Source organism: Odocoileus virginianus, chromosome 3 (genome assembly GCF_023699985.2).
Source record: "Odocoileus virginianus isolate 20LAN1187 ecotype Illinois chromosome 3, Ovbor_1.2, whole genome shotgun sequence".
Lineage (NCBI taxonomy): Eukaryota > Metazoa > Chordata > Mammalia > Artiodactyla > Cervidae > Odocoileus > Odocoileus virginianus.
Window position 1 is genome coordinate 27,854,436 of NC_069676.1, and position 125,080 is coordinate 27,979,515.

Here is a 125,080-nt window from a genome sequence, read left to right on the forward strand (position 1 = left end):
CACACACACGAATTCCAAAGTGATACACTGAAATGCAAAATAAGTAAGAAAAATAGCACTAAAAATATACATCTCAGGATAATGTCATAAATGTAAACGGTCACCAGAATGTAAATGCAATCTCATAGATTGGAATGAGTGAATCCTAGTATCTGATATCTGAAAAACAGATTTATAGGATCCTTTTCCATTTACCCCTGGTCTCTGTTAAAAAACTTTGTCCTTTAGGGTCACAAAGCAACTTCGGCCTTCCCCTTGTTTTTAAACACAACAAGCTTCCTGATAAATCAACAGTTTTTCTAGAACAAGCTCAAAATAATACTTTTCAGCAAGACATTTACAAATGACGCTGCTAAGGCATTTGAGAGACCAAAAGTACAGAGGCCCATTCTCTACTGAAACATAAGCCATACTATTGCCCACAAGCTTGAAAAGCCGGCTCAATACTTACTGATTGATATCATGTTTGGCAAGAAAGCAGAAGAAGCCATTGGAGAAGCTTCCTTTTCAGATGGCACTGTGGGTGCCACGTTATAACAGTGAAATAAAGAGGAGCAACTGCCATCATGTGTAGCGATTAAAAACAGACTTCAGAGCCAGACTGTTTCAGTCCACATCCCCACTCCGCCACTTCCTGCCTGTGACCTTGGAAAAGTTCCTTACCCTCCCCGAGCCTGAGTAACCTGGTATATAAAATAGAGTCAGTAATAGTACCGCCTCAGAGCTGCTAAGAGGATGAAGTAAATCAATAACGTAAAGCACTTGGGACAGTGCCTGGCACAGAGTACCTGCTATATAAATGTTTGTCAAAGAAGTAAATGAAACATGTGCTCACAGATACCCCACCCTGCAGTCAGACAAGACTGCTGATGTACAGTGTACACATCCAGCATGTGTGTATATGAGGGAGAAACGTCTGATGGCTTTTCTTCTAATCAGAAAGCTAATACTACAGAAAAAGAGACTTTGGGGGTTACCTTGAGAATTATTTTGTGAGCTATGATATAAATGGAAAAGGTGAGTATCAATGGGGCACTTAGTATGTGTGTACTAACAATGAAAGCATAAAATAACTGTCAATTATTAAATAAGTGCCAATTCACAGCCAGTTTTACTCACAAAGAATAGCGGGTAGCCGGAAGTCTGCCTCCAAATCTTAATTAAATGTTGGCGAACATAATGAAAATTGTAAATATAATTGACTCACAGCAACTTAAAGTCTCTTTGATGTACTGTATGAAAAAGCAGTGGGGAACACAGGCACTTGGATTCTTTACACTGAGCTGTGATGGTTATTGTATTGATTAACTATTGCTACAGTTTTCCCGTGTAACTAGGAATCACCAGTTCTTTGTGGCATGCACTGGTATATGTATTGCTCATGAATTCAGAATCATTGGGGAACTCCCTTGGCAGTGCTGTTGAATTTGGTGGGGATCACACAAATCTAAGGGTTTGTTGGCCATCAGCAGGGGCTACTGGGGCAATGAGGCTCAGTTCCTAGAGCCTGGCATCTTCCAGCAGATGACCCCAGGCATGTTCTCATGGTAACAAAGAAATACAAGAGCATGAGCAGAAACACACAAAACCTCTCAAGGGCCATGCTCAGAGCTGGCCACAGTCACTTCTACACACGCTACGGACCAACAAGCTAAAAGCCACCCCCTATCCGAGGTGTGGGGGAATAGTATAATTTGAGTGACCAAAACTACAAGCTCAACTTGGCAAAGGGAACAAACCCACAGAAGCAAATGGAAAGACCATTTCAATGATTCAAAATGTTCTCCTTTCCTATTCGCAGGTCAGCAATGGAGACACAGACATAGAGAACAGACTTATGGACCCGGGGAGGGGGAGGTGGGGAAGGGGGAAAAGGGATGAATGGAGACAGTGGCAGGGAAACGTACACACGACCACATGTAAAACAGAGACAAGTGGGGATTTTCTGTATGACCTGGGGAGCTCTGTGACAACCTAGAAGGGTGGGATGGGGGGTGGGAGGGAGGGCACATATGTATACCTATGGTTGATTTATGTTGATGCATGGCAGAAACCAACACAATATTGAAAAGCAATTATCCTTCAATTAAAAATAAATACATTAAAAAAGTTCTCCTCTCAAAATTTATTTTCCAACAGATGTGTTTTTAAAATTTACCTAAAATCAGGGAGCTTTATATCTCTGAACTGCTCATTATGTACTCTACAGTTTGAGAACATACCAATTCTACAATCAGGCCTAAGATATCATGATTTTAAGTTAAAACTAGATTTTCTTATAAGACCAAACTGGAATGCAAACATTCAACTGCTAAGGGCTTTCCGATATTTCATTATTCTTATTATTTTTGGGGAAAAAAAATCAGTGATTCTGGAGACTTTTTAAAACCATAAACAAATACTACAACAGAACTGGAAGAAATACTTTCCACAGCCATATGCAACCAGAGTGGATTAGGAAACTATTTGCCTTCAACTCTCAGGTCGAAATTTCAAATTTCCAGCTTTGAAACAGTATATATTCTTCAGGGTAGTCTCTGACACACATCTGAAAGCAATTTTCAGTGATAAAATTCTCCTTAATTCCTGAGCTTGTGGCTAACCTGAATGTCGACGACTCTGAACGAACCAGCAAATACCTGCTGCTATTGCCAATAACATAATTAGGAATTAAGTGTTTCTAAATTAAAAGAAACAAAGAGAAAGAAAAGAAACTGCCAAGCTGTGGAGACAGACCTATGACCAGACTGCCTTTCAGGAAGATAACCTGGGGAAAGATTACAGATGCTATCATTCCTACTGTTCACATAAAAAAAAAAAAAAAGACATATTTTTAAGTATTTTAATTATTTAAAAACTTATAACAGTGCTTTAAATATTCCCAAAATTGGTCGACTACATACAGGCTCTTTGCCATGACATGTTCTGCAGATGATAAAAGTTTAGAAAAAGAAACGGTCAGCAAGTGCATAAAAAAGAGCCTGCCAACCCTGAAAATCAGCAGAATGGACTCTGTATCTATCCAGACACTTGGAGTTAGAGTCAAGAACACTTATCGTTAGAGGAGGTTGTCATTGGGCACTGTAAAAGTGACATGGTAAGCCTTATGGATCAATGGGTAAAAGAGCAAATGAAATTACCTTGATGGAGAGAATTTTCAAAAGTGAATTTGATTGCCACTCACCATCTGCAAGATGTTGGGTTATGAACCACAATGGTGTATTAGTTTCCTATAGCAGGTATAAAAAATTACTACACACCTGGAGGCTTAAAATAACAGAAATGTATTCTGGCACAGATCTGGAGCCTCTAGGGGTCTGAAATCAAAGTGTCAGCGGGCCCATGATCCCTCCAATGGCTCTAGGGGAAAATCTTTCCCTGCCTCTTTTAGTTTCTGGTGGCTCCAGGCTCCTTGGCTTGTGGCCTCAGCACTCCCATGTCTGAATCTGTCTTCATACAGCCTTCTCCTCTGTGTGTCTTCTCTTTTTCTGTCTCTTATAAAGACACAGCACTGGCTTTAGGACCCACCTGGATAACGCAGGATCATCTCCAGATCCTTAATTATACGTGCAATAGCCCTTTCACAAAATAAGGTCACATTCACAGGTTCTAGGAAGACATATATTTTTTGTGGGTTTGGGTGGGAGTGGGTACTGTTCAGCTTGCTACAAAGAGGAAAGGGGATGGCAAAATTCAATACAAATGGAAGTGTGAAAGTCTTGTTAAGGGTGTTAAAGATAAAATGAAATGTAATCTCTTATAAAACGTGTGTGTGCATGCGTGTGTGGAGTACTTACCTGAAAGCAGGAAAAACTGACAGAAAGGCTCTGTGAACTCACTGTTTTATCATATGGTGAGTTTGGGACTAAAAGTTCAATTTTACCTACTCTGAACTGATTGTGGTTGTGACTGGGATTCCAACTAATTAGTATACTCTCACAGTTGTAGGCGTGTCGTGCATAATTTCTGTACACTCAGATTTGCTTTCGGCGTAGGGGATGGGAAAGAGGAACAATCTGGGATAACAGGTAGGGAAAATCTCTGCCTTGGCTGTGAGTTCCCCTTTTGATGGATAGGAAAATGACCGATTTGTTGACTTGGCCTGGCTTTCTGTGTCTCTGTGGTCCTGATGCTGCAGCATAAACAGGGAGAGGTGCTCTTGGTCTCAGAGGCAGGCACCCAGGCCTCTTGTTACTCTTGCTAGAAGAGGGAGCCAATCCGCTCTGCTTGCTCTTCATTACTCAGAATCTTCATGTGGAGCATGAAGAAATACACATCTCTTGATTAATTGCTCTATCTACTATTATTTTCATTTCCACTCAAACTTTTCAAGCTCTGACAAATGAAGGGCACCATTCAAAATGCAAGATCTTAAGAGTCAGGGGTCTTAAGCTGAGATCCAGGAACCCTCCCTGAAGTTCAAGGTAAAGTTCAGTGTATTTGTGAAGCTTTCTGTGGAGCAGTCACAGTCTCAAAGAAGTCCATCACCCCCAAAAGGTAAGAATATCCTTCAAGATGCTCCTGTTCTTATTTTTCCTGCACTTGATAAAATATTCTCAGAGAAATGTTACTGTGTCTCACTATGATTATATATTTTTTCTCTTCCCTTATATTGCTTCTAGTTTTTGCTTTATGAATCTTTGTTTCTTTGTTGTTAGGTGTCTAATGATTTATAAAGTCTATCTTCTTTGTGAATTGTACCTTTTACCATTAAAAATATTCATCTTTGTTTTAAAATTAATTAATTAATTAAAGGCAACGTGCCAATGAAAGAAAAAAAATATCCATAGATTGATTCAATGCTATGAACCATCAGTTCATTGCTGACCTTTGGCAAGTTCTTTAATTTCCATGTACAAACATATCAACATAGGGGATGACAGAAATGATAAAATTTCAGTGAAACAAAACAACAACCCTTTGATTGAAATGTAGCACAAATGTCCTAAGGAAGCACACATTGGGCTGCCTTCAACATAGGTGGCAAATTTTCCAAAAGAGCTCAGAAGGGCAGCTCTTGGTGGTAATTGTTAAACAGGGAATACAAACATTTGTCTCTGTTTATTTTGACTCCCATCTCAGAAAGCAACTTTGTGGACTTGCCTGAACTCCTCCTGAAGAGAAAACTATTCTCTCAAATCTGTCAGGTTTCTTATACAGCTTCCCAACAAGCTATATATTTTACTTAATTATGTGTTTTTCTTTCTCTTCCAAATTTTATTACCCAACATGTCCTACTGATATTTGTACTAAGCAAAATGGAATCTTAGCATGTAAATTTTTAAAAACATTTTTAAAGTAGATACATGAATGAATGGATGAATGAATGACAAACACGAGTTGTCTTAGGGCATGAGTGTCACTACACCTGCTTAGAGCTGTCCCAACCAGAGGCTGAAAACCACAACCAACTCTCTGGCTGGCCCTGCCCTCCTGCCACCAAGCACAGAGATGAGAGCATCGCCAGAGAAACAAACAACACAGGAAAACAGTCTCACGTGTATTTCCAGAGCACCCTTCCTTAAAGGATCTCCAGAAGGAGACTCTGGTGTCCCAGGGCTGCTGAGTGCTATTCCTTTGAAAGTAGATCCTCACTTCTGATGTAATCTTTTACTCAAGAAATGTTTGCAAGTTGTTCCTGGACAATAGCATCTCCATTTGGTGCAATGGAAGAAGCCACCTGGAAATTCCTTGTTTCCAGGACGGGGCTCACTGCTGAGCATGGCCACTCAGAAGAGCCAGCAACCTTGTCAGACAGCAACATGTTGGCAAGATTGTGTCCACATTTATTATACTGGAATCATGCTGGTGCTTATGAAATAAAGCTGTTGTTTAGTTGCTAAGTGGTGTCTGACTCGGTGACCCCATGGACTTTAGCCCGCTAGGCTCCTCTATCGGTGGGATTTCCCAGACAAGAATACTGGAGTGGGTTGCTGTTTCCTTCTCCAGGGGATTTTCCCGACCCAGGGATCGAAACTACATCTCCTGCACTAGCAGGCAGATTTTATTTTATTTTTACTACTAAGCCATGTGGGAAGCCCACAAGAAAGTGCAACCAAAAAACGGAGAGTAGGCTCCCAAATGAGCTTCCCTGGAGGCTCAGTAGTAAGTCTGATGTGACTTGGCAACAAAACAACAATAAACTCCCAAACAGAAACAGTGCATCTTTCAGTTGCTTAGACCAAAACACCTTGGAGTCATTCTTGACACCTCTCTTTATGTAACATCCCACATCCAACCCATTAGCAAATCCTGACAATCTTCAAATTATGACTAGAAGTTAACCACTTCCTGCCATGCTGATCACTCCCATCCAAGTGGAAGACACCATCACCATCTCCATCTGTACTGAGATACCCTCCTGATCATCTCCCATCTTCAGCCCACATTCCCCTAGAGTCTATACACAACAAATCATCCACAATTATTCTTTTCAGTCAGCTCAAGTCAGTTTTTTGAGCAATTTGCTCAAAGCCAGTTTTCTCCCCCACCTCAGTCAGAGGAAGCAGCCAAGTTCTCACAATAGCCTCCCAGGGTCTAAATGGTCCACCTCACTTTCTCTCTCCAACCTCACCTTCTACAATCTCTGCCTCGTTCCATCCACTGCAGCCTCAAGGTACTTGCTAATCCTTGAAGCTCATATATTCTTTTTCCTCAGATACAAGTGGAATTTTATTATCTAACAGAATCACAGATAAATGAAACAGCTGACTTGAGCTTTCTGATCGAGAGCCCCATGGCCCTGGATATTGAGAAGAGTCACAGATCCAGGTTCCTTTCAGAGCAAGTAACCTTCTTGAAGTTTTATGGAGGCCAGAAATCAAATATCAAGTCCATCCAGGCACAGAATTGTGGTTGGACCTCTGTACATGAGTTTCCTTGAGAGGGGACCCAACTTGGATTAGCAAATGAGCATGAGAGTAGAGGAGTAAGAAAAAGAGCAATCTCAAGTATACCGGATAAGTCACAGGCATGAATTTTAACAACCTTTCTGCTAGCTAGTTCTACAAGCTTTCTCACTCCATTTTCTAGCTAACGTTTCCTCCCAAAGAGTTTGTTGACTGCCTAGTCCCTAAGTTGCACGCTAGAATTAAACAATTCGCACTTGGAAAAACGACCAATGTGGGACTAGAAAGACTCCAAGGGCAGATAAATTCATCATAGAAATGTTTTATTAATCAAATATATTTATGTTTCTTGGCCAATTATCTCTAAATGTGTTTTTCATTTAAACACAATAGAATCCTGGTAGATTCTATCATAGGACTACAGTTGCATGCATGAGTTCATTGGTTCTTTGTAGTTTTTTAAGATGTGAGTTTAATAATTTTTTTTAAAAAAACAACCAAATTCTTTACCATTCTAATGGCAGGATAATTGTTCTTGTCACATCATCAGCCTTGAGAACAAGGGATTTTCACCATTCACAGTAAGCTTCTCGTCATTCTCTTGACTGACCTGTTAAAACTTTTCAAACCTCAAAAATCAAGACTGAAATTGAGCCCTAAATCTAGCCATTTTCTTTGTGGGGAAGCAGAAGAGAGACATATTTTTATTTCAGTGAGAACATTTACAGTAAATTTTAATTAGCATATGAGGGAAATCTATACAATGCCTTGATAGCAACTAAATATCACACATTTATTCAGTTCAGTTCAGTTGCTCAGTCTTGTTTAACTCTTTGTGACCCCATGGACTGCAGCATACCAGGCCTCCCTGTCCATCACCAACTCCCGAAGCTCAATGGACTCAAACTCAAGTCCATTGAGTCGGTGATGCCATCCAACCATCTCTTCCTCTGTTGTCCCTGTCTCCCACCTTCAATCTTTCCCAGCATCAGGGTCTTTTCAAATGAGTCAGTTCTTTGCATCAGGTCTCCAAAGTATTGGAGTTTCAGCTTCAGCATCAGTCCTTCCAATGAATATTCAGGACTGACTTCCTTTAGGATGGACCGGTTGGATCTCCTTGCAGTTAAAGGGACTCTCAAGAGTCTTCTCCAATACCACAGTTCAAAAGCATCAATTTTTTGGCGCTCATCTTTCTTTATAGTCCAACTCTCACATCCATACATGACTACTGGAAAAACCATAGCCTTGACTAGACAGACCTTTGTTGGCAAAGTAATGTCTTTGCTTTTTAATATGCTGTCTAGGTTGGTCACAATTTTTCTTCTAAGCAGCAAGTGTCTTAATGTCATGGCTGCAGTCACCATCTACAGTGATTTTGGAGCCTGAGAAAATAAAGTCTCTCACTGTTTCCACTGTTTCCCCATCTATTTGCCATGAAGTGATGGAACCCAATGCCATGACCTTAATTTTCTGAATGTTGAGTTTTAAGTCAACTTTTTCACTCTCCTCTTTCACTTTCATCAAGAGGCTCTTTAGTTCTTCTTCACTTTCTGCCAGAGGGTGGTGTCATCTGCATATCTGAGGTTATTGATATTTCTCCCGGCAATCTTGATTCCAGCTTGTGCTTCATCCAGCCCAGCATTTCTCATGATGTACTCTGCATATAGGTTAAATAAGCAGGGTGACAATATACAGCCTTGACGTACTCCTTTCCTGATTTGGAACCAGTCTGTTGTTCCATGTCCAATTCTAACTGTTGCTTCTTGACCTGCATACAGGTCTCTCAGGAGGCAGATCAGGTGGTCTGATATCCCCATCTCTTTAAGAGTTTTCCACAGTTTGTTGTGATCCACATGGTCAAAGGCTTTGGCATAGTCAATAAAGCAGAAGTAGATGTTTTTCTGGAATTCTCTTGCTTTTTCTATGATCCAACGGATGTTGGCAATTTGATCTCTGGTTCGTCTACCTTTTCTAAATCCAGCTTGAACATCTGGAAGTTCACAGTTCATGTACTGCTGAAGCCTGGCTTGAATTTTGAGCATTATTCAAAGTTAAGCATTGAGAATTTTGAGCATTACTGTGCTAGTGTGTGAGATGAAAGCAAATGTGTGGTAGCTTGAACGTCCTTTGGCATTGCCTTTCTTTGGGATTGGAATGAAAACTGACCTTTTCCAGTCCTGTGGCCACTGCTGAGTTTTCCAAATTTGTTGGTATATTGAGTGCAGCACTTTCACAACATCATCTTTTAGGATTTGAAATTGCTCAACTGGAATTCCATCACCTCCACTAGCCTTGTTTGTAGTGATGCTTCCTAATGCCCACTTGACTTCACGATCCAAGATGTCTGGCTCTAGGTGAGTGATCACACCACACTTTTATTAACATATTATAAAGCTGGATGTCCTCCCCTTGAGATAACAAAAAAATTTTTAAAAATTAAGGGAACGTCAGGTTTCCAAATTGATTTTGCTGATCTGAGCCAAAGTTTTCCTCAATATCTCAGTCACCAACCTGGCATTTGCATTCATACCTGAGGAAGTCTCTTTCACAGAGTACCTATAACTTCCAAGGAGAGAAATCTTGGCTATTTTTTGCTATTTCATTCTCTCCAAGATGGGAGAAGCTTGAGTATTTGCACTAAACTGTTCAGAGAAAGTGAGTCTACAGGGTTGATTTTTAGCGTTAAGATAAAACTTGAATGGGGATCAACAGGGATGATGAGTTGGTGGAGAACTGGTCTCAAATGGCTGCTCTTCCCAACATGTGGTGATCACCTGCTGTGGGAAAGGACTTCTTGAAAACATGAACAAGTTCTGCTGTAGAAAAATATACCCAAGTTGTTGAGGTCTGTATCAAGCTAATAATTTTTAGTCAGGAGTCACGTGCCAAGCTTTGGGGAAGAAAAGCAGCAACAAGGATGTTGTGTGAGGCAGGAAACACCAACTGGAGTCCACCATGTTTGACGGGGAAAACACAATCATTGTTTTGACAATCACTGTGCCTGTTAGAATCTGTGGAAAAATAACACAGACTGTACTCTCAGGACCACAGTAAAGAACTGGCTTGTAATTCAGTTCAAGAAGTTTTATAAACTTTCTTCTTGAATACCTCTCATAAATAGTCTCATCTAGATTGTTTCTAAGAACTTGAACTGGTTCCTTGAGTACCTCATGCATAGAACTACATTATCTGTGTCTTTGACAAACCAAACCTATGAGTCCAGTGTTTCTACCTCAGTGCTTTAAACCAACAGCCTAACCACAGAAGCTCATATTCTTAATGGACACAACTGCATAATTACTCAATTGATGCCTGCAAAGTAACTGACTTAGCATTCAGTCAGAACAAAGAAAGAAAACTAGATTTCACTTAGCCCCATTCAGGATGTGTTTTCACTTGTCAATAGCATTCAAGCCTACATTTTCTTGGCCAGTGTTCAACATAACCTGCCTTCCTGACTGTTGCCATTTGTCCTAATGTGTATCATATGCTTGAGAGGATTTTTTTCTTTTAATGTGGAATTTTAGTTGCAAATTTAGAAAAACAAAACAATACCTGCTAGCAGTGGGATATTTGAAATTCTGCTGTCCAGAGGCACAGGTTGAGAGATGACAAAATCAGCAACTGCAATAATACATATTTTGAGAATATTTTAGCATTTTTTCCACAAACACATTTGACAAATTATACTTGTGTTTATTTTTAAAAGCTCTTATTGGTTAAAGCAGTTGGAATAAAGATATTTCCCCTTTTAAAAAGTACTCTCAGATGGTTTTGGAGTGGGAAAATTGTAGAAATGCAAAGATAAGATTAAGAATATAAGAGAAAAGGATAATAATTTTATCTTTGTTACAAGGATTAAATTAGATAATCCATGTTAGGCAGCTAGAATGGTGCCTAACAGTGATTGCATAAAATAAATTGCTATCATTATTATCCTCATCAACATCTGAGGGAATAAGCAGCTCATATTTTATTTTCCCATTAAAATTACTCAGCAGATTAGCATCTCAATGCATAGGGCAGACAATCCAATGGCTTCCTGTTTTCTGACATATTTTTGTTTTCCTAAATAATTTTTCATACTGATTTGACGAAACATCTGACATCTATTACTTAAAAGAACAAACCAAATAAATATTTTAAATGTTAAACATGATCATGGATTACAGGCTTAACATTTGTGGCACAGCTTCCCCAGATAAAGCAATATCCTTTTCAGTTTGGCTCTCTTTGGTCAGTTGTCTGGGACAGCTGATTGTTGGATTTGTAGAATATAGTCTTAAGGAGGTCTTGAAACATGTGGCTTTTCCTGGGATTCTGTTGTTATTTTCTGGTAGTTCAGATAAGCACTAGCGATGGGGAAAGCCTCAGTCCCTGGGTGGATAAGGGCCTAAACATCCACCTAGTCACTTCATACAATGTCTCCAAACCTCTTCATCTTAAAAGGAATTTGATAAATGAGTGACATATCTGGAACCTACTGTTATCACTTAAAGAAGCACCTCTCTCAGTAACTTTCAGGATTTGGTGTCAAGAATCGGCAAAGGCTATGGGAAATAAAATTAAGTTCACATCAAGGAAGGAAAATTGAAACTCGCTTTTTCAAAAATGTGTTTATTTAGCTTGTTGTTCTTGGCCTCGTTTCTAGAGGCATGTGTAGCCCTAACATGAGAACGATTCATCTGCTCCTCAGCAAAGGCTCCTGTGCCTGCTTGGAGGACCCATGACCCCACACTGTTTGGAAATACCCTGCTTCATGAGATGTGCCACGTTTCCCAATTTAAACAGCTCAACAGGCACCACATTTGATTTTCAGAATCAGCACAAAACAAGTAACAGTAAAGATGATACCTTTACTACAAAAAGCAATGAAATATTAGTTTCTTACATGCACAAGTCAGAGCCAATTATCGGCAAACGGTTTTGCAATAATGTACCAGATACCTGGGGCCTTGAAGGTGGTGCCACTAAAGAGGAAGATACTCCAGTTTTAGCGCTTTAAGAAGAGCTTGATAGTGAGGTTCAAAAACAAAGTTATCAAAACAACTGCTATCTTTAACCAGCAGTGAACATTCACCCTGACAGGGCTCTCTGAAGCCTGTGAGTGCAAATCAGGAGTCCCTACCTCTGAGAGCACCACAGCCACACACAGGGGACAGGGACCATATTGCCAAGGCTTGACACTAATGAGGCCACTCAGACCCACACAGGGTCTGCAGAGCTCCTGTCCTGAGCAGCTCCAGCCCTGTCCCCATTTGTTACCTTATCACTGCAAGAGGCTCATAAAAATCTAAGAGCCAGACCCTAATCCTGGTATCTTGAGATTGTTGCTAAGAAACAACAGCTGGGCTGATCAGACAAAGACAACCAAGTTGTATATCTTAATCTGTTTTGAAACTTGCTACCTTCTGGTCACCAGCTGAATTTACATCTCTCTGATTCTCCCAGTTGTAGCAATCTCTGTAACTTCGGAGACAATAGTCTAAAGCAATAAAAGATCTATTGCTATTAGCCAGCCACTTAGGAGGAAGATATTATTTTCTCATCAAGTCATTTGAATAAAACTCCTTACAGCAAACACCTAAAATGGGGTCTTTATACAAAACTAGAGTTCAATACATACTCGACGAATAGATGAAACAATGAACCAACCGATGAAAAAAAATGGATGAGTTGGTAAATGTTAGTAAATCTTTGTCTATCTTGCCCAGAATGAAGTTTTCCCAAAGTACAATCCAATAAATCGTAAGCTGTGTGAGGACACATGTGTACCTCTATTACACAGTTCCCCCCTATAAGGTTATATTTGAATGGACATTCAATAAATATTTACTAATTGAATCAAATTATATAAATTATACAAGATTTAGTTTTATAGTCTTAATTATCCTAAGAACTCTATAAAAGCATATCTCCTCTTTTTAAAAAGTCATTTTTAAAGATAAAGACAACCAAAATGCAAAGCTTATCTTATAAAAAAAATCATGCACATTTCCTAGAGAAAATATTTGGCTTTATCTAAAGTTACTGAGACTTTTCTAGAAATGTGCTATCTGCATACCCACCTAGGATTACTTGTTAGCTTAGGCTCTTAGCCAAACAGTCATATGCTGAAACGGCATGTCTTATTCTGGAAAAAAATAACTCCATCTCCAGTGATAGAAAGGGGCAAGAAGGGTTGCTTCAAGAGTCAAACACAGATTCAGCTTAGAGAGTCTCCCTTTTCCATCTTAGATAGCCTCCCCTCTCCACAATGACTCTGAGTTGCCTTCTCTCTATACAATGATTAGGAAGTTGCAAATAAGGAAAACTAGTGACTCTTGATGACTGCAACATCTACTATCCATTTGCAGTGTCCCTAGAGAATATCTGTTAATTTTAAACAGAAAAGGCTAAAGCAATTGTTGGTGCGTTTTAAGGAGAAACTCCCTCCACCACCCTCCTGCCCAGTACATACTTTGATTAAAAGCATTTAGGACCCAAGCGATGCTAGTATATGCTTCAGGGCTCCAAGTCAATCCGCAGGTGTAGGCCTGTCTTACCAGTAAACCAATAGCCAAGGCCAGTCTGCTAGAAGCCAGGAATGGCTCAGCAGTGTGAAAATCCTGAATGTCCCCAGTTTTCTATTTATTAAGTGGCAAATATTTTCAGGCTAAATTTGGTGGGAAAGACAATGGCCAAAATGTCCCTTACTTATAAAGGAGGAAAAGATGCTTACATGAGCAGAAAGTTAGAAGAATCTTTCAGTATTGAGGTCATCACCATATTAAGTGGGAGTTTGGGATCAGTTGGCAAAGCCACTAGACTGGCAGAGACCACCACGGTCATGGAGACTCTGACGACATGACTACAGGGCAGAGAGACGGCTTCCCATACTCGCATGAGATTTCACGGGCACTGGGTAGGGTGCACTGTGTAAAACTTATGAAGTGAGACAAAAGGCAGAACTGGTTTTTCTCATGGAAAACAATATTAGAAACAAGCAGGTGAGTTCCTTATCATGTTGAAAAAGTATAACCAAATGTTTCAACTTGAGTAAATGGAACAGCCTGCTCATCAGTGTAGCCAGTGTGTTATTGCCTTGCAGAGTTCCAGTTAGCACCACTACATAATTCTTTCCACCCTTCCCAAGGGCACATGTTTTTGTCAAATGTTTCCATCACTTAGGACAAGAAACTATAAAAGTTCAACACATTCCAATCCAACAGAGAAAGCATTTTCTATCAGAAACAGCAACAGAGTTGCACAGATTACTTACTACTTTTATGACAAGAAGCCAACAAGAAATGGGGGGAAATGTGAATGACTTCAGATTGGACAGTGGAGGTCAGAATTAGCCAAACTCCTCCACGAAAGATTATTTTGAGATGTATATAAATAAGTTACAAACACAATCAGTGAGGCCCTGTTTCACTCCATTTTAAATGTGGCAGAATGGGTGCTAAGGGATGGGGAAAGTGAAATGAAAAGGGAAGGAAGATTTCTTAGAATAAAATACATGATGACAGATTAAACCAAACCACAGATATCCTTGCCTTTCAGTGACCAGTTCAGTTATGGGTCTTGTATTTTTGTTACAGGAAGACAATGGGAAGGCTAAAAAGACAAGGAATTCCTTAAAAGGGTGTGTCCTGCTATCACATGACCAAGAAACCTACAAAGGCTGCTGCTGGTGTGTGCTCTAAGCTGTTCAGATTTACACTGGCCATCAAGGTAGACTCAGTCTCTCCAATGTCGCTGGGAGCTAAAGGCCTATAAGCAAGAGCTGTCGGTTCTTCCTGATGGTGGATCACTGCGTGGGATGGGACCCAATCTGATTGAGTACCATTGCTGAACTGCCCAAAGGCTAGCGGAAGTAACACTCACTCTCCTAGCACTCAATCAAAGGTCAGTGAAACTGTGCACATACTCCTTTCTCTCTCATTGGATCAATGCTGAAAGAAGAATATTATCAAGGGCCAGAGGGGATGAGAAGGTAACTCCTCTTGATAAAATTAGCTGTTCCCGGGCAGTCTGTTTTAACCACAACCCTCTGCATGGCTCCTCCTCTCAAGGTTTCCTTGTCTGAGCTATTTTCACCTATTTTTGCAGAAACACTCCCCCACACTCAGGAGGGCATCTAAGGCTTCCCCTTGGAGGTACGAGGAAGAAAGATGAAGATGCCTAGAATGGTCTTGACGGTGGGGCTTGGCATGACTTTTGCCACATATTCAATGCTTTCATAGACACAACAAAAAAATTACTGGAAGCTTAATATCGTATATTCAGCCTCTCACTGAAGTACTTTATTTTCGTGGTTTTTTTTTTTTTAACGCTAAAATGTTACTGAAAACATGAAAACAAAATTTTCTCAACTAGCTGCTTTGGAACAATATACTGTATTATGAAGCTCCATACATTTTAAATGTTTCTGAAATCCTGACAGGACACGGTTAAGTCCCCATTTTTCTTTTCCACTTGAATTTTAAATTTTAAACCATCTTCTTCCACCTTCAGGCTCTTCTGCATCAAGACCAGCTGCTGGATAGAAGGAGCCATGAGAAAAGTGCATGAGAAGTAAGTGTGGAAAACACAGACATGGGGTGCCTGTGGGGCTGCAGACGGCCCGGACTCAGCAAAGGCTGCAGCAACTGCATCCGTCGTCCCCGCTGGGCAGCCCGAGGCAGGGGCCAGGCCAAACTGCAACAGCAGGAAGAAGGGTTGTACAACAGGTCCCCTTGAATCATGCTACTAAAAAAGGTGCAATGAGAAACAAGTCCCTGTGCATTCTCAGTCACAACTGTGGGCAGAAGAGCCCATCCGATTCCTCCCTTTGGTATTAAATAACAGTTTTTTAAAAAAAGCTTTTTAGAAACAAAGCAAATACATGGTGGGCCTGGAAATGTAAGCCATCCCAGGTTGGCTGTCCACTGAAATGAGTCTCATCCCTAGTCATAAATAAATAATCTCTCTCCTGGTCTGACTTCCACGCCAGGATCAATATCTCTTAACATCTTACTTATTTTATTACTGCTTTTGGTTTTCTGGGACTGATTGAAAGTTGCTTCGAGGAAATCTTTGGTTTTGCTTAAGTGTCCGTGACATTTAATCATGACTTTCCTTGCAGTTTAATTCCAACCAGTCAATCAGTTAATCCACTTCGATTGATTCTGGGCTCTCGGTTATTGGCTTGCACTCATTGGGCATCCGCTGGTGTCGGCTCAGCTGGGTGGCCTGCGTGAAGCTCCTCTCACACCTCTCACACCTGGAGGAGGCAAGAGAGAAAATTGAGACCAGGGAGCGGGGCCCGTAGGGTGACGGGCTTCCTCTCATCCTGCCTAATCAGAACAGACACTCCAAAGTGGCTTCAGATTTTACCGGCTCAAGAGGTTTAATTGGTGGCTCCTTCCAAGGCCCGGACGCCTGTGATGGGACAAAGCCCAGCTGATGCAGAACAGAGGGATCTGTCAATAGGCAGGGGAGGTGATTTCTCCAGAGGGCCCTGCCCTGCTGCAGCTCTGATCGCTGTCAGTTCAAATAGATAAAGAACAAAAAGAGGTTTTTAGGAGTGAGCCATCAAAGCAGCAGCTTGTCTGCAGTTTCCTGCTCCGTAACCCCAAAGAGAAATGGACGACAAATAGAATTTCACCTGCTGCTAATTTGAAATCGGGAATTCTACTCCCCTCAGCACAGTGGCCAGAGAGCCATCAGCCCTGAATCTGGAAACTGGAGGAAGCAATGCATTAGTCTGTGGTGAGTGTGGGAGGTGGGTATGAGTGGCCGCTTTCATGCAAAAGCTAGAGTATTGCACCTCAACCAAAGTTAGGGTTAAAAAATGTTTGCAGAGGGATAGGGGACTCGGAAAAACTCAAAATCAATCAATGTTTGTGTGTTTCAAGTTTAGCTCTCTACCAGACACAGCAGAAAGAATGTACACGTGGGCCATACTTAAGAGTTGGTGTGTCCAATAAGGACAAAACTGGCATCATGTTTCAAGAATATCTCGTCTCCTTAACTTAAAAAATAAAATAGCTAATCTAGAGACCTTGGACCTAATCCATCTTCCATGCAACACATACCAACTACTTGATGGCTACACGATCTTCAAAACACACACACACACACACACACACAAATCCAATGGTGCCCTCTGGTTTTTCTATGGTGGTGGTTGTTCCTGGCTGGTTACCAATGACTGTGTGTATACACATGCGTGCACACACACACACTGCAGCAGCAAGCTCTGCACAGACAGTGGCTTCCCTGTCACTCGGGCTGCTTGTCTGGGCTACCTGGAGCACTGGTCAAGCACCCACTAGGGCATAGCAGCCACCTTAGTTCTCCCCCTACTGTCCTCTCCTCAAACCTTTGAAGGAAAAGGTATTGAAGAGAGCTGCAGACACGTGTCTTCTTTTAATTGAGGCAGTTCTGAGTCTCAGGTTCCTGCACTGGTGGGGCTGAGAGGAAGCCTCAGCAGAAAGTCCACACTGCCATCACACGTGCTGTGAGCCCCATTATCCAGTGGGAGGGTCTCTCATTTTCCTTTTGAGTAAAGTATGCAAAGTGCTTTGCTAGGAAGACAATCACCTATAAAAATAAAGCACCTCTATCCATATTAGGGAGTCCCACCTATTTTTTTAACGTCGGGAGACTTGAGCTTGACCATCACACTTGGATTTTTCAGGGCTCCTATGCCAGCTGGATGTGTCAGGATGAGGAAGTTTTGTTTCTTTGATTGTCTTTCAGGGAATATTCTTAGCAGCCTGGTCCACTGTTAAAAACTGCACTGTGATCTTGACAAATGTATAATGTCAGCTTTAATGTATCAGACCTATCAGCTCAATGAAAATAACTCAGAAGTATTGATCAGCTAATGATTTTCGGTGTATTCATTAACGTCCATGGGCAGCTTATCCCCTCTCCAGAGCTCCTGAAGTGCTGATGACATGCTAGTGAGCTGCTGATTGTTTATTAGAAAACTGATTAGTTACTGGATTGGTGTGTCAAAATATACTACCTTTCACTGCCTGATAAACTTTCAAATTATTATATTCCTTCTTTTTTAAAATTTTTAAACTTTGGAATCAATTTCAAAGAGAGCAGAAGAGTTTGAACAATTATAAGGAATGACCAGTCATGGAGGTTGTGCTTTTGTACCTCTGATCTTGTGTATCAGAATATAAACAGTTCAGAAGTGGGAAGTGTAGTGCTTCGTATATGGCAAGGATGTATGTCTATATATAAGCATCAGACAGTACGAAGGGGGTTGACACTTTTCTCATGTGTTTGCCTAAACGCCTCCCAGATATTTACACTCATGGAACCATTTGTTGTCATAGTCAGGAGATTTACTAAGTCTATAGGGCTCCTGAGATCATCACTGAAAAATCTTCTCTAGGGCCATCTGCTCACCAGGTGTGAGTGAAAAATGTGTGCAGATGTGTAGACAGTTACCTTAACTTAGATCCTTTACCTAGGAATTTCCCCTTCTGGAGAAAAATGGGCTACCAGAATTAATACCTATGTGTGTTGGTAATTATAAGAATACCATTTATATAATTAAGGAAGTAAAGGAAGCTTGATTGAAAACCATTTTTTAATAAAGGAAGAGCCTTGTTTTATGTTCATCATCTTTAATTTTAGAAACAAATCTCTTCACAAATCATTTTCATAGACAATAGAACTCATCAGAAGGACAGACTCAAAGTAAATACTTAGATTCTGGCAGGTCAGAGCTGGACTTCAGCTGGACTGGGATTGAACTAATCCTGAATTACAATCCCAGACAAGTGCCTGGGCATGGGAACCTCCAAGCCTGGATTTCATGCTACTTAGCAAAAAAAAAAAAAAAGAAGAAGAAGAAGAAAAGACATAGGTAATGATCCAGGAGCAAAACACCTGCTCGGGCGCAGGGTCCTCCTCATGGTGCTGATGTCACAGCCTTGAAGGAAACGTCGAAGGAACAATGAAGGGAAAGTTGTCCAAATATTTCCACAAAGAGCAAGTCCCCAGCTTTGTGCCAATGTGGGCATCTTATATAATTACACTTGAGTTCCTTTTAGATTTGAGATTGTTCTTTACTTAACATGATAGTTGACTGGCTTATAGGTTCAGAGGGAGCTTAACAATTGTCATCTGAAACTGACAGAAGTGTAAAATGATGTCAAGTTCTGTTACACAGAAAACATGCAGGAAGCTTTATTTCCGGTCCTCTATGGCCTGTTACCAAATACATCCTGAATTAAATCAGATTGCTTCATACTTATGATGCAATGCACATTTACTGCATATTATGCATATTTGCTGACGTGCTTTTTTGATTTGCTTTGATTTTGCCTAGATCTTGTTAAAATATAAAATGCTTTTTTGGAATATCCTTTGATTATTTTCTATACTAAATCAAATTGTCTTAAGGCAAAAACATAGTGATGAGCATTTCCCCTGCTTCTAACGCTGAGGAAAAAAAGAAATTCTATGAAAACTCCTGGTCTTCCCAGGCCCAGAAGCCAGGCATCAAGCAGCTCACATGGATTCCAGGCAGAGCAGCCTCCCTGAAATTTTGAGAGTGTATGTTTAGTAACCGAGAAGGAGAAGGAGATCTTATTGTAAAGAGTAAGTTTGAGACTGACAACTTCCTTCCTTCCTTCCTTCCCTCCTCTTTCTAACAAAGCGCTTGGCAATTGTTGTGAGATGAAATGAAATCTTATGTTCGTCACTTGTTCTCCACAAAGTCCAGTCTCACAGTACAAACTGAAAGTATATGATCCTTTGAAATGTGCTTTTCCTATGATCTCCTTCACCTTACACATTCGGAGTCCACAGCCCAGGTTAACTGTTGACAAGCTCAAGGTCTACCTTGAGCATGGGGGTAAGGGGGAAAGGGGAGTTTTTCAGTGGGATTTCAGCCCATCACACCATAAGACAGAGCCTAGAATGAAACTCTCTTCTCAGTACCAGATCTTCTCTGGACTGCTTGTACGGCACCAATCTTGATCTGCGTTGAAAAACCACTTTTCAGCGGAAGATTTCAGAACCTATAAAGGGCTTTCCCCTGCTGGGGCCTGGCCCCTGAGAATCCTGCAAAGGCCTCCCGGGCCCTGGGGTGGGTGGGACAGTTTGGGGACTGAGTCCTTTGGGGCATCTATTTGGAAGCTGCCCAAAGCGTACAGTTTAGGGTTGTGCTTCTTTACAAGATTCTTTTCCTTCTTTGCAAAACTGTTTAAGCCAATACCCATTAGTTGAAGTAGTAAAATTAACTGTTGTGGCAAAACCCATTTTATTGACTAATCTGCAACAAACTTTTTTTTGGATGTTTGTTTTATAGGCTTATAAAAGGATATCTTCAAAATATTTACAAATGTCCATGGGATGGATATCCATGAGCTATGGTTGGAAGATTCCCAAAATTCCCCTGGGATAGTTCAATCCTGAACAATCCGGTTGTATACACTGAAGGATTTAGCTTTCCATTTCCTAGAAGACGTTTATATCTTGCACTTACAAAGTAAGTGTTCACTCAGTTCTCCCCTGGCAACATATATTTGATAAATTTTTAAAAACCCCACAGCATGTGGCTATCTTAATACAAGAAGAAGCAGGAGGAACTAACCATGCACAAAGAATCTAATCCAACCAACTCTGGTGTTTCTTTGTTTTTCCAGATGAAATTAGGTTACGGTCCCTAAAAATACTTTGAGAAAGGAAAAACATACAAATACTAAAGTCCTTGAACTACTAATCTGATAAAATAAACTTGAACTATAAATCTGATAAAACAAAATAAAAAGAAAATAAGTTAAAATGTCACCTTTATCGGAAACATGACAAAAACAGGATGTTAGAGGAAAAAAATTGAGTGGAGTCAACGAGGTTACACTTAAGTAACACCTTAACATTAACAGAAATCTATTTTCCATTCTGACCCTGAAACCTCTTCAATTAATTACTAAAATCTATTTACACAGCAACAAGATAAAAATCAATCTGATGCCCGGCACTGTGTCTGCCTGGCTACCCTCTCTGTTATACGGGGCCAGGAGGATCATTGGCCCTCTTGCATCTCTGCTTTTGAAGAGCTCTCTTGCTCAAAGGCACAGGGAATGTGCCATTGTCATCTCCCTCATCCAGAGCAGTGGTGAAGCCAGAGATTGTGAACCCCCTGAGGACCTGGGGCAATGACAAAGCCCACTGTGCAGGACACAGACACCTGCCCTAGGGAACTCCAGGGCTGTGCTAACCCACTTGGTCCCCACAGTGGACTAGAAAGAAAGGGGCTGCTCGGGGCTATGGCAGCCCCAGAGGACACAGTCTGCCTGGTGTGGTGCAAGCCGGATTTTTAGACCTCATCCAGTCCCCTCACCAGATGTCCTTTGCAACAAACAAGCCCCACCCACAAACACAGACAAAAATGAAAACTTTCAATTATTAATTAATATCGTAAATTAAACCACAATGGAAATTAGTTAAGAATAATGAATAAAGGTTACTAATTCATGAGAAAATGGGTGAAGATGAGTGTTTATGAACCTCTCCCTCAGCTGCAGAACACTGAGGCATGCAGGATGCAGATCAGCAGGACTCTGCCTCGGCCAAGCCCCGTCTCCCGCTGAGCACCATGGCAACCGCATGCTCCACCCGGCAGATCCAGAGGGAAAAGCACGGGGACTGAGACTCTGCGGAGACTCCCTGGCTGAGACCAACAAGGGCATCTGCCTCCTACTGCCTGAATCATTTCCTTTCTTGCTCGATCTTATCCTATAGAAGCAAGGAGATCAAACCAGTCAATCCTAAAAGAAATCAACCCTGAATATTCATTGGAAGGACTGATGCTGAAGCCCCAATACTTTCACCATCTGATGCAAAGAGCTGACTCACTGGAAAAGACCCGGATGCTGGGAAAGCCTGAAGGCAAGAGGAGAAGGGGATGACCCAGGATGAGATGGTTGAATGGCATCACTGACTCAATGAACATGAGTTTGAGGAAACTCTGGGAGATAGTGAAAGACAGGGAAGCCTGGCTTTCTGCAGTCCACGGGGTCACAAAGAGTCAGACACAACTGAGTGACTCAACTGAACTGAACTGAATAGAACGTAAACAGACTGTACATCCAGGCTCTTTTCATGCTCCTTCTTAATCAAGTGAAGTCATCATGGCAAATGAGCAAAGAGAGATATAAGAGGGCTGAACAAAGAAGAGCCTATCACACAGACAGTAAAACCTGTTCTGAGATGACCAATTGGTCACACAAGCTGGTTCACACTCCCAAGCCTTTCTGTATCCCACATGGGCTTCCAGAAAGCCTTCTTCCCTTGTATGTCTGGAAAACTCCTACTCAGCATTCAAAACATATCTTAAACCTCATCTCTTCCAGACAGTACTGATTACTCCACTTCTGTGCTGCCTGAAACACTGTACACACATGCCTCACTGTTTTCCAATTCTGCACCTTCCACCCTATGTGGTAATACTTGCTTATTAACTGGGCTTCCCCCAAAACTATGAGGTCTTCAAAGATTAGGGAGCTGAGTCTCACTTACATTTTTATCTCTTATGCCTAGAAGTGTGCCTAGTACAAAAGAAGGTGCTCCATAAATATTTGCTGCATGAATGAACACATACATACATGAATGAATGAGTGAGAGAATGAAAAGGCCATCTTACAGGATTCAGATGTCCTCTGTTTTCATGATTGTGCTATATCTAGAAACGTTGTTTCTTGCTTAGGTGCCCTTGCCTTGGCCAAAGCCCTTGTCTACCTCTTTCCACATTCCTTGACTCCTCAAGAACTCAAACATGTCCTGTGTTTGGTTTTTGTTTTTCTTTCTTTCATTACCATGGTAAGTCTAAAATCCAAAAGGGCACGTTGAAAACCTACCAGTTGGCTGCTGTAATAGATTCAAACCTCCTTAATACATATAAAAGAGGAGGAAATCATTCATCAGAATTTTAAAGGGTTCAAATTTCCCAAGAGACAATTATTTAGCTGTTCTCAACTGTGGCCACCTTGCAGATGGCCACAGATGGCACTCTGCGAGGCTCTCAGTTCAAATTCCAGAGGCATAGACCCTGAGAAACTAGAAAGAATCTCTAAATTACTCATTCCTACTTCCTTATTTATGAGAAAACAGATCACAAAGAAGGTCTCACGTTCAAGGCTGCACAGCTCAAGCCAGGCCTCAGTGTAAAAATATTCTGAATTCATTTCCCCAGCATCAGCTACTACACAGCAGGTAATTCTGCAGTCTGGACGCTAACTTTGTACCCAGCCTTCTCCAGCAGCCAGCTGAGCTGGGCACTGCTGCCCACCTTGTCTGCCGGCTCTCAGGAAAGGCGAGGAGAAAGGAAGGAGGCAGCACGAGCCGCTACTTACTTGAAGGGCTTTTCTCCAGTGTGGGTTCGGATGTGGTTGTTGAGAGTGGTGGCCCCAGCAAAGGCACGACCACAGTAGCCGCATTTGAAAGGCCGGTCACTGGAGTGAGTGACCACGTGGTTCCTCAGTTCTGAAGGCTGGGAAAAGGACTGGGAGCAGTGGCCGCATTGGTAAGGTCTGAAACAAATGAAGACACTACCTGGTCATTATATTCTACATTAGTCAGTAGAAGTTAGCATCACGAGGCTAAGGCCAAAATGTTTTTGGAACATTCAGTTTTTGTAACAAAGCATAGAGCTGGGGCCACTGGGTTCTCATTACTATACTTGTTGCCATAGGAATAAAATTCACAAAGCTGATGAGACACATTCAATACCCCCACAAATATTCCTTTCCAATCTTAACTGCACTATTTCCACAACTTCTATTTCCTATTTTGATCCCCACCCCCAGGCAAATATGGGAGCTTTGAGAGTACAGACTTGATGAAGGAGAATGTTATAAGAGGAAATATGTAATTGTCTCTCGTAATTCTGTGGCACTTTAACTTTACAAAATGCGTTAAAATCAATTATCTGGTTTAATCTTTACAATAATCCTCAGGGAAAGCAGTTATTATTATCTCTGTCAGTTCAGAAAACGGAGGATAAACTGTCCTCAAAGGAAATAAGCTCTTGATGCCAAGGTCACTCAAGAATGATTGGACTTTATTCTAAGTCTCAGGTAAACAGGCAGGCAACTCAGCAAGCTGCGTGTGTGTTTTAAAAGATACTAGATGGTCCTGGGCTCTGTCTACAGCACATCCCCAACTTGTGGCTATCTGGTCGCGCACAGATCAACACGTTCACGCACTCAGATCTGCTTCTTTGAAAAAGACATCCTGACTTCCATTTACAATCTCCTGACCCCCAACCCTGACTCATATTTATCCACTGGGTCTTTTTCTGAAACTTCAGCTCCCCAGTTTAATCTGGTAGCAAGTGATGATTTATAGCAGCCCAGAAATGACAGGATATCACTATGTTTGCAGGAGGAAGACTAGGATGCAAAAGCAAATGGAAGGAAGTTGTGACAAATACCTGATAATTAGCAAGATTATCGGAGCATGTTCTTTTCAGTTCCTGAGAAGGAAATCAATTTTTGGTTTTCATAAAATAGATTAAAATTCTGTCTTCTCTACAGAAGTTCTTCTGCTTACTTAAGCAGAATCTGGTGAGTGATATAAAACCTGGGGAGTTTTCCCTATTTGAGGCTATTTCATATCATTCCTTGACAGGGCTCTAATTTGTTTATCAAAATTTTTGTTAAGAAAATTAATAATCCATCATGAGTGATATCAAGAGAGTTCAGGAAACCCTGGCTTGTGGCTCAAATGTTTCTGGCTGTGCTTAGAAAGCCAGTGACTAAAACAGACTTAATTGCTCTACCTTTAGCAAATGCATATGTTCCAAAGACTAGAAACCAAAATGTAGGGCCAGGAGACAACAGCGACCGAGTATGTACAACAATTCAATTAAGTGCAAAATAAAGTGTACCCTCTCATTTGTCAAGTGAAGTGCTTAATTGTGGCTACTTGCCTCACTGAACACAAATACTATTATTTTACCAGGCTTCAGCACACTGAGCACTGATTGTAGAATTTTTTAGCTTGATTAATAGTCCAGGATTGGTCAATAACTCAATACTATACAATTTTAATTACTTACATTTAGAAATCTATCTGCTTTCAAACAAGTTTCAAAGAAATATATAAGAGGCCTTGGTAAGGAGTTTATCAAACTTGACAAATTGCACATGCACTTTATTACAATGATAAAATAAAGCTTTGAAGTCATTAAAATTATATGTAGATGAGAATGTCCTTTTGCCAAATCTATTCTTTGTAGTAGCCATTAACCTTAAGGGGTCCTCCAGCAGTCACTCTCTCGGGGTGAATTTTTTTAATGTTACTGAAGATCATAAACAAAATAATGTGTTAATATATGCTATATCCACTGACAATTGATTTTTCTAATAGTGAAGGACCATTAACATTTATTAGCCTCTGGTTATCTATTTTTAATAGCTATCACAATAAAAAATAAGCCACTAAATAAAACCAATTAATCTTTTCTTTTTTTCTAATTCTGCCGTCAAAAGTTGGAGTGATTTATCTCCTGTAGTCAGAAGTCATTCCAGCCTTCTTACTCTAATAATCAAGGTGGCAAAGATTTACACACCAAAGAGAAGAAATGACCACAGAGGGGTTTATGCTGAATTCTTATATCAAGGTAACAACAATGAAAGGCAAACTGGATTCTAAAACATCACCTTGGCCAGTACTAGCCTGAGAGAGGTTTGCTAGGCATCCCATGACCTGTGGCACAGCCACTTTGCACAATTCAGCTGAATGAATGGAATGGCCTCAAATGAGGGAAATGGAGATGAGTCCTGCTTCAGCTTCTGAACCTAATCAGCTGTGGGACTTGACAAGTCGCCCAACTTCCCTGACTCTCCGTCTCCTCATCGCTCTGGTAAGCAGGATGGACTGAACTAGTTGCCCTCTCACATCCCATCCTGTTCTGCTCCTGCTTCTAGATTATCAACAAACATGTATCACCTAAGGATCTGGCCAAGACACAGCCTCACAGGAGACAGCATCAACCATGTGACCTCTACCCTCCACTATCTGTACCAGCCAGTGCCCTGTAGCCAGTCTTTCACAGTTTTGTCTCTAGTCCTGCTAATTAAAATATGGACTGTTTAAACTAACTTGGTAAACTGTTGAGACTTCCAAGCAACAAGAAAATCTAGAACTGAAATATAGGAACAAACTTTACTTTCAGTTCAGTTCAGTTCAGTTGCTCAGTCGTGTCTGACTCTTTGCGACCCCATGAATCGCAGCACGCCAGGCCTCCCTGTTCATCACCAACCCCCGGAGTTTACCCAAACTCATGTCCATCGAGTTGGTGATGCCATCCAGCCATCTCATCCTCTGTCGTCCCCTTTTCCTCCTGCCCCCAGTCCCTCTCAGCATCAGGGTCTTTTCCAATGAGTCAGCTCTTCGCATGAGGTGGCTAAAGTATTGGAGTTTCAGCTTCAGCATCGATCCTTCCAATGAACATCCAGGACTGATCTCCTTTAGGATAGACTGGTTGGATCTCCTTCAGTCCAAGGGACTCTCAAGAGTCTTCTCCAACACCACAGTTCAAAAGCATCAATTTTTCAGTGCTCAGCTTTCTTCACAGTCCAACTCTCACATCCATACATGACCACTGGAAAAACCATAACCTTGACCAGACGGACCTTTGTTGGCAAAGTAATGTCTCTGCTTTTTAATATGCTATCTAGATTGGTCATAACCTTCCTTCCAAGGAGTAAGCACCTTTTAATTTCATGGCTGCAATTACTTTAGTTGATCTCAAAAAACAAAGTGATATCCCTTTAATTCTGGTACCCTGAAGAGTAAGATTTTAAACCATATTGTCACATTCACCTTTGCAGATACTTATTTTATGTAGAATTTAGTACTAAAATGTGTACTCTATTTGCCATTATCATAACAGATCCTCTCTCTCAGCCTAGAAATATATGGAAAGTGAACCCTTAGGAAATACAGACAAGATCCTTCTTTCTCTGGATTTTCAGTATTTCCCAAGAATGAATAAAAGGAAATGATCAAAAAGTAAATTTAACAGTGATTGCATCCCAGTGTTGACCTAAGCACACAGGAATACATTTAAGACAGAATGAAATCTTCATGCCCAAGAGCAGGGCTTAGAAAAACATCATGGCTACTACAGAATCTCAGATGTCACAACTTGTTTCTAAACAACTGACCTCAGGATTTAAGATGCTATATGTATGTTTTATTAGCACACCCTGACTCCTCACCTCTCAGTTTACATCTAAACGGCTTTGAGGGCACAGAATCACTTGCCATTTCTCAGCTTTTTATTCTGATGACTAACATTCCCATTAACTTTTCAAGCAAGATTTGGTTAAAGGGGCAGTATAGGGATGGAAGAGTGGGAGATGCAAACTCTTGGGTATAAGATAGGCTTAAGGATGTATTGCACAAGGGGAATACACTCAATATTTTGTTGTAACTATAAATGGAAAGTAACCTTTAAAAATTGTACATTTTTTAAAAAGACTCATAGAATAGAGGGTGGGGTTTGAAAAGTTCTACAAATAATAAAAGAATTTTTTAAAAGGGAAAAAAATGAAATAAAATATCAACAGCAACAAAAACGTAAATCTTAATTTATTAAACTCTTGGATACTATCAATTTCAATTCCCAAATTCTGCGCCCCTTTGATGTGTCATAGCAGAAGCAGCACAGGAAGACTGGCATCATCATGTGTCATGTTCAGCTTCACTCTTCATAGGATCTCAGGTCACTGAGCAACTAAATGAGACTCTCCTTTCTAAAGCACTTTGATTCTCTCCAAGTTATCATACACATATATCATTTTATTATTCTCCAAACAAATGCAACGAGCATTCCTCACAAAGTGATAATATCCAGTAACCAGAAAAAAACTTTTGGCTGTTTGTTTTTTTTTAAACACTACTTGAGATACCTAGCAATGCTGTTCCATGATGGAAATGTTCTGTATCTACACTATTCAATAGTGGAACCACTAGACACACACAGCCACTGAACACTGGAAATGTGGCTAGGCTGACTAAGAAACTAAAATACTATTTTACTTAATTTGGATTAATTTAAATAACCTGTGTGACTTGTTCCAACACAGAAATATCAAGTTTCAAGAAAAACTAGGAGGTGCTCCGTCCTCAACAATGAAATATCTAAAAAAACAGACAAAAGCCTAGGTCGATTTAGTTAGCATATATCAATGCCGGTAAATTTCTAAGCAGAAAGAAAGCAGCAGGACAGTTTTGTGCCTCCCCTGGCATTCTCTGCAACTGGTGGCTCCTCTGCCAAAGAAGACTTGAGTAAAATGTGCAATTCATTTACTCTGCGTCTGTAATTGGTTTGGTGTACACATAGGAAAAGGATGAAACATTTAACAAAATTAAGTGTGGTTTGGTTTAAAATATTATTAATCCTTCCTTGATTTTTCTTTCATGGCATGAAAGCCTCCAGGACAAAAGTTGTTCAGTTCTGTCCTTGCTCCCCGTCAGTCAAGCCCATCCCCAGAGACTTCAAACAGGGCGCCATTTGGGCCACTGCAGGCTGTCCTGAGTGAGAAAAGAACTAAGCGCTACGTAAGGAGAAAAGGATTTCAGGAGACTGGCAGAAGTACAGAGCCTAGACACTCGGAGAATACGGGAAGCTAGAGAGAAGGTAACCTTCACACGTAGGGGAGGGGGAAACAATGGAACAAAAACACCAATGCATTCCAAAGCAACTATTATGGTGATGGATTATCGTCAGGCTCCTCCCATCAAACAGCTCTTTCTAGAGTTATCTTCCCCTCTGGTACTTCCACATCCAATTATATAAACAAGGACGCTCAAAACACAAACGTGAGTGGCTGACAGTGTGTCCAGGAGGCTAAAGGAAAGCTTTCCCCATGTGGCACAATCAAGAAGGAAAGGAAAATGATGAAAAATAAAGATAAGCACTGTAAAGACATTCTGCAGAGAATAAAATAGAACATATTCATCAGAAAATAACCCACTGTGATTGAAGGCTTTGCTTACTCCTTTCTGGAGACCCATGACCACCACCACTACCCCCAGTGGGACCTTTGATAGTTTCTGCAGCAATAAACAGAAGGGAAAGGGGATTTCTAATTCCTGGTTCAAGCACAAGTCTGTCAAGCTGCCCTGGCCTGGGTAATAAGCTTATGTGCCTGTGTGTACACTTAGTCACTCTGTCCTGTCTGACTCTTTGTGACCCCATGGACTGTAGCTCACCAGGCTCCTCTGTCCATGGGATTTCCCAAGCAAGAATACTGGAGTGGGTTGCTATTCCCTTCTCCAGGAGATCTTCCCGACCCAGGGATTGCATCGTGTGCACTGTTAGGCAGACTCTTTACTACTGCACCACCTGGAATAAACTTATGCTAAACCATAAATGTTTTTTGAAATCCCTAAATAATATCTAGGTTGATCTAGATTCCTACAGCTTCTTCCCTTTGAATTTACTCATGAAAGAAAAAGTCAGTAGCTTGAGAAAAGGGAAGAAGAGATTTGGGGGGAGGGGGCGTATGTTTAATATTAGGACTTCCCTGGTGGTTCAGATGGTAAAGCGTCTGTCTATAATGCAGGAGACCCGGGTTCAATCCCTGGGTCAGGAAGATCCCCTGGAGAAGGAAACGGCAACCCACTCCAGTACTCTTGCTGGAGAATCCCATGGATGGAGGAGCCTGGTGGGCTACAGTTCATGGGGTCGCAAAGAGTTGGACATGACATTAACACAATAAAATTAAGAAATAACAATCCTGTGGCTTCTGGACCCTATTATGGGTGTATCTTTATCTTTAGTGCTAATTGCTACTTTGCCAGGTCAAATGAATTTTCCTTCTGTGTTCAATGTAAATAACATGGTAGTGAAAATCAGTAAGGCTGCCAATCCGGGGTATCCTCAGATCTCTTTCCTTTTTATCAAGTCATAGACTTACTGATGGTCCCTCATATGAAAAAGCTCACAAATAAAGACACACACAGTCTCTCTGATGAAAGTTCAAATGTCTTGGGTTTCATGGCCAAATATTCAGTTTGTTGAGTGAAAAATCTTTTAGACCTAAGATTCAGGGGCCTGTTTCAAAATCTGGACATATTTGAAACTAAACTCTAGCTTGTTTACTTTCTTTGTCTTCTGTGTCTCCCTTTCTTGCCTCTAGTTCTAGCAAGATTTTCCTATCAAAATAAAAGCATTTGCATTTTTCAAATAGAAGGAAAATGGTTTCTGACTGGCAGGTTCTAAGTTTTTTCACTGTATAGGGCTGAATGGGCACAAACTGCCAAGGACTAGAAGTCAGTTAATTTATGGAGTCAATCACTAAAGAAAACACATATATTCAGCAGTTCAAAGTCTCCACGTGGACAATAAAAGACTCCAAATCTCACAACTATGCACAAATTGATGCTCCACTTTAGTTCTGTATATTTCTCCTCTTCAGAAATTCACTCATGTGGTTAAGAATAATGGAGAGAATGTCTTCTACTCCCAAATGTGCTGGTACAGGAAAGATGTGAGATTCTGGAACACCAACCATACAGCTCTTCCAAGCCTATATCCTAAAAGCATATTATGTATCTCAGTGAAACTGGTGGGTCAAGGAGACTGAGCATCTCTATTTCCCTTGTCTCCACTAGCGAACTCAAATGTGATGGAATAATTCAAGCATCTCCCTGTTATTAGTAAGAAACACTGTATTTTATTACTCTGCCTCTAAAAGGACTACTTCATTGAAGTCATAATAATTACTTTTAACTTATTCATGAATGATGGTGACCACCTCTCTTCACCAACAAAGTGAAGGGAAAGGAGAAGGAGATACAGCAATCTACTTGCATATCAAGCACATTACCTCACCTCATCTGGAGGGCCTGGCCAAACCACACCTGGATATCTGCATCAAACAAGCCCAGCAGGGTCTCACACAGGATAGGAGTCTCAAGCCACCTGGATTTTTGCCGGTAACTCTAGATTAGCTTGGAATCAGCAATAACCTAACAGTCTCTCGTGGAAGTGTATTTTGTACACCTTGTAAGTTTTCTAATTTGTCAGGCACTTGTCTGACAGATTACACAGATGCTTTACAAATTCTAACACTATTATTTGACAGAACAGACTTCACAGGAACTCAAACCAGAATACACACTTGGTTTTTGAAGCGAAACTGAGGTCAGACAAAACAGTCTGTTTTGCTATCTTTTTATTTACCATGACATATTTCATTGTTTTAAATGACATTCAGCGTGAAATCATCATACTCAAAGCTAAGCTTTCGGTTCCTCTATCCAGAAATTTTCAACTATCATTTAATCTTACCTTGTATATTCAGTTGTGATGATCACAATGAATCTCTGAGAATACACCTAAACTCATGCACACCTAAACTCCCTCAATTTAAAAAGCAAGTTTATAATAAATTGTAATGCACTTTTTATATTAAAAAAAATAACCAAAATGCTTTGCAAACTTTGAACAGATACATCTTGAGGCTATCTGTATACTTGCAAGGAAGGCAACTTAAAAAAAAAAAAAATCCTTCTCGAGTAAGAAAAACATTTCCAAAACTTTTGTGTTCCCTTAAAGCCAACACTACAAAGATATGCAGAAGTCTGCTGATATTTTCACCAGGAGGCTCTCCTATTGAAGGTAAAAGATGATATAGACACAGCTGCCTTAATGGCCTTAATACAAATGTTTCAACATCAATCAGTTACAGCAATGTTTTGATGCCAAGCAAGTGGTTTCTAGCATGGCACAAAAGAAAACATACACACACATAAAAATGCATGTGTACCCTAAAAATGGATCATTATCTGAAATTAAAAGATAAAAAAAGATAAATTAAATGAAAATAAAATAAATTAAAAAAATAAAAATGATCCACCCCCTCTCCAACAACCTCCCTGCCTGCTTGGGTTGGGTTCGAGCACACTGCTATATCCTGCAGAGCCAAGAGGGGAGAGTTGGGTGCATATATCTTAAGGCAAGGAGTGCTGAGTGGCTTAAGGTTAACCAGTGGCTAAATTAAGAAAATTAATTCAGGAGTCCTGCTTTGGAGTCTCCTATTCTACTTCCAAAATTTACTTTCTGCCCTTATATTAAAAACATTTTTAGATAGTTTGCATTTAATCAAATTTTCATAGGATTTGAAGGGGAGATAAAACACTGTCCTTTCTTACTGAATTAATTTGATTTTTGTCTTTTGCACTCCCAGCTATCAAGACTGTCGAATAAAACCGTTTTGATTCATAAATAATAGTTCCATTATGTCTACTGTGCCACTCGTCAGAGTACCTGAAATTTTAATTCACTTGTTCAGCTAAATTTCATCTTCAGTTCATGGCCATAAAATTCTTTATTGACAAACTTTCAAACCAACTTTGACTCCGAGGTATCTAGTCAACATTTTTCTTCTGTGTGGATATTAGTTTATTGAATAAGTGGCATCTGTTTTCCTCCACATCACTAGCAGAGTAGGTATTTCCTTTTGACAGCTTTGCAGGATTTATGGGTTTGCATGCTCTGAAGAAAAATAGTACTAAGCAAAAAATTCCAATTCATTACCTCTTAGTACTTAATTAAGTTCATACCCACGGCACACTGGAGGTGAACCCTGAAACGACTGTGACAGCAGCAGAGCGGGCAGCTATATTATCTTTGGAAGACAGAGAGGATTCTAATTATCCTGACCTCATTTTTCCACCTATGATATTCATAAGTCTGAGCCTTCTACTTTCCCTCCCTTTAGACCCAGGCAGAGCTGTTTGGAAAGTGACAGAAGATTCCTTTCTGCAGCCCCCGTTCATGCAGCCCTTCTACACAATGAAGCCCAAGAAGCTCCTCACGTGACTCTCAGCCTTCCAGACCTCTGATTGCAGGATGTCCCCCCCAGGTGTGGCTGGAGTAGGCGACAGGAAGGCAAGCAGTGAGTCTCACAAGCACACACACCCTGTGAGCCACGAGAGGTGGGGTTACCTGTCAGGGTTCTGTGTGCACACGTGCATCTGTAGCAGGATCCGCTGCGTAAAAGTCTTAAAGCACTGCCCGCATTTCCAGAGGTGCCAGTCACTGAACTCCGAGTGGAGCTGGCTGGTGGAGGTGGGGCTCGCCAGGACGCGCTGGTTCTTCACGTTGATTTGATTAAATCCGGATTCCAGGGGCCCTGACTTATCCAGGAGGGAGAAGTTCCTGCTGCATGGGGTCTGGGGGAAGACGACAGAGCGCTGCTGGGGAGCCTGGGGGAGCTTGCTGCTCTTGTTGAAGGGCTGCAGGGCATCCTGTCTGCACATGGCTTCCATGACCGTTGACGGGACATTTACTGGGAGGACAGCAAAAGTTTGAGATCAGTTTTATTTGCCCATCAAATAAGCAAAGCACAAGCTTCTAAAAAATTCCTAGAAGTCATAATAACAAACATGTCTAAAAAAATTCCTGTAAGTCTGTATTTTAAAAATTGGCTTTTCTGGACTCAGAATAAATATAAGAGCAGACAGTTAGATTTCAAGGGGAAAGCACAATTATCCAAAATGAACTCATTCAGTGTCTATTTATTAAGCAATGATTACCTGCTCAAGATTTTCATAGATGGTCTTTGCCCTCACAGTTACTTCTTATGACCTGAGATAAAAGACTCCACAATGAGGCTCCACACTGTAGCCCCGATGTGGGGAGCACTGAGACGGGAGGCACAGCAGGAGACAGGGAGAGGAAGGAGGGCTCCCGAGAAAGGGGCTTTGAGCAGAGAAGGGAGATTCGGGCCCTCGGGATTTCAGGCCTTCCACTCGATCCTGTCAGCACAAAACAGGTTTTCAAGGAAAACTGGCTGAAGGATGAAGGCAACCCCATGAAAGATGCCTGGAGACAGAAGTCTGGCACGCTGGTGGGAGGGCGCGGAATCAGGCCGACAAGGCACAGCATGGGTTTTCGGCACTGTGGGAATAAAAGGGCGGCAGGGGGCAGACCTCAGTGGGCCTTTAATGTCCAAATAAATAAATAAACAAAAGACCTTAGGTCTAAGAAACAGACACTGACTGTTTTTGAGCACAGGAACAGCAAGAAAAAAGAAAGAATTAGTGTTCAGGGAGGGCCCAAGAGAGGCACGATGCACAGCCAGGGTGCAGTGGATAAGGTAAGAGTGGGAGGCGACAGAGTACACGGTCATGGAGCTTGAAACTCGGGCTTTGGAATCACAAAGAGCTATGTTCAAATCCTGACTCTGCCTTTTATTAGCTTGGTCACCTAAGGCAAGTTACACAATCTCTCTGTGTCTCTGTTTTCTCATCTGTAAAATGAGGACAGTGGAAACAATAATCTTAACAGTAATAACAGCATGACTTAGTGATTCAGATTGCCAAGATTTAAACTCCACTATCTACAGCTATCCCTTGGTATCCAGAGGGGTTTGGTTCCAGAACCCTTGTAGATTCCCAAATCTGCTGATGCTCAAGTCCCTTATATAAAATGACACAGTATTTGCATATAATCTACTCACACCCTGCTGAATACTTTAATTCATCTCTAGATTAGTTATAATACCTAATACCATTTAAGTGCTATGTAAATAGTTGCCAACATACAGCAAATTCAAGTTTTGTTTTTTGGCACTTTCTAGAATTTTTCTCCCAATATGTTTCATCTGTGGTTGGTTCAATCTGCAGATGGAACCCAAGGATACAGAGGGCTGACTGTATTACTTTTGACTGTGGGCAAGTATAGAACATGTAAATCCACAACTTAGTCCTTGGTAAAATGTAAAATGGTCATTGGAAGGATTTGAGTGAGATAGTGCAAGAACTCTTCATTGGGCTGATGCTGAAGCTGAAGCTCCAATTCTTTGGGCACCTGATGTGAAGGGCTGACTCACTGGAAAAGACCCTGATGCTGAGAAAGACTGAGAGCAGGAGGAAAAGGGGGCAACAGAGGATGAGATGGTTGGATGACATCATTGACTCAATGGACAGGAGTTTGAGCAAACTCCGAGAGATGGTGAAGGACACTGAAGCCTAGCATGCTGCGGTCCATGGGTCACAAAGAGTCGGCCATGACTGAGTGACGCAACAGCAACAACAAGGACGCTTTACCCCTGAGTGTTATAATAATCACATGTATAAGGTGAATTCAACAAAGGAACAGCTTATCTTGCTGGGCTCTGGATTGGCCCATGCAGTTGGCCTGGCCTGGACTGTCTTAGGAAGGAGAAGTATCAACTTAAAAAAAGAGACTCACAGACCAAGGGAGAGTTTGTCTAGTGGACAGTTCTTTACCCTGAATACATAATAGACTCACAGGGGAGATTTTTTTTGAAATACCAGAATCTCTTGGTAGGGTCTGGGCATCTGCATTTTTAAAAGTTCCCCCCAAGTACTTCTAATATATAAAGATGAGAACAACTGATCCACTTCTATCTTCTCTTATAACCAAAAAAAGAAAAAAAAAGCTGAAGGTTAATAATTTGCTCACAGTCTAATAACTGCTCATGGTCACACATTTGGTTAAGGACACAGCTAAGCTGGAAGCTTTAGCGCTCTGACTTCCAGGGCAGTTTTTTTTTTTCCTGACCACACTCCAATTCTGTGTCTACTCAATAGCTATGTTGCAAAAATAGAAAGGACATTTCACAGCTAGTGCAGAGATTTTTGTGTGTATAAACTCATACATAAACATGAAAGTTATAAACGCACCTACAGACACATGCATGTACATATTTATGTCTATATTTCATGTATAAAATTTGTGTATAGTTTCAACTTCTGGGGCAAAAGTGTATCACCAATATGAAATGTGTGCACACATTTTAGACTTTCAAAAAAACCTTTGATTGCACAGAGGCTGTGACTTCTAAACGACATATTGAAAGATAAAGAGAAATGTTTTATGTTTTGGCTCTTTCTTAAAAAACAAAACACCAGTGCTGTCAAGAGATTAAGGTAAAACTCCTCTTACTTAGCCCATTTACAACTAATCCGGAAGAGATAAAGCAAAGGGAAACCGGCAGGTCTTCAGGCAACACAGCTCTGGTGGGTTGGGAAGGCCGGACTGGCAGGAAGGAAGGCAGGGCGGGGAGACTGTGGAATGAAGATGTCATCAACATGCAAGAGAGAAGGAAAGCCAGCCAGAAGCTCACTGCTGGAAAGAGGAATATGATGTCTCTGGGGAAAATCATACAAATGATACTCTGAGTATAGATTATAAAGGCTGACTTCTTACTTAAGCTCTTGGAAAGTAACGCAATAAACTCATTTTCAAAAATTGTTAAGGTCACATCACCGTTCTATTAAAGAAAAGAATGTGTGGGCCAACAGATTTTTCTAAGTTTAATAACCAAAGTCAAAATAGTAATATAGAAAAGTTTATATTAGCTTTTATGATGATTTGGGGTAAACAGGGATCTAAGTTAATGATAATAAGAGCATTCAGGTAATAAGAGTTGGGATGCCTATTCTCTGTTTTATTTTCTCCTACAGAATCCCCAAAACAAACATGTTTCCAAGATATACTAGCAATGCTTACACTCTACATTCTGCTTTTGGCATCACCTTTTCTTGTACTTGTGAATAAATTCAATCTTACTGAATGAAATGAGCATATAATTTAGAGAAAGAAAAAACTAAGGCTAGGAATGGATAATTTTCACAAAATCAACTGTATTTGCTTTCGAAGTTGTTCTGCAGAGTGCCTGCACACGCCCACAGACCCGAGAGGTCTAGATACCCTTAAAGGTCTAGTACTTTAAGCAGGACTTGAAGGATACAGAGGATCATTCTTTCTGAATACCACTTTTATTGGCCCAATAAACAAAAGTACTAATAAAAAACAGGGAATTATAAGGGGACAAGAAATGAATCAGAAAAGACTATGCTATCCTAAGCCAAGACAATCCAGACAACTGCAAAATTCCCAGAGACAACTAAGGAAATTCCACAAAAGGATAAAGGGGTTTCTCCATGAAGATATGGTGAGCAAAGAAGACTTTGTCTTCAGTCTGTAAGACAAAGATTGAGGGGGAGAGGGCAACTCTGGAAGCTCTAAAAAAAAAAAAAAAAGAAAGAACGTGAACTCACCAAATCCTGCAAAATTAAAATTCTGAGAGCGCGCAATACAGGATCCATATAACAAAGTCCTATTTTACACCCTCAGTCATTCATTCAGCCCATGAGTGCTTACAGAGCATTGGTGATAAGCCAGACACTGCAAGCACTGCAGATATAGAGGAACAAGAGAGTAATACCCAACTCTCAGACCACTTAAACTCTCGTGAGAGAGACAGATACACAAACGTCTTCACAGATAATTACTTATTTGGTTTCATCAAATTTAAAGTTCCATGAATTGCAAGCTGCACCATTAATTTTAAGTCACTGTGCGTTGTAAGACATTTACCAGGTTCAGAAAGATTAAAACGCAAAAAAATGCAAATTTTAGAATTGACAATATACAGTCTCTACAAGTATAACTGCTGTGACAGAGAAGAAAAGGAGTCAGGAAAACATCTATCAAGGCTGGCTAAACTTGGGGTGGGAAAGATAGCTTCCTTGAGACAGTGACCTTGAATGTGAAGTAAGTAAGTACAGACAGAGGACGGTGGAATCTGTAGCAAACCAAATAAGGCATGGCCAGTCTGATGATGCTTGAATTAGAATTTTACAAAACACTAAGTGAGCCATTAAAAACATTTCTGAAGACCATATGTAGTCCATGGGCTATCATTTTAAAGAGCTGGGGATTGAGTATAAGAGTAATGGCAATCCAAAAAACGGGTTTAAGCTAGGGTGTAAGGTGATCGGACTTATACTTTAAATGCATCATCACCCTATATCATTAAATGAAAAAGTGAGGTGCAGTACAAAAAATCTAATAGTAGTAGTGTTCATCGCTCAGTCATGTCTGACTCTTTGCAACCCTATAGTCTCTAGCCTGCCAGGCTCCTCTGTCCATGGAATTCTCCAGGCAAGAATACTGGAGTGGGCTGCGATTCCCTTCTCCAGGGGATCTTCCCGACCCAGGGGTTGAACCCAGGTCTCCTGCATTGCAGGCAGATTCTTTACCATCTGAGCTACCAGGAACAGAGGGGCACAGAAAAAGAGGGAGAATGTGCACAAATGAGAGAATGGGCAAAAAAATACACCTGGAAGGACACCTTAGAATGGGTCAACTCACTGCCTTTGGAAGAAAAATTATATGCCCATATTATTTTCTGAATTCTGATCAATGGAACCAAAAGTTAGTTAAAAACTAACTTTTAACCAAATAAGTGATTAAACTGAAACAATAAAATCAATGAAACTTCACTTTGGCTGCTGTGATACTAAAAAGGAAAATGCAGAGGTCCAGGCCAAAGCTGACTGTGAGGCTGATCGAAAGGTGGCAGCAGAAATGCAAAGAAAAGCATTTAAGAATATAGAATCAACAGGGATTTATGAATGACTAGACAGATGGGCCGAGAAAGAAAAAGGTGTCAAGGTTTCTAGAAAGAATAGCTGAGTGAATGGGAGTGAGAGGTACAGAATTGGGAGAGAGACAGCTTGGGGGACAGAGTAAGATGGTTTCAGTTTAATGTGCTGAGTTTGAGACATCTGTGAGACAGGCCAAGTACAGATGGGAATTCAACAGGTGGACAGGAGCCTGGGTCTCCGGTGAGAGGTCTGGGCTGGCAGTATAAACCTGGGAGCACCTGTCTGAAGTCGGGTCCCCTGGGAAATAGTCTGAAATGGAGATCTGCCATTCTGTGTACAAGAGGTTTACTGCCGAACGAGGAGAGAGGATGGTGTCAAGAGCAATTAAAAGCACTTAACTAACCTAAGCACTTAATTAACCTTTCGAGTCACCTGGCTTTGGAATAAGGGGAGCAGTCCTTAATACCCATCCACACTGACCAGCCCCTGGACACAGGCTACATGGGGAGAGAACAAGACCAAGGGTGCAGTGGCTCTGTAGGCTGAAGACAATTCAGCTGTCAACCCTCTACACCTTCAGAAACTGGAGGGATGAGGGCCTCAATCCTAAAGCAAGGCTCCCAAGGTGCCAAGGATCGAGACATCCAAGAGGTCAAGTCTCTCATGACAGTGTGCTCCTCTGTGTCTTTTGCCACTTCCTTCAATGAAGCTGTTTTCAGTGGCCACTGCCTTCTGTTGGGAGTCCTCTGGGGTGGAACTCTTCTCTGCTTGATACCTCTGGGGTGGAACTCTTCTCTGCTTGTTCTAGGATTCTCCATGTCCCTCCAGTTCTGGGCCAAGTTTTATAACAGCTTCTTGGCCAAGGATTTCCACAACTGGCAGGTAATGCAAAACCCAACCCCATACCCTCCCATAGCTGGGGCCGGTTTTGGAATGCGACATACTGTTTTCACCAATGGCCCCAGATGGAGAGTTCCTTGGACTACTGGCTTAAGGGTAGCACTTTCTAGTCCCCATTCAGGGACAAACAGTGACTTCTGGTTCCTGGATTTATGGGAGGGGTCCAATCCCAGCTGCCCACTGTGCACAAGGGCCTAGAACTGGACTCCTCCCAACTGCATTAACACCGAGCCTACCAGCCTGGTGGCTCAGAGGGTAGAGAATCTGCCTGCAATGCAAGAGACCTAGGTTTGATCCCTGGGTTGGGAAGATTCCCTAGAGAAGGGAATGGCTACCCACTCCAGTATTCCTGCCTCGGAGGATGCCATGGACAGAGGAGCCTGGCGGGCTACAGTCCATGGGATTGCAAAGAGTCAGCCAGAACTGACTATCACTACCACCACAGAGGCCAGCTCCCTGCTATGGCCATGTCACAAGGCACCTGTATTAGGTTCTGTAGTGTAGTTTTTGCTCATGTGCCTTCTCCTACACTGAGCCCTTCGAGGACAAGGTCTGAAGTTTTGTACCCCATCACGATGCTCCCTGTAGGGTCTTGCAGACAGATGTTCTTGTTGGACTGAACTATACCACCACCTCCTCAATGTTCACAGACAGAAGGCTTGATGGAGCCTTCTCTACCCAGGGCCTACTTCCACACCGTTGCTGGGATGGTGGGCCATGCAGAAGTGCCTGTCTTTATTTTCTGCTCTTTAAAATCAAAACGAAAAGGCAGGACCTCTCTCAGACAGAGTTTAGTCCGGTGTAACAACCTCTGCGTTGCCATCAAGTTTCACATTCCACCACCTCAGCTTCATACACCAAGACAGAAAAAGCAGCAGGAAGACTTGTTTAACATTTATTCCCAGGTTTTTTTTTTTAATTTCCTCTGAAATGAATATGAATACACTATGGTCTTTACACTCTGCAGGAGCTAATCCCCCACTGGAAGCTTTGGGGAACCTCATTCCTCCTTGCGGATACAATCTGTCGACACAGGCGTTCCTTCAGGCTCTTCTGAAAGGCCCACAGTGGACGCAGCCGTGCTCTCTTGGCGGCTCTATTACATTTAGAACTATGGGGTTTTTTCTTTTTTCTTTCTTAAAGAAAATAACATAGGAATTGCTTCCAGAGCCCAAATGCCTGTGTGAAACGCTGCCCTCTCTTTGAGGCAAGGCGGCTTTCAATGGCTTGTGCGGGCAGGGAGCGTGTCCCACTGCTTCGTGGCCACTGCCAGAGGGGCCAGCGCCTGAAGCCTGAACCCACCCCACACGCTCAATAGGAAATGTGTACTTTCACCGTTGAAAGAACCATGGGAAGAAAGTGGTGTTTTTATAAATGAAAGTGCTTAATAAGTATTATTCACTAAGCAAAATCATATTTTCCTTTAATGTCCTGGATCATGTAACAATTTCATTAACCAAGAAAAAACTCTGGCTGAACTTTGCATCCATCGCTTCGAATAATGGCAGTAAAATCTCAATATGTACCCAGGGAGCATGCATTGTTTGCTGTATGCACAGCACTATGAGGAGGCTCCACGGAGGCATTTTGTCAAATAAGTCTTTGATCCCAAGAAGCTTCTTTTTAAGGTACCTAATTTATTTTGTGTCTAGCTTGGTAGAATAAAAATTGTCTTCAAATTGCTAATCCTGGTGAGATGACTTAAATTACTCAGGGTTGTGAAAGGCTATCTGTTAAATTATCTGTCCATGCCCTTTCACACATTTGCTCTTTTAAATCACACCGAGTATTTTCTCGGTACAGAAAAAAGAGCCCTCATTATAAAGCCTCCCTAGGTATCTCTGTGAATCATATAGAATGAGAATCCATCTTCCAGTTAGAGCCAAAGCCATATATCTACCCCCACGCCATCTGATGAAGCTCTCTGCTGGTTTCTTGGGTGGCCAATCCCATGATAGATATATGACTTTGAGACAGGATCTGAAATAAAATTCCTATAATACTCTTAGGGGAATGGGGAATTGTCACTGTTGAGCATTTTAGTCAATGACTTAATTCTCTTTCAACTTCCCTCCACCCTTACTTAGAGCTCTGAACTCAACCCAAAAGAGCTACATAGTTTACCTATTGAATCCTTAACACTTGAAGGTGCTGAAGTTTTGCTAACTTCCTTCCAAGGATTTCAGGTGCTAAATGATACATAACATGTGCCCTAGTAAAGTTTATTCAATACTCTAATCAGCAACCTCAAGAATACTTCACAAAGGCTGAACTATGGGAGAAAGAAAGTCTGAGAAGCAAAGCCCCCAGGGCTGCCACCAAGCGCATTTTGGATGGCCCTAGCACACAGCCTGGAGACCAGCTGGTCCACTCCCAGACACCACAGTCAGGTGGCTGTGAATGGCACATAAAACCCAAATCAGCCAGCCCAGCCCCTAAATCCCTCTCGTCCTTGTAACAGCATCACAGGGTAGAAGCAATGTTGCAGACGTGAGACTTCTACCCCAGAAGTCCATGTCAAAGGGAAGAAAGGCATTCCCTCAGCAGTCACCTCATGCTTCCCATGTCTGACTCGTAATCCAGTTAAGTGGCCATTCCATCCATCCAGCTCCTCAGACCAAAGCCCTGGAGTTATCCTTGACTCCTTTCTCTCACTTAGCATCCAATGTGTCAGCAAATGCTGTTGACTTTACCTTCAAAATGTATCCAGAATCCAAGCGCTTCTCACCACCTCCACCACTTTTACCCTGGTCCAAACCACCATTACCCCTCCTCCCCGGATTCCAGCAAGAGCCTCTAACTGGATCCTGCTCCATTCTTACCCTCACTGTCAGATTCCACTCAGTGGCCAGAGTAAACCTGTAACAACTTCAGTCAGATCACATCACTCTTCTGCTTGAAACTCTACAATACCCCATTTGTCCAATGCAAACAGAGTAAAATCCAGAGTCTTGACAGTGACTTTTTGGGCCTTATAAGATTCCTGTCCCCAGATCTAAGTTAACTCTCCCCCAACTCACTTTCTCCAACTGACACACCTATGCTAACTGTTGTGATGCCCTTCCTACAGGCCAGTAGCATCTCCATCTCGAGCCTTTATGCTTTGAGTCCAGCTGCCTGCAACACTCTGCTCCCAAAGAACACATGGCTTGTTCTTTCACTTAAGTCTCTGCCCAAAGGCCACCTTCCTAGTAGGGCCCACACTGGTCATCTCTAAACCCGCAACTCCCAATTCCTAGCACTCCTTGCCCCTTCTCTGCTTTGTTATATCTATGACACTTATTATCACATGACAAACTAACTTACTTACTTATTGGTTGATAATCTGTCTCCCTCCACTAGACTATACACTTCATGAGGGCAGGAATTCTTGTTTGTCTTGTTCACTGCTGTTTTTACAGTATGCAGCAATGACACTGGTCCTTAGTATGTATTCAACAACTATCTAATGAATGAATGAATTTTTGGACTGTGTGCTATGTACTTTAGAACTCTAGACTTTGATGTGTTTACTTCCAGACATTCCTTGACATGCACACCAGAATATCTTCAGTCTGTAGTAGGCTGTACTAAAGAAGGAAATAGAAGGCCTTATAGGATTTATGGAATCTTTCTGGAGCAGATTCCATCTTTTAGAAGGTGAAGTTACACCAAGGTTCTAATCAGAGGAGCTGATAACAGTTTTTTTGCATGTGTGGACCTACATCCAACCTTGGGAGAGCTGGGCATGGAGTCACACTAGGAAGACAGAGCATACTGGCTGCTATGGCCATTTCTGCTTCTAACACCAACCACATGCTCATGTGTAACACGAAGAGTTTCCCCTATGAAAGCAGACACTCCCTCAAATAGGAGCATTACTGCAGAAAAAAAACTTTCCAATGGAAACTTGGTAAGTAAGAAGAATGTATTTATATGTCCAAAGATTCATTTTTTGATTTGAGATTGGTTTGGGGTTAGGGTAAAGTAGAAAAAGAAAGTTGAGCATAATATGCTTTTTGAGGATTCTATTTTTTTTTTTTACAAAGAAAACAAAGATAACATGGAAAAGAAATATCTGATCATCAGCATTTTGATCAGTAACATTATAAACATTTTTTTGAGTTTATATGTGTGTGAGAGAAAGTAAAGAAGGAAAAATTAAAATAACACTTTTTTCCCAAAATTAAGTTTCTTACATAAATTTATTCTCTCTGCTTCTTTTTCTACTGCACAATCCCAACTTATCAGTTCACAGATCAGTCAATTGGATGACAAGAAAAAAACTGCATCATTCAAACCAGTGTTTCTCACTGAAGCACATCAGAATCACCTAAATCTATTTCAAATACTAGAAATCACCTTATAACATTTTCCCCCAAATTGATAAAAACAAATATATAAAGTTTATATGAAAACTACTACAAAGGTTTGCATTAAATTATTTTTTCAAACATGATGATAGTGACAGTAATAAAGATAGAAGAAAATTACATGGTTCATTTTAGACTAAGATGTTTAGAGACAAATTCCTCAATCATATGTCTATGATTTTTACTACCATTTCTCATTCCAACAACTACTGAAGAAGAAGCAAAGCCAATTGATGGAGGGGTGTTACTCCTGATTAAAGAAAGTGTTGTCTCCTTACTTCGTTTTTGCAAACAGTATGACTCCAGCAAGACTGTGCAATCCTTCAGAGCAGAAGTTATAACTAATGCTGCTCTTGGAACCAGACACATAGTTGGTACTCAGTAGATACCAGCTGCCTTAACACTGCTGCAGGCAATTATTTAAACTAGGAAAAAGGTTTTGAAATCATAAATGGGCGAAGAAACATTGGACTGTACAGGTCAAGACGTCCTGGGAAAAAGCACAGGATATACAAGGAAAAATAAAATGATGGAACAGACTTGTGCACATTTGTGTTACACAGCAGAGTGAACCACATTTCAGGAGTTTCAAACAACACTCTTATTTTAAAAGTTAGCTTTGAAATAGGTATTTGGAAATGTGAATTCAGAGCTAAAATAAATTCTTACAGTTTTCATCCTGGGCAATGCATTGTAAAGGGATCCCAAAGAAAGACGTATAGCTGTCATTGTACCACACGAGAAGCTCGGTACCCCTGGGAATATCTATACAGGCTCGGTAGAATATATTCGACCTATTCAAAACAAAAGAAAACCCAGCTTAGTAATCGGTAGGACTCACATGCTCCATCCACATTTTTATTGCCCCAAAAAAGTTCTGCCCAGTTTTCCACCTAAACAATTTCTGTTTGTAATAAAATCTGCACCCACCTTATCGTTCCCAGCAACCAATTAGAGCCTGTAACCCAGTACGATAAATAGCTCACAGTTTATTTCCACAATGTCCCTCCAAGGAACATCCTGGCTGAAGAGACAGATACTTGGCCCCGGAGAGAGCAGAAAGGAAGAGTTCAGTTAAAGAAAAAATTTCATCTCACACTAATGAGAAAATTCTCTTTCTTCGTAAACTGCAGACTCTGGTGCCTCGACCCCACATACAAATTAACACCATTGATTTCTTATTTGAAGGAAAAGCGTTAGGTGTATTCTTACAGCTTGGCATGGGAGCTCTCAAATTTGTAATAAAATTAAGCAGCTTTGTGATATAAGGGCTGAGAGAAATAAAAATCTTCCCCATAGCTTTTTTTTCTCCCTAAAATTTGATACAGGAGAAGAGGAGGAACAACAACAACAACAAAAAAAACCCTCTTATGTGAAGTGGATGGAAATTCAATAAATACAAGAGGGGCACTTTACTCTGGCTGAAAGATTACACTATGAAATGACAGAGTGAAGGTACGGAGAACTAAACAGCTGTGGCACAGTAAATAAAAATCTACAGATTAAAAAAAAAAAAAAGAGGAGCCTGTGATTGGTTTTCTCAGTGAAGAATTGCTACAAACATTAGCCTCAAGTTCAAGATAAAAGTGTTCAGGGTTGGTGAACCTTAAATTTAGCCTTTCTGTAAGGAACTGGCCATAGCAGGGCAATCTGTTCCTTGTACAACACTGTAGACATAAGGCGAATCCTTCACCACATTTTTCATGGTGGTGAGATATGCACTTGTCAACATATTTTGTCACCACAAAGTGGCTCTTGGCAATAGGATCATAAAGATCAATAAAAAAGTGCAGATTCTCAATATTTTACTTGCAGCTGCAAAAATTTCATTTATCTTGTTATTTTCCTTACTTGCTGCCATTCTGTCTCATGAGGGCACTGCTAGCTAAGCAGAATGTTTTTCCCCAACATTCTATGAATATCTGACAAAAACTCCAGCCAGTTGTCCAGACCTACTCCCCTTCCTCCCTCCGCATCTCCAAGAGCTGTGCATTTTATTAATTCTTTCCACTGCTACATAAAAAAATCAAAATTGGAGCTGGGATATAAATCACTGGCATCTCCTAACTTGAGAAAAATTGAGTCGACTTTGTACTTCACCCTTGTAACATTTCATCTCTCGGTTTGGCTTCCCTTAATATAAACACAGCGCCGGCAAATGAATGTGCTAAAACCAAATGACACACTTTGCCGCTGAAAGAGCAGAACTGTTTTCGAGCGATGGGTGGTCTTCTGAGGCACAGAGTAGGCCAAAAGGGGAAAAAGAAAAGTGTAAGCGTACACCGTTCCTTACAAGCGGGCAGAGCTTCCAAAACTCGCAGAAATCTCTGCATGTTGAAGCACATCAAAGGGATTTTTTCCTTTTCAGATAATATTTCCTTTGCTGACATGTATTTAGTATTGTGGTTGGATGACTCATAAAGATAGCTTCATGGCGTCCCAACGCAGCTGAAGCGGAACACACGCCAACAAACATTATTGTCAGCCTCAAAATAAAAACAAAACGTTCAGCTAAGGGTCAATCAATCAAGGGCGCTTTGAAGAAAATTCCATTTAGATATTACAAATCATAACAGAATGAATCTAAACCAGCTGACTTTTTGTGAAGAGGACATTCATGTACAATAAAAATTAGGCTGGCTCTTCAGGGTCCAACTTTTCTATTTTCCTACTCTTGGACGTGGTCACTGGTGATGGATGCCAGTTTTTAAATTGTGTTTTTGTAGTTCATTTTATAAAGATCTGAGGTAATCGAAAACAGATCGGCAGAGAGAATTCAGTGTGGAAGCACCATGAGGAAGGGGAGCAATAAAACCCACTTAATATTGACAGAAAGGTAACGACTTTCTCATGCCCACCTTTCTTGCAGAGGTTTCTTATTTTCCAAAAGTCAGAACTCTCCTCAAGAGCTCCCAGGGTGCCCATGACAGAACCAGTCAAACTATCTCTTGCCGAGCAGACAAACACAATCTTTACTACTTTACTAGCTCCGAGTTTTATAAAAATGTCAAAACAGAGATGCAGCTGCAGGGAAGGTGGGTGAAGCCCATACACAGACTGTAACCAGATACCATCGTGTGCAAGTTCATATAAACCCTTATGTAATGAAAGATAACTACCTAGGAAACCAAGGCAGTGAGTCACATGCTGCCCAAATATGTTCCCTTTGAATTTGGAGGCCTTTGGAGAGCAAGCCAGATTTGTGCAGCCTTTAACCTATATGGGGAATAAAGTTTGCTTCTTTTTTTTAAGGCTTCATTTTTAAAAATTAAAAAGAAAAAAAATGAAAATAAATTGTCATCGGCAGGACTCCAAGTTGGCGAGCAAAGCTCCTTCTGCTTTGATGTGTCTGTGGTGCCTGATAAAGCTAAACAGTTGCTTATGATTCTAAAGGGAACGTGGCTGTTTATAACTGAGGTCATATATTTACATGGCACATGTTTTCGAGGGATTTTGAGAAAAGAAGGCTTCGTGGCAGGGCTTTTTTCCTATGGGATCTGTGTTTGCCTTTCGGTTGTCACTCTAGCCCTTAGTACCTGATGGAAATGCTTGACCAACAGGTGCATGAGGCAGGTGTGGCTTTGGCCCTGGGATGCCCACTGGCTTTTCTGCCCCTCCCCCACTCGAGGCCGCCCTATGAGACTCTGTGAAATAGGGGGGGCTCCACCTTATCTCCATTCACCTTTGGGATTTTCCAAAATATCTCAGGGGACTGGTGCCTTCTCTGTGCTCTGGAACCACCCCATCCCCTGAAACATACTCTGAATGGCCACAGGGCCAGAGTCAAATGCTTTGGCACCTTTCAAGGGATCAGGAGAGGTTACTGTGACTCAGCCAAGGTTGCTGAGCACAATGGTTTTAGGAAAGCAGCCTGGGGAGGGTTGAGACTTCTTGATTTCTCACGCCTTTGTGCAATTCGAACTGTTCCCTCTGAGAGACAGCCAGACCGAAGGTGACTGAGAACAAGTGACCTGGGGCTGAATCTGTGAACTCCTGTTTGCATGTGGACACATCTGCTGGGGAGGCAATCACTGCAAGTCAGGGAGTTCGCTTGGCTCACTCAGGCCATGGTGAACATTCATGTGATGATGTGGAAGTAACTTTACCATGTGCAGTGAGTGAAAAAGGCCTTCTCCTAGCATCCTTATTCCTGAATTCTCAAGAAATGACTGTTACAAGAACTAGAGAGATATCACAAACCTAGGAGAAAAAAAAAAAAGAAATTCCTGCCAGCCCTTGCAGAGTTCTTCAGGACTCTGCAGGATTTTTTTCAAAACTAGCAGCAAGCCTGAATTTATATATGCAAGGCAAAGGGCTTTGGCTTTGTAAGTGGTAAATCAAGGTATACTTTACCTGTACTGAACTACTGTTAGATTCTGTTCTCCGCAGTGCCTTGCACATCGGATATACCTCATCCAGCTCGACTTACTAGGTTCCCCACCATCAATAAAGTGCTGTAGTGTCCCATCTTGGTCATATATCTAGAGAAGAGGTCAGAAGGTCAAGTAGTTAGAACGAATCATCAGCAATCATTTTCCCTGCTTCCCTTGGTGTCTTTATGTGTTGGCTGCAGCAATTTACTGCCCATAGGTTTGCTAGTGCTCATGAATGCTTGTGGAAACTCAACTAGAATAACAGGAGAAACATTTTCTGGTGATGCAAGTCAATCACATTTTTCTTATCAAGCCAATCTTCACTTTATTAAACATATTTGTGGCATCTCAAGGATGTGAGTGACCATGTTTCCCAAGAATATTTAACCTCTTTCTGACAGGCTACTCTTTAGTAATGAGCTGCTGGATAAACAAAGCGAGCTGAGAGGCGAGGCCACGCTGACATGGCTGGAACATCTGCATGAGAGGCCCTCGTCTCAAACACGTAACTGGTCGAAGGCATCCGGAAGGCAGGGACTGTCGGCTCAACAAGCCGGGAGACACCTAGCAGGGGTTGGCACGTTATGGAGCTGTTTCAGATTGATAAAATTAGACTCTGATTTGGATTGAAAGAAATGCACTCTCACCTCGCAGAAGATGTAGGACTTCAGCTGTCAGGACCTGAAACTATTAGGAGAGGAGTCATCAAAAAAGAGAGACCCTCGCAAAGGAAAAGAAAAAAATAATAAAAGTTTCCTATGGATTTAAAATGTCTTAACTGAGGTCTGTCTAATCACTATTGCCTTAGGTCACCGCAAGCAGATTTTCTTTAAGATCACATCCAAGGTAATGGAATCCCAGGCAATGAGCATGGGACCAAAAACCTTCTGCTAAACAACCAGCCAGCCCAGGATGTTGGAATCAGGGGTAACAGCAGAGACAGTCAGCCCCCACTTCCAGAAACCAGGCTAGCCCTGGGCACCTTGGAGGCTGGGGTATCTGGAAGGGTGGATTGGGGAGTCATATATGGGCAGCAATTCTGGAAGGCCATCCTCAGTCCGAGGGGCAGCAAGGAAGCAAGGGGTACAGTTCTCAGAAGGACCATGGCAAAACTGGGCCTTTTAAAGAAAAATCAGCAGTAAAGATTGTGTTCCGCAGAGCATCCTGAGAAAGTTTGTCTCTTATCCTTGTTAATCAGCCTTTCCACTTTTCTTTTCCAAACAGACACAGAGAACAAGTCTCCCAGAGTGCCTCACTGGTTACATTTCAACCCTAAAATTAGTAAGGTCATTCATATTAATTTAGCTCAGTATTTCTATTCTGGGGGCCAAAGTACTTAGTGATGACAGTTCTTTTTATTATCATCAGTCATTTTAAAACAGCTGATTTTTTTTGGGGGGGGCGCTTTTCTTGAACTCATTTGTCTTCACCCCCAATCTTTCTACTAACCCCCACAAATAAAAGAGGGGATGCCAACCTAATCAATATAATGGTTGAAGAAGCTATGACTGGGTAGCAGGCTAGAATGATTACAGTTGATAATCAATGTAGCCTGAGAAGAAGGAAGAGAGTCCTAGGTTATATTACATTTAAAATTAATGACTTTAAACTCCTAGTTTGGGGATGATGGCAGGAAATGGGAGCATTTCATGTGGTAGATACATCTGCTCTGTAAGCAACCTGATGATAGTTTTCATATTTAGGTAAGATTATTACATGGTACTTATTTCGTTGCTCTTGTTTTTGTTTTAGGAAACTGGTTCAAGGGCTCAAAGTCTCAATCTCGAGTCTGCTGTCAACAACCCATGTGACACTGTACAAAGCCATCAGTTCTTTGAATACCACTATCTATCTATAATGGAGCCCCAAATGTTGAGAACCCAGCCCTCTGCCCTGTCCTTCTCCCACAAACAAATCTTCCATGACAGCTGCTGGTAAAAATACTTATGAAGCACTTGGAGAAGTGCAGTTCTCCTTCATGCTTCCAGCCAATGTCCTCAACAGCAAGTTAAACTCTCTAACATTTACACATCATGGGTGTTGCCGAGTGTTAGCTCATCTGAACACCAGACATTAGCCAGTCGGTCTCCAAAATGAGTATAAAAAAATGTTTTCCTCCACATTGTTTCAGCAATAATCTCCTTAAACTTTTTGTGGTTACGGGAATCCTACAATTCTTGAACTGGTGAAACTGCTACTTGCTTTGAGGAAAAGTAGATGGCTATTTGTCAGGCTTGCCCGAAGTATCACACACCGAGCACACAGCATGGAGCTGAGCCTTCCGTGCTTCAGCCTGATACCAGTATTACACTGTTTCACATGAAACTTGACAAAAATCCCACTTACCAAGTTAGATCCTGTAAGTGTGCACCCCATCAGAGATGAGGAAACTCGTTCAGGCTTGATCCTGTTCTTTCCCTTAGCGCCCAGAACTCAGCCGTCCCCAAACCCAGCTGACTGTGCCTCTTAAAACGCCGCACGCGCCCACCTCCCCTCCGCCATCGCCACCCCACCCGAACCAGCTTCGTCGCTCGTCTGAAGGACCACAGAAGGCCCCTGACGCAGCTCCTTGCTGCTTCTTCAGGCCCTTCTAACCTAGTCTCTCAAGCACAGCCAGAGGCACCTTTCAAAATCCAAATCTAATGATTTGCTTTTATTCCCCCTGCCAAAATAAGAGCTTCATAAATGCCATAAAATGTCAAGTCATAACAACATACATTCTCAGCATGTGAGATTTCCTCAATGGGATCCATCATGCTAATATGGGCAGCACCTCAAGCCGAAGTTATTTAGGGAGGCTGGCCAAAAACACGAATCTTTGCATTTGGCTCAAGACCATCTTGGGGCCCTTTCTAGCCTGTGTTGTTAAACATTTAAACTGTGTTTCTTGAAAAAGAAACAAGGGCCCAGGAGTCAGTGATGCCTATTTCTGTTCATTTTCCTAATAAAAGTAGAATAAAATTGGAAAAACCACAACATCCACATGTAAGCACTAAAGAGGAACTTTTCAAAAAAGTTCCGCGTCTCAATTTGAGTGTTGTTATTAATCTGCATCATTAGCTCAACTTTGTTTTCATTTCAGAGTTCAGTAAAAGACTTTTTTTTTAAAAGAGGGCGATAAAATTCCACAAGCATCTGACCTATACAAGGACACTGTCCCTGTACCCAGACGGGCTGACATTCGTCCTTCTGGGAGACAAGCAACCACAAGTGGGGAAATGCTTCAGCAGATTTCAGTCTACAGCAGCTGCAACAATTTCAAGGTCGAGAAGCTGTTCCTGGAGGCTGCACCAACATCTACATTTGTGTGACACTAAAATGTAACCATAAGATAGATACTTAACAGGTCTAAAAATGTTAAGGAATTTGAGGAGATTTATTAACGCCAAGACCAAGACTTATTTTGTTTTCATTACCTTTCAAAAGATTTAAAATAAGAAGAAAAATACCAAAAATCTTACACAGTGTTTAGATAATCTCCTGAGGACCGATGAAAATGTCAAAAAGGTCAGAAATTGAATTCACTCAATTGGTAAGAATGAAAGTAAGAGTTAAATTTAGGGAAAAATTCCTTGAAAGAATTCTTGAGTCAAGCACAGTTTTGCTGAAAACTGTGCACTTTATTCTCAAAGAATATGAACCACCAAAGTTTTATCCTTGCTCTGTTTCTTCTAAGGAAGCTAGAGGTAGGGGAAACATATGTAAAGAAACACACAGGACACCTGGTGGGAAAGGGTTAAATTTTGTAACGGGAACCCCTCAAAACTGTAGAAAGCATATTTGTTTTACAAAGCTAGTCCTAGCATTGCTGAAAGGGAGTATAAAATGGCACAGTTATATTGGAGAACATTTTGGCAATGTTGAAATAAACTTGACAATGCATATTTCTTGTGACTCAGCAATTTCACTTCTAGGAAACTACTCCAATAAAATTCTGATACATGTGCCTAAGGAGAAAAGTTCAAGGTCATTCACTGGAGCACAACTTTTAACAGCAAATAATTATAAATAAGAGAACTATCCATCATCAGAAGAATAAACTAACTGTGATTTATTTATTCAACAAAAAAGTACTAAACACTTAAAATGAATGAACAAAACATGTTTGTATTAAGATCTAGTTGATATAGATCAACTAGATAATAATGTTGATTGAGAAAATCAGTTGCAGATTAATGTATATGATATCATTTGTTAACATTTCAAAATATACAAAATAACCCAATTGTATATTTTAAAATAGTGTATATTGTAATATACAGATACACTATGTCTGTCTATATGTATCTGTTTACAACAAACATGCTGGAAGGATTCACCATTATCTTCATCAGAGTGCTGGCCTTGGGAAAGAAGGGGATGGAAAGATAACAAAGGGAACACACATGTATCTGAAATGCTTTGTTTTTCTTTAAAAAAAAAAAAGTTTCTGAAGCAAATATGACAAAGTGTTAACATTCTCTTTTTTGGCATTTATATATTATACTTTGAACTTATTCTGATTTTTTAAATCAAAGCAAAACAATAAATGAAAAGTCTAGTCATCTATTTCTACGTACATCAATTTTTGCATGGGTTGTTAAAACAGAGGAGCAGACTATCTTACCCAAAGTTAGAAATTATCTGTGCTATCCTCCTGGGAAACTCTCAGTAATATGTATCGTTACATTACCAGCCACTGATTGCCTTTCTGATTGCTTTGTTGCTATTTTAAAACCCCTGGTTGTGGTCTGTACTTTTTCTTTTATCCTGTATCAACAGGAGGAGAAAGATAAGAGGAGAGCTCATTCTTACCTTTTTAAGGATATTTTTATAGTTTACATACCAATAATATTTACTGAAATGCCACACATGTGGTTGAGATAATGATCACACAAACTGTCACTCATTATAAACCACGCATGCCATTAACTGAAAACCACTATGTGAAAGACTTCATTGCAATCCTGAAGATCAGGGAACTGTACTCTTTGCTACAATCTTACTTTCCTAGAACAAGAAACTACTTTAAATGAGAATAGCAGGGCTTCCCTGGTGGCCCAGTGGTAAAGAATCTGCCTGCCAGTGCTCAAGACACAGATTCTATCCCTGATAGGGAAGATCCACATGCCTCGGAGCAACCCAGCCTGTGCGCTACAACTCTTGAGCCTGTGTTCTAGAGCTTGGGAGCTACAGCTTCTGAGCCCATGAGCCTAGAGCCTGTGCTCCATAACAAGAGAAGCCACTGCAATGAGAAACCCAAATACTGCAACTAAAGAATTGCCCCCGCTCAGTACAATTAGAGAGAAGCCTGCATAGCAACAAAGACCCAGTGCAGCCAAAAATAAATAAATTTTTTAAAAATGAGAACTCGAATAAAAACCGCACCAGTGTTGTGTCTTAAATAAATTGGTCATGAGTGGCTCATCCACGGCTTTGTAATTTATGAATGCTGCCGACGTACATTAATAACAATAATCATCACAGAAATAGTGTAAGCTAGTGACTGACTTGGACCCATTTTAACGTAATAGCAAGAAAACCATCTTCTGAATGATAGAAATTTATGTATATTGGTGGCTCTGAGCAATCTGTATCTCTAAAACAAAATCTACAAACTGGTGGCTCTTGGGTTGAATGCTTGACCAATTTTGTTTTTCCACGAGTGTTTTAAAATTTTGGAAATTCTATCTAATTTTTAATTTTTCTTGAGGAAAAAAATCAGAAGATGGGTCCTCAATCTCTGGGACTAATCCATGGAAACTTAGGTCCCCTTCAAAGTGGCCCCCTGAGATCAGCCATGGGCTTTTCTCCTTCCCCATCCTCCCTCCCCTCCCCTATTCTTAGCTGTTCCTTACTTCACTCATTTACTTAGCTGCTCAACCTCATGAAGCACCTAAGTTGGTAAACCCTGCTGTAAAGGAATTTTTGCTACCCATGAAAATCAATCTGCTACAGCTGGGGGCACTTTCAAGAAAAACCATCTGATCTGATGGCCTGGAAACAATGCAAACGTCCCTCACTCCTTCGCAGCCCAGAAGCCATCATCTGACTGAGAGGCACGCATTTGGTGCTATAGTTTTCCAGGGAGTGGGTGAGCAGAGCAGAGTGTTCATTTATTTTTACCAGAAGGGCTTTCAATAGTCTTTTTAAGCAAGGGGTCTATTTTAATTCAAAGATGTCATAAATGTAATTATAAAATCAGGTAAAAGTTGCCTGGGTCTACTTTAAAAACAGATACAAAGAAAGCCCATCAGGAAGCACCCCACCACCTCAACAAACCTCACCTTTGGTCTCTGATGCAGGCTCTGGGACATCACCACGGACTGGCAGGGAAGGGGGGACCTTGATTGAAAATGGCAGGCAGAGCACTTCCTCTGCCAGATAAGCTTCCATTTCTTCTGTTAGACCACTGAGTAACTCAGCCACATTTCGAGGTCAGGAAAATGAGACAGGGAAGAGACCACCAGTTCTAATTTCATCAGCTTACAGTCCTCAGCTTTTGTTTCTCTTGCAAGTTCTGCACCCTCGGATTCAACCGATTGCAGAGGATGGCTCAGGGTCAAATGCACTAGTCCGGCTTGTATAAGGGATCTTGAACGATGAAGAGTAGGGTATCCGAGGTGGGTGCTGGAACTGACACCACAAGGACACCCAGGGGCAATTATATACAAAAGAAAAAGGGGTCTCCAAAAGTTAGTTGTATAGTGCTGTCTTAGTTGCTCAGTCGTATCCGACTCTTTGTGATCCCATGGACAATAGCCTGCCAGGCTTCTCTGTCCACGAGGATTCTCCAGGCAAGAATACTCATGTGTGTAGCCATTTCCTTCTCCAGGGGATCTTCCCAACCCAGGGATCGAACCCAGGTCTCCTGCATTGCAGGCAGATTCTTTACCATCTGAGATACCAGGGAAGCCCAGAAATTAGGGACTTCAACAAACAGACTCTAGTCAGAGGCACAATGAGGCCTCCTCATACCTCATTCAATACTACAAATAAAGAGAGCCAAGAACCTTAAACAAAAGAAACTTAAATTATAACTTAAACATTAATCCGCTCTTCCCAGAACCTGGTTCTCTGAATCTTGGCATGAAACAGAGGAAAAAGAAAAGATCCAAAGGTGGTATTTGAAAGGATTAGCCAGTTTTCAGCGAGCAGGGAGATGTCTCAGGCTCCCTCTCCTGTGATTCCACACAGTGGCAGGTCCCTGCGCCATGGGCCCAGACAGCAGCATTTGGTCATGTACTGAAACACCAGTATCCTTCAGCTTTCCCCCCAAAAAGCTGAGGTGAGGGTGTATATTTTATACCCCAAAATCTAAAACAAGGCCTAACACATTGGAGGAACTCAAAATATGCTGAAGTGAACTGAATTCTCACAATAATTAAACAGCTTCTTAAAGATCTCAGATTTTCTTCAAAATCTGAGAAGAAACCACCACTAAATGCAATTAAAACTCCATTCTAAGCACTAACAACCAGGACTTTTAAAAGAACTTAAGTTCTTTCAAGTGTATGAAATGCAAAGGTAGTTTTCATAAGATGATTAAAATGTAATAAACAGTTGTGTCTATATCCATGTGCTATACATGGTCACTCAGTCATGTCTGACTCTTTGAAACTCCATGGACTGTAGCCCAGCAGGCTCTTCCGTCCATAGTGATTTTCCAGGTAAGAATACTGGAGTGTGCAGCCATGCCCTCCTCCAGGGGATCTTTCCAAGCCAGGGATGGAGCCAGGCCTCCCACACTGCAGGCGGACTTTTTACCACCTGAGCTACCAGGGAGGCCCGCAGCAAAGGGCCGAGGAGAGGGCTTAGGGAGCTTCCCCATTTAGACCTGAGAGCCCAGCACTGTTTTAAGTTCTTTCACAGCACTTGGAGAATCCAGGGAAGAAAAGACACAAAGATGGTTTCTCATATCTTCTCTACCTATTCTCTACACACTACCTTAGATGGCCCCACCTTTCTGTTAAACTCAGAAAATGAGGGCTTCAATAATCAAGTGTATTAGTAATTTGAGAAACTCAATTGAAAACTATACTGTTTGCCTAGATAGATAAAAGTGTTTTACTGTGAGATTTCTTTGTATCAGAAGATAAGAGGTGAAAATCTTTTTTGCAACTATATATACAATAATAATTCCTGACTGAATTGTGAAAAGTTAAAAAACCCAATACCTTTATTGCTCAATAAAAGATTTTACTTTTAATGTTATAATTATTAGAGGGGAATTTCTAAAGTTATTACCAATGAAAATACACAACAGAAGTCGCCCCAGTCAATAGGAACTGGAGAGGGGGGTGGAGGGCAGAGGTTAAGAGCACGCATGTGGGTGTCAGCTCCAATGTGTATGAGTTACAATCACAGCTACATATCTGCTGGCCAAGTGACTCTGGGCAGTTACTTAACTCTTTAGGAAGGTGAGACCTTCTTTGAAAAAATGATGCTACTGACAGTCCCAGTCATAGGGCTCATATGAAAGTCAAATGAGCTAGTATATGTAAAGGACTTAAATCAGTGCTGGGCACACAGTAAGAGTCCAAAAAGCATTAGCTGTTCTGAGGCCATCACATCAGATGGGAAACATCAGCCCAGGCTTCATCTACTGACCTGCTCATTAACAGCGACCACAGGATACTATGTGCAGCATCGGCCAACTTATTATTGCTAAGATTATAAGACCAGAAGGTAACAAGCTCATTGAGGGCAGGAATGCATTTTAAATATTTTAAGCTTTTACTCATCAGTATCTTACACAAAGCTTTGTACATTTTAGGAAATCAACTTTTGTTCAAAGAGAGAGAGAGAGAAAAAAGTTGGAAATAACATAGAGGCGGTGTAGCAATAAGCCATTCATTTATGTTTTTGTTCCTCTGATGAGTCTATCAAAAAATAAAACAAAATACTGAAAATGCTGGATAAATGTGAATACTCTCTAGAAAAAAAACAGTAAGGAAGCATCTTTCCAGGCCTACATTTTCCATTTGCTAAAGTTAACACAGACACAGGTGCCCACCACAGCTTTAAGAGCACTCCTGGAGCATTTCTGTAACCAACAGGCTGTTTGTGCTCACTCAGTCATGTCCGACTCTTTGCAACCCATGGACTGTCGCCCGCTAGGAAGTGTTTTAATTCACTGTGGCTTCAGCCCTCTTACTGAACAATGTCTACCATGGAGAACTGCTTGACTTCTGAAGACACTGACATTTCTGGCCAGAAGAGGCCCCAGCTCACAGTTCCTTATACGTGCGTGAGCCCTGAACAGGCCCAGACACAGGAGCTGTCTGTGCAGTCAGGTGCACCTGGATGAGGAGAGGGGACAGTACCTTATACGTGCGTGAGCCCTGAACAGGCCCAGACACAGGAGCTGTCTGTGCAGTCAGGTGCACCTGGATGAGGAGAGGGGACAGTACCTTATACGTGCGTGAGCCCTGAACAGGCCCAGGTACATGAGCTGTCTGTGCAGTCAGGTGCACCTGGATGAGGAGAGGGGACAGTACCTTATACGTGCGTGAGCCCTGAACAGGCCCAGACACAGGAGCTGTCTGTGCAGTCAGGTGCACCTGGATGAGGAGAGGGGACAGTACCTTATGACCTTATACGTGCGTGAGCCCTGAACAGGCCCAGGTACATGAGCTGTCTGTGCAGTCAGGTGCACCTGGATGAGGAGAGGGGACAGTACCTTATACGTGCGTGAGCCCTGAACAGGCCCAGACACAGGAGCTGTCTGTGCAGTCAGGTGCACCTGGATGAGGAGAGGGGACAGTACCTTATACGTGCGTGAGCCCTGAACAGGCCCAGGTACATGAGCTGTCTGTGCAGTCAGGTGCACCTGGATGAGGAGAGGGGACAGTACCTTATACGTGCGTGAGCCCTGAACAGGCCCAGACACAGGAGCTGTCTGTGCAGTCAGGTGCACCTGGATGAGGAGAGGGGACAGTACCTTATACGTGCGTGAGCCCTGAACAGGCCCAGACACAGGAGCTGTCTGTGCAGTCAGGTGCACCTGGATGAGGAGAGGGGACAGTACCTTATACGTGCGTGAGCCCTGAACAGGCCCAGACACAGGAGCTGTCTGTGCAGTCAGGTGCACCTGGATGAGGAGAGGGGACAGTACCTTATACGTGCGTGAGCCCTGAACAGGCCCAGACACAGGAGCTGTCTGTGCAGTCAGGTGCACCTGGATGAGGAGACGGGACAGCTGCGGACGGCAGTCTGGGGAGCCGGATCAACAGCGAGCACCGTCAGCCACGGCTTCTGCTCACTGCTTCCCAGTCCAGAGAGGACAGCAAGGACCACACCACTGAGGTGGCTTAACCTTTCTACTTGGGAACTCTCAACTCCAGCCAAATCCAGCCTTGAGAAGAGAGACCACAAAGCGATACTCTCAAAGGGGTGAAGTATCTGCCACCACCTAAACACAAAGAACAGTAGCTAATGACCAGGTCATATGCATCTGGGTGGTATTTTGGGTTATAAAATACTTTCCCAACCTTCATTGATCCTTATAACTGACCTAGAAGTTAGACCGGAACATTTATTCCATTTTACAGATCTGAAACTTTGGGCTGAGAAAGGGGAAAATGACTTGCCCACAGTCACACAGCAGGTCTGTGTGACAAGGAGGAGACTCTCCTGAATCATAGGCCACCATGTGACTATTGCTTTCACCACATCCCATTCGTCCTATCAAAGAGAACCAGCAGAACTCTTTCATTAAAAGTGCCTGAAACTCTTAATATTTAAGAACGAGGGCCATAAAACATGTTCATAATAGTTAACGTCATTTATAAAACAAACTCCTATCCTTCAGAGAAAATGCCAACTTAGTGAGAATTACTTAACCCATTAGTCAAATTTACACAAAACAAGCATGCAATGGACAAAGACACCACTCTCCCTCCGCTGACCATGTGCTATGACAAAGACCATCAAAAAATGGCTAGGGTATAAATCTGTGGAGGAAGATACACATTTTATAATGAAAGCTTCTTACTTAAAGCAAATACTGGCTAGTGTGACCAGATTTATTTGTGTTCAGTTTTCCCACTTTTTTCTCAAATATGTAATACTACACGTTTTTTTATTTCAATATTTTCTCTCTCCATTACAATTGAGTTGTTTCATTGCTATTTTTCACAAGAAAACTCTTCCCTCTCATTTTGGTTTGGAGTACATTGGAATGCCAAGATTTTGAGTTGAGGTTTCAAAGGTCAAGTAATAAACGCCCCATAAAAGAAATGAGTAATGGTTATATACACCGTTGCCGTATTTTCAGTAATGCTGATATAAAGCTATATACTGTACTTTGTCAATTCACATTCATCAAGTTCCAGAAATATTAGAAAATCATTAGAGGTTTATGTTGAGTTTGCAGATAATACTAACATATAAGTCAAGACTGAAATATGGTAATCAGAAAAACAGTTGAAAAGTGTCAATAAACCATAAAACACTGGGGGTGGTATTTGTGAAGTCTGCCTCAGAGAGCTGGGCACGGAAGGAGATGAAATGGGTGTTTCAGTCACGCTCTGGGGTAGTGGCTGTTAGGCTGCAGGCTGGCAGAGGAAAGTGGGTGACTGAGGATTCCAGCACAGAGACTGAGAGTGCCTGAGAGCCGCTGAGCACTTGGTGAATCTCCCTTATCTCCGAGGACAGCAGTGGTCATCCGTACGAAGTCTGCCATCCATCAACCCAGACGCTTCTTCAGACGTCCTGTCTGCTGATCGGAGGGGAGACTTTGGGGAATCAGACTTGCATTATCAGGACTCTGTCTGTGATCCGAACAAGCCACTGAACCTTCAACTTTTCACTTGGCAGAAGCCTATATGCTGGAAAAGTCCTGACAGTTCATTCATTTTGCTCCATCCTGGAGCCAGCTGATGTCTGACTGGAGAGACCCTCCCTCTTTGATGTTGTCCTCTTCTGAGAGTGCCCTGCTGTGAAAAAAATTTTATCCATCCAAATTAAAGGGAAATATTTCTGCATCCAGCTGTTAGCTGTGACATGTTTGCCATTTTTCAGGGCACTGGCTTGGTGCCATCCTCAGGCTCTGCTGCAAACCTATCTTTTCCCTTCTCCTTCATCACAGCAGTAATATCCACAGTGCACAACTGTCTCCAGTGTCCATACAACATTGACACTGAAAAGGAAAATAGTGCTAATCCTATACTGCTAAGAACAGGCTTGGAAATATTTTCAAGTGGCAATTTATTTTGCATTCCTTTTCTATTTTTTTTTTTTTTTGTATCAGCACTAATGCCTTTCACAAACTTAAAATTTTTTGATATAAGCCACCCATTTAAATATTGCTTCAACTCAGTTTTTTAAAAATCCAGTTTTAATTAAATTCACCAACAAGAAGTCCTGACCAAATGAAATGAATTTAGACGATGTGAAAACTTGTTTCATATACACTGAGTCCACACTTAAAAATAGACATTTGTCCAGTGGAGAGAACTCTGTATAAATGAAGAAAAGCTCTCAGGGAAGCTTGAATAAACATTTAGATCTAAGTAATCAAGAAAGCTTGTATCTTCTCATATCTGCTAAACGCCATTGGGAGCCTATAAAGACTGCTGCCATGAATTGTGTGTGTTATAAAAAAAGGGCAGCTCACAGCATTACCACGTTTTTCTCCATCTACTGAGATGAACAAGTAAAACACCGCAGTTCCCAGTCATCCTCCCATTCTGGCCCTTCTTTCCTTTCTCATTTTCACTTTTGCTGAGAAGGAAAAGGATCGGTGGAACCAGATCTCAGCACTGAGCCTCGGAGAATCCAGCCTTGATACTGATCTCAGACTCTGACTAACAAACATGCACAATACTCACCATCCTTTATCCAGCCCATGAGAGGTGGATTTAAAATAATAATAATAATAATAATAATAATAATAATGTATTCCATGTGAGAAAGCATCAATTTGGGGAAATTAAACCACAGGGAAATTTGAATGAACACACTTGAAAAAAACAAAGCCTTAGTTATCTACCAAACAGGAAAGGGGACCATTATTTTGTTAAAAATAATCCCATATTATTACCAATGTGAACTTCTGGGATGTGCAAATTATCTATGACAGTGTACTGAATAGTTCTATGCTTGAAACCTATAAAAGAACACAGTAAAGCGAATGCACTGTGGCAAGCACTTAAATTCTCCAGATGGTATCTCATGGGGTACTATTTAACCCTTACTGCAGTAGAAATTTCTGATTTAAAAATTCCATGTGGTATGATACTATGCAGACCTTTAGACCTTGATGAAAATGGTTAGTGATTTTATAGTTCAGCATGGTAGCTACGATTTGCAAGAAGTAGCCTGACCAAAGCCTACACGCAAACTGCTGTGTTAGCAATTGTATTAAAAACTTACAAGGTACTAAGTGGGGAATGTTTGCAAAAAGAATGTCCCTAAAAAATCAGAAAGAAGCTACATCCACGAATGTGTAGACACACATGTACCATGCCCTAGAGGTCACCCTCTTTTTTTAAGTAAAAACTTTCTGAAGACACAGAATGTTTGTTTCAATGAAATCATGGTTTCCTATGGTTTTACTTCTTTTCAAAGTAGGCTACAGCTTTATTTCTTCTCTGAAATGTGTCACTCTCTGAATTATTATGTTTTCTCAAGTCTACAACATTTTTTTCCTAGCCACACCAATAAAGTGTGATTGTCAGACATGCTTTATTAAGGGGAAAGTGACCATCTGTTGAGGGTAGAAAACATATTTTCAGATCTTAAATAATTTAGGAGACATTCCTTACGTCAAGTTGGGACAGTACCAAACATGTCCTCAATTCCCAATTTACACCATCATGCCCTGGATCACAGGAGAAACAAGGAAACAAAATAAACCCTAGATTCCGGGTGCTCAAGAAAGTGAGAGTGTGGAGGCTAACGCAGGCCTAGACCAGGTGGTCCTGAGGGGAGTTCGCTGTTCTCCCAAGTTGGGAAAGACTCTTGAGAGTCTCTTGGACTGCAAGGGAGATCAAACCAGTCAATCTTAAAGGAAATCAACCCTGCATATTCATTGGAAGGACTGATGCCAAAGCTGAAGCTCCAAAACTTTGGCTACCCAATGTGAAGAACCGACTCATTAGAAAAGACTCTGATGCTGGGAAAGACTGAAGGCAGGAAGAGAAGGGGACAACAGAGGATGAGATGGCTGAATTGCATTACTGATTCAATGGACATGAGCTTGAGAAAACTCCAGGAGATGGTGATGGACAGGGAAGCCTGGCGTGCTGCAATGCAGGGGGTCACAAAGACTCAGACACGACTGAACGACTGAACAACAAATAAATGCTTGCAGAAAAACCCGAGTGAAATTCCACATTTGTCCTGGAGCAAGAAACATGAGAGAGGGATGAATTTTGGCTTCTTGGAACCATTCTTCTTGAAGGAAGGTTTGCATAGTTGCACAGAGGACTGAATGAACACATTGGTTTGCACAGAGCTCCCCACCATCAAGACCCAGGAGATGATGTAGCCAAGAATAGAAGATCATAACAGTAGTGGTGAGCCTCGATATGAGACTTCTGACTCCCCAAATGGCATTCTTTTAACAAACATTTAGAAAGCATCTACTATGTGCCAGCCACTGTGCTTAGTGCAGGTTTATAAAAACTGAAGACCCAGGCCCTACCCTCAAGCAGTTTATCATTCAATAGGAGAGATACAGGTGGCACCATGGTAAAGAATCTGCCAATTCAGGAGATGCAGATTCGATTCTCGGGTCGGGAAGATCCCCTGAAGTAGAAAATGGCAACCCACTCCAGTATTCTTGCCTGGAGAATCCCCATGGACAGAGGAGCCTGGCAGGATATGGTCCACAACATTGCAAAGAGTCAGACACAACTGAGTGACTGATCACAGCCCAGCATGCAGAAGAGATAAACACTTAAACAAATCAGAAGACATTCATCCTGACTGTAGATTTCCCTATCCAGTCTTTGAACATTTGATGTCTAGAATGCAGTTCCTAAGTGTAGGAAGAGTAACCCATTATAATTTTTTACAATGTAAAAATGACATGAGGACTTAAAGACTTAAAGAGTTAAAGCTCTTTAAGTCATCTAAGTTGTTTAAACAACTTGTGGACTGTGAAGGCAGCATTAAACATATGTTTAATTAAAATCTGCAAGGCTATAACCTCAATGAGGACAAAGATAAAATCTGTCATGGTGGCTATTAATTCCCTAGTGGTTACTAGAGAGCTCAGTTCAATCAATGTCTGTTGGTTAGTTGGTTTGGTGGGTGGATGGATGGGTGGTTGAGTGGATGGCTGGTTAGATGAATGGATGGACAGTTAGAAGGATACAGATACCTTCTAGGTACCCAAGCACTAATGGCTGGACCATGCCACTCTGCCCTCTGGGCAGGCCCACACATCTCAGGCAGAGTTAAATATCCTGGAAAAATTTAAGGAAAGCAGCATTTCCAAAAAGGTCTACTTTTCCTTACTAGTTAAAATGTACACTCATGATTTCACGATTTGATCCATAGATCAATTGTGTCCAACTCTTTGGGACCCCATGGACTGTAGCCCCCCGCCAGGCTCCTCTCTCCATGGAAAGAATACTGGAGTGGGTTGCCATTTCCTTCTCCAGGGAATCTTCCCAACCCAAGGATTGAACTCAGGTCTTCTGTATAGAAGGCAGATTCTTTACCATCTGAGCCACCAGGGAAGCCCTTAAGAAAAATTTGACACTATTTTTATTATTTTTCCCTTAGTTTTTTGTTTCTTTTTTAAATTTCAGTTTTACTGAGGTATAACTGACAAATAAAATTGTAAGATACTTAAACTGTACATACTGGTAACTTGATATATACTGTGAAAGGATTTCCTCCCCATCTAATTATTTAACACACATTCATCACTTCATCTACTTTTTTTTTCTTTGGTAAGAACATTTAAGTTCCTTTAAAAACGCCTAATTGTCTCTGCAGAGCTGAGGTCAGTGAAAAGCAGCTGGATAGAAACTTCAGTCAACAGCAAGGCCAGAAGTTACTCAGAACCTGGCATATACCTAACTTTCTGCTGTTGGCCCCTCCTCCCATCCCGCTCCCCAAATCTATACCCCTAGCTGGGGGTCACTGTTACTATCCCTTGACCCTTTGCAACCCCATGGACTGCAGCCCACCAGGCTAATCTGTCCATGGAGCTCTTTAGGCAAGAATACTAGTGTGGACAGCCATTCCCTTCTCCAGTAGATCTTTCTGACCCAGGGACTGAACACAGCTCTCCTGCATTGCAGGCAGACCCTTTACCATCTGAGCCACTGGGGAAGCCCAGGGTCTTCCCTTAAGGTGGCACTTTTTCTACCTTCCGTTATGCTCCCAGCCCTCTCTTCTGGGCCCAGTGTTGCCCTCATCAGGCTCCCAGAAGCTGAGATTTACACCTAGTGAATGTAGGTCAAGGTGCTGCTCCTAGAAGGAATATTTGCATCTAGAACTTCATCTTCAAGTGAGGCTTGGAAGGGGGTCTGCCCTCAGAAAGGAATTTCAAGTACCATAGTAAGGGCTGAAGTCCTCCTGGGGAGAACCGATGACCATCCCTGGAACCCTGCCATGGTACAGACAGTCCATTTTGATCCTCAGAAGAGATGCAGGGTGAGGCCACTGACTGTACTGCTGTAGCTCCAGTCAAGGGCACAGGCATCTTACGAAGGGTGAGGGCTCAGAGGAGAAGGTCAGGGACTCTGGGCAACCCCAGCTATTCCTGCAGAAGAGTTCCCTGCAGATCCCCTCCAGGGGGTGCCAACAGGGCCATGCCGCCTCACTTATGAAAAGAGCCTCAAACTGAGACCTCTGAAGTCATTTCCAAACGAGGTTACACATGCAATCACAGAGACAGACCCACAGGACTAAAAGGAGGCGGCCTTCGCACTCTCTGAACTTGGGTCCTCTAACCAGACCACACGGCCTGAAGTGAGCCATAAATTAACATTTTCATAAATCCTGTAATTAACTTATGAATAGCACAATTATATGTTGCTGGTATTAAAAGCATTAAGTTGTTAAAGGTAAACATTTTAAAGTATACCACTGTTTTTGTAACCCTGTTTCAGCATTTTTTCATTTTTCCATATATCAAGGACCTCAAAAAAATGGAAGTAGCCCATGTCTGTCAAGCCTTGTTTAGGGCTTGTTAATAAAGCTCCTTTTACACAGTTAGGTCAGAGGGCTGGCAAGCTTGGAGCCAGCACTGAGGTGCACTGCTTTCCCCCGAGACAGTCGTGTGTTCCTGGTAAGGCAGTCAAGTCCTTAAGGCAGGATTCCCCGGAAATCCAACCAAGAGATGGAGTAAACCTGGACGTCTGGGGCCACAGGTTTGCAAATCCTCTGGCTAGTGGGGGTGTGACGTATTTCAACACCCAAAGCAAAGCAACCACCTAATTATCACACTGTTAGAACACGCATGCTTCCTTTTAGACAAGACTTGGGATTCCTTTTTTTCCACAGGAAGCATCTGTGAGGTGAAAGGAAAGAACGGAAAGAGATCTTTCACACCAGGGTGCATAGTGAAGTTCCAGACAAGGCTACAAACACCTTGGATCTCAAGAAAATGATGGATGAGCATGTGAGTAATCTTCTGGGAAGAAAGCTGCAGATTTAGTGGAGTCTCAAATGAGGTGTGTTTACACACACACACACACACACAGACGGAACTACTGCCAGAATTCTACACATTCAGATAGGAGAGTACTGAATGAAGAAAAGATGAGACCCATCTGTGGATGATGAGCTAGAATCCTTGAAGTGTTTTATATACTTCTGATGAGGTTCTCTTTAAAGACTGATAGGCTTCTCTGGGTCTCTGAATTATCTGATCTCATTCTCATTTCCTCTTCTCTGAAGTCAAGGACCCTGAGTTCCTGTGACCCCTTTACTGGACTTTGATTTTATATTTGATTGCAACTATGTTTTGTTGTATTGGCTTTGCCTAAATCTCTGACCACATTTTCATGACCACTAGAAAAGTAAACTGGAATAGTAAACCTTCGGTTGGTTTATTTCATAAGACAGATATTTTTAGCTTAGAGATCATGTGGGCCAGATTACATTGGACAGCTGAGTGTTTCAGCTCGGTGGACATTAAACATTCTGGATTTAGTGAGTCAATGATTATTAATACTCTAAAGCGTTTCTTTTCAGCTTTGATCAAACCCTGATGCCACCATTTTTTACTACTAAAAGGAAAGTATACTGTCACACTAAATCAACTCACCCAGTAGAACCACTTGCTTTGTAAATGGTAACATTTTTATAAATTAAGGCATCGTTTACCTTCCTCAGGCTTATGCCTTTGTAGCTCCTAATTAATTCATTGGCAGATGAGCTACAAAATAGGAATCCTGGATTCTAACTCTGCTTAGCCAGCACTAACTGTGATGTAGATCAGTCACTTAAGCCAACTTCGTAAGTCCTCCAACGTGAAGTATGGATGTTAAATTAGATAATTTCGGGGATCCTCCAGATCAACTTCTATGACCCTATGAATTGATGACTTTGTGAATATGTTTTAAATATAAAAACTTGGTTGCTGGAACCCAAAAGGATAAAAGCCATAACAACCATTTTGTGTATCTATAAAAACATTCTGATGTCCAATAACTGGGAGGGGGGAGGGGGGCGCTTAGAATAACAACTATAAGTCACATACTTTTTCATTAGATCTACACAAATTTAATTATAATTCATACCTACCAAACTGCAGAACAGACCTAAGTCAAGAATAAACTCTTCAACAGTTAATATGTTTTCAAATCACATGTAATTGAAAGTGAATTCAATTATGTAGATATGTAATAGTTACATTCAGATTTCAATGAAAAGGAGACACAGTCATGGAACACAATCAGACAGCCTGGGTCTGAGTCTTAGATTCAGCGATTAGGAGCTGTGTCATCATCCTAAGCAAAACACGTATCTCATTTGTAAGATGAGGAAGGTGTTTGTTCATGCACCTGCAAAAGGGTTTTGTGAGGATGAAATGAGATGATCCATGTAAGTGCATGAAACATAGTAAGTGCTCAATAAATAGCATTATTGCTGCTATGCTTTGCTCAGTAGTGTCAGGACTCTTTGCAACCCCATGGACCATTAGCCCACCAGGCTCCTCTGTCATGGAATTTTCCAGGCAAGAATACTAGAACGGGTTGCCATGCCCTCCTTGAGAGGATCTTCCCAACCCAGAGATCAAACCAGCTTCTTTTGTGTCTCCTGCACTGGCAGGCGGATTCTTTATCACTGCAGCACCAGGAAAACCTTAAATGTTAATAGCACCATTATTGTTGCTTTTTAACTGACGGGTTTAAGTTTTCCTTTCCCAAACAAATTTCCCTATATTTCAGTATTGCTGAAAAACTAATTACAGAAGAAAATGATAGAGAATTTTCAACTCCGGGGTCTTGTAGTGTTCAATGGAATTGGGCAGAGCAGGAATCAAATCTCAGCTGTGTGACTCTGAGCTGTGGGTGACTCTGAGCAAATTGCTTAATATTCCCAAGTTCATTTTCTCATGTGTAAAAAGAGAATAACAGGCTGTGCTAGGATTGAGAAAAATAAGGCATAAAACAAGGGCTGAGAATAGTGGTGGACATGCAGTTACAAAAGATAACTATTAGAAAAATTAAGCTTTCTTTTTCTGTAGTTTAGTGGCCCCATTATCTTAAATATGAAGAACACCAAAGAATAACAAATTCTGAAAAACCTCTATATATAACTATTTTCATCAAAAACATAAATGCCAAAGGTACTCAGTTTAAAATATTAACTGAGGCACATTTCAACTTGAAAATATATTTCCACATCATTTCAGTTTTATCTCATTTTATTGAACCACATTATATTTCTTTTTAGGTTAAAATAATAGTTTAAAGGGGGAAAATAATACTACTACTATATTCTCAAAAGAGTCAGAATTTGATATATTTATTTTATAGAACAATTCTGAGCTTGGGATGTAATTACTCAAAACTGGCTTATAAAACCAAGGAATTATTTCACAAGAAGAGTCACAGACTTTATTTTTTTCTCTATCTCAATAGAAATATTTAGTTTCCATAATTACCCTTGTAATAACTACCATATTAACCCTGAAAAATAACTGACTTCATTTGAAAAAAAATTTAGCATTAGTATCTGAGGTTCAATTTAAAGGGGGGGAAATGTGACTGATGAAATAATTGTTCAATAAAAACATTAGAAACAATAATACCTATAACTATAATTTATTTAATAATTAACAACTTGCCTTCTCTTGATCAGTAAACCATTTATAAACCAGACTCCCAGCAAGAGTAAATATATGTAACAATTTCACGCACCAGAGGGAGAACTGAAAACAAAGATTCTCTCATTCATAACGCCTGCTTCTGACTTTTGCTTTCATTTAAAGCAAAATAAAAAATCTTACCAAGATATGTGTCATTATTTAAGACTCTTTTCTATAAACCATCTTTACATTTCTCTTGTCATAAATTCAACACACATCGTATTCTAAATGGCATAATTAAAATTCAACACATGTATATTTTTCCTTTAAGTTAAATAATTTTGTCCTGCTTAGAAACTGCATAAAACTTGACTAGTCTGTACATTTTTGCTTTCAAGTATGTAATGTGACCACTGAAGCTGTTACATCATGTAAATAAATTTCATAGATTGTATTAATATAAAAACTATATCACATAGCCCTAAAAATTTAATATAGCTGCCATGGCAATAACCAGATCATTTTTCCAAACAAATATATATTCCAACATGTCATTTTGAACTTTTTCTGACCTTTTTTTTAAGAAAGAAATCTACAATTGAGACCAAATGTTTTGTGAAAGAAAATACAGGCAAGCTGATTTGGCCAAGCACAGGTAATTTTACATTAAAGATGTCTTTATATCCTAGAACTTGATCCATTTTTTTCATAAGCATGATAATTACAATTATGATCTGAAATTTTGACATCACTTAGGAAATCTCTGGGCTTGCAACTGTGCTTAGGATTTGTTCTGAACAGCTTGATATAAACAGTGACTACCAATTACAGAGCTCTTCTATTTAAAAAAAAAAATCAAATCAAATGCAGGGATCACTGCTGTTTGACATAAAGGCTATAATTCTGTCAGCATCTTTTCACAAACAAATTACAAAAACATTTACATCAAATCGAGGCCATTCCTGCAGCCTCCTTTTTGTCACCCATCCTTCCCGTTCCGGGTCATCCTCCCCCATTGCTCAGCCCAGCCCTCGTGCTCTTCTCTCCCTCGTTTAGTTCAACTCACTGAGCAAGGGGTTTCAGAACCTCTGCCCTCTTTCAACCCAAGTCTGACCCTGGAATAAACCCAAAGTCCCTCAATTTCCACATTTTAAACATTGGTTGGATCAATCAATGGAATCAAAACAGTAGACACAGTAACTTGATAGAAATAAGTCCCCAGAGTCCACACTGAGGGAAGCCTATGTCCCCAAGGATGGGCTCAGCATGTACCAGTACAGAAACGACTCTCCAAAGACCTTTCTAAGAACAGAAGGGGCCTCAGGGCCCACACTGTCCTGTATCCTCCTCTCTCTCAAGGTCACCATCCCAAACTATGCACAGAAGAGATTACTCCAAAATGGATGCTAATTTTAACACCGCAGCAAAACCTGACTTTCACTATATATAATCTCTAAATGACTGGCTGTACTTCTGAATCATCCCCATGAGGAGATTAGCTGATAGATCACCTAAAAAGAACTGGCTTTCAGAATCTACCAAGATTCCAAGTTATGCTTTAAAGCTGATTTGAGCCAGACTAGCTCCCTAGTTGGAAAGATAATAAGAAACTTCCCCCTTTTTTGGTCACAGAACTGCCTTTTTAATATAAAATTTCATTCATTTAAGAAATGACCAAATATACTTTCATGGAGGGAGAGACAGAGAGATGGAGCTTAACAAGGGTGGGTGAAGCAACATGGATGGACCCAGAGATTGTTATACTGAGTAAGCCAGACAAAGAAAGAGAAATGATCTCACTTATATGCGAAATCTTTTTTAAAAAAATCACACAAATGAACTTATTTACAAAACAGATTCACAGACTTAGAAAACAAATTTATGGTTACCAGGAGGAAAGGGTGGTGGGGAGGCATGGTTAGGGTTTTTGGGATGGGTATGTACACACTGCTATATTTAAAATACATAACCAACAAGGACTTACTATATGGCACAAGGAACTCTGCTCAGTATTGTAACAACCTAAACAAGAAAAGAATTTGAAAAAGAAAAGATACATGTATAACCAAATCACTATGCTGTACTGCCAAAACTATGAAAACATTGTTAATCAACCATGCTTCAATATAAAATAAAAATTAAAAAAAAAAAAAAAAACAAGGGTGGGTAAGGGACCTGTCATTCCTCTCCATGAGCTTGACTGACATTTCCAAGGGCTTCCCTCCACGCTTTCAAAAACCATCAACAAACAGCACAAACAGCTGAAACAAAACCAAGCATCTGTCGCCTAATATGCCCAAATCTTGAACATTCTGTCTGCTTTGTTTTAAAAAATGTGATATATAAATAACTGAATTTATAAGAGTTATGGGGTGATTTTGTTTGACTAGTAAAACCTTTACTAGTTTTCCTTACAATGTTCGACTTCAGCAGAGCCCTAAAGGATAACCTGAATGAAACAAATTCAAAGTAGTCATACCATTGCAAAACTACAGTTACTGTGTGAAACAGGGTTTACCTGTGTGCACACACAGCTACAGAGAAAAGATGATAAGGGTACATCACAATCATGTGGAACATGAATGGGTAAATGTACATCTGCGTGTGATAAGATAACCCACTATCAGAACCATTCCTGACATTTGGGTTTTCATATCTGCCTTTTTCCTCTAAAGTGCATCTCACACCTCCCTCTGCTCAGTGCCACTGCCAATGACCACTGCTTCCCTTTGCACTTAGGATTCTAGAACAGGATGCCATATGATTAACCAATATCCAGTTATTCATTTTTTAAATTTTAGGATAGGAAAAATTCCTCAGGTCTAAAAAATCTCTTTGGGTATATAATCATGAATTTAAAAAAAAGATCTTAGATCATAGGAAACCATGTGAGCTGTCACAGAGTTCAATCAATGTCTGAAACTGATATGGAAAAGCAGGATTTCCCAGACTTCAGCTTGCAGATTAATGATTTTTGCTTTATCTTTACAATATCTATACCATTACCTACCTGATGTCCCATTTTAAAATGACTTTAATTCAATTTATTCATGTTATTTAGCCTCAGTGTAAACAACACTATTTATAAAACTGTGGGTTGGTTTGTATACTACTGCTGTTACTACTTTAATACTACTAATCCTGTAACAAATGTAATACTACCTTAATACTACTAATATGGTAGTATTGAAAACATTTTTCTGTATACTGCCCAGAATTCTTTTTATCTAAAACAATATGCATACTTTGGCAAACATCAACTTTAGAAATAAGAACACAGCATTGGTTTCCAAGGCCAGCTCTGCCCTAGTTATATGTAACATGGAGCAAGCAACTGCAAATACTGTGGATCCTCTCTTTTGTTCAGTCATAAGTAAAACATTAGGGCAACCTCAAGGCTCTTCTAAATGCTAAAAGGTGATGATCATGGGACTCCTGGAATGATTTGCACCATCACTGAGCTCAAGAAAGCTAGAGGAGAACCAGATCCAGACCTCAGGTTTCTTGACTCCCAATTGAGGGCTCCTTCATCCTCATCCTACCTTGCACACAAATTTGTAAGTGGCCTGGAAATGAGCGTATTGGGAAATGACAACAAACACCTTCCCAGTGCCTACCTTGTGCCAAGGATGATGCCATGGATGCTCCATATATTATCTCACTTGATCCTCATAGCCATTCTTTAGCCCATTTCACAGATAGGAAACTGAGGCATGAAGAGAGGAAGGAGGTGAGATAGCTGGGAATTGGAGCCCATGAGCCTGGCTGCAGTGTGGGCTTTTAGGTGCCCATGAACACTTTGTTGAGGATAACATCAGAGGATGTAAGCAGAGCAGGTAGGAGAGGCAGAGAGAGAATTAAAAAGTAATATGGAAAGCAATTAAATTAAAAAGTAACTGAAAAAGGTCAGTTTTCATTCCAATCGCAAAGAAGGAGAAGGCCAAAGAATGTTTCAACTACCGCACAACTGCACTCATCTCACATGCTAACAAAGTAATACTCAAAAGTTCTCCAGGACTTCAACAGTACATGAACTGTGAACTTCCAGATGTTCAAGCTGGATTTAGAAAAGGTAGATGAACCAGGGATCAAATTGCCAACATCCATTGGATCATAGAAAAACCAAGAGAGTTCCAGGAAAACACCTACTTCTGTTTTATTGACTACGCCAAAGCCTGTGACTCTGTGGATCACAACAAACTGTGGAAAATTCTTGAAGAGATGGGAATACCAGACCACTTTACCTGCCTCCTGAGAAATTTGTATGCAGGTCAAGAAGCAACAGTTAGAACTGAACATGGAACAATAGACTGGTTCCAAATTGGGAAAGGAGTACGTCAAGGCTGTATATTATCATCCTGCTTATTTAACCTGTATGCAGACTACATCATGAGAAAAGGTGGGCTGAAGGAAGCACAAGCTGGAATCAAGATTGCTGGGAGAAATATCAATTACCTCAGACATGCAGATGACACTACCCTTATGACATAAAGTGAAGAACTAAAGAGCCTCTTGATGAAAGTGAAAGAGAAGAGTGAAAAAGTTGGCTTAAAACTCAACTAAAACTCAAAAAACTAAGACCATAGCATCTGGTCCCATCAGTTCATGGCAAATAGATGGGGAAACAATGGAAACTGTGACAGACTTTATTTTGGGGGGCTCCAAAATCACTGCAGATGGTGACTGCAGCCATGAAATTAAAATGCTTGCTCCTTGGAAGAAAAGCTGTGACCAAACCTAGACAGCATATTAAAAAGCAGAGACACTACTTTGCCAACAAAGGTCTGTCTAATCAAAGCTATGGTTTTTCCAATAGTCATGTACAGATGTGAGAGTGGGACCATAAAGAAAGCTGAGTGACAAAGAATTGATGTTTTTGAATTGTGGTGTTGGAGAAGACTCTTGAGAGTCCCTTGGACTGCAACATCAAACCAGTCAACCCTAAAGGAAATTAGTCCTGAATATTCATTGAAGAACTGATGCTGAAGCTGAAACTCCAATACTTTGGCCACCTGATGCGAAGAACTGACTCACTGGAAAAGACCCTGATGCTGGGAAGGATCGAAGGCAGGAGAAGGGGATGACAGAGAATGAGATGATTGGATGGCATCACCGACTGGATAAACATGAGTTTGAGCAAGTTCCGGGAGTAGGTGATGGACAAGGAAGCCTGGTGAGCTGCAAAGAGTCGGACACGACTGAGCCACAGAACTGAACTGAATGGAAAGTAAACAACAGTTGGAAAATGAAAAGGAAACTGAAAAGAAATATGCTGCAAAATGTTTTTACACTAAATTTAGCTTAAATGACATCAGTAATATTAAATCTTTCAACAGTACAACAATCAATTGAAAAAGAAGAAAAAACTCGAATAATCCATACCCAATCTGTCTGCCCTGCCCCCTAAAGGATTCTTATTAAAAAGAAAAACTGTGGTTGAAATATTCCAAAGTAGAGTCAAGTGCACTAAAATGTGCTTGCAGCCACTTTGATTTACTGACAACTTAAAATAGTTTGCAATTAGGTTATTTTTTTTTTCTTTTTACATGTTCATTCTTTCTACAAAAGAACAGAAAATAATAACAATTGGAAACACTTTGGCCTCTTGGGTATCTACTTTGTGAAACAGTCTACTGTATTGGGCGAACAATGTTGTATATCTCACTGTCATTCCTGGCCAACACGAACCCTATAAACACATTAAAACAATTAGAGCAGAAATAAAATAGAAGTGGTTCATTTAAGGCCTGCTTAGTTCACATTACACTATACGACATGCCAAGGAATACATTCAGAGTTATAGTCATACGATCACTGCCTTAAAACTTAAAAGGAATGATTTCCAAAAGGAGATAAAGGTCTGACTTCATAGTACTATGAGGCTGAAAACACAGCCTTATAATTTAACTCTTCCCCAAAATTTCTCACAAGAAACCTGGTCGCTCTCACATCAAGAGACCTCTGAAAACCATGAACGTAAGCAGAACAGTGAGACTTGGCCCAATAAGGAAGTTTCATTTTTATTGTAAGATCTTAGACCATCTGCAATTTAATTTTAATATTTTAATTTCCTTCAGTTAGTGAGAGTGAAAAAGTAATTTTAAAAAATTGGAAAAAAAATATAACAGGGAAATGTGACAGTTAACAAAACAAAGTAACAAAACTCAAAAATAATTATGTTGAACTCTGCTGCCCAAATGGATTGGTCTGGTTATTACAATATTTGTGTAACATGAATAAATGTGTGTGTGTGTGTGTGTGTGTGTGTGTTGTGGGGTGATGGTGCATGAATAGATTCTAAGGAATTTAGAAATTCATCCAAAATCCAGCAGTTTGAGATGACTTAATGAGTTTGATAATAGGATACAGAAACTTTAATTCTTAAATCATTTGTTTTATTTCAAAGCCGTCAGAGGTGATTAATCAATTTTAGTAATAGTTTAGTGGCTTAGGGATGGTTCCTGGGGCTCTGAGCTAGTGAAATGAGGGTGGTTTGGGGTAATGCTGCATTACCAACATCCTCTCTATAGCAACCATTCAAGGATACACCTTAAGGTTTTATTAAATCCACAGGTCTTTAATGCGAAGCTGACATACAGCTGTTAGATATGAACACAGAGCAGAGCCACATTAGTGGAGAAACTCCTGCATTCACTCTCGGAGTCAGGGATGGCTTTCTGGTTTGTTTTGTTTTGTTTGGGCAAATGGCCTTAGCTTTTTCAGCATGGAGAGTTTCACAATCACACACTGCCTTCAAGATGTTCCACGAACATTTTATCTGAACTGCTGACTTCTATCCCGTCTTCTGTTAGGATGAGTAAACGTTTTCAATGCTTACAGTTTCGTCCAAGTTCACCCAACATCACTGTGCATTTGTGTAGAACTTTACTGTTTTCAAAAAACTCTCATACATTTTACCTCACTACAGTTTCCAGCCTGTATAAACCATTCAGTAACTGCTACCTCTGGGGTGACCATGATCTTTTAAATCAAGACAAGCATAAGGATTTGTTTTCAGCCACAGTTTCTAATTGTTTAAGGAGAACAAGAATCAATGAGCTTTGCTGAAAGAATATTCGGGCTTAATTCATGCATTTATCTGGTACGATCTGGGTGTCCTCAAATCCTGCAGGGGCTGAACGTGTCAAACACTGCAGGTTAAAAGTCCCAGCACTGCAATGTGATCAGTTTCTTAAAACCCTGACATCTTCTCAAATGTTCTATTATACATCTCCACGTGCTAAACAGTAACTGGAGATGAACCAACCTATTGAAATGTACTCAAAGAATTAATTCCTGGGAGCTAAACCACACAGATTGTTCTGCAGAAATCCTAACTGAAAAGGACTGGTGGAGATGTGAGGTTAATAATGTTTATGTCTGTTTATAGTTATTCTGGCTTATTTTCATTTAATGAATCCATTTTATGACAAACACATAAACAGGTTCAGGTCCTTTCAAAACATAAATTAAAACATGCCCATAAATTACTTTTTATATACTACTATAATTTAAAATACATGAAAATTAAAAAGCTTTCTAAAGAGATGGAGGAGAGCAAATATCTATCTCTTTATACCAAATTCATATTTTATTAACAGACTGTACCAACCCTCTTCATTAAAGTAAGTTTAACACATTACTTTGAAATTAACATGTACAATTTTTTTCCTAAGTTTCTTCTAGATGCTACTTTGAAGTATCAAAACAAAGACCTCTTAAAAAACTTAATTGATTTTGAATGCATCCACATTCTTTTTGGTGTTACATTTTAGAGCTAGTATTTCCCATAACTAAGGCCATTACAACTACTAAGAAAAAGTAAAAAGATTTTACCAAATGCAGTGATAAAATCATGCTAGGAAAAATATTACATAAATCTCACATTTATTTTTTAGAGACAGTCTGAGTTTTTTACAAGGAGATAAAAACTACAACTTGGCTGACAACGAGAGAAAGATCTCTGTGAAAAGACAAAGTGGTTTTGAATTGCTGAAACTATTTACACAGAAGTAACCCAAAAGTTTGTAAAGTGATCCTTAACTGGTTTGATTAAAAGAGGGTAATTAATAAATGACAAGACAGAATGAAAAGTTCGTTGTGGCATTTGATAAACCACCCAAGAAGTTAAATCAATATTTTTCTGTTTAATTTCACTATTTGTTTTCTATTTGAGCTGCCAATTTTTTTAACATGCTACATACAGAAGGAAGAGAAACTTTCCCTTTTATTTTTTTGATTGGTAAACATCACAGATTTTTGTTTCAAAGCAATTGAACTTTTTCAAGATGGTCTTTGCCTGTGCTGTCACCCTTCCGGTGAAGCCATTATTCCATCAAAACTCTTTAAATCGCCCCCCTTTCTTAGCTACTTTGACAGGAACACCATAACAGTTCACATCACCCTTGACCTTCAGGGTGTATATCATCTTGTCAACATATAAACAAACACATTATTGGTTGTGTTTTAATAGATTTTGTAAATAACAAGATCCAATTTATCAAAAGGTTCACCTTATGTGACAGCTCTTAAGTTCTGGGTTGTATTTGCAATGCTAATTATGACTTTTAATGAAAAAAGATATTTTGGTTGTGTCTTGTTCTTTTGTCCTTTTTCTTTAAAAGGTGTACTATGCTATCAGAACTTTTTTTTTTTTTTTTTTTGCCTTTTCTATGATGGAAGCTCTAACTCTGTTGTGGCATTTGATTTTAAAAGGAGAAAACTACCAGTACTATCAGAAGTGGTCATTTCTCTCAGTTATTGGAGAAACTTACATATTTGAACAGGGAGAATATATATGAGATTCCTACTTTTTCTTCAGTATGGCAAAATGCATAACCTATGATTATAATCATAGGTTTGTTTTAAATGGAAAAAGGGATTATGGCAAAGGTAATTAACACGATTTCTGCTACCAAGTCATTACTTTCTTTTTACTTTCATATGTATAGCTATCTCACACTAGTGTCGCTGATTTTGTATCTGCTTTCCAAAACATAAAATGTGTTACCAGTATCAATGTATCCTCTCTCCTTACAAGGCCCTTCACTAGGGAGACACTGTACATTTCTAGGGCTTACAGAATTGGATAGACAGTATGTCCTATTTGTCAGACAATATTTCAGGCTAATACTTTCCAAAGATAATACGTAAGAGTTTATCGAAGCTCAACAACTGTAAAGATAAAATATCTGAAAGTGAAAGTGTTAGTTGCTCAGTCATGTCTGACTCTTTGCGACCCCATGAACCGGAGCCCGCCAGGCTCTATTGTCCATGGGATTTTCCAGGCAAGAATACTGGAGTGGGTAGCTATTCCCTTCTCTAGGGAATCTTCCTGATCAGGGATTGACCCCAGGTCTCTTGTACTGCAGGCAGATTGTTTACCATTTAAGCCAGCAGGGAAGACCAAAGTGTTAGTATCTACATGTTGGCAAGATAGAAAAAAATGAGCAAAATTTAACATGTCTGAGAGAGAAAATGCTTAATAAATAATTAAAATCTCTAAAATAATGATGTTGAGAGGAAGGCAGGGGTCTGGAAAAGATACCGTCCTATACAACACATACATGTGTACAACCACAATTTTACCATGTTAGCAATCATCCTTGGAAACTATCTTATGCAAGCACGTTTCTCTGGGTCTGGGCCAACCACTCAGCCCCAAACACCAATGCATTTAGAAACATTCAAAGCCTCCTGAAATGTCAACACACTTTAAGAGTGCTCCACCAGAGATATGCGAATGAGATACCTGCTCTTGTGAAAAACTAAACAAGGAAATCCATTAGAAAGCACTTATGGAATATCCAGGATTCGGAAACTTCTCTTTGATAAGTTAGGAAGAGGAAACAAACAAAAACCTCACATAACTTATGGTTACTTGGACAGAGAAATTTGTTTATCCCACTTATGCGAAGACTGAGTGGAGTGAAAGCCACTCAGGCGTGTCTGACTCTTTGCACCCTCGTGGACTATACAGTCGGAGGGATTCTCCAGGCCAGAATACTGGAGTGGGCAGCCTTTCCCTTCTCCAGGGGATCTTCCCAACCCAGGGAAGGAACCCACGTTTTTCGCATTGCAGGTGGATTCTTTCCGTCTGAGCTACCAGGGAAGCCTATGTGAAGGTTGAGTCAGCAATAATTCTAATTTTGGAAGGCCTGAGGTGTTTCTCCACATTTATGTACCCCGTGTGTTAATGAATGGGTTTCTTAGGGCTAAAAAGCCCACAAAGTAGGAATTTAGCTTGAGTAAGTAGGGTCTTTCTTACTCAGACAAAGGAAGTCTGGGTCTCTCTACATGAACATTTCTAAGTATAACCTCATGAAAGCGAATGTACAGGCATGATAACCAAACTCAATAATGCCGTACTGACCACTACTAATATCTCAAAATACAGATTTCAAGTGCACATATTACACACAAAAAAAATACTATGTGAGATGACATGTTAATTAGCTTGACAATATAATCATTTCATTATATATATATATTTATAAATTATAAATTATAATTTATAAATTATAAATATATATATATATATAAATATCACGCTGCACACCTTGTTGTTGTTGTTTAGTTGCTAAGTTGTGTCTGACTCTTTGCAACCCCATGGGCTGTAGCCCATGGACTGTAGGCTCCTCTGTACATGGGATTCTCCAGGCAAGAACACTGGAGTGGGTTGCCATGCTCTCCTCCAGGGGATCTTCCCCACCCAGGGATCAAACCCATGTCTCCTGCACTGGCAGGCGGATTCTTTACTGCTGAGCTACCAGGGAAGCCCTGCTGTACACCTTAAACATACACAATTTTTATTTAAAGATATGTATATAATTTTTAAAAGAAATATAGGTTCTTTTATAAAAAGAGCACATATTTTGGAATGACACACACCTGGGTTGGAAATAATAATGATATAGTTAATATTTATAGCCTGCCTGCTCTGTTTCAGGCATTAAGAGCTTTATATGTTAACTCATATAATCCTCAAACTGCCTTACAGAAAAGACACTGTTATTATGCCCAGTTTGCCTCTGATGCACATGAGGCACAGAAAGGCTAAGCAATCTACCTAGTGGAGGACAAAGCTGAGATGCAAAGCTAGATTATTCTAGATGCAAAACATCTAGGCACATAGTAAGCACTCAAAATAATAAATAACTCTTACCACCATTGTTCATTCAGCAAATATTTATCAAAAATTGAGGTTATACACTTGACCCTTGAACAGCATCAGCTTGGATTGTGCATGTCCATTTATACACAAATTTTGTGATAGTTAATCCTATAGCACCACATATCCAAGGTTGGTAGAAATCCCTATGCAAAATCGCAGATGGGGAAGAACCAAGGATACAGAGGGCTGAATGTAAGTTATATGTGTGTTTTCAATTGGATAGACATCAGCATAGTCAGCATCACTAATCCCCATGATGCTCAAGGGTCAGCTGGACATTTGAATCAGACATGATCTGTAACTTCAAGCTGCTTTTATTAAATCTACTGAGAAATATAGATATTAAAATTTATGACTACAATGCCCCACCATTTTATGATAGATATAGCTTTCCAATACATGTTTTTAATGTATAAAATGGACATACTTAGGGCTTTCCTGGTAGCTCAGTGCTAAGAATTCACCTGCCAATGTAGGAGACATGGGTAGGATCCCTGATCCAGCAAGATCCTACATGCCCCAGAGAAACTACATCCATGTGCCACAGCTACCGAGCCTGTGCTCCAGAGCCCATGAGCCACAACTACTGATCCCAAGCGCTGCAACTGCTGAAGCCAGCATGACCTTCTCTAGAGCCCACGCTCTGCAACAAGAGAAGTCACTGCAATGAGAAGCACATGCTCTGCAATTAGAGAGCTGCCCCTCGCTTACCACAACTAAGAAAAGTCCATATAGCAACAACGATCCAGCAGTGTCAAAAAGAAAATGAATAAAAAATCTTTAAATGGGCATAATTAAACCACCCTCAGAGGGATGATTCAAGGATTAAGATGCATAACGTGTGGAAAGTGCACAGAATAATGCCTGGTACACGGTAAATGCTGTTAATACTAATAACGATAATTTTTAATGTAATGAACAGACTGTAGTTGTGTGGAATGCTGCATGCTGTCAAAAACAAGGAAATACAAGTGGAACTACAGTGGTATCAACATCTCAGACCATCTCTTGAGAGAATTTGTAACTGTTTATTGACTATCATTTGACTCAGAATGCAATTTTTACTCTTACTGGAACACATGGACTTAATCATTTTAAAAAAATCTCTAAATAAATAGAGAGTATTTAAATAAACCCATTACAGAAAAGACCCTCTATGTCTGATTCTGATCCCAAAACGTACGTCCACTGCTGCAAGTATTAAGAAATGAATTATCTGCCATGCTTGAAGATTTCCTGACTCTTCAAAATGTGTTTCAGGGCTAACTGCTGTGGAGAGAAAGACAGAGAGGAGAAGGGAAGAAAAGAAGCAGGGAGGGAGGGATGGAGGATAGAAGGAGGGAAGGAAGGAGGGAGGGAAGAAGACAGGAAGGAAAGAAGGAAGAGTGCCAGCTCATTCAGATGCTATTTTTACAAACAGGAATTGCTTAGGTCTGAAATACTAGATTTGTTGATTCTCTCTGGCTTAGATGCTAAGTGAAGCAGAACTTCATAAAATTTTTTTTGAAACTGCAATAAAGGGAAGGAAACATTTACTGAGAAGCTATTATGTGACAAGCAACATGCTTCATTTATATAAATTAGTTATATTTAATTCTTATCAAAGTTAGACAAGACTGGTATTCCGCATTTGACAAATGAGAAACCTCAGGCTAAGAAAAATTAAAAATGACTTGCCCAAAATCACATCAAATGGACTCAGTATGTGAACAACCTGCATAATTACCAAGGCCTTATTCATTATGTCCGTCACCCCACATAGCTCCTTTCACATAACGGCTCACTTTTCATACAGCACGGGAAGAAAAATGCCTAGGCAGATCACACAACAACCTTTATTTAATATTCTCAAATGTTCTTGTGCTTGTTTACAATACAAGGTCTTTTCCAGACACTTCAGTAGATTTAGGGTAGAACTAAAACTTCATGAACACCCAAGATATTTTTACTGTGCTTAGAATTTGGGGACTTTGTTTTTTTTTTTTTTTTTAAATGATTATTTACAAACCAAGTGAAAGTCGCTCATTCGTGTCCAACTCTTCAGGACCCCATGGACTGTAGCCCACCAAGCTCCTCTGTCCGTGGAATTCTCCAGGCAAGAATACTGGAGTGTGTTGCCATTCCCTTCTCCAGGGGAATCTCCCCATCGCAGGGATTAAACCCAGGTCTCCTGCACCACAGGCAGATTCTTTACCATCTGAGCCACCAGGGAAGCACTATCCTGGAGTTGATATGATCCTAAATGGCTTCATAATATTAACATATTATTTGGTAAATACTTTAGTCTATCAGTTATTTAAAAGTTCTGTTTTAGGATCAAAATTCTTCGCTTTATTTTCATCCATAGATCTTTTCTGGCATGGATTTAAAAGTTAACAAACCTTGAAAAGGGTTAAGTCTCATTACCAGCAATGTTTTCATTCTTTCAACCCCAAATGTACAGTCACTTCTCCATTTACTTCTTTGAATGGTGCTACATAAAGAGACCAGATTGTTTGATCTCAAACATATAGTTCCAAGGATTAGAAATGAGAACTTTCTCCCAGCCTCTTGATTTTATTTTTTCCTTCCACTTCAACTGTCAGATTTTCCCAGTGCTTCTGATGAACAGGAACATAAGTGTTGGGAGTCGGGTGGGGTCTTTATGTTTTGGGAGCCTGGCTTTTCAGTTAAATTTACTGCTAAGTCATCTGTGCAAAAACAACAAACATTTAACATGTAACTTTCCTTACACCAACAGAAGCACTTTGTATTACAATATTAAACACAAAAATCTTATTAATAACTATGAGTATAATTTTAAAAATCTTTTGAGACGAGAGTCAGCTGAGTATTTGCAATATTTCTTTGCTGTAACACTTGGATACTCCTGTCATTGGCTAGGAACAGTATCCTTAAAATTAATCTCATTCTCTACATTCTAAGAAAATGTAGGAATATATATCACCTGTTATCTAGGAAATTTATCTTGCTTAACTAAACAAAACTTGGTTAAAACAGAATCCAAGAAACTGGTAATATCTTAAAAAGAACTGGACCAGTTCTGAGAATATGCTAGAACCCAGGGACAGTGTTGGCTGGTATGAGACCATTTCCACAACTAATTAGCTAAACCCAGAGAAAATGCTCTTCCCAAACAGAACTAATCCACTGGTCACTGCCAGGGGTCTCAGATCTCTGTTACTACAGAAATGCTATATTTGAATCTTCACTAGGAAAATCACTATCAATTATAGCCAACAGTCCTTCCTTTCAGACTTCTAAGCAATTACCTAAGAACAAAGGAGGTGTCCTTTGACATTTCATTCCCAGCAAGAGACAGAGTGATTGTCACAAATGTGACATAACTCATAGAATCCTGTTCCTTCTCTTTGTCTTTATTGATATGACCCTACCCCTCTCAGATTAATGAGGAAGACTGGGCCTAGTTACGCGTGAACAAGAGTGAGAAGCTGAAACAAACTGGGGAGAATTCTTTGCAGGCTGGTTCCTCGTTTTGGGGCTTCCGTGGTAGCTCAGCTGGTAAAGAATCTGCCTGCGATGCAGGAGACCCTGATTCGACTTCTGGGTCAGGAAGATCTGCTGGAGAAGGGATAGGCTACCCACTCCAGTATTCTTGGGCTTCCCTGGTGGTTCAGCTGGTAAAGAATCCACCTGCAATGCAGTAGACCTGGGTTCAATCCCTGGGTTGGGAAGATCTCCTGGAGAAGGGAAAGGCTACACACTCCAGTATTCTGACCTGGAGAATTCCATGGACTGTATAGTTCATGGGGTCACAAAGAGTCGGACATGACTGAGAAACTTTCACTTTCACTTTCCTTATGTCCAGAATTCATCTCCTGGGCCAACTTAGTGCCTATTTCCTAACTGTTAAAACATAAGTAATTAAGACCTTAAAGTAACATGTGTCCAGCCATAAATGAAGGACTAAATCTCTACCCTAAGCACAACAGAATGAACATAGAGAGAGAAGGACACAGAGAGGTCCTTGACAAGGACTTAGAAACGATCACATGTACCCTGTTCCCCACAATCTCTGAGAAAGGACATTCTATAGTTTCTCTCCAAAGTCTGCATGTTAGGGCTGCTCAGTATCCTTCAGACCACAGAACTCTTCAATGAGAACACTTTGGGAAATTGCATCTGTTTCAGACATCTGAAACCAAAAGCATTTTTTTCTGACTTTCAAGTTTCTCCCACTAGAAGTCACACACACACACACACACACACACACACACACACACACTATATATATGTATATATGTATGTATGTATGTATGTATGCCAAAGAAATGCAGGAGGAAGTGTTCCATCTTGAGTATCAGGTAGCTTCTTGCCTAATTATAATGTCCCCCACCCAGGAGTATTCAAATCTGGCTTACATTTTGCTGTAAACTCAATAAGCACACTGGAGGAGCAAGAGTGGAGGAGGGCCCATGTCAAGTTGACTTTGAATTTTTGGCAAATGGTTCATTGTATATTTCATTTCAAAGGCCCAATTATGTCTGCATAAATAAACTGTGCTACGCAGCTTGATGCATGGCCATTTGTCATATTAAAACAATAGCATCCAAAGTAAATCCCCATTAACATTGTTTAATTTTAATGCTTTGGGGTGTTTGCTACTCAAATGATTAAAAAAATGGAGTGATTTATGATACTACAATTTAAATGAGGCAACAAAACAAATAGACTGTGAGTCATCAGACTTAAAATGTACTACAAGCTAGATGGGTTAGCAGCACAAGAGGCACCCACAGCTAAGAGTCCCTGGGTATATGTGTATATGTGTGTGCATGTGTGTGTGGTTATCTACACTGAATAGAGTACTGGCAGGACTTGCAATGCAAGGTTTCCAAAAAAAAAAAAAAAGCTGTATAAGTTGTCCACACAAGTCACCAGGGAAATATTTGTAATGATGAGGATCTAGCATCAAATCTTTGGGATACACATATGTGACTACAGGAGAAAGAGATTTTTCCACAGATCTGGATACAAAAGCATGCATGTTTTTCCCTTTATTTTACCTTTTTTAGAAAACTCAAAGTAAAGTATCTTTATTTTATATGAAGAGAAGAAATACAGAGCTTGAAGACATAGCCCTTCAGAGGTCAGTCTTCTAAAGTAAAGCATGCTATAAAGGTAATACATTAATAAATGACAGTTGTCTAACTTTCCAGACTTCCCTGGTCTTAACCATAAATGTTCCGGATGTGGCAATGTCTTAGTTTTCACTGCTGTCAAACTTGTATACTTTGCTCCTAGGTGGAATCATTTTATTCCGATCCTTGCCCCACCTAAATCAAGGCAGTGTGATTGCCAAAAACAGCAAAGTTTCTGAATTAGACACTGTAACTGTTAAAGACCAGAATTATTTCATTTAATGCCAGCTCTATGTTAGGCTATTGTCTTAAAAAGCAGATTTGGATAAATGTATTTACCAATGGAGTAATAATATTTTTGCCTTAGCCCTTGAATACCAAACTTCCTGTAAATACTTCCATAAAAATACTCTGTTTTTTAAAACAGAGCACCATATGAAGTGTGTCTAAACAGAATAAAAGTAAACTAAAATTTGGCAACATTCATTGTACCAAAGTGAGTGGCTATACTAGATGATTTAAGATAAAATCATTTTCATTGGAGTCTGAGTTATCCTGCTGGCCATCTAGACTGAAATAATTATTTAGAAAATCACCAGACTGATTCTTCCTGTTGTGCCGCATAAACAGTCACAAATGCAAAGTATCCTGGTGTGATTCAGTTGAATCAGTTAAGTCACTCAGTCATGTCCGACTCTTTGCGACCCCATGAACTGCAGCACGTCAGGTTTCCCTGTCCATCATCAACTTCCAGAGCTTGCTCAAACTCATGTCCATTGAGTCAGTGATGCCATCCAGCCATCTCATCTTCTGTCATCTCCTTCTCCTCCTGCCTTCAATATTTCCCAACATCAGGGTCTTTTCCAAGGCATCAGTTCTTTGCATCAGATGGCTAAAGTACTGGAGCTTCAGAATCAGTCCTTCCAATGAATATTGAGGGTTGATTTCCTTTAGAATTGACTGGTTGGATCTCCTTGCAGTCCAAGGGACTCTCAAGAGTCTTCTCCAACACCAAGTTCAAAACTGCTCAGAACAATTGCCTCACACTATAGAGATGCACAACCCAACTTGCCTGCAACATAGAAGGAGCAGCAGCCCAGCCTGGCAGGTCAGTCTCCAAGGCTGGCCTGCCCTGAGCCAAGTTGAAATTTGCAGGGGATCCTGTCTTCCCTGGCTTGGCTCTTTCCACTCTGATGAGCTTCATTTAGAGACTGTCATCTACTCCAAACCATAGACTTCTCCAGTATTTTTAAATATTCAAAGACCACCAGATCTCTCTTTCCCTATCCAAACCTCAGCAGTCTCTCCATGTTATTCCTCTTTCAGTCACCCTGTAATGACAGCCCACAGAGCTCCCATGTGACACAAGAGATTGGACTGATAGCAGCCAAAAAAGCTAGATAAGGTATATTAAGAGTCCATGTCACCCAGGGCTGAAATGTCAAATAACATCAGTGTGGTATGAGAGTTTGCAAGGGAGGAGAGAGAGCATACGTCTATCATAGCATCAGTGAAAATGTGGAAGGAGAATGAAGGGCAATAAAAATGAAAACGATACTATCAATTGTAAAAAATTTTTCCTGCAAACTTGGACTCTAAGTATCCTAAAGATATCTGACAAAGTTCATTTATTTTGGATTCATTTTGCTTATCCACAAAACACAGCTACTTCTAGAAGCTGTTGTTGTTGTTTGGTCGTTAGATCATATCCGATTCTTTGCAACCCCATGGACCGCAGCCTGCCAGGCTCCTCTGTTCGTAGGATTTCCCAGGCAAGAATAATGGGAGTGGGATGCCATGCCCTCCTCCAGGGGACCTTCCCGACCTGGGGATCAAACCTGAGTCTCCTGCCTTTCGTTTTCTGCAGAGCCACCAGGGAAGCCCACCTCTAGAAGTAGGCTACTCCATTATCTCTGTCACAACGCAATATTTAAAATGATCAAACTGGATAAAAAAATTTCAATAGCCAGCTACATGGTTCTATCATCCTTTTGTCCTGTAATGAGAGCAGAGGGCTTTGAACTGACTACAGGTGGCATCCCTGACCTCCAAAGTGTTATTTTCCTAACACTCCAAGAGTCAAAAGGACCTAGTATTGAATCATTAGGTATGATGTGCTTCAGAAAGCATAACTGAGTATAAATGAGGTACTGTATTAAAAACCATTGATACAATGAGGGAAGAACACCTAACTGATTTATAATAGACAAAGAGCACTGTCTTATAAAGACAATGTAGATAAGGGGTTAGGGAAACAAATGCTGTCTCATTCACCAAGAAGAACGTAAACTGATACAACCCTCCTGAAGGCAAATTAGGCAAAATTAAAAGCCTTTAAAGTGTAAAAACATTCTAGCTTAGAAGAATAAAAAGTTAAACTATTAAAACAATCATATATAAGTAAAAAAAAAAAAAACTATAACAATTCTAACAGTATTACCTATACCAGTGAAAAAATTAACAAGAAAAATATATTAGACCATACCCATATGCTTAAATACCAGTCAATATAGTATAGAATGTTTATTGAAAAAATTACAATATATGTTAGAAAGTTACCAAAATGTTCATAATAGAACTTAAGACTTTGCTTTTTAAAACGTCTACTGCCTTAGGAAAAGACTAGGATGAGATACAGTGAAAATACTACCACTGATTACCTCTAAATAGAGTATAGGTAATTTTTATTTTCTTCTTACTGCCCTATAGATCCACATTTAAAAACTTTTCACAAAGATACATAACCAAGGATATGATGCAAATAGACTGAGAAATTTTTAGTATTGATTTTTAAACAGGAAACAGTAAAAACACCCATCAGGAGGAATAATCAAGAGAAAAAGAATTTATTGTGAAAAGAATCATAAACTACCCCAATCATCATCCATATAAAAAGTAATTTTCATTTGGGGAAAATCCAATAAATAAAGAGTTACCATTTATATAATAAAGCACAGAATTAGGGGGTGACTATTTTAATATTTCAAAAAGTTTCCTCCTTTACTAAAAAAAATTCACTCCAAAGGTATCTTAAGGATACTCTTTTGTACAAGAGCCTCAAAGTTGTTTCTCCATCAGAATCACTGCTAGAGCGTCTACAAAATGCAAACCATCAAACCACCTCCCTGATGATCATGATTCAGGAGGGGAAGACTCTAGGGTCTTCTAGAGGGGAAGATTCAAGAATTCTCATACAAAAACAAAAACCCACAACTACTCAACAGTTACAATCAAAAGAGACCTAAGAGAAATTTCAACAAAGTGCAATGTGAAGACTTTGGCTTCACTGTTACTCAAACAAACCAATTGTTAAAAACAAAAAACAAAGAAAAAACTGGGAAGAAATGAGGGAAAATGGAAATTAGATAATATTAAGAAATTATTGTTAATATTGCTGAGTGTGATGATTGCATTATGGTTATGTGGGTTTTTAAAATCTGTATCTTTTAGAGAATATATCTTTAGGTCAGATGCTATGGTGTCTGGGATTTGCATTAAAATATCCAAACAATAACAAAAAATACAAAGCAAAATTAAAGCCAAAAAAAAGCAGTATAGAACAGATGGAAAAGGATGGAAAGAAAAATTATTCAAAACAGATGCTGTGTACAAGAGGACTTATACTAGTTCTCTCTTCCTTTGGGTAGATATTCAACTTCTATAAAAAGTTAGGATAAAAGTTTCCCCATGGGTTGGAAACCCACTGGCCTAGTAATTTAAAAATGACTACGTTTGCAAAATTGAACCTAATTTTCAGAACTCTCTCTCTTGTAGAATACAAAGTTAGGAAAATTACATTTTTGTAATCATCGTTTTCAAAACATAAGTAAGTTAATGCCTATAAACATCAACTCACAGATCTGAAGACAGCCCTATTCAGGTCAAAAGTAAAGAAAAGTGGCCCATATTTAATAAGAACCTACTATTTGTGCTATGTTACCTTATTCATTATTATCAATAACCCTGTAGGAAAGAAGTCATTTCCCAATACACCGAAGTCCAAACTATGGTAACATATCTAAATATTAATATGTTTACAAAAATAATGGAAACCTGTAAACAACACAGCTAAATGCCTAACAATAAGGAAACAGTTAAGCTAATCCTGACTCCATTTGCTGGACAATATATTAAATAAAGTGATAAAAATATTAATAATACTCAGACATGTTTAGGTAATAACTTTAAGCAAGACGTTTTTTACATAAAACACACAAACATATATATATATATATATATAAAATTTCCTTTGAAATACAGTTAAGATTTAGAGTTTGTAAAAAAAAATAAAATTCAGAGTTTGTTATCAGGTGATGGGCTATGAGAATTGAATTTTTTTCCTGTTTTTTAAAAAATTTTTATAATTAACATCAATTACTTGTTCTATAAGAAAAAAAATTAATAAAGAAACAGTATTGTACAGTGCAGTCAACTACACCCCACAGACAGATTTCCAGCTGCCCAACTCTGCAAGTGTCTCTCTGTCCTGTGTAAGACCCTGCCTCCAGATGATGGAGTAAAACATCACATCCTGGTAACATCATATCCATCCTACAAACAAACAAACAACAGAGTACCTGAGGCAGGCATGGTAAACCAGCTAATCATGTCATGACAACACTATTTGGATATAACACATCCTAGCACCAAAACAGTACCTTGAATATTTTTAAATTACTCACATTTGTTGCTATTTTCCATTTTCATCTCCCTAATATATTTGACTCTAAACATAGACTCTCTGAGTCATTTTAGATCTTTTTGAAATAAGGTAAACTGAGAACAAAAAAACACCTTGAATAAAATGAAAGATACTAAAAGCTGAGCAATAACTCTTCACAAGATAGCCAAGGTGTGTCGGGCATTGTAGAAGACATGATGAGGGAAAAACCTGTAAAAATAATTTTTAACTTAATATTTTCAGATTAAAAAATGTTAAAATATGAATTTAAATGTAATCCTTCCATCTTGTTCAAAGCTCTGGAATAAAACAGACCTGACTTAACTTCGTTGTAGAAGCTGAGACATATTTTAATTTAAAATGTCTTTGTTTAGCTTGCCCCCTTGAATTCCTTTCTGTTGCTTAATTTTCAAACAAGAGATATTACTGCTAGGCTTAAATGGATGGATCATCTGAGAAGGGTGTCCCTGACATCGCCAACAATGTGGTTTTAAATACAGAAAATTATAGATCATCAGGGAAGGAAGTTTAGAAGTATCAACTTGGGGTCTGAAGCATGTCTTGTGAGGCCACCCAAAAAGACAGCTTTCCTTGGTAGTCGCCCACTCAGAACTCTAATCTCCAGCCACAAACAGATGCATTCCTCTAATTCCAAGAGGGGGCAGGGCTCGGCGTTACAGCAGAAGCTGCTGGTCACTGTAGGAGGAGGGGAGACAGACAGCATGGTGGCCCTGAAGGTGACAAGCCTGTAAGCCCGGCCCAGCCTGGAGAGTGCATGGCAGGGCTTTATGGGCTTCTTTCCCCCTCTCTTGATTTCTTCTTTATTTCTCACAGACTATCATCCTGTTGCTCAGGTCCTCTTTTTTCCAACTCATTCTTTATCACCAATTTCATTCTCATTCCTTCATTTGTAAAAATCTCTCATCTTGCTTTTCCCTACCCTAATCTTGATGGGGGGCAGGGGGGGAACACGTGTGTACCTGTGTCGATGCATAGCAAAAACCATCACAATATTGCAAAGTAATTATCCTCCAATTAAAATTAATTAATTTTTAAAAACTGCATTCCTTAGTACTCTTACTGGTTTGCAGGATGGATTAGGTTAGTTTCTTTCTCCTCTTTGTTCCTTGGTAAGTAGGAAGCAGTAACAGTTAATGCTACCTGCTACACATCAGCCACTCACACAGATTTTTTTTTTGCAAGTGTCATATGAATAGCCCCTCCCTCTTTCAACCCAGTGTTCCTACACAGCTGAGTTTCTAGTAGTTGTTGTTGTTTTTTCTATTTGTACAGCTCAGTGCTATCTGTTGAAGAACTTCATAAGGGTAGAAATAATTAGACCCTGAGTCTAACGAGATGCATTCATTTGTCACAAAGCATGAGACACACCTCCCTGTTTGAACAGAAGAGCATACCCCAACTGTGTGGCCCAACCATGGATACTATCAGCGAGGGGGGGAAAGGCTCTCACACAGAAAATCGCTGTTTGAGAGAAGCTCCCAATCCCCTTTCAAGCATCCTTCTGCTTATTCCCCACTCTTGGAGGAGGAGGAGAAGGGGACGACAGAGGATGAGATGGCTGGATGGCATCACTGACTCTATGGACATGAGTTTGGGCAAGCTCCAGAAGTTGGTGATGGACAGGGAAGCCTGGTGTGCTACAGTCCACGGGGTTGCAAAGAATCGGACATGACTGAGCAGCTAAACTGAACTACGCCTTTATCCATTTAATTTGATGTTACTTGGAGTTAGATACCAAATTTAAGACATTACAACATTCATCCGCCCTGAGACAGTTGTGCACCTTGACCCCACAGCTCATGTGTGTGATGAACTGTGCTTTAGTCTTTGAAATTCTCTGGGATTCAGGGGTGTGCCTAGCTTTGTTAAAATCTTTATCAGTCTGACTGAAGGCAAGATCTCAAATGCTGGTGAAACTTCCATCACCTATAGTCATAGCAGTCAAAATACTATCTGCAGGGTTCAACTCATATTCACTTCATCTGCAACTGGCCCTCCTCAAGTGACCCTTCCGAAGATGCTGCTGGGGTTTCCTATTTGCACCCCAATCTCAAATCTCCAACCAATTTTCAAGGATCCCCCTGATAGGCCTTTTTGGTTCTTACTAGCACCCCACTGAGAGACACCAACAGACCAAGGGATCCTTTCGGACAAAAGCAACTTGCACAGGCTCACAGACACAGAGAACAGACTTCTGGTCGTCAGCGGACTGGTGGAGGAGGGAATCCTGGGAGTTTGGAATTAGCAGAGGCAATTATATATAGGATGGATAAACCAGCAAGATCCTACTGTACAGCACAGGGAACTAAATTTAATACCCTGTGATAAACCATAATGGAAAAATATATGTATTACTGAATCACTTTGCTGTACAACAGAAATTAACACAATATTGTTAATCAACTATACTTCAATTAAAAAAAATTTTTTTAAGTTGTTTATTCCTCCTCGAGTATTTTGCACCCCTTTTTCTCCCTACCTGAAACGCCATCTCTCCTCTTACTCCTACGTTACTATTCCATGTACACTCGTCCCTGAAAGCCTTGACAGCAACTTCACCTTCAGAGGCTTTAGATGACTCTCCTCCCCAACTGCCCTTCATTCACCTCTTGAGTTAGCACTCTGGATTTTCACAATCAGGTGCTCTGTTATACTCACTGTGCATTGCTTCATTTAACTATCTTTCCAGGTTATTTGATGACTTTGTAGGCACAGACTATGTCTTTCTAAGACAACACTCCCCTCCAACAACCCTGAATAGTAAGTACCTGGCACATGGCAGGTGCCTATCGAATATATAGACTGACTAAGTGGCTCTCCTCTGCACACTGTGAACTCTTCCAAGTCTGCCTCTGTTAACACTTTCCACACCTCCACAACTTCCACTCCAGTTCTCAGCAGGTTAATCATCATGTGTGCAAAGCAAATGCTGCTTGGACTTTACACTCATTCCTATATGACACTATCCTCAGCTACTCTGAGAGAAGCTCTCTGCTCTGGAAACTTTGGCAAAACTTAAACAGAACTTCCACCATTAGCAATCTTATGCCAGCAGGGTAAATCTAAGCAAAATCCATTGGTGACTCTAGCCAAACAGGAGAGATGATAAGACATGAAAATGAAACCAGCCCATATCCTGCTGGTTATCTAGTCCTTTAGGATGTATTCGTAAAACACCCATTTCACATTTTCCAGACACATACTTGCTGTGATCCAAAGTTAAGAGTGTGAACAGTTCCATCATGCCAGGCTACTAAATAGTTTTCAGAAGTAGAAGTCACTGACGTTCCTCTCCCTCGGCCAGGAAAAAAAGAAAGTCAAAAACCCAAGGTACCTCAAATGACCCCTGCCTTCTAGGGCAGTCCAACCTTGGCTGTGACCACTTAGCCATCAGCCCCCTAGCAGACTGCTGGGTGTGTTTACTGCCCTCTCCCAGTACCCACACCCCTTATTAGGAACCTTAAGACTGTTAAAGTTGCATAACTCTAAAATTACTCTGGACCTGGGTCCAAAATTCAGCAAACTGTTGAGATATCAGGCATCCTTGGATGCCCCATGGCAAAAGTCATCAGAAAGCCTAAAGCCAGTTCAGGGCTCTGGAGCACCCTGGCAGAGTGGTGGGAACCAGCTTGTACATAAAAACAGGAGGTGACTTACACAAGGGTCTCCAAACAGAACTTGGTGGCCGGAAAGTCGGTTTATTTGAGGTACGGAACAAGGAATTTGTCAGCTACAGAAAAGTGAAGTAAATTAGGGAGAACAAGGAAATTACTGGCCAGGAGACAGGGTTATTATGAAAAGCTGATGTAACTGTCCAAAAATGTTAGCCTGCATTTATTCTCAAAATTATCCAAATATTTCAGCAATTATCTATTTATATGGTTGTTTTCTGAATATATCCTTACTGTTTCTCTCCAGTCCTTTATACAGAATGAAAGTTATTCACTTCTGAAACTATTTCCTCACTTTCATCATAACCTACAAGGCCTAACCTATTTGCCTCTGTGGATCCCAGAGGTCAGAACTTGGAAAAGGGGTTTCAACTAGCCTGAAGTGAAATGTCCTGAAATAGAAAAAATATTTTTCAGTTTGCTACACAGTTAAGTTTGATTTGCATATTGATCCCTTCCAAGAGCCAGTGTGGACAGTGATCCAAGTGTGCTTTTAAAAGATATTTCTGTTTTCCTGTAGAGCTCCAGGCCGGGAATACAAGATGTACAAAGATGCGAAACCCTTTTCTCAGTAGGAGACTGGTTCCATGCTACCTTGGCAAGGCAGAGCATGCAAACCAACTTCTGTTTTGTACATTTTTGAAAACAAAGCTCATAATTATGAGTGCATGAGTCATTCACATGGAGGTGACTTATAATTCAAATTGAATTAACTGTAAATGCAAGCAATTTGAAAAAAAAAATGAAGCCCTTATGTTCAGTGTTCTCACTACATTTGTTAAGGATTTCATCACTGTGTAGAGGCGTCTAGTTCCAGGCTAACATTTGGACAGATGGAAAGCTCCCCTGGAACATTCAGGTCAAAAGAGCCAACCCCACCAGCCCGGCCTTCTGAGGAACAGAGCAGGCCCCAGCTTCCCCACTTGACTCCCACCAGGCGGGACAGAGAGCTCCCTGCCTCCATGAGGCAGCAGCAACAAAATCAGTGAGCCGTGGCGAAACCTCATATAAACTAGAAAGTGAGGGATAAATGTTTCCTATTGTTCCTAATATTATTTTCGTGAGTATACAAAGGGAATTTTTCTCTCTGTGTGTGTTTTTCCTGCAGGTATTTTGGCAAACATGATTCAACACACTCAGGATATCAAATGATTAGTAATATTTTCAAAGTAAAAGGAGAAGGTAGAAGAAAGGGAGGGAGGGAGAAAAGGAGAGTGAGAAGGAGAAAGGAAAAGTTCAACAACTGGATACAACCATATTAAAGAGTATATAACCAGTCAACATTACTAGCTATATACTCAAAGAATTTTCAATATGGGGAAAATGCTTATTGATTTGATGATAAAAGGCAAACAGCATGCTTTCTTCTGTATAATAAAAGAAAAAACCAACTGCAATAAGAAAGAATGACACCAAATTAATTTCAGCTCATTTTTCTTTCCTTTTAAAAGTATTTTTCTGCATTTTTCCAAATTACCTTTCATAAATGTTTAGCCTTTATAATCATAAAAAAAATTAAGATTTCACAAGAAGCATGGTTAAAATTGGGCTTCCCTGGTGGCTCAGTTGGTAAAGAACCCACGTGTGATGCAGGAGATGTAGGTTATATCCCTGGGTCAGGAAGATCCTTTGGAGAAGGAAATGGCAACCCACTCCAGGATTCTTGCTTGGGAAATCCCATGGACAGAAAAGCCTGGCGAGCTACAGTCCATGCGGTCACAAAAGAGTCGGACATGACTTAGCAACTAAACCACGTGGTTAAAATTACAACAGAGAATAGGGCTGCCTCATGATGAGGAAAGAACATACACGACATTTTCCACAGAATGCGTAGGTGAGTCAGGTTAAGCATCTCCTTGGAGGATCCTGGTAGAGACTGCATTTAGGACATATTATGTAATGGCCTCATGGTTCGCAGTCTCCAATAGATTTCAGAGCAGCAGCATCATTCTAAGTCACTATACTATTGTCTCACTGCCACTCAATCACAGAGGCAAAGTAAGGACAGCTCCCATTAATGGCACAGGAAGGACACAAGGTGATGCAGCCACAGTTGTGCCCAACTGCGTGGTTCCTCATCCACAGCCAACCTGCAGATCTAATCCACAGAGGTTTCTAGAACTAGAGATGTCACAGCCCTCCTCTAGGCAAAGCTCTGCCTTCCCACATTGCCCAGCTGAACTCAAGTGGTCCTAGGGATTTAAACAGCCATATGCTCACAACTCCTAATTCATTTCTCCAGCCACATCCTGTCCTCTGAGTTTCTCTTGCCAGTGTACACCCTCATCCCACACAGACTGTTCTCCACACAGTACCCAGCGTGATCCTTAAAACACAGCAAGCCTGCGCTACTCCTCACTCAGGATCAAATGCAAAGTCTTTCCCATGGTCTCATTTACCTGAACCCAGTTACCTCTGACCTTCTCTCCCACCACACTCCTCTGAACTCACTGTGCTACTGGCACACCGGCCTCCCTGGCAGTTCATTCCTTTTTCCATCAGGTGTCTCCTCAATTGTCATCTTAATAGGATCCCACATTTCACAAATAAAAAAAAAAGCAAGAGAGTTCCAGAAAAACATCTACTTCTGCTTTATTGACTACACCAAAGCCTTTGACTGTGTGGATCACAATAGACTGTGGAAAATTCTTAAAGAGATGGGAATACTAGACCACTTGACCTGCCTCCTGAGAAATCTGTATACAGGTCAAGAAGCAACAGTTAGAACTGGACATGGAACAACAGACTGGTTCCAAATCGGGAAAGGAGTACATCAAAGCTATATATTGTCACCCTGCTTATCTAACTTATATGCAGAGTACATCAGGCAAAATGCCAGCTTGGATAAAGCACAAGCTGGACTCAAGATTGCCAGGAGAAATATCAATAACCTCAAATATGCAGATGACACCACCCTTAGGGCAGAAAGCGAAGAAGAACTAAAGGGCCTCTTGATGAAAGTGAAAGAGGAGAGTGAAAAAGTTGGCTTATAGCTCAACATTCAGAAAACTAAGATCATGGCATCCAGTCCCATCACTTCATGGCAAATAGATGGGGAAACAATGGAAACAGTGAGAGACTTTATTTTCTCAGGCTCCAAAATCACTGCAGATGGTGACTGCAGCCATGAAATCAAAAGACACTTGCTCCTTGGAAGAAAAGCTGTGACCAACCTAGACAGCATATTAAAAAGAAGAGACATTATTTTGCCAACCAAGGTCCATCTAATCAAAGCTATGGTTTTTCCAGTAGTCATGTATGGATGTGAGAGTTGAACTATAAAGAAAGCTGAGCGCCAAAGAATTGATGCTTTTGAACTGTGGTGTTGGAGAAGACTCTTGAGAGTCCCTTGAACTGCAAGACGAGCCAACCAGTCAATCCTAAAGGAAATCAGTCCTGAATATTCATTGGAAGGACTGATGCTGAAACTGAAACTCCAATATTTTGGCCACCTGATGTGAAGAACTGACTCACTGGAAAAGACCCTGATGCTGGGAAAGATTGAAGGAGGAAGGAGAAGGGGAGGACAGAGGATGAGATGATTTGGATGACATCACTGACTCAATGGACCTGAGTTTGGGTAAGCTCTGGAAGTTGGTGATGGACAGAGAAGCCTGGTATGCTGCAGTCTATGGGGTTACAAACAGTCAGACACGACTGAGTGACTGAACTGAACTGAATTGAACTTTCACAAATAAAAATACAGGACACCCAGTCAAAGCTGAATCATAGATGAACAACAAACAATGGTTTAGTCCAAGTATGTCCCAAGTGTGAGCTTACCAAACTGAGGCTACAGGCAATATCAGGCAAAGAGCAAAGCTTTAACTGCCAAGGAGAGGAATGAAGGAAAAAGAATGTGGAAAGGGTGGTGCAGATGTGGGATTCACACCCATTAAAGATAAAACTGGAAATACATAAAAGATACAGGTTGACCAGAATAAGACGCAAAAGCCTTCCGGGTGAAATAACAGCTCAGGCAAAATCGCAGCATTGGAAATTAGCAAGACAAGGACAAAGAATAGGAAGCAGTCCACTTAGAAAGCAGCAGCAGACAGAGGAGGAGAGCTGTGCTTGCAAGTACTGTCAGCAGCTGGCTGACGCTCCCCTTGGAGCATCCTTCCTCCCAACCTCTAACTCTTTTGAGTATTAACTATCTATGTCCCAGGGTCAAATTCCTCCTCCTTTCCCTGGTCTTCCAAGCAGGAACTTCTCCTTTCAAACTGCACTTTTTGGACACTGTTCTCAACTGGAATTACTCATGGTATCTGTGCCATGCACGATTCATGCACAGCAGTTTCTCCATAAATGCCCTTTACTGAATGCTGGGGAGGTTAAATTTTCTGGGGATGATAAATGTAGAGTCCATGGTCCTGAACACAAGGTGGGCTAAGTATGCCAAGGGTCTGAGCTATGGGGTCTCTAGGAAGATAGCTGGGCTGTGCCTGACAAACCAAAGCAGTGACCACCAAGGAGGGAGTGCTCCCAGCCAGGTCCAGAGGCAAAGTCTGGGCTAGAGACTGGAGCCCTGTGTGATATGATGGAGTTCAGGTCTGAAAGTGAGAGGGGGCAGGCGACATAGCTACAGACTGGTTCAGAGCAAAAACTCTGCAGTCCACACCCTATGGAAACCCTACCTTGCCTACCTAAACCTTGGGTGAGTTACTTCTCCTTCACCTGAAAAGCTGCTTCATCTGAAAAATACTGTAGTAGTCTTTACCTTATTGGGTGATTTTGAGGGTTAATTAAGATAGTTCCTATAAAGCTCCTAGCAGAATGCCTCGCACAAAGTCTCAGCTTAAATGTATTAGCTCTTATTACTACGGTCAGATCAACAGTGTTTCCAGTGTCAGATCATTACCACCTTACTTTTTACAGAAGTACACTCTAAAAGTGGATCTTAGCACCAACTGCAGCTTGTGTCTAAGATGTCCCACTGCAATTTTTAATACCTTGTTTATAAAAGTGTCACAGATAAGATTTGTTTAGACATTTTAGTATTTCAAATGAGTCACAAAGTTGAAGAATAAAAAGAAATCTTCTTTTGTTATTAGCAACAGAGGATATTTGGCTTTCAGTAATGGATATTTCTGGCCAGAAGCTAGGATACAATTTAGGATTCATATTTAGACTGATTATTTTTTTTTACAAAATAATTTGTATGCACCATTAACTTTTACTTGAGTGATCCTCCAGTTTGTTCATATAAAAACTCCAACTCTAAAAAAAAAAGAAAAAGATCAACAGTGTGTATTAAGTGCCTTTTATGTGCCAGATACTCTGTTAGTTGCCAGGAATAAAAATATTTTAAAAAGCTATTACAGGGACTTCCCTGGCAGTCCAGTGGTCAAGACTTTCCCTTCGAAGACAGGGGATGCAGGTTCAATCCCTGGTGGCAGAGATAAGATCTCACATGCCTCACAGCCAAGAAGCAGTGTTACAACAAATTCAATAAAGATTTTAAAAATAGTCCACATCAAAAAAAAAAAAAATCTTAAAAGAAAAAGCCATTATAGTAACTCCAAAATGTTGGGCTCATAGGTCAAAAAGGACAACCAGAGCACTGTAAGTTAGGAACCAGGAGCTACTTATTTGAGGAGATGTGAGATGAAGATGATTAGTGAACTCAATTTGAAACAATGTCTGGATATCTAAATGGAAACTTCCCACAGACAAGTGAGGATAGATGATCCAAGAGAGATGAGTGTGGGAAGTGGCACCAACTGAAACAACAAGAGCAGGTAAGCTCTAATCAGCATACAGGCTGCATGCTCTCTCAACCAGCAGAAATGTGAACCTGAGGAGGAAGACTGAAAACAACCAGCACATTTGCAGATAAAGTTGGCTGCAAACTGCAAATATCATGCAAGCATATGGCCTCTCTCTATGATCTCAGGCTGCACAGACGGGGCTGGCAGGAGGAACAGAAAGGACAGTGCCATCGGATGTAGCACTGGTAAGAGCCAAGGGAGGGAAGGTAGCGCTTGCAGTCACATAGCTCAGACCCGGTGAGAGCTGGAACTCAGGACCTATGAACCTACTGAACACCTTTCAGCAGGCCACCTCCTCATGAAGCACACCCTGATTGCTAAGGGGCTAATTATACGCTGCAGTCGACATGCTGTGGAGAGCCTTCTCCTTTTTGGCTGCTTCCTTATACCTGGTCAGGTGGACTTCAGAAAAACAGAAAAGATGAAAATCAGGGAAGTCCATTTTCCTGTCTGTTGAAGTGAAGTGAAAGTCACTCAGTCATGTCTGACTCTGCGACCCCATCGACTATACAGTCCATAATTCTCCAGGCCAGAATACTGCAGTGGGTAGGATTCCCTTCTTCAGAGGCTCTTCCCAAACAAGGGATCGAACCAGGGTCTCCTGCACTGCAGGCAGATTCTTTACCAGCTAAGGTACCAGGGCTGTCTGTTAGTAGCTCTGTAATATTTATATCTTTTTTTAAATCTATCTACTCATTTATCTATTTTGGGGGTGGGTGGTAAGGGAGAAGACTAGAAATGCCCATAGACTAGCCAAAGTGTAGCAGAAATGAAAGCAAGCGTAAGACTAGGATTCACACAGGAACAGATGAGACCAGGTATGGAACGGAAGCAGAAGAGATGCTGGATTTGCTCAAGAGCAGCCAAGACAAAGAAGAAAGCAGAAAGGGAAGTGGGTAACCCAGGAGTAAGACGGAGAAAGGTAGAGCCTGGCATTTCATATCCTTCAAGTGTAGTCCCAGTGCCACATGAGACACTGGTTCAGAAAACAGGTGCCTAAGTCCTCCTGCAGGACAGAATCAGAATCTTTGGGGGGCAGCTCCCCAGACTGAACTTTAGTGAGCTCCCTGTACCTGGAGATTCTTATCGATGTTAGAGTTTAAAAATCAGTGAGCTAGAAGAAAAAGCGCTGAAAACAGAGTTATTTTTCCTTTCTTATTATGGTAAAATGCACCTGCTATAAAAGTTACCATAGTTTAGTAGTGTGAAGAATATCCACAATGTCGTACAATCAATTTCCAGAACTTTTTCATCTTGCAAAACTGAAACTTTACACCCATGATGGATTATCTGTTTAGTGGCTTTGCTCAAGCTCTGCTAGCTAGTCTAGCTTTGGAGCTGATATCAACCCATGGAGCATAGATACAACCACAGGCATTCAGGTTTATGGGCAAGGTCTAAGCTGGTGCTTGTTAAATAGTATGACTATCACCTCCATTGGATTACCAAAGGAAAAACTCCAGATACCATAAGAGACATGGTTAATATTCAGTAAACATATATTAGAAAAAATACTAATTTCAGATTAATTTTTGTTCTCTATGACATGCTTCAGTATTTACATTTACTTTTTTCATTAAAACTTGCTCTGTCACTTGGAATTCGTGCTTTACATACATTTTATGGTTAACACTGACACGTATTCAGAAATTGTATAATGCACTATTATGTCAGTATTCACTGACACACACGCAGCTACAGACACGTCTATGGACAGTGATAAAGGTGCCATTATGCTGACTTGTTGCCCTTTAATATTTACTGACAAATCACAATACGCTGGGCATGGAGATGTTTTTCTATTCAGAATTCAGTATGTGGGGGCATACCTACCTAACGACTTGCTCCTGATCAGAGTCAAAAGACCTTCAGGTTTAGGGCCCTTTGTGATTTTACTGAGTCTGTCCCCTTCCACATCGGGAGTCAATTCTCAGTTGTGAGAAGTGTATCACACGCTCAGTCACCTCCAACTCTGTGCAACCCCGCAGACTGCAGCCCGCCGGGCCCCTCTGTCCATGCAATTCTCCAAGCAAGAAGTGGGAGTGGGTTGCCATTTCTTTCTCCAGAGATCCTCCCCACCCAGGGATCAAAACCCCAGCTCTTGTGTCTCCTGCACTGGCAAGCGGATTCTTTACCATTGCATCACCAGGGAAGCCCTCCACACTGTATGGTATCCCTTTAATACATACATTTGTTACCTGAGAGCAGTGCTAAATAAATTTGTATTTCACTACTTTTAAGCCTGATTTTATAGTAATGAAATCCAAGCTATGTATCATGGTCTACCATGTACAATCTTTTGGTTTAACAAATAACGAGATTTTCTTTAACTCTAGGCAAAGTCCACTAGTCTTAAAAAGTATTGTTAAAACCCTAACTGAAAAGAGAAAGATCTCTTTTATTACACAAACATCACAAATATTGTCCCTCTAATTTGCATAGTAGTCAAATATGGCTCTTTTTTCCATATGGAGAAATAAGAGATATAAAGAAATTAAGTATGTTCCCTGAAGTCTCATATACAGCTACATAAATAGAGTATTCTTACTTAGAAAAGCATTTCAAAGAGATCTGATTCTTTTTTGTTAACACCTTGATCTATTAAAATAAACACAAATTTTTTTTCCTTCTTCCCTGAGGACCATTAAAATCTTCCTTTAGATCCCAGAAAAACTCTGGTCTTACTAAGATGGGCTATCAAACATATGAATATACCAGTAGAAATGCATCTATAGTATCGGGGGGTCTACAGATTGAAATTTCCCACCAGGAAACATACAGAGATCAAACGATGGAACTAGACACAAAATCTATTCATGGGTGAGCCAAATTTAAACATTTGCAGGAACTTCCATGAAAACAGTGCCATTAGTTGCTGCTTTAAAAATGTGTTTTGTAGTATCAAGGAAATAGCACAAGTATCTTTACTCAAACTGTTATTCAATGTATATACAACGCATATACAAACAAATGTACATCCCATTACATAGTTTTCTCTCAAAAGGCTATTATAAAAATCATCATTAATGGCTACCTTTGGTTTATAATTTTATAAAGTTTAAACTTCTCATGATAAGAAATATTTTTAATAGAAAAGCTCATTTCTACTATTTTAAAGTTTATAATTAAATTTTCTTTGTAGATTACCCAGGTCAAATTTTAAATTGCAATTAATCTTAATAAATTGAAATTAAGTGCTTTCCTCAAAAGACTGATACCTTTCAGGATTCTCTGCCCCAGGAACTATTTGTGCATTTCGCACATCAAAAATGAATTTGAATATTAGTTTGGGACAAATACAACAGGTTCTAAAAACATTACACTCTAACATATAATTTATTTATGGTTTATCTACCATTTTGGAGTTTGCAAGGATATCTCAGAATTTAGTGCTGTTGCTTTTGCACTAAACATTAATATTCCCAAGTGTGCTAACAACACTTAAGGCCCCAGTGCTTTACAAGATACTGAAAACATGACTTGATTACATTTAATTTGATTCCAATTAAAAAGCACTTAAGAACTTTCTAGTGAATTAGATTACACTGAATGTTTCCATAGACGACACTTCATTATCTGAGGCAGCTTTAATTTAAAACGATCACAGAGAGGGGAAAATACTGTTCATTTTAATAAATTGGGCTTAATCCCATATCATTATTTGACAAACATATGTGTGAGGTGTTGGTTTATTAAATAAATGTACAAAGGGACAGGCAAAAACATCTATAAAACTGAGTGCCTCATTCAAAGATCTCCCAAGACAGATCTAGTGACACAGCCTCTAATTCTTAACAGAAACCAGAATACTGTGTAGAGAAATATTTAAATAAAAATGAATAGATCACATCAAGACACAGTACTGAAAACAGTGCCTTTTGTACTGAATTTTTAAGCAGTGAATTTTACAACTAATTAAAAGTGAAAATGAACTTCTTACATACAGTATTAAGTAATAGTAGCCAAGTAAGTGCAAAGTGTCCCCAGGCCACAGGCCTTCCCACAACGTAACATCTTCGCTTTAAAACAAAGAACTACCTTGAGATCAAATTATTATATATTCAAATCAGGACAAACTGAACAATTTTTTGCCTTCCCCACAGTGTTAAACAATTTTATAAAAGTGTTATTCTTTTACAAACCCTAGTTTGTGTTAGAGTTCCGAAAGGGGAAAATTATGATTAAAAACAAAATGATTGAAAACAAATGGCTAAAGTTATTTCGTACTAAGCATAAACTGCACGGCTAGCTTTCATTGGACAGAGCTCTGCAGACACATTTGGCATGCCTATCTCTGATATTTCAGAAATAAAGACAATTCTGTGGTTTGTGGTTAGTGATTAAGCACCAAGTGAACTTGTGTCTGTGAATATATAGGAAAATCTGCAGCATTTTGACTGTTTCACACTTGTAACAATGTCTTTATTATGCCTTCCAGAATTAACTGACCTAAAATCCAGGGGCTCTACGATATATCTATTGGATAATTAGAACTCTAAGGACCAACACATAAAACACATTATTGACTTTTAGATCTTCAATCAAACAAATATTTACAGCTGCAATTTGCAAAAATTATTTCCATTTAAGTTGGCAACATCTCAAAATCTGTGCTGCTGATCTGAAGCCTATCAGGATTATCCATATCTTCCCCCCAACTTAGAATTAAAATATAAAAACAATGTAACAACCTTTAGAGCAAACTGGACCTACCTACCCTTACAGCCTAGGTGAATCTCCTCTGAAGACAAGTGAAACTTCATAATTATAAGCTTCTTTGAGATCAGTCTGCCTGACCTTGAGACCAAGAACAGCAGAGGGGTGAGGAATAGTGACCTGGTTTAGTGACCAGTAGCTACAGATATCAGAGAATGTGCTTGTTGTCAATGATCAGTGCTGAAATCTGTCTATACCACACTGGAACAATCAATTTTGTAAATGATTGCAATAATCAAGGAAATTGCCTAATTTATAAATCCTTGCATACAGCATTTTAATGGATTCCTCCATTTTAATGCTGATGCCTTCTGAGCTCAATGAATTGTTGTCCAGGCTGTCATTACACAAAATGATAAAAACATTCGTCTGGTAGAGAAACCACATCTCATGGATATTCAGACCCTCAACCCATAATCACTCATTAGTGACTTCCATGGAAGTCTCACCCTGCTGAGCCCCAGGAAGAGTGGGCTTATTTATGTCTGTGCCTTGGTGGAAATTTCCTGGTACAGTTTGCAATTTGAACAAATTACCTTTCAGTGAATTGTAACGCACTGGATGTGTCTCCCAATTCTGACAGCCCCATATTTTAATAGTTTTTTTCTATCTCTCCTTTCTAATGCTGGGGCTTTTTTTTTTTTTTTAACCACCCAACTCAGAGTCAGCAGGCTCCTCCACTCTGAACTCCCAGACTGTGAAGCGTATCAACACCAGGATGCTGGATGCTCTACCGCAAATGGATGACATCCCAACTCTTACAGGTAAACCTACGGATGCGACCTGGAAACCCTGGCTGCACACTTAGGTCTCTCCCTAAGACCACCACAAGGAGATTGCTCTTCTCAGTTAAACCTTGGTCAATTGATTCCAGCCAATAGTGTGCTGTCAGTGCTTTACTTACTGCTCAATCTCACTAACCTGACATTTATGGTGCACTGATTGGCCTCTGTCAGTGGTGCTGGTTGTAAATTCACTTTGAAAAGCTTTGTGTTAACAGCCTTCAACCAGGCTCCAAGAAGAGTACGAACAGGCAGCCTGACAATTGCTCGACCTCCTGCCCTTATTACAGTGAGTAAATCAGGGTCTGAGCCATTAGGCTGGAGCCTGGGGCCTGCACAAAAAGGATTGACATGACGAAAGGTCAACCTCTGTCACACATGTGTAACAGTTTGGATAATGGAATTCTGTAACTTATCTGAGTGAGGTGGCAAACGCTTGCAAGGAAAAGTATATGCTGCTCGGGCTGCTCTGGCTTTTATGCTAAGTAGTTATACCAGAGTCTGTATTTCTTGTGTAAATACACAAGGAATGTCTGAACTCATGAAGTCTGGGAGTATATATGATTCTAAAAAAGAAAGAAAGAAAGAAGGGGAGCAAGGCGGTCTCATAGTGGTTTCACGCACTGCATTTTTTTCAGAATGGCCAAACACCAAAGTATCACATCTACCCTCTGAGAAAAGAGGATTTTGATACTGTGGACATATGATCTCTCAGCTGAGTAAAAGATAAGATTTTCATATTCAACCAAAATTTTTTAAAACTTACATTATACAACAACTATAAATGGTTTCTGGGCAACACAGTAGATTTCCTTGAATAAGTAAAACTGCCTTAATTGACATATAACATTAAAAGGCTCCCCTGCAGGTTTCTCTGATGCAGTGTTACCTAAATCGCATTTTCATCATATCACTTGCTGCCACAGTGACTGGGGAGAGCAGATTTCATCTGTCCAGTAACCTCCACAATTCTGATTTTAATTTCCATTCTCTATTTTAACCTCCATTCTCTATTTTTCCCGATGTGGGGGAAAAAAATCATACAATGTAATAAAATATGCAGTTAGGGACCACAAAAAACTTAGGAATTATTTTCTTCATGTGGACAAAATGCTATCAAAAGAAGCAATCTATAAACAATAGATAAACTGAACTGACTGATCAGAAAAATAGTCCTTCAGATATAGAATACAAAATTCTTTATAAAGCATTTGCAACTAAAAAAGTAAAACACTGTAGAGTCACATGTATATTTGATTACCCTTCACTAACATGAGAATTTCCAAATGGCTGTTATAATTTTTTTTTAACAGAGTCATTTTTGGACTTAGAAAATTTGGTACATTTGGTACATAAACCAAGAGTATCGGGACTTTAAATGACCTTTTCAAAGCCAGCTTTAAGTACTAAGTTTTTATTTTTAACACAATGCTGGAAACCATTCCAAGAGGCGGCAGATGGTTTTACAGTTTATGTAAAACTACAAAATGCTCACACTCGATCAAATGGGCACCACTATAAAAGACATCTTCAAATCAAATGAGGCAAAGTCAACGAGATACACCAGCTGTTCCTCTGCATAATTAAAAACATAATAGTAACATCACTATGATTTGTTTTGAAGGAGAATATTTGGATTTCATGAAGTCAATACATTCAAAACTGAAATGACAGTCTGCTATATTAAATGATAAATTGCTAAGAAACATAACTTTTACTTCAATACAGCTGTGATAGCTACATAATCCTATCCCCTGGTACTTTGGTGAATCAGGCCAAAATGAACCCAGGTCTATAGAGCAAAATATGGAACATACAGTTACAGTACAATCACTGGAAAATTTTTTAATAATTTTAATTGAATTTTTAAATTACTTTTATTCAATTTAAAATTATTCTCTTCAAGTGACTTTTTACTATCTAAATATATACAAATGTGTATAGTACTACACATGGAACTGGTTCACTTATGAAAACATACATAATACATTTAAAATATGAGATCAATTCATTTCCTTCTAGTACCAATTACCTGTGATGGCTTTGAAATATAAACATTTAGTAGCGTGCAATATATTTTTAATATTGGTTTTCATTAATGTCTTTTTACCTAAGCTAAATAGTAATGATGAAAAATAGACTATTTGCTTCAAAGTAAACCTCTTATTAAATCTAAAATATTATGGCACAAAATCAAACCACAAAAAGAACCACTGTATACTATCCCCCTTGATTTTCTGAAGAAAAATAATGAAAGTCTCTACACAGTACAAACGAAAATGAGACACTCAAATTAACCTAGGCAAAGAGAAATTCTATAAAATTAACTCCAAAGTATTGCAAAGTACTCCAAGTTAGTGTAATTTCTAATACCTTGACTGTAATCCTAACAAGTTACTACATTATTTCAATTAACAGAGTAACTTTTCTAGGGTGAAAATAAGTGCAATTTATTTTGTCAATGTTGTTAAAACTTCTTGTCAGCTCAACCTTTGAGTTGAAAGGCCTGAGTAATTCTAGCCTATCTTAAACTGTAACTTTATTTTAAACTTCCGTATTTTCTTCCAGTAGAATTTAAAGTATACACTGTGTGCATTCCTCAGGTCCAGTCATATTAAATTCTGATGTTAAGCAGAAAGGGGAAACCATGTGCGGACTAGATTAATTTATCTCAAGGGAAAAGGGGCACATTAATAATGGAGATAATGTTTTCATAAATGTTGGAATCAAATGTGCCTTTTCACTTCTTTATTAGAAAACACATTAGGACAAAATTATCTCACTCTCATCAATAAGACCTAGTTGCTGAGAAAGACTATGTTTTCTTTGCAAAACATTTAGAAAGGTTTTTCCCATTATGGCCAAATAGCTAGAAATATATCATGCATCCAAGTCTGGCTGGAATAAATGTATACAAGCAAGGCAAGAGATTATTTAATCTATCCAGTTATATTTCTATTTTAAGGTATCTAAATTCACTATTTTTGTAAAATACATTAAAATTCTGATTCTAAAAGAAATTGGCCCCCCCAAAATGATAAATTTGACTTTTAACTTGTTAACATCTTTAAAGCACACAAAAAAATTTTGCCTTGGATTATTGCTAAAAAAGAAAAATTCTTAGAATTTCCCTAAAGAGGTATCCTAAAGAGTCAAAACATAATGAAGGTAGTGGTATGATATTTAACTTTCATAAAATTATATTTTTATGAACCAGCATTATACACAAAGAAAATACTAACTAAAAGATGACATCACACTTACAAACCAATCAAGCTCTCCATAGCTGATATACTTTAAATATTAAAAAAAGTCATTTTTCTAAAAAAAAATAGAGCTTTTAAAAATTAAACAAAAAGACTAACTAAGGTGAATCTGTTTCTGTAATAAACCTTCATGTGTATAATAAAGTCCAACCATACTAAAAACAATGAACTGTAAACTGAAACAAAAATCCATCATCTACTTGGAAACAGTGATGGGAAAAGATTAGCAATCCATTTATTGTACTGAAATAAAGATAAGTAACCTTAGTAAGATCCATCAGGATCTGTGTATTGAACTCTAAATATAAAGACATTTCTTCATCAGCAAGTGACGAAAAAATGTAAGAGAAACGATTCCAGTTAACATTTACAATGCAATAGTCATGATTCAATTCTTTTAAATTTTTCAAGATCTGCTTTATGTCGATCTGTATTCTAGAAGGTATTTTTAAAAGTATGTTTTCAAAATGGATAATTACTACATGAGTCATTAAACAATTATTGCCAAGAGTTTCCTATAGACCTACAGTGTATTCCAATTACTGATTCTTTCTAATATAAAAATAATATAATAATTAAAATTTTTTTCACAATAAAATTTAGATTTGAAAAGAAAGACTAAAGTCTAAGGAACAATTCAATATTTAGAATTTTGTTATAATTGTAACTTAATCCAAATAGTCACATTTCATAAAATATATTATAATGCTTAAAAATTAAAAATAAAGTTATACCTCATATTTTAAAAATAATTATACTAGTAAAAATCTGAAACCTAAGTTACCTGACCTCAGTCAGTCACATTTTATATGATCTCCCGGAAGTCTGATACATTTTACATTGTCACAGTTTTAATATTTCTTCAGTCCCCTAAAGGCATGTCATTATAACTATTCTTACAGATGACAAAAATAAACAGATTATGTCCTTTTTAGAAGTAGACCATTCAAGCATAAACCCAACAAGTATTATTTTTAAACACAGAATCAAGTCTATGCACTAATCCCCAACACACTCAACTCACATACCTCAAGCAACAGATAAAACTCACTCTATCCACCAAAGCATCACCACCAACAACAAATTAAATTTCCTGGTCTCTTTACTGCAACAGAATTTTAACTTCATCAAGTACAAGTAAAGGTACAGAAGAAAGACTCCATAGTTTTCAATATTGATATAAATCATCATTTTCTACCTATACAGTGGTTTCCTGCCAACATCCCAATCATTCAAAGCCTTTGAGGAAAACAAAAACCAACAATGACAATAAACTATGGGATTTTTTACATGATTGTGGCTTTGTCCCTGGCACTCTAAAAATAGATAGGCACTGAATTCAAGGCATCAGAGGGCAATATAATAGTGCTCAGTTTTAACATTTTCAGATAGAATAAATCTGTACACTAAACAATTGCTTTACAATTTCCTCAGAAAAGTATTGGCAGACCTTCAACTGTATGGTACAGAGTTCCTAATAACACCACTGGAACATGAAAAGTGCCTGGAATTGTTTTACAAACTTTAAACCACCCTGGAGGTTACAACTAATTAGTCAGAAACAAAAACCAACTAGGAAACATTTCAGAACCAGATGCTTTATTTCCCACTTCTCAGTTTTTCCTACCCCAAAATGCTGATGTCTAACTTGCCTCAATGTATCAATCATCTTCTTCTGCCCCATTTCCCTATATAAAATTATGTTTAAAAAAAAAGCACTATTTGGTAACGTAAACATGCTTCTATGTTCCCCTCATTCAAGAATCCTAATCTGAAAGACTGAAAATGTAACTGTTTTCCAATAACAGTTTAGGTGTGAATTGGAACCTGGGAGCCTGGGCCCAGTGCACCAGTGGATACCTGTATGGTACATAGCCCAACAGCTACCAAGAAGTCATCTTGGGCTGTTGTCTATGAGCTCATGGATTTAGCTCCTCCTCCATCAAAGGTGGCTTTGCAGACACAAGCCATAGTAGCCCACGGCCAATAGTCATATAAGTGTTCTGGAGACCAAGTCATAGTGCTGGCCAGAGAAGGTGCTCAGCAAAAATCTGAGCAGATTATTGAATCCCATGAGTTTAGTTAGTGACTACAGGGCAGCTTGCAATGGAAAGGGTCATCTTGCAGGATACTGAGCCAAGTGTGGGGTGCAAGCTGTTGCAGAAATGACCCATTAATGGAGCCCTAAGGTCCATGACAACTTGGCCCCTGGCATTTAAAAATATGTATTTTCTGGCTAATCCCATTCCATTATATTCCCTGGTCTCGGTCAGATTTACATATCGCTTAAGGGTAAGATTTATGGCACCTTATTTTCACAAACAACTCCGCAGTGGTAGGACTATTCAAAATTGGTGGGGGGAGGACCTGTATTAAGAGTCTTATCTCTTTCAGAATGGACCTCAGTAATCAACCGTGAAGCTCTGAGACAAATCTCAGGTTAATATGTTTCAAATACATTGTTGATTTTTAAGTAACAGCATCAGGTAAGATTGTACAGTTGAAGTACTATCAATTGGGTTACACTGAACCGCTTCAGAGTTTTTCCTACAGTATGATTTTCTATCTTTGTTGAAGCCTGAACAGTTGTACTTCGTCAGAGAAGAAGCAGAATTTGTGATTTCTGATTCACAATATAATCTTCCTTTACTTTGGGCACTTTGAAAGTTGTGGAATGTGTTATAGTCTCTTACACTTGGCGTTTACCGAATTGTCTATATTGGAGAAAATGAGCCTGACTCTCCTTCCTTCTGTTTATGCTTATGTTTCTTCTTGCCCACTGGACAAACACAAAAACATGTTGGAAGAGCTTAAAAATAGGACACAAAATTCACCTAGCTCACATCCCAATGCCCAACTGCCTCTGTTCTATTTCCTCAGGTGTTTTCTCTTTTTCTCAAGATCAAGGGAGACAAAGGGTCAAATCTATCGCAGCTGACTGGAAGTTTGTTAAGGTGATTCCATCTTCAGAAACCTGTAAGCCTGGGCTACTTCCTGGCTGGGCTGCTATGGGCACCTCTTTTTCTGCAGGTGCTGCAAATACCAGATATTTGAATGACCAGAGAAATCTTGTCTCCACTGCCCTCTGGGGAACAAGGGAGGCTCTATATGGGCCTAGACTCTGCCGGGTGGCAAGGTCCTGGGTGGCCAGGCGACTTACCTCCCAGAGATGCTGCGTGTTCCTCACGGCGCCAGCCTGCACCTTCTCCGGGGGCAGGAGCACGCCCTGGAAGGGCCCGATCCAGGTGCCCTGCTGGATCCTCTGCGCCGCGCAGATGCCGTAGGCCAGGCCGGGCACGGTGCTGGTGCACAGGCACACCTCCCTGGGCAGGTCCCGCAGCCACTCCGGCAGCTCCGGCGGGGGCGCGGCGGCCGCGGCGCTGCTGGTGCCCACGAGCCGGCGCAGCGAGTGCAGTGGCCCATGCATGGGGCACTCGCCATTGCGGTTGTCCGCGCACATGTCGCAACCTGCCGGAGACACGCGAGAGGGAGGGGAGGAAAGGGAGAGGGTTAACCCCTGGTAAGCCCCGAGACAACAAGCCTCCCCGCCCGAGTGAGCCACCTGCGAGGGAGGTGATGCCGCGAGGGCGCCGAGGCCCCTGGGAGCAGGGGGAGAGGTGGACTCGACGCTCTCCCTTGGAATTCACCGCGCCCAAATCCGCCTGGCACGGGGTCGAGACCCCGCGCGCCCTCCACAAGCCTCCGGAGCCGTCCTCCAGCCTGCGGATGGCGTCGTCGTCTCCAAGGAACCGACGGGGACGGCTAGCGGCTTCTCCTCCCGGCCTCTGCCCCGCTTCCCTCCCTATTCCCTCTCACCCTCTCCCCTATTCTCGTTCTCCGTGGTGTTTCGAGGTGTGATTATCGTTGTACCGGGAGGAAAGTGTCTCTCGACCCATCTGGGATCTCGGAGAGATTCTACCTTGGTGGCTTGGCTATGTTTGGTTTTCCTTTCTTTACGAAGAGACTTTCAAAATCACCAGAGCAGACGGGCGACCCTACCCGCCATCCCGGGTCCTCGACCCACGCTCTGCTCCCGCGAGAACCTCAATGCCAGGGGGCGGAGCCGGCCGCGCCCCGTGGAGCCGCAGTCCCACACCCCAGCCACAGAGGGCGCCCTGGCGCTAGGGGGGGGTCTCTGGAGCGCTGCGGTGGCCCCCGCTCTGGTGGAGCCGGTGGGAGACAGGGGGGGATGTACTGGCGGGTTTGGGGTGCCCTGTGCTTGAGTGCAAGCTCTTCCCCTAAGCCTTCCCCCCTCCCCGAGAAAAAACGAACAGCAAATGTAATGATCAAAATAATGGGTCTTTAATGATGAAGATAAAGTTTCCTTGAAGAGGGGCCTAAATCCCGCCCAGACGGTTAATACCGAGGCTAAATGCGATTTTTTTAAAACGTTATAAACTGAGAGCTTTGGTGAAGCCTTCAGAGCAGCCGGCGCATGAGGGGACCACCCCTCTCCCCCACCCCCAACCCCCGGCCTCACACACACACCACACCCTCTGGGGCGGCTGGCCGTGAACGCCCGGTGTCCGACTCAAACCGGGCAGGAACAGGCCCGGCAGCCGCGGGAAGCAGGCCTGCGGCGACCATGCTGTCGGATCGCAGCGCCCTCCGGGTTATTAATGGGCCTGGCGGAGCCGCCGTGTCTGCGCCCCGGCTCGGCGGACCTGCCTCTAGGACGCGGTCTCGGCGCCCGTCGGCCGGCGACACCGGCCTCTCCGGCCCAGCCTCCCTGGGGAGCCGCGGCGCCCCTGCGCAGCGGAGCCCTGTGGCATTGGGCCTGAGGTAGGGCGAGCCCCGACTGGCAGATGGCAAGAGCTGGGCAGCAGCGGATGCGCCAGCACTGGGCGACGGATCAGCCTCTGGACACTCGTGCCCAGCCTTGGTCACAGCCAGTCCTGGTGGATGGCCCTGCGTGTACTCTACCCGTGCTGGAACACCTGAAATGCCCAAAGGACTCGTGACAAATGAGCCACGGGGCAACCTTCGAGGAACATCTGATGGCAGCCCAGCTTGGTGAGTGAGCCCCTGTTTTCCTCAACTGCTTCACAGTGAACTGAAGGTTGACCTCATGAGCATCCTATCTCAGGGAAGAAGGGCTCCAGCCCTCAGTCGGCTACTCCTACACTTCTCCCCAAAGAGCCCAGGGAATGAGGGGACCTCTGACTGGAGCCTCTTGAGGGTGTCCCCAGGCCTCTCAAGTGGAAAGTAGCAACCTCTTTCTGCAGGTAGTGCAGTGATTGTGCCCCTTGGACTGCCATCACACAAAGGACCCCTCTTTCAGCAACACAAACTAACCATCAAAACTGTGCCAGGCTATGCTTTTGACCCTCGGGCCTAGATGGAGGGTCAACTTCTCCACAATGTACTCACTTCTCACGCTTTCTCAAGTAGTTCCTGATTGTGAAAACAAAAACTTGAAGACGAAGGGGGCATGGAAAGAAAGACAATAAAAACTCACAATTACCAACTGCCTACTATGTGCCAGGCACCCATCTTCGTCCAAACAGCCACTATATCATTGTAATATCATGATTCCCATTTTGCAGATGAGGCAAGTGAGGCTTTATGAGTAGTATAACTTAACCAAGGACCAGAAACTTAGAAAGGGGCAGAGATAGATTCACCATCAGGTCCACCTGACTCCAAAAGCCTCCAGATCTAGAGATCTAAGATTAATGAAAGCCAGGAGAATTTTATATCCAAACTTATAACTCAGTCAATAGAACTGAAATATTTCACTGAAGTCACTATTTGGCGGGGGCGCTACAAAACTGTTGTAGCATGATTGAATTAAAGAGATTTTTCTCTTTTCCACACTCTGGGGTTTGGGGAGGTTAACTTAAGAGGATGATTTAAAAAGTAAGATGATAATGTCCATGATTTTGAATATTAATGCCTAACTTCAGAAGTGGCCTTTCAGCACCTTAGGAAAAATAGCTTAAAACAAAAGACAATAAGCAAAGGCAATATGCCCATAAAAGTAAAAATAAATCACCCCGGGGATTTGATTAACAGACCTTTCCTTTCTAGTTGGCTCAATGAAACAAAGGGTGAGAAGAGCATTTGGCATTCACTCCCTGACAGTCCATACCAGAGATTCTGTCAACCTACAAGATTACCACAACCTGTAACATCATACCAACTACATCAGCAATAAAATAAGAAGCAAAGGTGCCAACACCAACCATCACCCATACAAACAAGCATATTCCTGTTTTTTGTTACACGTGATAGAGTATGGCTAGTCCTTTCTCAAAGATTTCTCAAAGTGCTTTCTCCTCTAAAGCACTTCAACTTAGGAACTTTCATTTGTCTCCATGAAGTGTTAAAACAATCGTAGCACTCCGCAGTGACAAGCAGAGGCTCTCCCAATATGTAGAAGAATACTTGCAGGATAGGCAATGCCAATCCACTGTCATTAGTCCATCCAATAGAAGTTATCATCATTTATAAATGACTTCAAGCTACTTCAAAATATTCTACCCCAAAAGCTGACCAATTACATCAAAATACATGTTATTCCTAACAATACTGTTTCTTAATACAAACAGCTTCTGTCATTGAAAATATGTGACTTCTGACTTACGTCTCAAGAGTCCCAAAGGAGCCTAAGGATGGCTAAAACAAGTAACTGATTACCTGGGGTTGACAAATGTGGCCCAAGTGGACAAACATTCTAGATAGCAAGCCAGCAACACCTTCTAGTGTCTTCTAGATAGTAAGCCACCAACACCTACATGAAAAGATTTGAGGGAGAAGTGGGCTACATGCCTAAACTACACATAAAAAAATATATAGGTATTATATATGTAATACATGTTACAGCATTCTAGGCCCAACGATACATAATATATCTACTTGTATTCATAAAGAAGAGGCAAACAAATGTTCCGACTGTCTCTTAGGCTCCTGAGAGAGATTATACTCTCCAAGCAAGGTTTTTGGAAATGCCATTATAGCACTGGGGAATATGAGATCATGGTCTCTATCTTGAACAGATCTTTTAAAGCTCCTGTTTATTGGTCTCTGAATGAGGAGGAGGTATCACTAAGTTAAAGATTTGTTCACCCTCTGACTTCAAAAGGCCAGACCAAGTGGAGTGAAGAACCGACTTTCACTCTTAGCTCCTTATCCTTCTGTACTGTTTGGATGTTTTTACAAGAGCACGTGCGGCTCCTGTAATTGAAAATGGATCTCTTTTAAGGCAAAAGGGGCAAAGGAGGCCAGAGTCTCTGGTATCTCATTTCTCATTCTAGGAAAGGTGAAATATACAGCGTTCCAGGGCCCTTCGACAGGCGTGTGTGGGCGCAGGCGGAGCGGGGACCCCCGGAGACGCGCCCGCCACGCTGGGCCTTCGCTCCCCAGAGTCGCCCCGCTGCTTTCGCCTGACCTCACGCGTGTTCCGGACAGGGATCCCGGGAGCAGCTGAAAAGCCTCCCTCCGCGCCCGGACCGCGGTAACCGCCGAGCCATAAATTCTCTGCGACCACCGCCGAGGTCGCCGCCCTCTGTCCTGAGGCCGAGCCCCGCGGGGCCGGCGCCCATCGATCCCTGCCCTGACGGCGGTGCGGCCCCGGGAGTGCCGCCTGCTGGCAGCTCCGCGTGCTGCGTGGCGGGGGGTTGGGGGGGTGGTGGCGCGGACCCTCAGAGTCTCCGAGGGGGTCAGCCGACCCGGACCCGGGGCCGGTGGAGTGCAGTGGCCCGGAGCCTCCCGCACGTGGGTTCGACGCCCGACTCCAGCGCGCACTCTCTCAGCTCTGTCCGCGCCCAGCCGCCGGCTGGCTGGGATGGTGATGGACCTTGCGCGGGGTGGACGCCGGGCCCCTCAGCACTAAACCGGAATGTGGAAGTCCTCGCCCCCCTGGCTGCCAGCGAATGGCTCTCTGACAAGACCAGACGATCGCCATCACCCGCCCGGCCCCGTTCCTCCCCTGGGAAGGGATCTTCTAGGCTTCCCGGAACCGGGATTAGGAGCAAGCGGATCCAGAGGCGAGGCAGGCCAGGAAGGGGAGCCTCCAAGCGTGGTCTCGGCCTCCGTGGGGTGGCCCAGCTCGCGGGGAGCCTTCTGTGGGACTCTTTCTAGGCGGGTTGAAGGCTTCCCCTGCTCGGCCTGGCTGCCGGCTTGGCCCTGGGACCAAGAGGGAGAGACAAAAGGGGGAGGGAAAGAAAGAGAGGAAATGTGATTTTTTTTTTGGTCTCCCGATGACTGTATTAATAAATTAAATGGGAGCGCCAGTGTGTGAGGGCGAGAGAATATTGCGCAGAGATAAACCTCGCCGGCCCCTGCCCCTGCGAGGCCGCCATATACAATGCGGAGATGATGAATAGGAGGCGCGAGAGGAGATCGAAGCGGGTCTGGGCCGGCTCCACTCTCTCCTACAAAACTATAGGGCAATTAATTGTGGCTTGTCCCCTCATCCTTCATCTCCTGGTGGCACATATCGATGGAGATTACTGCTGATGGACCATTTTATCACCTTAAATAAACAGTCGCCACCTCTCCTAACCTCAATCTAATATATGGCTCTATGTTCAGTTTCAGGGCACTAGATAACGGATGATGTAAAATAGCTAAATCATGTGTGTTCCGGGATGGGGCCTGGGCCTGCACACAAAAAGACAGAAAAAGAAAAAGAGAACGACACAATAGCCCACACTCCAACACCGAGCCGCCTCCCTCCCACCGAGGACCCGGTCTAAAATCTAAGTCGCTCGGGGCCATTGACAGTGCGAAGTAGCGCAGCGAATATGTCTTGATGTCAGGAAAATCCCACTGGTTGGGTTATTGGGCTCGGGAGCTTCCCAAACAGGACAAGCGTTTTCCAACTGGGTGGGAAGAGATTAGGGAAGGTCAGAAAACACTCGTTCTCCTTTTATCTCTTCGCCCTGACCTTTCAACTAAACAAACCCCAGCTTTCCTTCTCTCTCCAGTATCTCTCCCCAAACCCTTGGAAAGGATGGTGCTACCAAGAGGGGAGCCTCGAGGCCCCAACTCCTACACCTGAGCTCCAGTCAGTGCTGTTCCCACTGCCGTTCCTTGCACAGCAGGGCTCCCCGAAATATCTGAAGAGATGGAGACCTCCTGCTGGGGAAGCTGCGGAATGCCCGGACTCAATTCTCCGCAGGGAGACCCGGGACAGGCTTAGCTCCCACCTCTCTCCCAGGTAGAAGGGAGGATGATCTTAATCAAAAATTAAAAAGATATGAAGAGCAAAGTGGCTCGGCCAGCCGTTTCTGAACAAACACAAGCGTTCAGCGCGCCGCTTGGCTGCTGCTCAATACCTTCCAAGAAAAGTGACAGGGTCTCAACGCACTGAGCTCCCAGAATCCAAGAAGAGGCTGCCGCTGCAACAGAGCCTGACGGAATCAATGGCTTCAAGCAAACCGTCAGCAAATGAGGGCAGTAATACAGGAAGAGGACGGAAGGTCCCCCATCTCCCATTTACCTTACACAAGTCCCACCTGACTTTAAACAGATGCAAGAAGAGGCAACTAAGCATTGAGACGTTCGGTGGAAAGTGTACTTCAATTATAGAATGACTTCATACACAGAGTGACATATATACTAGAAGAGTTCGCCGGGCTAGGCTAGATAGTTTCTGCTGTTTTTCAACCTTTTTATGTGTGAAACAGAAGTGCAACACCCTTCACTATGCCTTCCCTATGGCAGTTCCCATAGATGCCAATACAGTTTCAAGTGAAAGGAGTGCTACTGATTCACACGTGTTACTGCGTCGGTGATCCCAGGCAAGTTACTCTTCTAAAGGGAAAAGACAAGTCTGGAGGTGCCTTTGCCTTGTAAAAAAAAAAAAAAAGACAAAACAACTCAATACCCTTTTACATACAAAGTAATAAAAACGAAGCAATGCTGAATGGTCACTTCACAGAATTCTTTTAGAGGGAAAGGGCAACAGACTAAAAGGAAAACTAGGAAGATCTATGCACGATAAATTAATAAGTGATTCTCTTCTGCCCATCTCTCACACCACCCCCACCCACATACAACCTGGGAATGGGGTGAAACTGTTTTTCACCATCTTTCAAGTGATATATCAACTTCCCCTGCCAAGGAAAAAAAACATTTCCCACTCTATGCATTTCTGATGTGTTTTGATCCTCTAGTTAGATTAAACTCAATTGCTTCTCACTTTGTCTTTGTAAAACACATCTCCTGGTTTCAAATGAGTGCTTACTCTTGCCCAGAGAAGTTCCTGGAAGCAAGGCACACCTGGTCTCCCGGCATTACACAGCCAGCCACCTCAGCTTTCTATTTTCTTTCTCAATTGCCTTTTAATTAGAGAGCAACATGAAGTGTAGCTCTAATAGGGGAATCTGACTTCCTTTCTTTCCTGTCCTTTCCTGTCCTTTGCCCACTGAAGCAGTCCGGTCGACTCAAAGGGAGATATCAGAAGATTAACACAATAGGAATAATTTAAATAAATCATAATTCATTTCCTCCAACCAGGAAAAATGGTACCTAGACAATAAACTGGTTTAACAATCATATTATTAATTAGGACTTTGTCCCAGTTCTTTCTCTGATTAGTCCAGGTTTTTCTCTGATGGGAATGCATTAAACCTCAAGATTGCATTGTAAACACTATGGGGAGCTCAGCATACAGACAAGGTTTTAGGAGTGTACTGCTGGTGTCTTTTCCAGCACTGACTTAATTCAGAAGAAAGTCTGCAAGTTTGATGAAGCACTCTCAGCCCACAGTGACTATACTTCACCGAGTGGTAAGAAATACCTTTTTACTAAAGTATTAGCTTTTAATATTTTTATAGAAATGCTTTGAAAACAACACCATCAAGGAATGCAGTAGGCAATAAGTATTCTTTTTTGAAATCCATTCAGACAACATAGCTTTGTAGCATTTTCTGGAACTCTGAAATAGAATTTCCTTAACTGCAGAACAAATTTGAATCAAAACCCTCATTGTAAACCCAATACTTTAGCCTCAGACTCTAGAAAGGAAAAACGTAAATACAACTGCTCTTCTTATTAACAGTAATTGTCTCCATTGAAACAATTATCTCCAATTATTATGAAAAGGTTAATACATCTCAATCACTAGGATCATTCCCAGTGTTTTAAATCAAAGTAATAAATTTGGGAGTCCTTTCACTAACTACAACCTGTAGTTATTTTGTTTTTACAACGAATTAAGAAGCTTGCAGATTGGTAGACATTCTGTAAGAACAGACATGACCAAAATAGAATAATCATACACATTTGTAATCAACTTTGCTCACAGAGAAGCTAGACGAAGGAATGAGAGGAAGAAAGTAGCTGAGTGTTGCTCCTTCAAATCCTGAACTGCTTTCAATCTAACTCTCTTAACCTGCTTTAATGATCTCTCCTGGGGTTTCCGGAAGTGTATTTGCAACTTATCCCAACACAGAAAGTGTAAACATAGCATAACTTCTGAAATGACCAAAAAGAATTGGATATAAAACACAAATAATACACTCTTGATGTTCATTTAGAGTTTTACTTTAAAGCCTCAAAATGGAACTACACTTGTGATAAGGATTTGAAATTGTGAGTACAGGAAGGGACGCTGGAAGAAAACTGATGCTAATTCAGGCATTTTCCGTTTACGTGCGGGCAAGAAGAATACGCTTCTTATACTAAATTACTATTACCCTCATTTAAAAATAACAGTGTGTGAGCCCACAAGCGTGGCTACGGACTGTAAATGTTTGCAGGATCAAGGGTGCACGGAGAATGCGGGATCCGCAGGAAACGACCCTGGCCTGAAATCATAAATGTGTTCTCACTAAGTAACTGGCATTTCTTTTTCTTTTCCTTCTTCCCTAAAATAAATAGTAAACTTAAGAGTAATGCCTGCCTGCAGGGAGAGACTGACCCAGTGCCATCCAAAACTCCTACTAGAGGTCCGGCCAGCAAGCAGCTCCCTGCTGGTCCCCCGACAACCCCACGTTCGGAAAATGAACGGATACAGTTAACCCCAGAGGTAAGACAAAGAGAAGGAGAAATCAGCCCTGGAATCCACGCTCCCCAGAACCGCTGAGAGTTCCTGTCTCATCCCTCGGAAAGCCCGACCAGGCCGGTCCCGGGTCACTCCCATCGCGCGCTGCTAGAACTCGCCCGGCGCCGGGCGCAAAATGCCGCGGCAGGGCGGCGATCGGTACTGCTCGGTCCGCGGGAAACCTGGGTTTAAAGAATTGGGACAGGGAAGCAGGCAATGAGAGAAAGGGAAGAGGAAACCCATGGGAGCCACCCCGCCATCCTAGCCGTTCTCCTTCCTTCTCTAATCCAGAAAACTTTGGTCACAGTGGTCTGGAAGGTACGGGCCGCGGCACGGACAGCCAATCACCCGGGGTCCCCTTCATCTGACGCGCCTCCCGGACGGGAGCCCGCGCTCGACAGAGCCAGCTCCCCGAAAGAGAGCGCGCCGGCTGCTGCTACGTACGGTTGTTGGGGTCGCTGGTGTGCTGGTTGAGCGGGATGATCTCCATGCGCTGCTGGCCGTACAGGTAATAGTCCAGCTCCTCCGCGCTGCAGCGGAAGCGCGGGGCACCCCGGCCGTCCCCGCTACTGCCTACGCACTTGGAGGGCCCCGGGCCCGAAGTGGCGCCGAGGCACAGGTCCTTGGGGGGCAGAGGCTCCGCGGCGACGGCGGCCAGAGGCGCGAACACCGGTAGCTGCGCCACCGGCAGGGCCGAGAGACCGGCCAGCGCGGCGGCTGCGGCGGCGGCGGCGGCAGCAGCGCAGGAGGAGGCAGAGGAGGCCGAGGTGGAGGAGGAAGCCGGGGTGGACGAGGCGGAGGAGAGTGAGGCCGGCCGCGGGCGCAGGCTGTCTGGCTGGGGCTCAGCGCGCTCCGGGGGTGGCGGCGGCTGGAGAGGCTGTGGTGCGCCCAGCGGACCCGCGGCACCGCCGCCCTTGAGCGGGCCTCCGCCCCCGTGCGGGAAGAGTTGTTGCCAGTGTTGCAGATAAGCTGGGTCCACTTTGAGGAAGGCCGAGCCGCCGGGGTCTCCGGGCTTCAGCATGTCCGACGATTCAAGCTGGGGACAGAGGGCAAAGAGATGGGTGCTCGTTGAGCCGGACCCAGGGCCTGGTGCGAGACGGGCGGGGAGGACCGCAGCCAAGACCCTGGAGCGAAGAGTGAGTCCTTGACTCCGCCAGCGACAGGCGGGTTTGGCGGCTCCCTCTTCCCAACTCGGTTGGGGCGGAAAGTTTACTCTGAAGCCGCGGCGTCGCAAGGGGGTAGCTGTGTGCACCCTGCCTTGCCTCCCCGCCCGAGGCGCCCAGCGCCTACCCTGTACTGTCGAAGCCGGGCGGAACTCCGCAGCAGGACTCAACCCCCGCCCTCTGCCGGCGCTCGAAGCCGGCCCGAGCCCGAGCCCGAGCGGCGCAGCGCCTGAGCCGCGCTGGCCTCCGGCGCCAGGAGGCGGGACAGTCTCACCACCTCCCCCCACCCCCCCAGCCCCCCAGCGCGGGACCTCCAGCCTCCTATTTCCGCGGCCCAAGACCCTCAGCCCTAGACGAGCCACGCTTACCGGAAAACTCGGAGCTGCCCGGTGGGTTTGTGCGTGCGTGTGTCTTGGCAAGCGTGCAGGAGAGTGTGCGCCCCCGGTACGCTACATGCCCCTGGGCAGCGCGGGAGCAGAACACTAGAGATCCGACTCTCCGGGACCCTCCGGGGCCACAAGCTAGGGATGTGGAGGCCTGCGGAAGGCGTGAGAGCAGTTACTCCGAGCGCGGGAGTGCGGGGCGGATCAGGGCGCCGGACCGTGCAGCGGCGGCGGGCTCTTGGCCGCTGCCGCGTCCCGGCTCCTCCGCTCCACTCTCTGGCAGCCTCCCGGCTGGACACGTGGGTTTTACGACAGCACAAAATACAAGTGTGTGTGCATGTGTGTGTGTGAGAGAGAGCGAGCGAGCGAGAGGAGGGATGGGGGTGGGGGGAGGCGGGAGGCAGGCCAGAAGAACCGAGGGGAGGGGAGAGGGAAGAAGGAAGTTCTAACTCGGGTGTATCCACACACAGCTCTTGCGCCTCTCTCGCACAAATACCCGCTCTGCCCTCCCACCCCCAACTTTTTTTTTTTTTTTTTGGCGTGACGTCTCCAGTTCGCCTGTTGTCTCTTTCTGACCATGATATATCTTTTCTAGGTGCCGGCTCACTACCCTGGTCCTGGAAGCAGTGGAAACGCGGAAACCAGAACGCATCTCTGCACTCGCTCGGGTGTCGGCATCCGGGCGAGCGCGCGCAGCCGGGCGAGTGGGACCAAATCCCGGCAGTGGGTTTGCGCTTTTGCCGGGCTCCGTTTTTCTCAGGAGTACTGCTGGGTGCCAGAGTTGGCTAGCCCGCCACGCAATCTCTAACATAAATCTTGGTGGAGGTGGGAGTGAAGGGGGAGTCCAGGGTGGGGTGGGTTGCAAGCTGGAATGCAATTCAGTCGGCAGTCGAGGAGGCTGTCTTTGAGAGGTGGAAGGCGTGAGACCGAGAAGGTCTCTAAAGGGCACCGGTCCTGGCGGCACTCAGGCCTGGCCGCGGGGCTGAAAGCAGGCTGCAGTGGAGTTTCACAGCGCCCAGCCCTCAGCCCACCCGCTCTCGAGTGCTCTTCCTGGGAGGCTGGCTCCTTTTCCCTTTTGGCATGCAAGGCAAGTATCCCGAGCTACGTCTGGTGGTACAAGTGCTCCGGACACAGGCGAGGCTTATTTGCCCCCGGAGGAGTCTCTCGCCCCTCAAAACCTGGTGTTCGAGGTGCGGGGTGGGAGCGCAACCCCACCTCCATCTTACCTCCTCCCCGCGCCTCGGACCGTGGCAGCCCTTCCAGGCGTGGTTTCACATCCAAGGATTAGACACCCGCCACCCCCAGCTCTTCAAGGCATTCACATTAGTCAGGTAGGCAGAGGGCACCGGACCGGCTCGGGCGCTTTCCCATCACCAGAGTTCTGTCCACACCTCACAGAGAAGAAATAACATTCATCTCCCCCACCCCAAACAAACCAATTTACTTAGCACCTGCCACTCTGAACAATTAATAGCCATTCTTTCCTGATTTCCGCTTGTTTCTTTTTGTCTTCCCACGACTCATTTTTTCTGAGCCTGGGAAACGCGCTGTTTAGACTCTGTCCGGGTCTCACGCAGGATGCCTCGGTGCTGGTTGGTACGGAGTTGGACCGAAAATATTTTGACTGGCGTCGCCGTGACAAGGTCATCAGTCATCCCTGAAGAGATTGATAGGACCCTAGTTTAAGGCAAACACCGCGAGGGAAAACCCACGGTGCTGTGGACCCCCGAGGCGAGTCACGCAGTCTCCACCGACGTTGAACGACTCCGTCGGGAGGAGAGGGGGAAGGGCTAGGCCCCTTTAATTCATCTGACCGCCGACTGCCGAAGAGCAGCCGTCCATTGGGCCGGGGAGAAGAGGCATACAGTCTTTCTCATGTTCTTTTTCTCTGTTCTCTGAAACAAAGGCAGAGCACCGAGGCTCCGAGCCCGGACACCGCAGCCACGGTCCCGCCGCCTCCTTCTTTCTGTGCAAGCCCGCTACTTAACAAGTGCTCGGTCCCCAGAACTAGCCGCCTCGAAGAACTCCTCCTAAAACTGACCTCCAAACACACTTCAAAATCTCAGGATTGGGGAACTGGCAACTACTGGCAACAACTCCCAAGGCCTCTTGCCGTGCGCGCTCTGGGAAACCCCGAGAGTTCCCTTCCTAATAAGACTAGCTGACCGTCTGTGAGAGCTTTCGACAGGCCAGGTGCGGGCAGAAGCTTCAGGTCCGCCCTGCAACCACTCGGAGAAAGCTTTATCATTCACCCCATATTACAGATGGGGACGCTGAGGCTCAGTCAGGTTTGGTAGATTGCCTGAGGTCACATTAATGAGTGATGGAGGCAGATTCAAACCCGGGTTAGTGCATCTTCCTGCCCACACTAGTCCGGAAGGACTGACGCCAGATGTGTATTGCGGCACCATGGGGGTAGATTTGGCTCCTCTTGCTGCGTAGGGGGGTGGGGGGCGTGGAGGGCATGGGGAGAAGTAGAAACTAGCCGAGCCCATCTCTCTCTCTGCTCCCTTGCGGTATTCCTGACCTGCCAGATTTGAGGACCACCCTCCACCCCCAGCGGCCCCAGCGTGCTTTGAAACCTAGGGCCCAAAGGCCTTAGGGAACCAAGGGTCAGCTAAAGGAGTGGGTTAACGTTAAAGGGGGCTCTCAGAAGGCCGGGAAGTCCAGGAGCGCACGAAAAGCTCTCGAGGGGAGGGTCTCCGGGATCCGAGCCTCCCCAGCAGGCCCGTGAGGCGGGGCGGGGCCCTAGCTCCCACCGTGATCTGCGCGAGGTCGGCAGGGGCTCAGCAGGGGCAGAGGGTCGGCGCAGTCCCATCCCGGGGCGCACCGTCGCTGCCTACTCGGGACAGCAGGCGCCCCGGGCCGTTTTCCGCTCACCCAGCTGATCCCGGACTTCTTTGTCACAGGCCACCCTGGCACGTCTCCGAAGTTTTCAAAAAGTGAGCCCACTGGTCTGCACCCCCTCAAACCCGCGTCCCTGCTCTTCATTATTTAGAAGACCAATGAAACAAATCACTTCGACCACTTAGGAAGCGATCAAACCTTTATAAAAATCCATCGCTCCCAAATCGATGGTGAATATTTGCTGGGAATTTGTTCCAGAGGAATAAATAAGGAGCGTGAGTGTATTAAATGCAAACGGGGGACACGGTGGTGTTTTTCTTCATTGATTAATGACCTCTAAAATAAAACAAGTGGGAAGAGGAGCCAGGATCGATAAATTAACTACCCAAATTCATCATTTTCTCGAGCATTTTTTTCCCCCAGAAAATTATCCTTCGGAAGCCATTGGACCCTTAAGCTTGGAGGGGGAACTGGTGGGTGGGGATAGGGACTGGGCAGAGGGTGAGAGGCAAGAAGGGGCAGGAAAGCAAAAAGAGAATTCTGTCCCTGGGACTCCCTATCTGATTTCGTTTGACATACAGTTTTAAGGTTTGCCTTTTATATTAATATTTGTTTTTTCCTGATGGAGGAGGGGAACAAATGGTCGGTTGCCTTTGACAGGACTCCAATAAAGAATTCAGCAGCTCTCCCCTCTGCCCTCCATGCTCCTTCTTCCAGGGTTTAAGGTCATGGGTGACTGAGTTAATAATTCATTAATATAGACATTTATTCAGAAGGGTTCTCTGAGATCCACTCTCCTGGCCTCCTCCCAGAGATTTATTTTCCTGGGAAATGGATGGGGGTGGGAGGGACTGCAGGTGAAAAAGGGGGAGGAGAAAAAGGAAGCCGGACCCAGGAAAGATCTTTGTTTATTTAGCCAGATTAGTGGACAGACGCCTCTACCCTGCTGTTAAACACCTGGCTGAAAATGTGGCATCCAAACTGCACAGGGACTCTGCCTCTAGCAGTGCTTTTCCCTACTTTTACATCTCTTCATTCATTGTTCTGAAAGCGCCATCCCTCCATTCTTTAGGAAGGGGTGAGCCACCTAACTGAAGACTTGGGCTTGCAGGCAAAAGGGGGGAACCTCTGAAAGGAGACTAGCCTACCCCCCCAACCCCCCTCCCCCCACCCCTATGACGTTACCTTTGCAACTTGCCCAGACCTGGGATCCCAAGGAGGCTCCCCACTCCTAAGGAACAAGCAGCTTCTGGTGGGGATTCTAGCTCCTCAGAAAGGGGCTGTGGGGGCTTTAAAGCAAGATGAACCCAAAAAAGTCCAGGTCCCCATGAAGATCACTTTGTAGGGAGTAGAGACAGAATAAATGATAAACAAGTAATTGTCAGATGGGAAGAAGTGTTATGGAGAGCAGGACAGAAAGGATGAGAGGAAAGACGAGAGCAGTAGGTGGAGA

The 125,080-nt window shown here is 41.7% G+C and overlaps 1 protein-coding gene across 1 annotated transcript; it reads right to left on the reverse strand.

Annotated features, from left to right (window-relative positions):
• Nucleotides 1-15,107: 15,107 nt before the first annotated feature.
• Nucleotides 15,108-121,037, reverse strand: PRDM6 (PR/SET domain 6). Its single transcript, XM_020877525.2, has 8 exons — nt 120,766-121,037; nt 119,679-120,270; nt 110,403-110,710; nt 47,837-47,964; nt 44,153-44,277; nt 32,815-33,157; nt 23,201-23,377; nt 15,108-16,095 (listed from the first exon to the last, which is right to left on the reverse strand). The coding sequence occupies exons 2-8, from the start codon at nt 120,253-120,255 to the stop codon at nt 15,981-15,983; spliced, it is 1,773 nt and encodes a 590-aa protein (XP_020733184.1). The 5' UTR covers nt 120,256-120,270; nt 120,766-121,037; the 3' UTR covers nt 15,108-15,980.
• Nucleotides 121,038-125,080: the final 4,043 nt, after the last annotated feature.

Bases quoted from the DNA above. Each gene is read 5' to 3' on its own strand.
- PRDM6 (XM_020877525.2), bottom strand. From the start codon at position 120,255: ATGCTGAAGCCCGGAGACCCCGGCGGCTCGGCCTTCCTCAAAGTGGAC. The intron at 44,278-47,836 runs GTAAAGTATACC...TGTTTTGAATAG, and splicing joins CTAACAGTAGTTCAGTACAG to GTCGAATATATTCTACCGAG. The intron at 16,096-23,200 runs GTAAGTAGCGGC...TGCCTCCTCCAG, and splicing joins ACTGGAGAAAAGCCCTTCAA to GTGTGAGAGGTGTGAGAGGA.